This window comes from Achroia grisella, unplaced genomic scaffold (genome assembly GCF_030625045.1).
Source record: "Achroia grisella isolate CSIRO2021 unplaced genomic scaffold, CSIRO_AGI_Agris_v1 utg702, whole genome shotgun sequence".
Lineage (NCBI taxonomy): Eukaryota > Metazoa > Arthropoda > Insecta > Lepidoptera > Pyralidae > Achroia > Achroia grisella.
This window is the reverse complement of record NW_026712999.1, coordinates 3,334,489-3,478,667: the sequence shown is the minus strand read 5'-3', so window position 1 is coordinate 3,478,667 and position 144,179 is coordinate 3,334,489. Positions and strand designations below refer to the sequence as shown.

The following is a 144,179-nucleotide window of genomic DNA, read 5'->3' as shown; positions in this document are numbered from 1 at the left end:
TAATTATATCATTTACATAGCTTAATTGTACAACTACAACCTAAAATTAAAAAGCTTAAAAAACATAGTTATATTATAACATTGTAGCACACCTAATATTAATTAATCACATAAGCACTACTTAGTTGGGGACTACATAGATGGCGCTGCGTCGTATCACCATTAAACAAATCCTGATTTCTTTAAACTAACTTTATAGAAGGTTTTACCGTACCATAAGGGGAAATTTATAGTCTGAATGCAACCAAGCGTCATCTGATTACGCTATAAAGGGGTATTGGATAAACCATGTTGGATCCTTTATGCTTTACACTCCAGTGACATGGGACCTCATAAATGTATGTGATCCGGAATATACATATAGTATCTATATGTGTTTTTAAAATATAATCTTTAGAATACGTTGACGCATATTCACTATCCGCACTTAGACCGAAAAAAAACGTAAGAAACTCACCTATACCATATATTATCTGTGCCTATACATACAATATTTATATTTATATTTTATTTTATATAGCTCTAGTACATTGACTTTATTTGACTCCAACCTCGTTACTTACTTATTCTTATAATTTGACTGATTTCTGTACATCAAAATCTCTAACAAATTTTTACAAGTATGAAAATATCCTCATACCGAAGAAGAAATGACTCATATATGAGAATTCTCGTACAGTTAGCAACGGACAATGATTGGCTTATATATTGGGTCATAAAGTTGTTCACATAATATAGTCACTAGTCTTCATTACTAACAACACTCCCTGCATTCCCGTATCCCTGAAAACGATTTGGTTGATTTCGTATGGTCCTTAATTAAGTTATGCTCAGTATGAACTTAGGTCACTCCTCTCATCATCGCTAATATATATTGTTAGTGCAGGCGACCAATAAATAACACCGTTCCATTATAAACCATAAAAATTACTTTACATCGCATCTTCAACTGTCAAATAGTTTAAAAAAATTGCATGTCCAACTAAATATTTCGATAACCGTCGCAAATAAAACGAATTGATTTGTACTTAGTGAAATAAAAAGTATTCTTTATAATATTGTAGTGAAATTAGTACATCCTTTGGACCTTATTATTAATAACTCATAAGACGTAAAAGAAATTATTTGATAAATAAACACTAATTTTACTTGTAAGGTATACTGGGAAACTGTGCGAAAGAGACATAGTCCCTTATTGCCAGGTTTCACATAGGAATTCATAGGTGTTATTTCGGACAGGTTAAATGAAAAGTGAACGTACTGCTGGACGTTAAGATTAAAATTCTTTCAACCTAAATTATTCCGTCGCGTAACGTTAGACACAGACACAGACTACCGTAGAAGTATCATATAAACGTCAGAAGTTGTGATCTACAATTTGTATTCAGTGCTCTGTACTGGTTGTTTACTTTACATTTGTGTTTATTATTTATTAAATCAAAGTCTATTTTTAGTGAAAATAATGTAAGTAAGTCAAACTTATTACAATGGGTTCCAAACAAGAAAATACATCCATATCTTTGCAAATGGCAATCGAATTAATAAATCACATTGATTTTCAAGTAGAGAGGAAGTATTATTATGAAGCCTTAAATCGGCGTAGTAATTTAAAAACCTCAATGTTAACTCAAATAGACGCCCCGTGGTCACGAACTTCTTACAATGGGCTCATCGAAGCAATAGAAAAGTGTTTAACTTGGGAAAAACAGAAAGAAAAAGCCACACAACCTACAGAATTTGACTTTAAGGTGCACTCTTTCTACGATGTATTGTATGAAAATGGTGTCAAAACGCTCATTCTCAAAGAGAAATCTAAAGACAACTCCCTAATAAAGGTAATTGCGGATCATAAGAGCTTTAATTTAATTGCGTTCAGTCATATTATTAATAATCATTGTCCTCGTAATGAACTTATATCAGTACTGAAGGAAAACTATATGGTTAACACTGCATGTATTGATATGTTCTTCAGTATACATAAATGTCCAAGCACAAGTAGTTCTGAAGAAAGTAATACACAAACACAGACTGTTAGAAATTCTTTCTTCAATGAATGCTATGTTTTAATTATTAATATGGAACCGTTTTTTGATGATCCCTATAATTTTATATTAGTGTTGGTAGATAAAGGGACAGATTTTGTAATTTTAAGACCTCTATTAAGCATGAATGAGACTGAATTAACTACTGAGTTTATTAAAATATTTACCAACTTTGGATCACCAAATTTTTTATATGTTAATGATAATTTCTCCCTGTTTAGATCAATTATTAATGAAATAAACACATTGTGTGCTGACTTCAACACAATAGTTTTTCAAGATCAGGATGTGAATATTTATAGGTATAATAAAAAGGTGATAACTTTGTTAAGGGAATGGATTAGGTCGACTAACAGTAGTTCTTGGGCAGTTGGTGTTCAAATGGTGCAGTGGAAATTAAACAATGTGTGTAATGATGGACTAAAACGCAGTACTGCACCTTGTGACAAAGTTTTTAATAAATATTCCAATAGTCCTATTGGTTCATTACCTATTTGGGCTAGAGTTAACGAAGATGGAGAAACACCTCTTGCAGATTTCGATAATGTTGCAGAGATAATTATGAAAAGAAACACTGGATCGGATAATAGTGTTATGATGGAGGAAGATAATAATTACAATTTATTATTAACTACAGTGAAATGTCCAGTTTGTTATCATGAAATTAATAATATAAAGTACTGTAATAGATGCAGTAAAGCTATACATTATGTTTGTGGTAAATCCTCAATTGTTAATGAGAAACTAGAAACTAAATGCTTTTTATGTCTCTAGGAATAGTTGTAATAATAATGTTAATAAAGTAGTAATATTAATAAAAAGCTTTGTATTTTTATTGTCTGTAGATCATCTAAAGTCACTTAGGTTGCAAAACTTTATCAGTTTTTTAAACCCAAGATAATACATCTTGGGTTTCTGAATAAAAAAATTTACACATAATCATTATTGTTTTTACTCATATTTATAGTCTCCAGTGTATCCATCCATGGGATCATTACATTTTGAAATTTGAAACTTCTAGTATGTATTTAATATTGGAAATTGAGTTTTTAAATATGATTAGTAAACACTATATTCACATATTATTATAATATTTAATAATGTTTTAAAGTATGACAGCCTATGAGGGGGTTTGATTCCTCAAGTTCCTTGTTGGAGAAAATATCATGGGTTGATGCCATAGAAGTCATAGCGCACACAGGCATATGTATTTGGGGATATAGAGAGAAAGGAAATGTTGGAGGAGACCATACAGACAGAATGTCAATGCATAATTATGATGATAAAAAATCTGCCCTGTTTCAATATAGACTTGTATGATTGTTTGTATTCGTCTGGGAGTTTTCTATATATGTATATGTTTAAAAAAAAAACTTGTAAGCGTGTTCTGATAAACGGTTGACGCTGGCGGGACACCAGGTGGATGATAGGATGAGCATGAGGTCAGGTCAGGTTAGCCCATTGTGGTAGTCATCAGGAATTTATCACAATGGTTTCCAGGTGGAACCTCGTTGAGGTCAACCTGACATTGGGGTCATTAGTACCCTGAAATAAATAAATAAATTTAATGAAATAAATAAAAATAAGGGGTTAGGGGGAGTGACAAAATGACCGCCGTAGTGATGTTCATGTCTATAAGATACTACCATCAGGATAGCTGTTACCTTGTTTGATATTTTAGTTAAAACTATGATAAACACAGCACACAGCAAAATGCGGTACAGAAGTAGGTACTACTAGTTAATCTAGGAAATAATAGAACCAGAGAAATCCAAACAACTTTTACAATAAAACTTCAATATGAATCTGCTGGCTTTATTTGAAATAACTACATATTGGAGTATATATATTGTATATAGTGTTACTGCAACTACATTCGAATTCAACCCTTATATCTTTACACATAAGATTCATTATACTTAGTTTCCAGTTTCAATGAGCAATATAAACGACTTGGATATAAGGAGACAATTTAAATTCTATTAGACAAAGTTCTGGTGGCCTTTTTTCAGCGTTTCCTTTCTTATAACAGCGAATTTTAGACATCGTGTCTTGTACTCTTGTGGACGGAGTAAAGAAATATATGGACACGTCAAATGTACGCTTTTCAATAATAATATTTTGCATCGTTACATATTGAATCTCACATTTGTCTATTATTGTTTTTAGAAGTAATTTACGGATTTGTAAAATATTCAAAATATTAATATATAAAATTTTTAATGACATAAATATATTATATTTGCCTTCTACTGATAGTTTGTGTAGATTTTTATTAAGTAAATTACAAAGAAATAACCACAACTAAAAGTTAAGAAAGTGACTAAAAACTAAAATGTCACCTGTTACAATATGATTCAGAGTGCTAAATTTTCTTTCACATGCTTCCAATTTGTATATTTTCATAAAAAAAATAACCTAAACTTATACAACAATAAAAGATTTAGGATTTTATAGGAAGTGGTAAAACTTTACACTTTACGCTAAACGTTTTCTTTTACAATAACCGTATTTTCCGTAATATGAATTTACAAATAATTTGTATTTTTGAAATATATACAAGCTCATTCTTTTCGAATGGAAAAGAATGAGTTTGTTGTCGGTTCTTCTCAAATCGAAAAAACTCCGAAGTGGTGCTAGATTTGACATATCATAAGAGTCTGTAATAGGGTTACATGAATAAAGATATTTTCATTTGATTTGCTTCATTTGTTTTTTTTGAGGTTTAAGTTTAGGTTGATGTTTTACATCCTACAATAAGCCTTATCCACACAAATCCAAATCAAACCCTTATATCGGACGAGGAGTGCGAGACAGTTTGAAATTGAAAAGAAAACTCCAAGTATTTCAGCGGAATGGGAGGAACGGGTCCGGAAAGATTGTTACAATACACTTTATGAATATTTTGATAGAGCTCGGAGCTGATTGTTTGCTTATACTCGTATAGTGAAACAAAATTGTACGTAACTATTCTTAAGGGTATTTTTTATATTGATTCTAACTGTCCCAACGTTGTTTTAATATTACTATTAAGAATAGGGGTTGATAGTAAAAGGACGAAAACTTAGGGTTGTACGTATTTTTTAAAACAGAATAATTACAAAATATGTGAATAATAAAGAAAAATGTTTTGGGTATGCGCAACTACATAATGGCATAAAAATAGATTACGACCGAGAATAGTCTCAGACTTACCTAAACTACCTACTTAAACATTAAATTTCATCAAAATCGGTTCAGTAGTTGGGAATACCGTAGTTTAAAATCGCGGATACACAATGTGACCCAATTTTTTAGATAATATTATTTATAAACTGTGTGCTAGTTCTAAACACATAGATACATAATATACATAGAAAAATCCCAAAATACAATAATAATAATAATTATTAGTCATTACTAGGAAAAAGAAAGAAAGCGTACCCTTAATTAAAGAATAGAATAGAATAGAATAGAAAATCATTTATTCAAATAAACTTAATTTAAGCACTTTTGAATAGTCATAACAATTTGTTATGTCATAACAAGAAAGAAACGAACCACTTAAACTATGTAAATTTACAGAAATATTAATACCTTACAGCACATTTTCTGAGCTAAATGGGCTGACTCAGCTGATACTGTAGAGTGTAACACGTACACGGTTTACACATACGCTGCAAAGCGTTGATTTGTACTGTGCGAGGAATCGAACCTGCGAAAGTAATGCGCTGTGCTAACCCGTTAGATCACTGAGGCCGTCAAATGCATGACAAGTTAATCCTCTGTAATGGGAATGCATGAGTGTTGTTAGAGGCGTCATGTGATAACGTGATATCACGAGCTTGCGGCTCACCTGATGGTGAGTACCGCCGCTCATGAGCACCTGCAACACTAAGGGAATTGCAAGTGCGTTGCCGGCATTTTAAGAAGGAATAAGCTCTTTTGTTAAAGGTTTCAATATCGTATCGGTACGGAAAAACCATTGCTGGAAGGTGATTCCACAATGTGATTGTGCGCGGCAAAAAGTTTCTAGAAAACCGCACTGTGGAGGAGCGCCATTCATATCATCTGGATAATGGTAGTATTTAAAAATTGTTTGCAGTACTATAAAAATATATAGTAACTAACGAAAAAGGAAATAAAACCCTGTACCACACCGATTAACCATTAGGCCAAATCGTTTTCATATTTTTTTTTTATTATTATACACAAGATAAAATTATATTTGAACTGCGACCCTTCTTTTTTGAAGTGGGTTATAATAAAATGCTAATGTTTTGCAATGCCGCTCACTTTATTTGGACGGCGGGCTATAAAACTGAAATAAAGCCCGCTTTAGGACAGTAGGGTCACGGGTAATTAAAGTTGAAAACGCGGAGTTAGCATTCTAGGCGGCATGTAAGTGGTATGTACCATATATAGTTATACGTACCTACGCTCGCGATTTAACTCCTATGATTATGATTTAACTCAGATATTGAGTACATGGCAACGAATATCTACCAAAATATATCACAAATGTCACAAAACATGCGAGATCCTCGGTGGTGTAGCGGTTTAGCACACCGCTTTACTTCCAATGGTCGCGGGTTCGATCCCTCGCACACTACAAACATTATCTAAAGTACTATATTTATATCAGTTGCCTAGTACCCACAAGCTCTGCTTACCGTGGGACTAGACTACTGTGTTAATTATCCAGAGTTACTTATTATGTATGGGAATACCTACCGAGATTGTAGCCATCTTCCTAATAATCATAAAATATATTTTAACTGAAAAGCAGACAAATTATTAATGAGCAAGCATGTATATGGATACAATATTTGGGAAATCTAATCGTTAAAATTACTGAGGTCTGCCAGTCGCATCCAACCAGACTGACCGTCAGGTACACGATGTTGCTTTACGTTTATTGTCAAATAGCTCTGGTGGCGTACACACACGCTTCTACAATTGAGTAGGCCGAAATAGGTCGCCCCAAGAACGTGATGGGGCCTGCCCTACCATCTACAGGACGGCCCAACACCGCCGGAGCGTCGGTAGTGATGCTAACGCGACCTCGCGACACCGGCAATGGCACTCGTAGGTATACCGAGTGGGTAAGAATCCCACACGCCCCCTTGTCAACCCTGATGAGGGGACGGTCTTTTGAAGATTTTTCCACACGATACAATAAAATGTGTGGTTAAAGTTTTTTAGTTCGCTAATGTAAATCGTATCAGTTGTAGTCTCTTTTAATGAAATATATTTTGTGCTAATTCCGCTCGCGCTTGACAATTTTTTCTGTAAATGCTTAAAGTATCATCAGCAACAATATATTTACATACGCTGTAATCCAAACGTTACAAAGAATATAACATGAACTGTATATACAAAGCAATATCAAATGCTCGCTTAACTCTTTTATATTATATTTTGCCCTCCATTCACATCCACAATAGCTGCCAGGAGCAGTCACAACACTGATACGTTTATTGCGTTCCCGCGGGATACATACTCGTGTCTATCAGGGTTGCCAACTGTGTGAAGATTCTACATAGATTACGAGCACGAGATTTTTTATTCTCGGTGCGAGATAACAGAACATCATCGCCGGGTCTTCAATTATGAGAGTTTGTCATACGGATTTTTTTAAGTAAATACACAACAATATAATGGTAGTATGAAATTAATCAGTATTTAAGTCATTTAATAAAAACTATTAGGTTAGTTTGATATCATCATCATCATCTACTTCCTCCTTATCTCATTTATTTGGGGTCGGCGTAATATGTTTTAGTTAGTTTGATATAAACATACTTTTTTATACTCAACTAGCGACACGACAAATTTTTTACTATTCCAAATATTCGTCAAAATAAATCAATTCGTTTTTGATAAAAAAAAAAAGTCGTTCCTTATTAATTTTCTTCATCTTTAATTAATTTATGCGATAATGTAAATAGGTCCTACCATTTCTGAGTTATAGATAGTGTAACTGACCCGTTATTGTTTTATTTATATAGAGAAGATAGAAGATAGACAAGATACACAGAGAGGAGAACTTTGTTTAGTTAAACACGAAACAACCGTAATTGTCACATTATTCCCTTGTTGTCTTCTAACCTCGGCGATGTACGAAGTTGGTGAATCATTGTGAGAAGTACAATAATATTAATAATAATAATAAGAGGGGAGATGAGAATTTTTCGGAAAAAAAAAAAAATAATAATAATCTCAGTTCACACAGCGCCATCTAGACCCAAGTTAAGCTAGCTAAAGTTTGTGTTATGGGTCCTACAACTGATATTACATAGATAATTTTTTTGTAAATACATACATATTATACATAGAAAATACCCAGACCGATACAAACAATCATACTCATGAATACAAATGTTTGTGCCGTGAAATCATTGCGACCATCGGTCGAAAGTACAGACCGCTAGACCACCGAGGTAATGTACAATAAAAATACTTTTAAGCTTGCCAACCCTTATATCTGGCCATGTGACGTCGTTTTATATCTGATCCATTGTTTAATTTGACAATAGAAGTATGTTGCGTTCATCCTACACTTGCCCTTCATTGTTCCATGAGAGAATCGGAAGGTTGGACATAATCGGTCGAAATATGGATCTATTAGAAACCTATTGTTCATTTGGAGAGCATTGCCTTGGGGCTTACTACCCTGAATTCAACCCCAACTAAAATAGTTGTGAGACCAACATCACAAATCTTAGGTGGGGTCCATTAGGGAGGAAGTAAAGGAGAGGGGCTTGTTAATAATGGAGTACAAAGAGCGATGGGCCAACTGTCCTGACCTCATGCACATCTTATCATCATATTCAGTATACCGCTAAATCAGACTTACACCTGAGCTGGTGTATATGTTTGATAAGCTCTATTCCATATTCAACAATAACAATTCCGGTGGTGTAACGGTTTAGCAAATCGCTTTACATCCGATGGTCGCGGGTTCGATTCCTCGCACGATACAAACATTGTATTCATGAGTATGATTGTTTGTATTGGTACGGGTGTTTTCTATGTGTATTAAGTATGTATTTACAAACATATTATATGTATTTATATCAGTTGTCTAGTAACTATAAAACAAACTCTGTTTAGATTAGGACTAGATGGCGCTGTGTGTATTGTCCTGAAATATTATTATTATTATGTAAGATATACAATACATGTGGTTTGTAAAGACATACTAACCCCGATATTCTATAGATAAGTGGTGTTCAAAATGGCTTCCAGATGAAAACAGCAACAACTGTAGACAAATAAAGGGTAATATACATTGGGTTTAAGGCTTTCAATCAATCAACGGAACGTGCCTTGCTTCTCAATAGAGCACTTTGTAAAGCGAGCTACGAGATTAATACAATTTATAACAATACATAACTGTCTTACTTACCTTCAACATGATAGCGACGCCTGCGGATTGGGCTCTCTAAAGGATTACTTTATATTACCTACTCGCAATTCACTCCAGCGTCGCAATAATACTATTATTACAAAGATGCTAGTTTTTTAATCTTTATTCATTTATCTTTATATAAAATTCTCGTGTCACAATATTAGTTACCATACTCCTCTGAAACGGCTTGACCGATTTTTATGAAATTTTATATGCATATTCAGTAGATCTGAGAATCGGCTACTGTCTATTTTTCATACTCCAAAGTGATAAGGATTGTCCACCCCTAACATTATTTTTTTATGTTTTTGGCAAAATTTTCTATTTTTTTTTTTTTATTATGTGTCATTAAAAATACATACAACCCTAAATTTTCACCCTTCTTTCACCAATCTCTATTTTTTTTATAGGGTTATTAAATAATATGGCAAAACAACATTTGCCGGGACAGCTAGTACAAATATAAATTGAAGTGTCAGTTTGTAATTTCAAATTAACTATGATCTATATTTTATGATGAGTATATAATGGTCAGACCAACTTGCATATTGTGGCAAATTCACAAGGAACATATCCCGATGGTTTCCAGGAGGTTAACCAGAGGAGGTCCACCTGACATGGTAGATTGCCAGGGTGGTGATCTATCTTAAGTACGAGAATGAAAGTTGGCTGTTCATCATCATCTACTTCTTCCTTATTTCCCATTTATTTGTGGTCGGCGTAATATGTTTTTCTCTTGGCTATTCCTCTATTACCGTCACTATATTACTCTACTTCTTTAGGTGCCATCTCCTATCGGAGGTTGGCGATCATTATGTCGATCTTTACTTTGTCGGCGGCGGTCCTGAAAAGGGACCTGGTGCTCAACCCAAACGTGCCTAAGGCTTTTAACCCATTAACTGAAGGTTTGCGTTGAAACTGTACTTATTTTAACACGAAGTGGTCTGCCTGGTCTTCGGCAACCTTGGATTTTTCCTGTATTATTAATTGCTACTGTCTGTCACTATATTATAGAGTGACTATAATAGATGGACTTTCCGGTAGACATGAACACTTCTTCACTAGTCGTATTGCCATTCATTTTGCATCAATATGTAATGAATACTTAACGAACGAATTCTCCCAAATACATGAATATTTTATTGTTCAGTTTTTAAATATTTTTTTTTACCATAAGGCAAAATAAGTCATGGCCTGTAGAAAATAGTAACAGGTACTTATAAAATCTAGCAGGTAATATAAGCTAAGTACATGCAATGTAAAAAACTCAATGAAAATCTGTGCTTGACGTTTATTGTACAATGATACACTACGAGCAAAATTAAATATACACAATATATTAATAAATAAAAATTATAACTAATTCATATGTGTATGCTATATACATCAGTATATTGTAGTCTTAAAGTTCAGTGTACACTAAAAAAACTGTCATAATTGTGGTTTTAATAAGGCAAATTATAACTGGTTCATGCCATCTAAAATCTTAGAAATATATGGTAACTAAAGTTTCGTGATCGTCTTATGATATATTCGTAATGTGTTTTCCGCGAATTTGTGTGTGGTTTTAGTACATTTAATCTTTAGTTATCAGTTAGCAGGAGGATCATTATGCGTTAACGTATCTTCTAGTGACAAAATAATATATTTTTTCTTAATATTTTTTTTCTAATATGTTTATGATATTCCATAATTATGGCCAGGTGTGTACTACTTTGCAGGAGAGCCAATGACAATAAAAAAGCATAAACTTGCTCAAAGCTATTGTAACGTTTTAGCTCGGAAATTGAGTTTATTTATAGTTAATAGCGTAACAAGATTTGTTTATGGTAGGTAGCTATCACCAGTGCATGTAGACCTATTCGATAAGTAATATATATTTCGTATTATATATTTATAATAATTAGGTCATCAATTTGATAAAAAATATAATTACATAAAAAAGAATAATAGTAGCATATTAATTTGTACAGGAAACGTTGGTTTACTATATCTATCTATACATGATTACGCTATTAAAAATAGGGGTTGATGGTAGACAGGAGAAAATGTAGGGCTCTATATATATATATATTTTTATGCAGATTCATAAAACTATGTCCAAATATTAAAATAAGTAGTTTTGTTTCATAATACATGATAATGGAATGATGCATCCGCCAGCGCTAACGGGATACGCTGGCCGGGCACCATTGCAGGATGATAGGATGAGCATCAAGTCAGTTCAGTTAGCCCATCCTGGCGAATTCTCTATAAATTGACCATAGTCTCCAGGCGGGATCGCGTGGAGATCGATCGGACTGATATATTGCACCCCAAAAGTTTGAGTGGTATCACGAGTATAGCATGATAACGTGATGTCTGTAGTCTTCTTAATATATAATAGCTGACAGTTTATTTGCCTTAGCGATTACATAAAAAAGTATTTTTTTATTTATTAATTTTCATATATACAGGCAATGTGATGGCTTGGAAATTACATAGATTTCAAGTTATTACACTTATAATAACTTAGCATAACGATTGATCGTTAAAGCGTGTAAAGTGATTTTGTTATTGCTGAAAATATAAAATTTTATTTTTAAATACAGAGACTTCTACGGCTGCTGGCAAGAGTCGCTTCGGCAATATCCGTTCGACCTAATTACCTTCGATTCTTCGAAATTTCGATAAAATATACCATTTCCTTCGCTTCCGTAAACAAGTTCATTGTAGAGTGCGCCCAGGAATATAGCGTTAGAATTTCATTTGAATGTATTATATATCTGTATTTTACTAGTAATAATATATAAATATTTCATTAATAAATAATTATCACATTCATATTGTAAATAATGTAGGGCCTTAATATTGACATAAATATTAGCTGTTTAGAATAGAATAACCAAAATTGACATTTCTTTCCCCAGTTACATGTAAGAAATTACAAAATGTATGAAGCTAAAGTAAATACCTTAAAAACACATTTTATGTAATAAATATTCATTTAATTTCATTTCAATATTATAAACATGAAAGTTTTTGAGTATGGATGGATGGATATTTTGTTACGTTTTACGCAAAAGCTACTCAACGGGGTTTGAAGAAATTTTACAATAATATAGCTTATATATCAGATATATAGGCCATAATTTAAAAAGATATTATGTACATTGGACGAAATTCAATGATAAAAACAATGATACAAGTAAATGTGAGGCAGACAAAGATGCATGGGTCAGCTAGTACGGATAAATATAGCAGTTAGCTACATAAATCTTTGCAATTTAGATATATAGATTTACATTATTTAGTTGACAGCGTCGGTAGCGGTTTAACTCGCCGCTTTACTTTCATCTGGGTTCGATTCCTCAAAAGATGCAGACATTTATATTTATAAGCATAATTGTTTGTATTCTTCTAGTTTTTTTATGATATTTACTGAGTTACTACGTTTTTTGTATCTCTGTGTACATATATAAAGAAAGAAGGAAGGAAGGTCATATATGACATTTTATTTCTTTATTTTTAATGTATATCTATCGATCTATCTATCTATAAATGGGTAGATAGTAATCTATAAAAAAATAGGTACAGATTTTATAGTACAGTAGTATAGATACGTAGTAGTCAAGGTCCAACGCTAGTATTAAAGTCCAACTTCAATCAAATTGACGCCAAGTCTCTTTAACAAGGTTCTAAGCTTTAACTTAAATTGCTGAATAATGCCGTAGGCGGTTCTGAAAGTTATAAATTCAAAGAATATTTAATAAAGTGTCCCGATCTATAGATTATTTTTCAATGGCATAGCATGGGGTGCTTCAAGATATAGAATGAGGGCTTAGTGGAAATAAAAATTTAAAAAAATAAAAGAAGGTCCAACAGATGTAGAAATAGAAATAATCTTCATTATAATAAACTTAATATAAGTATATAGTCAGTAAGTGCATAGTCACATTTTTTTATTCTACCACTCAATCGGAATGCAGCCTTAGAAGCCACAAGAAGAAGAGCAAGAATCTTGCATGATGTGCTCTTTTAAATAAATGTTATTCTAGTATACAAACATTAACAAGGATTAGGCATGCGACAATCAACATAGAAGCTGCTACGCACTCAATCTTTGCGTAATTGAACAATATTGTCAGCACTATGAATTTTTAGTTAGAACTTCTCTACAAAAACATTATTATATATAAACACATTAATTTTATAAGCTTGTTTTTACAAAGAAAGTATTTTACAAGAGAATTCGATCTTTTTTTGGCAGATTGAGGATAAACTCTAAAATAGAGTTTAACAAAGTCGTCTATGTATGTTTCACATATCTGGCACCGTATATATATTTATAAAAGCTAGCTGACCTAACAAACCCTGTTCTGACATATAAATTAAAGTACCAATATCACAATTATAAATAGGGAATGATGGCTAAGAGTTTCGGAGTAGTAGTGCACTGTGCAACTAACTGAGACACGAGAATTTAAATATTAGAAGGTATTCTTATATTGATTAAGTCTACTTAAACGCGAATTATGTACATTTAACACCATTAATTTACTTTACCTGAACTAAAATAAATAAGTTAAAGTAAATAAATTACAAAAAAAACAAAATATCCTTTCTGAAACAACATATACATACCTACTTCATATAGATTCGTTCAAATAATAATTCATTTGTAGGATAACGTTAGTGTTAACGCTCCTGCTTATCAATTAAACCTCAACCTTATCCGTTCAGCGACCGGTAAAACAAGAGGCTCTATTGTCATGTCTCCTATCTAGAGATACGACAGTGACAACTTTATAACGGCTCTTCATATGTGCGAATATCGTTCTTATAAAGCTGATAATAAAGCCAATGTGTATGAATAATTAACGCTGTTCTTGGACAGACTGTTTGAAAACATTCATTGAAACATTTTAAGCCTTGTGTCATCATCTATAAGGTTCATATGAAATGTAAAGATAATGTCGTATATAGTTTCAGACGCGACGGTTAAGTACTCAATGTACCCTTTATCTTAGATTAAAAACTGGAGGATTGGGGGCGGTGAGTTTCCAGTAGGGATGTAGCAGGTGTGCGAGGTAAATGACCTTTGTTTATATTATGCTTAATTATACATATTATGTAAGTTTGTTTAACTGCAAATTAGTACTGTTAGTTGGAATATATTTATTTTGGGACCTTTTCATATTAACTTGAATATATATAACCTAGTAATTCCGTACAACTCTCAAGAGGTTACGAGTTAGCGTGTCAATTTAATAATGACATATTACATAAAAAATCATATAAAAAAATTGTATATGAGATGTCCGACGTCTGGTATGGATATTGTAAAATAAATTATAGGGTATATTTTAATATAAAAAACTAAAATAACAGTTTTTAATTTTTTTGTCTATATATAATTTGTACAGATAAAGATGCAGAGAAAGTAGGTGATTTAATTGTGCCCTATATGTTTCATATATCTATAGAAAATAGTTATGCCTGCACGACGATACTGATTACAATAAAACCTATATACTTATTATTATATGGCAGTAATGTATTAATATATATATTTTTTGTATATTTTAATATTTTCTATTTTTGTATAATTTTTCTTGTTTTTTTTTAGTATCATATTGGGAAGCTGTAAGGCTCGTTTAGTTTTTGATGTCAATAAATAAATAAATAATATATCTACCTTCTTTTTAAAATTAAAGATAACTTTTGAAAGTTACCTTTAATTTTAATCTAAAAAAATACTAATAAATTTAATACGCTAATATAGTTATTTATGTCTGTATGTTTTTTACTATTAATAAATCTTTTTTATTCGAATGTTCTTTTAAAATATTAAAAATATAATATAATAGAATAATTTTGACATTACATTAAATTTTATTTATACATTTAATTATTTGAGCATTCCGTATAAAATTGATTTTATATGCACAAAATCAATTTACATATACCGTCTTCAGCGGTCTGGCGGTTCCTACATCGCCTTATCTTACCTATTATCGCGGGTTTGATTCCTCTCACAGTACAAAAATTTATATTAATGAGTATGATTGTTTGTATTATATATATTTATATAGTATATTTTTCCATATATACAATGCATGTACAAATCAAACATGAAAGTATTTGGGACTAGATGGCGCTGTGTGAATTATTATATGTGGTTATAATTATTGTATTCTTAACAATTAACTCATTTTCAACAACTTTGCAATAATAAAGTAAATAAAACTAAGTACGATTACAATAAAAACTATTATTATATGACAGTAACAAAGAAAGCGATAGTTATATCCTGTTAAATAAATAATAAACTTTGATAACTGTTAAAATATCATAAATCTCCTAAGAAAAAGAATCAAACCTAATATCACCTACCGTAGCAACATGTAGATCAAAAGTGCTAAGAAACAGGTGCTACGAATGTCACAGAATTTTACTATTTTCTTTAATGTTCTCTAACAGCTGCTGAAGGCTGAATCTCGACATCTTAAATTAATAATATTATATTTCGCAAAATATTTCAACAATAACCTTTATAATTAAATTAATTAACAAAAATGAGAATAAACTTTGATACCAGTATATGTTTTATCAATATTTCAAGACAGAATCAAATTTAATATAGAGACCTGTTGATATTAACTAGCTACTCGCCCCGGATTCGCCCGGGTGTACATGTATTATTAATATAAACCTTCCTCTTGACTCACTCTACCTATTAAAAACCGCTTCATAATCCGTTGCTTAGTTTTAAAGATTTAAACATACATAGGACCAGACAGCGAGAGTGACTTTGTTTTATACTATGTAATGGTAATTATAATGACGATACAAGCAGGTGCATAACAAATCATAATAATCCTTGACAACTGAATTCAGACGCCATGAAGTCTACTAAACAGCTGATATAAATTTTTAAATATTATTTTTATGTATCAATAATAATAGAAACACCCCAAATAGTTGTCATAAATACAAATGTTTATACCTGAACCTGTGACACAATAAACATAGAAAAATCTCGAACAGTCGTAGTCATGAATGTAAATCAAATGTTTTATACTGCGAAGGATCGAACCTGCGACCATAGAAAAGAAAGCGGTGTCTCTAATCGCTAGAAAACCGAGAAAGTCACCAAATTTTATCATTTTCTGTGTATTTGTCTGTAATAACAGCTGCTAAATCTCGACATCTAAAATTAATAATACAGTATTTAGTAAATTATTTTAACAATCCCCTTTATAATGAAATTAATTGAAATAAATAAGGAGCTTGCAAAGGCTTTTCGGGATAAAACAATAGATCTTAGTGAGAACAATAAATTTACATTATTGCAATTCTCGAGTGGTCTTTTGTTCTCTCTTTGCTGATAATATTAGACTTTATTAGAGTGACATATTTGTATTGTTATAGCCACAGATAAAATAAAAAAGTATGAACTAAAAAATGATATCATCGGTGGTCTTGCGGTTTACCTTATGTAAGGTACATCTGATGGTCGCTGGTTCGACCCCTCTCAAAAAGTCAATATTTGTATTCATGACTGTGATTTGTATTAGTCTTGGGATTTTATACGTTTGTTATTTACTAGCTGATCCGCGCAACTTCGTCTGCGTTTCATTTCCCCACCTTTTCAAATATTTTTCATTGCAGCTCCGCTCTTATTGGTCGTCGCCTAATGTTATATAGCTTAAATGCTTCCTCGACAAATCGACTATCCAACACAAAAAAAAATTCAATTCGAACCACTAGTTCATGAGATTAGAGCATTCAAACAAACAAACTCTATAGATTTATAATAAGGTCTGATTAACTTGAGCCTAGATAGGGTTATGCGAATTGTTTATGTAAAGACAATTCGCACGATTCACGATTTTATGAATAATAACATAAAATCGTGACAAAAACCGCACTGTTATAAGAGTAATAGTGCTGTATTCCTGTTGTACTTCTACTTGGCTTTACTTAAATCCATGGGCTTGAAAATACATTTTTATTTTAACTCACTCAAAGATAAAGTTATTTATGTTAAATCTGTCCATCTTCTGTCACTTAATAATATATTTTTAGCAAATTTATCCGACCTTATTATTTCAGATAAAAATATTTACTCTCTTCAGGGGAAAAATATTTCATTTTATAAATTTTCTTTCGACGTCAATTTTTTTAGCAAACTCGAGCACAAATCGTAACTGCGACAATAATTGAATAATCACGAACTTTTCCGGAATGCGGAATGTCTTAAGGCATGGCCCGAGTAATAAGAGCCATATTGAATATTCCTTTCTATGTCCATTTATAATTAGATCTTAATATCCTTTTTTAATTAGAGAAAACCAACTTTGGACTCAGGGTCTAATATAATAAATGCTAATATACTTTGACGACTGCCATCCCAGATGGGGTAGTTAGACGCAATATTGACAGTTGACTTTGTAGTGACAAGTGACACTTGACATGCAGTAATTTCACGGCGCATAATTTAATTCAACGAGTTGGTATGCACCGCTATCTCCAGAGTTTGATATACATGTTATCGGTGTTTTCTATCACCGGTATGTTTTCTATATTCCTCATTTCATTAAAAAATGAGGAATTGTGTCATAAGTCCTTAAGTTTAAATTTGTCAAATATTTTATCCGATTGTACACATTACAAAAACGACATTTACCGTAATAATAGTATTATACTCCTAGTAAATATCCTAGAAACATATTTCTTGGATGAGGGAATATTTCAAATAAAAATTATTCTTCTATACGATGAACCGTTTTAATATCTAAAACTGTTTTAGCGGTTTTGTATGTTTTTGTAAAATTTTAGAAGTCTAAGAACAGACAGATTCTTTCTTTCGATAAAATTACTCGTCAATTCGTAACCATCCAGTCTACACGAATATATATATAAAAGAAAAAGAGCTGTGAACATTTGGCTTCCCTTTAGCACTATCCACCTCAAACAGACGTAATATAATAATAATTCATCAACATTTCCATGATTGATATTCCAGATAAGTGGTCACCCCGACAACCCGACTAGAGGTCTTTTATTAAGGTCATGGAACGCAACGTTTGTCAAAGCATAAATATATTATTGCATTAGTATTGAATAAAAATTAAAAAGAATTAAATTAAATTTTTTTTTATATGAAAATAATTATACTCTGTACATGAGTAAGTTTTAATTGCACCGGTATGTTTTTCTAAGTAATCGCTTATCTTGATGTGAGGGAGGATGCCATAGGAGAAGATGAAATTTGTTTTAATGAGTTTCGAACAAGTTGTTTGCGTTTAAGATAAGATAAAGCGCAAAGAATTTATATTTATGTAATATCATACATGTATGTATATAGTATTATTTTATATAATTATAATGACAACGAAGATGGAGTATCTGATATGTGTACATCTGTAAACAAACCACTACATGGCACTTTTATCATTTCAATAATAATAATAAAGCTGAGAAAATGCGACAATAGTGTAAATAATAATAATAATCTTTATTCCTAAAGGTCGAACACCTGGCTTTCGATATAGGTGAAATTTTAGTTGCTAATTTTTCGATTCTAGGTAGCCGTCTTTATTTTTTGTCATATAAAAGCAACCGATTATTATACATTTATTTAGTGAAATAAAATTAATACTTAAACATAATATTTATATTTCTTTATTCATCCGCAAACAATATAAATTGTGTAGAATAACATAGAAGATCAAAACATATTAGTAATTTAAACAGTAAATTTTGTTATATCCGCTGACCTATGCTTGCGAATTTAACAATTTACTGTTAATAGTTAATATGCTATTCTAATGTCAATGTAAAATTATGATGTTTATTAAACTACTAGTAAATTCATGAAAAGTGTTAAACAGTATACCTATTTAAAAGAGCGCCACAGAAATCACGACAACAGATCTACGTTTTTGCTAGGATTATTCCTCCTTACTCTTTAATTTCACTGCCATATCTCATCATCAAATAAATACAAAGCTTATAAAATCAGCTCTGTGGTAGATCAAATAAGACAGAGGTATATTAACTAAGACGACTTTGTTTAAAGCCTACTTCAATAGCCTTCTTCTTAATATAATCTTTACATTATAAGACAATTAAAATCGCTGTTTATTATTATCTGTATATTATTATCCGCTTATATCTTTTAAATTACGAAATGGATTTAAAAAGTTTATGTATAATACATGCATGTTAAAGTATAGAATAAGTCAAGAAATTCAAGGATTTGTAATGTATCCACGGAACGGGTCGCTAGTATGTTATAAATCTTATGTTAAAATATATATACACAACATTCTAACTCTTGTATATTGTACCATTGGCCAAGATGTGTTAAAAACAATCTGGCGGGAGTTAGATTTATGCAGCTCTTAAAACAGACTAGAGTCCAGCAAAACTACAACCGGTTGCTAACTTTCGTTTCTTACCTCAAAGCTTTATTTTAGCCAGCGTCGAACAGTAACGTATTTAGGCAAATCACCATATATACATATATATGGTGTCTTGTATATAGTTTATAAATTCATTAATTATAAATTCATATCATCATCACCTTTCCCATCAAATGATGTAAGCAATGTTTACATAATTATTATATAAGTTTACATTCTTTCATTATTATTCATCGCTTTGAATTAACAATTGAGACACAATTTCCATATGTCAGCGTTCCATAGCTCCATATTTTATAGTATTATTTTACTTGTAAATAATAATTAAATTATATGTATATATATACAGTGTTAGTTGATGGTCTATATTTTTTACATGATATTCCTATCTCACATGTGTATGAACATGTATAAAATTTGTATAGTATTTTAGTACTATAAATAGGTAAAGTTTGTTTGGTTGTAGGTGGTGTTGTAATTCCCACATACACTTCTAAAGAAAAACAGAACCGGACTACAATTTGGAGGGGAACTGAGAGAGAAAGGAGAAGCACCCACACTTAACATTGACTGACATTTATACTTGCTACTGACGTCATTATAGTAGTAGTCATGTTATGATGGTGATCATGATATCATGATAGTAGTGATTTTCATAAAAACATATAATAATAATAAATATACAAATATGCAATATTTCGCGACTAAAGTAGGTAAGACTGAGGGTGCAGTGAGGTGAGTATCCATGCAATTGATTTTGTACAACTCTACCTCGGTACAACAGGTTGATGATAAAATAATAATAATAATAACTAACGTTTCATAATCTGCAATTATATCCCCTAGATCCGACACTGTCCGCAATTCCTCTGAATATACGTTTTGAAAATTTGTTACCGAGCTTTTATGAGTTTTCTACCGCCACTACACTGCAGGATTGTTGGAACTTTATTCATAGAACTTGCCAAGGATTTAATCATTGAGGTTTTCCTGTTGGGATTCACTAGCGTAACGCTATTCAAAGTCGACTCAAGAACTCCTTAACCTCAGGACTTAAAAAAGTAATGGAATATCTAGCGCTCTGGCTGTTGATAAAATAAAAGTTACTTGTGTATTATCAAGATTACAGTATAATAACGGGGTTTGTTAGTAACAGGGACTCCCATTGCTATCAGTATATAATTCAGGAAACAAGCGTGATTCATTCCTGGTGAATTATTCACGATGACCTCACTGACGTGATCTCATATATATATATATATATATTAATTTATAAGATGGTGGTTAATGTAGTTACCATTGCGTAGGGGAAAGGATATTATTAGTAATGTGGATTAATAACCCCATCGCTAGCAATGTTCCATGTTTGGTTAACCACCACGCGGTTTCCCTGGAAACCATCATCAATACCTGGTACCTATCCTCCACTGGTGCCCCGCCAGCATGAACCGTCAGCGGAGATAGGTGCACTATTCCATTATCATCCATAAAATACACAGTATAATATAGGTGAAAGAGAGGAGAATAGCAATAGTGGAACTAGTGACCCCATTGCCATCAATGTCATATCAGGTTGATTTCATGTGAATTCACCACAGTAGGTTGACTGACCAGATTCCAGCCTCATCATATTATCCTCCACTAGTGCCCTTCCAGATTCTAAACACATAAAAAAACTCTTCTCATTTTCATCTCCTTTTTTATGTAATTACAATAACAAACAAACTGATACCACCTGATGGTAAGTGGTAACTGTCATCTATATACATGTTAAGACCCAATTAACTGTATTAAAAGTTTGTCATCTCATTTGTATCGCAGTTTTATCTATAAATATGGATAGCTAGATTACTTTGACAATAATTGTCTATGCGTAATAGGAACAATCATATTAACCTGGAGACTAAAAATTGTCTATATCTTTCCAAATTTTTCCAAATATTATTATAAAAAAATTTGAAAATACGATCCATTTGTTATCTGCCAAATCTTATGTGTTATCAAGTAAAAAAGCAAAGGAACCGTAACATACAGCTTTAATCTTCTCTAATGCATACAGATATCAATCTCGATGCAGAAAAAAAAGAAAAATGGTGAGTGAAAAGTAAAATAGGGGGGAAAAAAGAGTCATTTATGTAAATATTTTAAAACTCGCCAGTGTTATTAGGTCGTAAGAGTTCGTACGTAAGTTAATGCCTTGTAGGTAATCTCTCTGTAGGAAATGACAGTCGCAGGTGTGCCTTCCCGTCGCCAACTGCTAATAGCTTTTAGACAGCACCAGTTCTAGAGATGTTGATGAGTCGATAAAATTTTATATCGATGTTTAAATAGTTTTGTATTGAAGTTTTATTTTGGTCATGAAATTAGTTACCGTTCCGACTTTATCCGATTGATATATACCTACACAGTATTTATAAATGTTATCGTTTAGCTAATTTCTTTTTATTTTATAGAATTGTATTTTAGATTTGTTTTTGCATAATTTTAAAAGTTTCTTGCTCGTTCCTCTTGTGATGAGACAGCTGTCCGATTGAGCGGTATATTAAAAAAAGATAACTGTGACTATTAAATTGTGCCTAAATTAAAATTTGTTTTAATAAATAATTTCTATTTTATTGTTATATGGTGTTACGTATTATTATTGTCATTGCTAATTGTATATTAAATTTCTTATTTCTGTGTGTGTCATATAATATCTCCTTATTCGATCATTATATACAAATCTTCCATAAAAATATAATATACGGTGTATATTTTCGGTTTTAGAATACTGTCTTAGAACATAATAGTGGACGGCCTCGGTGGTCTAGTGGTTTAACAACCCGATTTACCTCCGATGGTCGTGGGTTTGGTTTCTCGCACGGCACAAACATTTGTATTTATGAGTATGATTGTTTGTACCGGTCTATGTATAATATTTACGAAAAAACAAAATATAGCTTTCGCTAACTTAACTTGGATCTACATAGATCGCGCTGTGTGAATTGTTCTGAGATTATTATTATTATCATTTATCTGATTATTTCTAGTAATGTAATTTATTCATAAAGCCATCCAGCGTTATATACAAAGTACTTTATTATTACAAAATGTCAATTACAGTCGACCGCCGCACCGCAGTATTCCAGGGCACGAAGACATCGCATCTCAAAGCATTTATACATATTTTTAAAAACGGCGGTGATATAAGAAAATTACGTGTAATAATGTCTAAATATATATGTAGGAACGTCATTTTTTTAAGGGACCATAATGGTTTGGTGCATCCGCCTGCGATAACGGTTTACACTGACAAGAACCAATGGAGAATGATAAGATGAGCACGACTTCAGGTTGGTTAGTCCATCTTTATATATTTATTAGGAACTTTTCATTATGGTTTCTAGGGAAAACTGCATGTAGATTAACCTGTTAAGATATACAAATAGGAATGGGTATATAAATCCATAACAATCCCATTGTGAATAACAATCCCATCTCACCCGTCATTGTTATTTTTGGTCTCCCTGTTGTTTTACTTACATGGAGACAGTCTAGGTCCATATAGGACTCCGATATCTCTAATTTTGAGGTCACTCTCGAAGACTAAAAGAGAGACGCTATAAATCCTCAGGAACATATAGAATTACGAGCATAACGTTGGCAATACAAGCTTAATGTGACAATATCATTGCTCATGTATATAGTTGACTTACGATGCTGGCAAACAAGCATACAGCCCATCTGGTGATAAACGGTTACCATAGTCTATGGACGCCTGAAACCATTACGAGTGTCTCGTACGCGTAGCAGATCCTTAAAAAACTTTAATAGACCCTCTTGGAAAATCCTATATTGTAATCTCTAGAGAAAATCTGGGCAGGTAGTTCATTTCACAATATAAGTGTACGCGGGAGGGAGCTCCTCTGAAACTGCGCTGTCCGAGACCAATTAGGTTCCAGCGTTTGGGGATGAATCCCTGTCGATGGTGAATGGTGCGATGGTAAAAAGTAGCCGTCATCAAGTCAAACAGTTCTTTCAGACATAATAAAAGATTAAAAAAAAGAAAGTTTATGAATATTATTTTTCACGGAACCTACAGAAGTACAACAGTAATTATGAAAATGAATTACGTCCGAAGTTTATCGTTGGCGCGCTGCAAATTCTGAATTTTGCTGGGACAAATAATACAGACTTGGTAGTCATTATTTATTGTCTTGGATGATCTCTATAGGACTGTATAATGAATAACAATTTTCGTCCACATCCATCATTTATTTGCTTTAAGTATGATAATTATGAAATTACAGGATAAGAGGCATGACATCATAGTCCTCTAAAATGGCAACGCGTAGGTTGTATCACGGGCATTACATGATACAACCTACATATATGCAGTCGATATTTACTACTTACTAATAATAATAATATTTCTGGATAATTTACACAGCGTCATCTAGCACCAAGATAAGCTTGTGTTATAGTTACTAAACAACTGATATAAATACATATGTAATATATATTAATATCAAGTAGGACGTCAGTTTATTTGTCATTGTATAAAAATATTACTTTTTTCACATTCTTTACCTAATTGTTACTAATTCTCATTTGAAGTGTCTTAAAACGTATATTATCTCATGTTACATTGTATAGGTATATACCTATAATATATGTTATATAGTATTGTTAGTACTATAACATTTGTGATATTTATGTCTAAAGACAATTGAAACTTCTCATCAAGTGGAAATATAGCCTGTAAACACGCTATTATAAATTGTAAAAATTGTTAAGTATGTAAACAATATTTATTTTTGTGGTGACAGAATAAGAAAACAATGTCTAACGATTCGTTTTCATCCCCCGGGTATCATAACAAACGACTAGGGAAATCAAATCACAAATACACTGGTTTAAGAGACGGAAAATACGAAATAAAACCTTATTGAAATACAGAGAGCATTACATTGGAGAAAGACGGCAATTTTTTTTTTCTCAGATTAATTTATTAGTGAAGAAAATTGTAGCAATGTTTAACCTCTATGTATTATATCCCTAACTACACTGAAAAATTACTTCTTTCCATTCAAAAGTTGTTAAGAAACCAACATTATATAATGATTTCTTTGTGATTTTTATTTTGCCATAATCTTTTGAAGGGGGTAAATGAAAAAGTAAAAAAGTACTAAAATGCATTATATAGTGATTATATCAATATGTAAGTGTATGAGTTAACTGTCGCGGTATGATAATGCTAATCCAACCTCGCGACTCCAGCATTGCGCTGGTAGGTAGACCATGTGGTTTTTAGTAGGTAAGAATGCCACGCCCGTTACCCCTTGACTTTTTAATTGACGGTTTTTACCATAAAAAAGTTAGATGAGATAGCAATCGCTATTTGTCAAAATGTATTTAGTAGTAATTTGAAACTGTTTGTAATATTTGTTATTATCGTATGTTTATATTAAATTATCTTTGTATTATTTTTTTAAAGAACTGAATAAAGTGAATTCAATGTACGGATGTTTGTTACTCTTTCACGCAAAATAAGAGGGACAGATTCCAACGAACGTTGCAACAAACAGATCATACATCAGATACATTTAGACCATAATGTAGAAAGTTCTTTAAAATATTTTTTCTTTTGTTAATCCTACCGTATTACTTACTTAATTTGTACATGCGTTGTTGGGACAAAATATATAAAATATGCCTAAATAAAAGGATAATACATCCTAACTAAATTCTTGAATGAATTGAATTTATAAATGAAAATAATCCAATAGGCGAGGACCGCCACTAAATGTACTTAGTAAACAATAATCACCATACTAGTATATAAATTTCGACAGATACAATAATCCGCACCACTAGGCGGCTACCGAGATGACATACAGTAATGGCCGACTGCATCGCCATCTGGTACCAACACAGAGAATTAGCCAACAAGCGGCAGTCTTCCTACTAAAATTGGTACATATGCCCTCACCGTAACATGCGTACTTGGTTAATTAACCATGAGATTTTGAGCCTTAATGCAACGGGTTAAAGGTTACGAGAATGCATTATGTTAGACACATCTGCGTTGGATACTGGAATAAGGTTTTATGTGAATCTTAAGAGTAAATGAGAGTCTTAAAAGAAAACATTGTATTGATATAATATGTCCATATATTGTTTTAATTAATGATAGAAATTAGAATAAATTTTAATGTAATGATGCACTCGTATACTCTAACGGTATTTGCTGGCGGGGCACCAGTGCAAGACGATAAGATGAGTACAAGGTCAGGTCTAACTGACCGTTCATAGAATTAAATTGGAAGGAAATTCTTGCCAGTTCTTCTCAATTGAATCTGTATACTGAACGGGACAGTAGAGACAAAAATATTAGTACAAATAATTTGACATTCATAAGCGGGTAAGAAGTCCTAAAAGAATAAATGATTTTTGATTTGATTTGATTTGATTTCATAAAATTAATCAAATTCACTTGGATTTTATTCCCTTTCACTTAATAATATACCTAATTTGTCATATAAATGTGGACTATTCACTACGACAAGGCAATCTTTGAACATAAATCAGCATTCGTAGAGCCATTTTCTTTCACTATATTCCGGAGTATATATTTTGCAAAGTATATCTAGTATAGATATGTATATCTAATATATTATAGAGTAGTTAATACTACTATATAATGCAAGTTATATTCATTTATGGAAATATCCTTGTTCGCAATAGGATCATTAGTCCACATTACTAAAAATCCCCTTCATTCATTCACAAACATTTGTATTCATGAATACAATTGTTTGTATCAGTCTGGGTGTTTTCTATGTATAATATGTATTTACGAAAAAAAATCTATGTATTTGTATCTGTTATACTTAGCTTAACTTGGGTATACATGACGAGAATTGTGAATTATCCTGAGATTATTATTATTATCCATTCGACGGGCAGAATAAGCATATATACTTAGATTTTTTTTGTACATACAGAATATACGTAGAAAACACCCCAATCACCAAAATCACCCAAATATTTGCACCGTGCGAGGAATCGATCCCACAACTATCGGAAGTAAAGCGTTGTGCTAAACCGCTAGACCACCGAGCTCGTTAAAATATATAAAAAGAAATCTAAACAATTTAGAAAAATAGGTATTTTTTTCTACTACGTTCGTTTGCCGAGAAACTTTCTTGCTCAGAGACAATCCCATTGCGTCTAATCGCTAATAGAATTTAAACTCGGAGTATATTTTAAGATAAAATTCACTAGACCTCACAAATTCAAGCTGACATCAGAAGCTTAGAATTTAATCTAAATAATTAACGGCGGAATTCAGTTATATTGGGACGAAATAAAGGTAATTGTTAAGTTCATTAAGAAATAGTAGCGCCCACTCGTTCGTCTAAAGGCATTCTTTTTAAAATTATTCAAATAATATTAATTTTAGAAATTATTTTGACTAATTTAATTACAGGGCATTATTGTTTTTTGTTGCCATTTCTTATATCTAAGACCTTAGTCTTAAAGCATGGCAACACACAAATCCCGCGGACGTCACAAATAAATTTTGTGAAATATTTAAACACTTGTGTGGGGGGAACGTGTCTGACAGATACTTTTGATTGTCTCCAATCTATTCTAGTCTGTATTTAAAGATCTTCTAATTTATGTTCAAAAACTGGAAACTGCATCTTGTGTCTTGTGCCTTGTATTTATAGCGAGAGTCTGTTCAAAGTTGACTGCAAGGTATCGTAATTATAGTATTACTAGCTGAACTTCGTATGCACACTTACATTTATATATATTTCATCCAATTTACTTAATATCTTTTAAAATTATAGGCTATGTGTTATTCTGGTGGTGTAAAGTAAAGTTTCATCAAAATCCATTTAGTAGTTTTTGCGTGAAAGAATAATAAACATCTATCTATACTCACAAACTTTCGCTTTTATAATATTGGTATGTAATATTATGTTATCTGTTACATTGGTAAGATACTTAAGGCATCCATTACATCTTCATAAAATGCCATTTTGCATATTAATTCCAGATAAAATGAACTACATTTTGATTTGATAGTGCGTTTGAAACAATTTTTCATTATCATCATCATCATCCTCGCAATTTTCGTAAAAAGGGATACATACGTACATTTTTGCTTCATGTATTAATATATAGATAATCATTACATAGTATAAAACAAAGTCGCTGTCGGTGTGTCCGTTCCTATGTATGCTTAAATCTTTAAAACTACGCAACATATTTTAAAGCGGTTTTTTTAATAGATAGAGTGACTCAAGAGGAAGGTTTATATATATAATATGTACATGTACACCCGTGCGAAGCCGGGGTGGGTAGCTACCCATCTGAAATACTATTATTACTAGATAGTAATAATAATATTTCAGGACAACTTAGACAGCGCCATCTAGTCCCAAGCTGAGTAGAGCATTGTGTTATGGGTACTAGATGTGAATACATACTTAATATACATAGAAAACACCACCCATATAAATATATATACTCATGAATACCAATTTTTGTACCGAGGAATCGAATCCGCGACCATCGGAAATAAAGTGTGCCGCTAGACCACCGAGCCTGAAAAATACATTCAGTCATATATACTATAAAATCTGGTTTAATTTCAGAGTTTTTTTGAAATTTTTATATGTACCTATGTGAATGATAACAATATGAAATATTTTTAATTAGTGCAACATTTAAAATGCTAATGATGTTTACTTTACGCGTCCATACATGGCAGTATTAAACGCACTTTATAAATTATGATCATAACATAATCATTACGGGTCCATAGTAAGGGATGTTCTCCAAGCCTCCGCTTTCAGCCAGTTGATTTTCTACCGAGCTGAGGGATACACGCGTCTCCCAGCTCGCCAATGAAATAGCGGGAAACCGCGATCTACCGTTCGAAACTTATTTGCTCACTGTAATTTCTTTTTAAATAATTCGAATTTTAAATTTAAAATGTGTTGTGACATTCTTATGACTGTATAATTCCTTTTTTGAAAGTTTCTTGCGTGTAATTTGTAACAATGGATTTTACAGTTTGGAAATTGTTTCTTCTTCTTTCTGCGTACTTTATTGGTAAGGTTATTAATTTTAAGATGTAAATAGTGTTTAAGTTTTTAATAGTAATAAATTATAAATATAAATAAGTATAATTATAAATTTAAGAGAAAAATCTGTAATTGAAAATCTTTAAAATTTTATTTGTACTAAAAACCGGGAAAATCTAAGGAAAATATATTTCATTTGTTTTATACAAATTTTCCTCCTAATAATAGGTACTAACTCCTTTACATAACTATATTTCATTATACTGGTTTACTATTTACATGTTATGCCTAATTTAGATGAAATTAGAATAATGAAAAGTTAAATAAAAAAATATTAGAAAGCTAATAAAATATATAAGATATTAATAAGAAATAATAATTTAATCAGCCGTTAATATCTGTATTCCACTGCTATATATGTATTTTAAAAAAAAGTTAAACTAGTTAGTAGTTAATAATTATTGTTTGTATATATATGTAATGTATTATTTATTAGTACTTAATTTCTCTAAATTCTTTCCTGTATATGTTCACTGATACCTATTTCATTTACATTAGTGTATGTATGAAAAATTTATTCAAATTAATTTTATTTCCTAACTTTTTTGTAAATACTCTCTTACCAAAGGTCGTCTGGAAGAAATTGCATTAGCGATAAGACCGACTTTTGTACTTGTATAGTTAATAAAACCTATTATTTAATATTAAATTTTATTAATGTTAGTGTAATAAAGTATATAAATATATAAATAAATTTTAAGAGGTTAAAGTAATATATTCTTTACTAAACTATTGCTGTTATTTCTTTACTACTAGTCAAATATTTAATTCGAATTTAAAATTTTAATATTAATAATTATCAAATATGTTGAATATATTGGTTTCTTTTTTACCTACGTACAAAACATGTTTATGAAGTTACAAAGGTACTGCGTTATCATCTTTATACCATACGCTCATAAAGTCGTTATTCAAATTTTTTTATCTGATGTTATTATTTTAATATCGTACTTTATGGTCGGAACGACTCAACGGGGATGCATTATTTTTAACAACAACCCAGGTTTCATCAGTGGTATATATATTATTCTTCAATTTGTGTAAGTTATAGTTGTATAGTTCAAGTTTTTAATGGAAGCAGAAAAATTAAGTTTTTTGCTTTTGCCTTTATCATCAATTTTTGTGAATTGTTTCATAAGTTTAATAATAAGCTGTATTATTTAGGTTAACTATAGTAGGTACTTATTATGTGGTATATATATGTAGTACCTTTAGAGTAGCAAGTCGATTTTCCAATTTCTTCTCTTGTGCCGTCATAATCACGAATAGTTTCTTAAAAAGATCAGGAACAGTTTTACAGAATTTGTATATTTATCATGAATATACATATATACTGTTTTTTTAATACGATGTTGGTCCTTTTACTATATATATATATATATATATATATATATACCTACATTGCCTTTCAACCATTATAGCAGCTGTATAAATAAATAAATGTATACTTAAAAAAATAACCAATCTCAATCAAAGTGCACCCAATCACAGTATAAAAGTGTATACAGTCTATTGAACCTGACTCCTTTATAGAAATTATTGGAAAAAATACATCAACTATAGAACTACATTAGTATACTTACTTATGTAAATTACTCAGACACTCAGTGGAAAGGTCCGGTAAACAAACAAAAAAATGTTATTCCGAGGAAAATATAGTGCAAACGAAAACGGAATTCGGTTATATCTGAGAGTATCAAAAACGGAAAAGGGTTCCACTATAAAGTGTAACGGTTATGGTGGACATTTTTTCAAGCGTTAGACGAAACCAGCGCAAGTGATTCGCATAGTTGAGATGTGGTTGGGACCATAAGCTAATAGCGGGCGAAATAATAATCATTATTCATGCGTGAAGCAAAAGTTTGTACCCCTTTTTATGAAAATTGCGCGGATAGAGCAGTATGAAATTTTGTACAATGATAGTTTATATAGAGAAGGAGATTACTAAGATAGCAAATAATTTAAAAATTTAAAAAATACGGTAAATAATAAAAAGTCGTACCTACCAGGTATTTGACATGTGCGTTTTTGACAATAAAACCTAAAATAATGCTTATACATATAACTACAATTTATGGTCAAATTTCCAACTGGCAACCACTAATTAAGATAAAACCGCTTGTTAATACATTTCCTAACATACTAAAAAATTACATTACGTATCGCATGTTATTTTTTTTACGGTAGAACATGGAATGACGTGTCGGCTACGCTTATGCAGGGTATCAGTGTAGGAGGATAGGATGAGTATGCAGTCAGATCATTAATTGTGGTGAAATGACCGGGACTTGACCACAATATTCTCCACGAATGGAGGTCAGCCTTGTTACTTAAACATTACTAGCAACTTCGCTATTATTCTGCATTACGAACAACAGTCTATGCTAAATTTACTAACAAAAATAAATGTGTTATAAAATTAAGTTTAAATTTAGGTAAAAATAGCACAGAATTTGATAAACCCGGAAGCTATTGAAGAACAGTTGAAAATTACTTTATTGTTCTTTTATTAACATTATGTTTTCTGATTAATAAATTCCTTTTTCCTATAGATTTATTTTATACAAAAATTTTAAGGAAAAATCTATTCTTTTGTTGCTCCATTTAACATGATCCCTTTGAATACGTATACTAATTAATGTCTTGAAAAAAAAGGGAAATATTCCGGCATGTACCCATAATGTTAATTTGAAAGATTTCCTCAATTAAATTCCGCGATAAAATAGCAATTATTATTTAACAACATTTTCCATTTTAGCATTTTTGTTCTAAAATAATATATTTTACTTTACTACAAATTTAATCGACATAAATAATTAGAAAGTACGATTTTTTAAGAAACTGAAATTGGAAACAATCTGACGGTTGACCTAAAGGATAGTACATGAACTGCTGTTCATGTACTATCCACGTATAACACGTCATCGTGTAGAGCTTGTGCTATTATAGTATTTATGAGTAGGCATTTCCAAACACTAAAGAATGGATTATAATGAAACTTTACAGTAATACGGCTTATGCATAAGAATAACACGTAGGCTATAAATTTCATGCGGGTGAAACCGCGAGCAGAGCTAGTATCGCATTATATGCGCACATTCACTTATTTTCACGTGTAGTAACAATGTAAACCGTAATACACCCCTAATTTAATTCCGTCACTCGTCGCTAATCGCTGTAACTCCAACAGCAACCATACTCCCCGTGGTACAATTTCCCGAAAAATGACGGAGCAATTGTCGTTGACACACGCATATAAGGCGGTCATGTTTGTAACTAGGTCGTAGTGGGAGCTATATATACTATAATGCTGTGGCTTTATATACACAAAGTACAAAATTTAGTACGACAATTTTTATATCTTACTAATATTAAAAACGCGAATGTTTGTGAGTATGGATGGATACATTTTTGTTACTCTTGAACGGATTTTGATGTTACTTTACTGTAATATATATCTTATACATCAGAATAATACATAGACTATGATTTATATAAATATTATGTAAATTGGACAAAATGTAATGACCATTTACCATCAGATGGGCCGTATGCTTGTTTGCCACCATAGTAGCATAAAAAAATGAGTGATGCAGACGAAGTTGCGCGGGTCAACTAGTATGAAAAATTTAAGAAACTAATGTATTCATGGATAAACAATATGAAACAGATTGAATAAATATATTATTTGAATAAAGTGAATTAACATATTCATTACATTAAAGTAATAATTATTAATCTCATAAATGGAATTATTGTATTCATGTAGTTCAGAGTATTAAAGTCATATTGAATGAAACACGTAATGAATAATGAATAATAATTTATATATAAATTATATATAATAATTTATATATATTATAGAATTCTCTATATCGAAAATAATATTATAATATTAAAATTAGAGATATAGTGTAAGAAGAAAGATTATAGTTGAAAACTCTACAAATAGTTGACGGCTTGGTGGTCTAAACCACTAGGTTTAGCACACCGCTTTAGACCACTTCGCACGACATAAACTATTGTATTCATGAGTATGATTGCAAGCAAAAACACACCCAGCCGATACTTGTATCGATCTGGGTGTTTTCTATCTATAATATGTATATATTTATAAAAAAAAATCTGTGTACTTGTATCAGTAATTCATACCCATAACACAAGCTACTTACTACTAGCTGGCTTAACTTGATTCAAATTGTTGAATTATCAAAAAAAAATATTTCAGAATCCTTTATTCTTTTACTTTGCATTACGATTTCTCGAGAAGATCTCGAAAACAGTGTTCTTATTTCAAAAGAATAAACTTACCCCAAAAATATATAAAGTGTTTGTAAAGACTGACGTCTCACAACTACGTACATAGATGTTAAGCAAACTCTTCAATGGACCGGCTGAGATGTAACCTAGATAGGCTTTTCATAAACCTTTTGAGATGTTGCATGCAATCTTAGCATTGTGTTCTAAAACATGCACTTTCTACTTACGAGTACTGATTTATATTTCGTTTTATTACCATTGTGTTTGTATAGTACATTGCATAATAGCTGATCCTGTGACTTTATATCGGTATATTTCTACTTGTAAATCGATAGGAATAAATAAGACAAATACTTTACTCTTAAAATAGATGTTAAGAATTATTACATACTATAAAACAAAGTCGCTGTCGCTGTCTGTCTGTCCCTATGTATGCTTAAACCTTTCAAAGTACGTAACGAATTTTGAAGTGTTTTTTTTTAAATAGATAGAGTTATTAAAAAGGAAGGTTTATATATATAATACATGAACATCCGTGCAAAGTCGAGGCGAGTAGCTAGTTGAGAATAAAAGAAAAAAAAATTATTAATGTTAAAATATAATTTAAGCTTACCATATTAGTGAAATAAACATCCGAATTACTCAAATCATTCTGAGATTAGGCACAGGGGCACATACCCTTTCCGATTATTTCTTTATTAATAAATATACATAAAACTACGGTATAGCTATCACCCATCTACTCAATAATAGATATTAGTACAGTCTAATGACGAAGATTTTAGCAAACAGTTCAAATTTATTAAATATGAATCCATAATTTTGGACAGACAAAGCTAATTTAGGCCTTCGTTTACGCATGAACAAGCCTAAATCAACTGTGGATGTTTCGATCAAAGCACAATATAACAATATACATAGGAAATTTGATTTCCCTGAGGCAATTTTGTGAATCAGAGCAGTAAATAGACTAATTTGTCGACAAATCTATTCAGCCTAGGAATTAATCAGTAGATTTAATTATAATAAATAATTACACGTTAGTTCAGACTACATAATTGTATTGTTAGGTTGACCTACATGGCTAACCAAATGCTACTTAACTTATTGATCTGTAAGACAACGCCTCATTGTTATAGGGATTTTCTCAGTGTTCTTTTTCTTTATTTCTATACATAGAATAAAATTGTAACAAACGAAAAAATTTTCACAAAAAAATTTTGTGTTTTAAGATTTCACGTAAAAAAAGACTACAGATTAAGATGATATTTTTACAGATTATATTGTTAAATGTAATAATTAATTTATTTATATATTTTATACCTAGCTCAAAACGTTTGTATTCCTGGGTATGATTGTTCGTATCAGTCTGGGTATATTCTATGTACATTATGTATATGTTAAAAAAAAATCTAAGTAGGTATTTATATCAGTTGTATAGTACATAACACTTGATTTACTTAGCTTGGGACTAGATGCCACTCCAGGGTGGTCAAAATTATTATTATTAATTTATATTATATAGGCTAAGGACAGTGAAATAATTATTTTGACAGTATTTTTCTACAAGTTAGTTCTGATTTTTTTAATGAATTTATTAATAGAATAACAGGTTATGCCTATAAATGTACAAGCACTCTGGACATAGCTAGTCTATACATATAAATAAAATTGGTGTCTGTTTGTAGTATTGAAATAAGCATTTTATACTCCATGCACATGAATATAAATACATACAACAAAATAACATTTTTTACAATTTCTGTCTGTCTGTTTATTTTGGCCAATTTCTGAAATGGCTGGACCGATTTTGATGGGACTTTTGTTGCCAAGTAGCTGATGTAATAAGGAGTAATTTGGGCTACTTTTTTTTACTTACTTTTAAAAAATATAAAGATAAATTCCACGCGGACAAAGTCGCGGGTACCGCTAGTTATAAATAAATTTGCATAATAAGGAACCAAGTATTTTAGTCGTATATACCGTATATATTTTTACTTGAGTTATATTCTTTTATGTGGCATGACATTTTACTACTCCGTACTCTGATACGACTCGTACTACAGTCAAAGACTGACGTAATATCCAAGGTGCTGTTCATGTATATAGACGACTTACCACTTACCGTCTCGGTGACATATCGATATATTGCCTGTCCATTTATATAAAAAAGCAATAAAACAATAATCAGTCTAAGCATATCTTCTAATAAGGATTACGAGCAAAAGGTGTAAAAGTATATTTATTAGCTGTAGACTCTCCACCTTATATTTTTTTTAACCATTAAATAATATAATACGTCTGAGAAAAGTTGGTATCGCCTCCTCAACGAGAGTACGTCGTCGTTAAAACTTGAGCAATTACAGTAAGTTACAGCGCATGTCATACATAGACGCTCAAGTTTTATATTTGCTTTACAACTTGGCAGGGATGATAATTAAACTCGTCTGCATACTGCGAACTTTGTAATGAGATTTGGTTATTGTTCGCTCTTGTGCTAAGTATGTTTGTTTTCTAATCACGTAATTTTTTTTATTTTTAAATTTCGACCATATGAAGGGATATCTCGTAATAAAACACTCTTTCCAAAGGTTGTCTGTAAGAGATTGCATTAGCGATAACACCGCCTTTTGTACTTAGTTTTATTTTTTTTATGTTTTTAATTTTGTTCATGTCCTTTATATGTTGGTGCAATAAAGTGTTATAATAATAATAATATGGTCATACTACCTGACCCACGCAACTTTGTCTACATCATACTTACTTGATATTTATTTCGCACAATTTACACAATATCTTTTCAAATTATAGCTTATGTGTTATTCTGATGTATTCAGTATTTTTGCAAAAAGAGTAACAAACATCCATCAATACTCACAAACTTTCGCGTTTATAATATTAGTAAAATTATAAAAAGTATATCCTGAAGTGTAAGAATCTATAATATATTGATTGCGTTTATAATATTCAGTAAAATTCAAATGGCAAAGATATACGATCCACCTGATTATATGTCGTATATATATCTATAATATATTGTGATGCACGGGATATCATTCATGCATTTCATACACTTCGATGTCAGACCCATCATCCTGTAATTTCACTGCCTTATATCACCCTTCAACCAAAACACATCTTACAAAGCTAGCTGCTTAGATGCTGAAATAGGTGCCATTGAGTGCCCACGTAAATGATTTGTTGCAAAGTTTGCAGATGATTGTAATACATATTACACTTTTTATCATATGTTTAAAAAATGTATGTATTTAGAGTATACATTGATATGTATTACACCGCTCAGCTGTCATCATTAATGGTTACTAGATCAAAATTTGTAATGGTAGACATTATTTTCTTCTGATTTCCATTTAACTAAGATTCGCCTTCTAGATTGGAAAATTAAGTTTATAATTTTCTGTAATCAATAAAATATTATTTAAAAATCTCATACCTAGTCTGTTCTTTTGGTATAATTACGAGTAAATTAATTACATCTATCCTATTTCTCCTAAACTTTTCATTGCATTACTAGAATATATATTTAAACAACTATATATAGTTAAAATTGACGGAGTACAATCATTTGCGTTTTGCCGATGATATTGTATTAATTTCTGTGATGCTCACGACGCTAGAGAAAGAAAGCCAGAAATGTGGTTTGAAAATGAACTTTTCAAAGACGTTTGCAATGACAAATAGCGAAAAAATTCCTATAAGTATTGAGACACAAAGTATTGAGTATGTCGATGAATATACATACCTTTAACATGTCTTTTGCAACACCGCTCAACACAAACACAATGCAGAATAAAAAAGCTTGGTGTAAATACTGGTCCTTGAAAGAAATTTTTAAATCAACTTTACCTATTAGGCTAAAAAAGAAAGCAATGGACACAGTAATTCTCCCGACATTGTTGTATGATGTCAAAGTTGCAAACAAAAGATATCATAAATAAGATTCAAGTGTTTCAACGAGCTGCAGAGAGAAGCATGATAGGACTGAAACTTATAGATAGAAAAAGAAATAAAGATATACGAAAAATTAAAAATCATTGATGTATTTAGATTGAAATGGAGGTGGGCACACTTGGCAAGGACAACGGATGGGAGATGGAGCATTAAATGTTATATTGGTACCCACGAAACACAACAAGACCACGCGGAAAATTTGTAGCGATGACATTATTTTCTTCTGATTTAAAGACCAAGTGGAAAAGGTTGGAACCTTAAATGGATACCTAAATAAAAAAAATATAATATAAAAGAAATGAAATGTTTATTGTTATTGCATTAATAATAATATATTGAATGTAATCAAATAATATAATAAAAAATTAATATAATAAATAAATAACAAATAGAATATGTAAAAAGATCAATAACATGATATGTTTATAAATAGTTATAATTGTAATATTCTTGTCATTTTAGTAAATTTTTATTATTATTATTATAAGTTATTTATTATCAATTACGTAAATTGAATGGCACCAAAATTTTAGGAACAAACTTCATAAGAAACTAATTTACTCGCAAGTAAGCCATCGAAATCTATTAAATTTATTTCCTTACGTAATTCCATTTACAAGTATTTCTTAATTGTTTCAGTGGCCGTATTTTCCTCCGGATACTTAAGAGAATACGGAGCTGTCGAACTCGATAAGAGGTAAGATACTTTTAATTAATTCTCCCCTTAACCTCTCAGTTCGTGACTTACATACTTGAATAATCTTTCCGTGCCCTTTATTTTTGACCTTACTTAACTTTATCCATACCCTTTCTGACTTTCGTCCTAATGGGAATATCTTTGATTGGTTAAGTTGAGTGGTTTGACTTGATACTTACGTCGATTTATGGCGAAAATTGGATTTTGTGAAGATATCCACTGCTAAATCTCGCATTTCCGTTTGAATTTCAACCTGTCATCATAAAACCTGATTATTATATAACCGTTTTAAGAATATACATACTAGAAAGTATGTATGTTATATGAACTAAAATGTATCTGTATATTTAATTTCATTTAAATTAGTATACGTGAACCAATTTAAATGAATTCAAATTTATATTCATTCATATATTAGAGACTTGTAAGATATCTTGCTATGTACAATTGTATATTATATTTATTGTAGATCTTTATACTATGGTTTATGTGTTTATCTTCTACTTCTAATGAATCTTATCAACCATAATTGCTACATTTGCAGTATATTATATTTCCCACAGTCCATGAGCGGTAGTATCAAAAAACTTGACTACTATTCAAAAGTGCTTATATTAGGTTTATTTGAATAAAGATTATTTCTATTTCTATTCCATGCATTTAATTACATACACACATACAAGTTTCATTCAGTACATTCTTTTAAACCGTTCTCTCTACTTTACATAGTTTTTCTTAATATAACTAGAATGGTAAATAATGATAAACGTCAACTAGACATATGAAAAGCCAAAAGCCACCAAAACAGAGTAACAGGTCATCATATGACATTCATACATTGGACAAATGTCTCTAAAAATGTATCCTAACAGAACAACCTTCATAAGGTCTCCCATAGGAATCAATGTAATTAATTCCTAGTGAAGCCATGATTAGCTAAGCGACCTGACTTCATACTTACTCTACCATCCTCCACTGTTGCTCCACCAACATATACCGTTAGCGCAGACGTGTACACCACATTATTATCAGGGTATTAAAAAAAACATTCATACGTTACTATTCCAGAGAATTAAGATGACATATATCCCTCATTCATTCATTCATAAACTAAAGAGCAACGCTATTGTCTGTGGAGCTTTTGCCACTTTCTACGATCTTCCATTATATTCTTTAAGTCTTGATACGACACGACTCCAATTCTGTCTTTAATTTGTTTGATGTAACTGTACCTTAGTCTTCCTCTCCCCCTCTTTCCTTCTAACTTTTCCTCAATAATTAGTTTCAAAAATTCATCGTGCCGTATCAAGTACCCCAACATTTTTCCTCTTCTACTTACAGCATTAAATATCTGCCTTCTTTCTTTCATCCTGCGCAATACTTCTTCATTTCTTACCAGCGAATTCTTTCCATCGTTCTCCAGCACCACATTTCAAAAGCTTCCAGTTTATCCCTACATTATACATCCCTACGCTGTAATTTATATTATGGTAATTGAATTTTTGAAATTCTTATCTATTAACTAATTATGCCCTTATGAAATACGGCACATCCAGTCTACGAAGGCTTGTGTAATAACAAATTCTCTAATTCAGACAAATAATTCTATCAACTTGACTAAACTATTCCTTTGTGAGAATAGTTACAGCGAAGTATGTTCGTATAACTTGGCTCAACTTGGCCACAAACAATACCTGACTTTTCAAATTAGAATATAACATGGCTGCACTTATATATATAGATATAGACATAAATAGACTTTCATCACGGTTCTGAAATCCTACCTACGTTAGCTGAAGTTCTATAAAGTAGGTTTAACTATATCAGTATATTTTGATACTTTCCTTAAATTTAATAAAATAGCTGTAAGTATACTTATTTGGTTGAAGAGTGTGTAAATAAAATAATAATAATTGTGAATAATTAGAGCCTGTGTTTTGAGTTCTAAGCAACTAATACAAACACTTAAATATATCTTTTTGTAAATGTATGTGTGTATGCATAGAAAATACACAAACGAATACAAACAATGATAATCATGAAAACAATGCATTGTGCGAAGAATTGAACCTTCGACCACTGGAAGTAAAGCAAAGTGCTAAACCATTAAACCACCGAGGGTGAGAAACAGCAGAGAAATTACTGGGTACGAAAGCATGTTACCTTAATTCTCAGGAATGGCAATGTGTTAGTCAAGAGCGACATATTAAGGTTTAATATCCGTGGTAGACGACTGTTACCAACTTACCACCAGATAGTGTATAATACCAGTTAAAAATAAAATACAAATAGATTTAACTAACAAAATAAATCAGTTACAGTAACAAAAACAAAGTAATCCCTACAAGTTATGCATAAGTCCATTATTGTTCTATGAAAGTTGTGAAAAAATAGGTATAAAGAATTTATAAATGAATTTCCAGAGACACAACGTTTGTAAGAAGATAGAAAAGTTTATATGAATAGCTCTCGGGGGAATGTTTCCAAGTCTTACCATTACCATATGTTCGTGAAATACATGTGGTTTGTATTCGAAATAAAAGGGTCGAATAAAATGTAGTTGTAACCAGTTTGTAGTTATTGTGGCTTTTTAGCGATCCACTGTAACGATTTTAACAATACTTATTTGATTAATAACTATTATTGTACAATTCTATATAAACTCTAAATTGTAAATGGCAGCCTATAAATATGTGCTGTCTGTACTGCTATGTCAGTAAAGCGTAATAAAAAAAGTAAAAGTTCAAATTAAAATAGAATACAAAAACATTGCATTTTTTTTTAATAAAAATCTACCAACCTTTCTTCCAATCCTAGTACAGTTTTAAACAATAATAAAGAGGTAAAATTTGTATATTTGTTCGGCGTAGTCTCAGGTTTTGCTAATCCGATTAAAAAAAAAAGGTATAGTGTTAAAAATTGGAAAGGTATAGTGTTACTGTCACAAAGCTATATCATCCACGAGTGCTGTAGGCTATGTAATATCACGCTACTTTAGTCTCACCTATTTCAGCAGCCAAGCAGCCATCAAATCAAATCAAATCAAAATATTTTTATTCATGTACGTCTATTACAGACTCTTATACTTTCGAGATGATAATAAGTGGCAAGAAACTAAGGTCGTATTATTTTCAAATATGGTTTACAATAATACAGATACATTTTAAAATTAAAATTTAGTAGTGACCAGCTTATGCTATTGCAATTTTGTAAAAAGAAAATAATCTAATCAATGTTCGTATTCCGAAGAGACCAGTCTCCACAAGCAGCACCCGTTCACGAGTATGACGGACGGACGAAGTAGGACTTTGTAATCGGAGTTTCGTTTTCATTGTAGGATGCGATTAGGCATTGAAATTACAGGATAAGACGTCACGTTCACTGAAATGGCAATGCTTGAGTGATATCACGGATGTTATTGATGTATATAATATTATTGATGTATATAGATCACAGTTACCGCTTACCGTCAGCTTGTTTACCATTCCCAGCATATAAAAGATACTTTTTCAAACTCATAGAGTTGAATATCGTGTGATATTATCACATATCGACTGTCATATTAATGTCCGGAACTGTGCCGTGCTATATTAATGCAATGAATGATGAATCTCAAACCCGTCATTCCAATGATACTGGCCTAGATATCTGAAAAAATCGTTACCAAAATAGTATGAATAAAAATAGAAACTATAAATATACAGCTGATACTTATATAATTTCTGTCTTATTGGTACTAGATAACTGATATAAATACAGATTTTTTGAAATACATATAATATACAAAGAAAACATCCAAACCTAAACAAACAATCATACTACAGAATACAAATGTTTGCACCGTACGAGGCATCGAACCTGCGATCGTCGAAATCTCAGACGGTATGCTAATCCGCTAGACCACCGAGCCCGTCAATCTACATACAACCTATGAACATGTGTAGGTACATATATGCTTATTTCTAGTGTAGTGAGTGAGCTAGACCATAAATCACTCTAGTACGTTACACTTTGTGTATATAGCTCTGACATAGGTAGAGGTAGACAACTCAAATACCTCAATTTATATGAAAATGAAGCTTGTCACTATTGAACCACTCGCTTTGATGTTACAAAAGCTATTCATTGATATCAAACTCTCTCCTGCACTAAAATATTATATGTGATATTATTTTTAATATTTATCTAAATTTTTATATAGGCATTCAGAACCAAAATTTGTAAGACCGTATTAGACGATAAATTTTATATTATTTTAGTTTAAAGAAAATATCACTTTACAGTGGTCATAATTATTTTTATTAAATTCCCCACGTAGACTAAAACAGTATGTGACGATTCCCGCACTCCAATAATTATTAAGATTAAAAAAATTTAATAAGTTCTAAATTTGAAATTTTGAGGATCTTGTTTAAAGAAATTTGACAAAAAGCAACCATTCTTCATTGAAGTACAAGCGTCGTACCATAAATTTTATCTCACATTATTCTTATAGTAGTAGCCATCAAACGCTCGCGAGTTATATCGTGTTATTATTATTTTCCCGTGAGATTTATTGCGGTTGCAAAACAAGGTACACGTACGTACAGTGAGTTACAAAACTCAATGAACATTGAACTTTATTGCTTCATAATAACGACTAAAATCGAAATACAAGTATATTCAGGCAATTTTGTTGTTTCATGAAATACTTAGAAGGCCTAATTCATACCGAAACTTTTTTTCGCTTAAAAAAGGCGACTGAGGAAATAAAATTTAATTTACACGAATGAAAGTAAGAATCGTATATTTCAGCCTCCAAGCAGCTTACTTTCTAAGCTGTCTCCTGATGATAGGGTGAGTTTAGGCAGTGAATGATGGAATAATGAGTGGAATCACGGTTGTCACAAGATGACATGTCAATTGTTGTCAATTTATGTCTATTCACGTATATAGGCGACAGATATGGCCGACTGTAAAAAAAATACCTAAAAATAGACTGACTTCACCCACATTCATTATATCAGCTTTCATTTGTATCTCAGTAGCATATCCATATAACTAATAAAGAAAATGTACTAGAGATAAGGGCTACTGATAATTCTATCTATATCTATAAAATATACATGCCAAATTTAAAAACGAAGAAATAAAAATATCAACTAGAGAGAAATATCAACAATTTTATTTATATCTATAAAATATATGTACATTCCAAATTTGAACTGAAACACGCATTTGGTTTACAGAGAGTAAAATAATTTACTCAACGTTCCGTTTACAAATTTTCAAACGGAATAATTTACAGTCTAGTTTTTGTACAAAGTTTTGCAACTGTTATAGGAACGGTATATTTTACCGTAGTCTTAATTGAATACTAGCCTTTTCTTGTAACTTCCTCTACTTTTTTTGAATAAATAAATGTATATATATTTAGACACTTTCGCATTTATTAATTAGTATGGATGACGAATACTAGACTAAAGTAATACAATTTGTCTCTTGTTTGGAGATTTGCTATTATGACTACTAAGGTATAAAATTGAAAAGAAATTGTAACTTATGTAAGTCCAAATTACTCACTTCACGTAATTTAATGAATACTTTTATATACACAAAATAGAATTATGACTCTTTTTTTTAATAGAAGCGAGAAACTTTTGTACAGGCGAAGAGCACAGCCCATACTGCTTAATCAACCACTGCCATTTCTGTGGAAACAATATTTACTCTATTCATCAATATCATAACTTCTTCACAGACCACTTGTTCTATATTTAAACAGGATGCAAAACCAATTCTCTATCCATCACTATATAAGACAACCTTTCAAATAACTTAACGGATATTCAGTGAGCCGTGAACGCTTATTTCTTCTGATTACACATCGAAGGGTCTTTGAAGTGACGGCTGAGACCCAGCAATCACTGTAAGTGTATTTTTTATTATGGAAATGGCGCTTTATTTAGTGGCGTCGACATGCTCCGATGGTTTTGTAAGAGAAAAATGGGGTACGAGTATAAGTGGATATGTAAATAAGATTTCGTTGCGTAAAAAATATCCAGAAAATTGTATTGGACCAATATGGGAGAAAATTGATGATGGAATTAATTAGTAGGTAGGTGTAAAAATATGGACAACGTACACTAAGAATAGTCTTTTTTGTTTGTATATTATATTCCAATAGTATGGTACAAACTATACTATTGAAATAACAGTATAATATAAAACCTTTTATTAAAGTCGACTACAAACAAGGAAATATATACATACAAATACATATATAACTAAGCTAGTGATTTCGTGGTATTGGAAATAACAATTGGCTAACTTCACTTTTATATTTGTGAGTCGATTGGAATGAAACAAACATTACAGTAAGCTTAAGCTTTTAAGCTTGTTACAATACACATACATCAGCGGAAACCGCATTCTGAGATTCGAGTACACAAACACACAACAAGCTTTGTGATTTTTATATATAAAAACAATCGCCTATCTCGTTCGGGAATGATGTACTTGTAATAACTAAAACAATTCAGTAAAGCTGTTTTTACATCTGATATAGTTGCTAGTTAGTAGTTTATAATGTAAATGAAAGTGTCATAATTTTCTAGGATATATTTCAATAGATAATATACTAGATGACCCCGCAAACGTTGTTTTGCCATTTAAATTAAAATCACTCAATAAAAAGAAAAAAAAATAAAAGGTAGAAGTGTGAAAGTTTAGGGTTGTATGTATTTTTTAATGCCACTTTATAAAAAACTAATAACAATGTTTTCCAAAAAAAATTAAGGGTTGACAAACATTATAACGTTGTGAGACCATCATTTTTTACATAAAATTAATAAGAAACTTCCTTGTGCAATAATTGTATACCGATATACCTAAGAAGACCTTGGTATTATCAGCTATAACACATCGTTTATGTAATTAATAGAGATCAACAGTCTCTCTTTTTGTCTTGTCAGTTCCGTGGATTAATAATCGACTAGTAACTCTTTTCCTTTTACTTCAATTAAGATTATCATGTCGGATCGATCGGTATTACGATGATTATTAAATTTTATTTCATATTTCTTGAACTAAGTTTTAAATAATATGTCAGATCGTTTTTCACGCGGTCCTCCCTGAAAATGTAATGGTTAAATCCTAATTAATTCCACACGATGGCGTCATTTGACTGACCTAAGCACGAAGCTCATTCTATCCTCCTCCATTAGTACCTCGTATACCATTAGGACTGTATGGTGCATCATTCCATTTGAAAGACAATATATACGATCATATAACCTATAGTATACTTCCTAAGGCCTATATATATTATATAAGGCCTAACTTCTGGCCAATTAACCAAATACGGTCATGGAATAAATTTATTTAGCAATTGAAAACTAGTAAATAATAAATGAATTACAAGCGTTGCTACTGTTTGCGTATAAATTTTTAAATACACTTCAAGGTAATCAAGTAATCGATATATTTAAATTTAACTTGCAACTGACCGTGTGCGAAAGGGTTAAAAATAACACCAGGGGGCGTTGTTATCGTTAATTAAATATCCAATAATATTAGCTTTTCTAAAAGAAACTTCATTACTGTAACAGATTCAGTTTACAAGTCATTAAAAATAATTGGTTTTTGTATATTCTGGCATCAGTGGCTAATATAAAATTAGTATGTTGACTTTAGACTGTCGCTGATCGGAATAAATATATATAATGTTTATTGATTAATATTGTTTATTGTGTGGAGTTGATTGAGTTATTATTATATTTTTTTATACTACGATGGTGGCAAATAAGCATACTGCCCATCTGATGGTAAATGATTACCGTAGCCCATGGACACCTGAGACATCAGGAGAGTCACATGCTCGTTGCCGACCCTTAAGGTGTGTGGTAGAAGAATAGAATAGAATATAAATTAATTTATTTAAAGAAACTTACATTCAAGCAATTTTGAATAAACATCACTTATTTTTTTTATCTAACGATCATGCAGAAAGCTGTCTCATCAAAATAAAACCGAGAACAACTTGCGTGTTGCCCTTTTAAATAATTTAGTACTACCTTATATTTTTAAGTTGATATATGCTATCTATCAATGCTCTATTTGATATGGCGGACCTAACTTCTTGCGGCGTTATTTACCAGTCAACCATGAATAGCGCAGAGAAAGATTGTTGGCGGTGCACTAATATTAATGAGACATATTATAAAAATATATAAGGCAAAATGTATATATAAATGTCTAAAAAATAATACATACAAATATATAATTTGTTTCTTTTTCTCTGATTCATATGAATCAGAGACAGATATAATCACGCAACTACGACTACTCTACAATGTCTATCTGCCTTACATTACATTACATAGCTCTTCGTAATAAGAAGGTACGAATACCTATTTTAAAACTGCATTTTTTTATTCTACTGCATCAAAAGTTTCCGTCGAGAAAAACTGCGAAGAAACTCGACTGTTGCTCTTTTCTAATAAAAATAAAACTTCGCCAAGTTAAAGAATGTTTTGCAAATACCAAATAGCAAGATACAGATATATACAAATACTATTATAGTCAACTAACAAAATAACGCTTAAATAACTGGCAATTTATATACAAAACAAAAAACAGCAAGCACTTTTAAATTTTAGTTTCAATATTTGACTACCTCTTCAATGGTATAAAATAACATAATAAACCTATTTTATTTTAAGCTCAAATAAGAGAGAGGAAGAGAATTGTTATTATGGTAATTTTAAATATGAGTCTTTGGAAACCATGTGGTGTTTCTGGATACCATAGTTGATAATTCCTGGTGAATTCCAGTATTGGCCAACCAACCTGACTTTATGCGCATCCTATGATCGTCCGCTGATGCCCTGCCAGCGTATACCATTAGCGCAGCAGGGTGCAACCTTTTAATGATCCATCCTATAAAAAAGTCTACAAACAGTAGTCTACATAACAGATAATAATAAAATAATAACCGGCTGTGTTCCACGTGAGCCTCGCCACGGAATGCAACTAGTAAAATATATATTTCCCCAATTTTTAGATACAGGAAGCTTTCAAAATATGAATGTCCTTGTACTAAAGTTTTTTTTAATTAATTATTCCAAGTTTATTGCCTACCTAAAGTAATAAAAGAAAACAGATTAAATCTCGCTTGAAATTAATGTTATTGTTATCTTTTGTTTGCAGGTCCATTTCCGTTTTAAGAGGGGTTCCGTATAATATGTTTAACTTTTGGTCGACTGAGAGATCAAATGGTAAGTTTTTATTACCTTTCTTATCTAAAATATATAAATTTTCTTCTCTTATTTGCCGGTTTACTCTATAAACCAAATCCGATACAATGACATTGAATTGTGCTTTTTATACTCTTGAAATATATATTAGAAACATATTTGGAGATCAAAGTTAGTTACTACTAACAATTATTACAGATTTATTTAGTATTGAAAAAAAATTGTTGTTATAAATGTTTTCCTCAGTAAAAAGAAAAACTACAGTAGTTTTAATTGAACTGTTCGATCACATTAAAACTTTATTTCAGAGTCACAAATACAGAGGTATCGTTACAGAAGAAACTTGCAAATGGTTATATCCCAGCATTTCACTGAGTCCAATATTATGCCTGGTGTTGATGTAAGTCCTATGTTATTTTATGTTAGACTGACCGTATCACACGACTTTACCTGCAGGGGAAACTCAGCATCAGTTATGTACATATATTTTAACCTATGTTCTAAATTATGACTTTCAAGACTTCAAGCTGTGCATTGTTAGTCAATCGAGACAAATGATAATGAAGCTATGATATGATACCTATATCTGACATCAAGGATGAGATACAAGTTTACGACTCGACTGATGGTAAATAAAAACTGTGGCTTTTTAAGGCATGTAATGCCAGAGACACATGCTTTGATGTCTTTTGTAATTTAAAAATCTTCATCCAAGGTACCTGATTAATCTTGACCCAATCGTGATAAAATAATACAAAAACATCACGCTTATGCAAAAATAATCATCCTATTTTAACGTTTACTTTTTACAAAAGTTAAATTTAGAATTACATTTATAAAATGGAACAATGATGTCGAACAAAATAAAAGATAATATCTCAAATATATCTTTGAATGAACAATAATAAAATCCATAATAATTATATAACCGTAATCAAATCTAACAAAAGCCATATGCTCATAACTCAAGCCGCAATGCTCATAGTATTCGTCAACCAATTCTGACCAAAACCATTTAAATCCAACATTGAGTTTTACTGCCATCATTATACGGTCTCGTTTCATGAATCTCAAATGTAATTATATAAGGAAGGAATCGTTAGAGACCACGATATATTATTTCCTTTATGGCTTTAGAAATAAAGTGTATTTTGGTGTAGGTGAGCCTACATTGTACAGTGAATGGACCACATCCAGCGCGATTCATTTGGGAGAGGGACGGACTTGTTATCTCTTCTAACACCGATTCGAGGTAAAATTACCAATGATTTTATGCATAGTGTTTTACCCTTGTAATATGAATCAATTTAAAGTAATACTGTTGTATTGTATGTACATTTCATTACAGCTAAACACAATTTGGGTTTGACAATAACGAGAGTCATTGAATTAGTCGCGGCTAAATGTGATGTGATTTCCGTAGCCTCGACAGCTTCAGTTAGGAGAAATATCATCATGATGATAATGGGTCGATATAATTATAATTGTACTGGGTTCTTACATAATATCATATTGTCAGAGGAATAAATAACATTTGTAAACCCCACTCCATTTCATACTGAATATGAAATAAAAATAGAAGAAATATACAATCATAGCAAGAGATGAAAAATTCTAAATAAAATCTTTTACATAGAAATATAATCTGAGTAAATAAGATTTAGTGTTATTTTCAATTATACTTACAGACCCAAATAGACGTTGCAAAATTTGTAATAGTTCGAAATGTTCGAAATTAAAAATGTTCATCTCGTTGATTCCCTGTAATTAATTTATTTCGTGGTACCTCACAAGTATATGTACAGTATGGGTTCTCAGTAAAAACTAATATTAAAAAAAAGCTTATGAACCTTTTCGTTGATTACATTTAATCACAATTACTTTACAGCAAGCAGTAGTTTAGTGAGTTAACTAATGTTTAAATTTCAAGTATATATAGCAAAGAGCTAATTGATACCTAGTGAGTTTTCAAAAACTTGAAATTAAATGACGATTACATTTGCCCATCGGTGCACTCTGTGAGCTTAAAAAAATGTACTAACCTATTAAGGACCAATGAAGAAATCCATTCATCTATTTATAACTATGTCATGGATGAGATTATATTTAATATTTGATATATTTGATATTTATTTATTCAGTAACAATTTATATTGTGTTTGAAATTATACAATTTTTGCTGCTAAGAAATTCATCAACACTGCAACAGAAAACAACGCAACGTAAAAAGTTTATGTGAAAGTTAACTAATGTTTAAATTTCCATTCTGCGAGTATATATATATAATTCCTTGTCTCGATTCTCCCTGGTCTCACTACCAACAATACTTTTTACAAAATCTGTTAATAGCACCAATATGTATAAGCATGGTACAGTCAATTGATAACTAGTGAATTTTAATAGCAATATAAACGCCTTATTTATATTGTATTTATAACATTCATCTATATCTAAGTTTTGATTCATAACTATTCACTAATGTCATGGATGAGATAGCTGTATATGAGTATACTTCTATAACAGAAAGATACAGTATATATAATTATAATTGATAATTTGTGTGACTTAATCAGTATTTAATTTCAATTGGAGTGTTTCCTGTATTATGTTCGACTTCGTAGAGATTCCAACGATGCAGATGAAGGCATATTGAAGTCTTAAATAAACTGTTAAATTATTTTATTGCTCCATAGGTACGCTATAGGTCAAACCATGTCCCCAGACGGTGGCGTAGTGAGCCAACTAAATATTACACACTTGAGGGTCGACGATGGAGGTCTATACTCATGTGTGGCTCACTATGGCGAGAGTGTAATAGCTCACCACGATAGACTTAACGTCTATGGTAAATATACTGAAGGATCTATTTCAATAAACGTTATTCTTAGCCCGATCCCAGATGTGGCCGATGTGTACATAAACCTACATCTTGAAACCGATACAGTAATGAAAATACGAAAGTTTATTTGCAAATGACCTCCTACACATAGTTTGTGCGCGTCTTTTTAAAGATATCAAGACACGTCTGGGACCGCCATTAATAGAATTCTATTTCATGTACGAAATAATCTCATACAGGGTTGCCAACCTTAAAAACTTAAAAAGCTAAAAAATTCATATATAAACTCAATTTAGCTTTCTGACCTTGTACACACTTATTGTACTGTTTGTAGCTAAAGTCTCGTATTTGTACGAGAATTTTCTAATAGTTGACAGCCATCCTTTTATATATGTTTTAAAATAAAAAAAATTTGAACCTAAGTAATAATAATAATAAATTTTATATAGCGTTGCCAACTTTAAAACTAAAAATCTAAAAATTAACTCATATATGTATAAGCTCAATTTTGCTTTCTGACCTGTACATACATAGTATTTTGTCAAATTTTTGTAGGTTAAAAATTTCTTGTCAGTTAGGATTTTCTTATAGTTGGCATCCCTGATTTTATATATGTTTTGTCTACATACACTTACTTATAAATATAAAATGGAGTCGCTTTTCCGTATTTAGTCTCGCATTTTGTCCACTGTGTGTGTAGACAAGACTACTAAAATAGCCTGATCCGCTTCCAGTCTACTAACTTTAAACATAACATGTTTCATTTTGTAATAAATTGATCAGACTTTTTAAAAAGTACGTTAATATTGAGTTAATGTTAATATGTTATATTAAAATAAATAAACATTCGATTCGTATAACTTCTTACTATATGTATGTAAATATAAAGTTATAAGAAAATCAAACTACTACTTAAAGTTAGAAAGAACTTCTGAACTTTTAAGTTAACATGCGCTGTCAAGATATATTATTGATGTTTTGAGAGCATCAACATACCAATATCAATTCTGAAAACTAAATAATATTATGAACTAAAATCATTCATATTTTTCGAAGTTATATAAAATAACTAATAAAGGATTCTAACGATGATTTTTATTTATTTGTTCTCCAAAGTTATTTCTAAAGATAGTATAAATAAATCTAGATTACAATATTTCTCATATGACATAATTTTTCAAAAAATTAAGTTGTGAACTAAATTATAATTGTGTATTCATAAACAATAAGTTATTTATTAATTCCACTGTTTTGAATTTAATTACAATGTACAATTAGAATTATATCAACAGTATTGTATAACATTATCATGTATAATATATCACCATAGGTCCACCGTACATTCGAACACTGCCACCATTCAAAGTGCAAAGTGGCCGGAGCGTCACCCTCAAGTGTCCTTACTATGGATACCCAGTAAGGTAATTATATTTTTATACATCTATCACACAGTCACAGTATGAAACAAACTGACAGTCCAAGTGAATGTGAGCTTTCAATACATTGATGTTGTCCCAATTATCAATTAATTAAGAAATATTGGCATTCCTTACGGCTGAGATGTTATATTTACTCGGCAGTACGTAGTTCATACCACAACAGAGTATGTAATCAAGCACGTTTAACACATGGTTACGATAGTATCTGTTATTTGAATATTTTAGCTTGTTTTATATTAGCATTAACAGTATTAGCATTTGTACTCTCCTTTCTGTGTTAATTTTATGTCAATATTTTGTAAAATTGTATTTTTGTAATGGTTTTCGGATTTATTAAAATAAATGTAAAAAAATCTTCAAAAAGGAACCATATAGATGACTAATAGCTACCAAGTAGATGACTATCCATTTGTATATATGTATGTATATAATTTTATTCATGTGATGAGTAAGCTGTAATTCTAGTTTCTAACATGTTTTGTACTAACCGCTAGGTTTCATATAACTTACAAGATTCATTTTAGTTATATTTAGGTATACTCGTTATGATTAAATAATATTTACCTATTTATAACAAAAAAATATATACACGCGAAAAATGTTTCCAGAGACATAACATGGGAGTATAAAGGTAAAGAAATAAATACTGACATATCAACACAGACGAACCGCTTTAAGCGATTCGTAAAAAATACAGCGCTGAGTATAGAAATATTTGGACGCAAACCTAAATTAAGAGAGAAAAGAGATGTGACTACTGTTAATGATGGAGTTTTATATATAGCTAAAGTTACAAAAAGCGATAATGGAGCATCATATGCTTGTGTAGTTAGGAGCCCATCTGGTGAAATGGCTAAGAGGTCATTCGAATTACATGTAGTTGAACCACCACAATTGGAAGAAATACTGTTGGCATCAGATTTACAAGAAGGACAGATAGTACAAATCCATTGTAACCTTAAAAGCGGCGACTCTCCTGTTTATTATTCCTGGCTGAAAGACGGGAAGAAAATACCTACACATTTAAAAGTAAGTCACTCAATTTACTATTCAATTGCAGATGAAAATTTTATTGATGTTAATGATTGTACTAGGTGGAATTTGGTATTCATAAAGTGTAACGCTGTTTTCTTGCTTTGTTACAAATTCAACGGCATATTTTATGACCTGACCGTTCTATTAATATTAGAGGAAATGTATAATAAATAAATTTTATCTAGACACTTCTGTTGCATATTTCTGGTATGAACTAAACTCAAATTTACCGAGATGACCTTTGTACTATTGCGTCTAAATTTGGTGAGAACTAAACTGTTTCTATGAAACTAACATTACAGTTGCTTCAATATCACAGAGACAATTTTAACTTTGTACACATTATAGAAACGGGATCTTTACAATATTAGTATATATGAGCTCCCGATATTTTAAATGACCCATGCTGGTAAGAACATCGAATATTGGCTCATAAATAATATTATTATGGGAAATAATTCATTTATATAATATGAATAATTATAAACAACCTTGAAAATAGATTGAAACAATTTTAAAATTTACCAATCCTACAGAACACGTGATGGTAGGTGATAACCCTCGCTTCATACATTCCCATAAACTGGACTACAGACTTATAAGTCTGTCCCCTGTAATTTCTAATAGTATAAAATAAAGATGAAACTCGACAGGCTGTTTTTCTTCTACCTTTTAAACCAGTCTACAGATTTTTATAAGATATTTAGTATAGTTTCAAGAATTTTTCTGAAGGGTTTACATGTATATTTCATGTATATATTTATAAAGTCCATATCGTTAAATGATTTTTATAAGATATTATCACAGTATAACGTTTTAATAATGTATCTATGGCATTACGTTTGCGCGGGAAAATAAAAAACTAAAAAAAGACTTTTGCTGACATATTGTTTTGTTTTGTTCCTACTTGATAATTATTTTTCACTATTTTTATACCTTTTTAGGATTGTAATTAATTTCTAATACATTATACTCCTTGTATATATACAATAACCCGATTATGAATACTGTATCTACTAACAAATACACATATGTGTATACCCATGTGGGTAGCTAATTTCAATAAATGAAGAAATATACCTAGACTTTGATTTTCAGATCGTAGAACGAAGCCTAGAAGTGTTCAGCGTTCTTATAATAAAGAACGTTTCACTGGAGCATTGCGGAACGTACACTTGTGTGGCAGCTAATCATGTGGCAAAAGTTAACCGAACTGTGAACTTGTATATAAAAGGTAACGATCGGAAGCCTTAGATAGAGTAGGTAGAGGTAACGTTATTACTATATTCTTAATATGATATTACTTCAAATACAAACATGTATATATTGTCTTTACACGTAGCAGATCTTGACGATGTGTTTTTCTATTTGTAGATTAAGACGTTTCGCTACGTTCCGCTACTTCCTTTCTTTATATATATTAAACTAGATTACTTTATAATATTTTTTGCATATCAAAACTATTAACTATCTAACAGATATTTAGATAGGGAAAGAAAGAATATTATCGCAAACATATTGTTAACATTAACATGCATTACAAATAGCATAGATTAAATTAAATTGGCAGCATGTATACATACAAGTACATATATATAAACAAGTACATATATATAAAAATATTAAAAGATATTTGCTAAAAAGGACTCCGCTCAGCATATTGCTGCAGCCGAAGTTACAGTGCGGCCTTAGCTTAAATAATAGTTCATAAAGCAAAATTGTATTTATGACGTATGAGATTTCTAACTGTTTAACAGCAGATTTTCTTCCACAGTTGCCCCTAAATGGAGCGAAGAACCACAAAACACATCCTTATTGTTGGGAAGAAGTGGGCATGTATCATGCAGCGCCAACGGGTATCCCCAACCCCAGACGCATTGGTTAAAAAGAGACGGTATGACACGAATTTACACTTACATTAAAATCTAAATTTTCAATCGCTGCGGATAGTTGAGAAGTCTCAACACGAAAATCCACTTAGAAATCTTAACTTCTTGCATCGATTTTGTCTACAGTCACTTGATGTATGTGCTGAATATGAATAAAAAAACCTTGTAACTTGTAATAAACTTGGTGTTGGAAATTGTATTTTTATGTAACTGAAATGGCAAACAAGCTTGTCAGCTTGTTTGTCTATCTACTACAATACCAAGGATGGAAAAATAATTTCTGATGCTCATAGTACCCTTCATGCTTAGTGTGATATATAAGTAAGACAGAAGCAACCACTTATACGACTTTATACAAAGTCTACCTGAGAATGCGGTAATATTTTTAGTAATAAGTAACTACTTATTACTTAAAATATTACCGCATGACTACGCGATGTCAGATTAGCTTCCTCCCGAGTACACTTAAATTGTGAAATGAACTACCTGCTGAGGTTTTCATGAAGAGTATATTAAGAAGAGTTGATACATCTGATATTTCCGAAGAACCATCATGATTACAAAAAAAATAATTATACTGTATACTTACTATCGAATTAAATTGAGAATTAGAAGAACCCATGAACATGAGAAGTAAAGCAGTGTCCTAAACCTTTAGACCACCAAGACCGTCAAAAATTGATAAAGAAACGTTCATATCGATATTTTTTTTAGTTGTATCTGAAACTTGGAGGCCAGTATTAGAAGTGGCTGGTGGAGGAGTTCTGAGCTTGTCCAACGGCTCCCTAATATTTGATTCTGTAGCTCTATCAGACGGGGGCGTGTACACTTGCCACGTTGAAAACGGGGTCGGTGAAGCACTTAGTAAGACTATATGGATATCAGTTAACAGTGAGTAATTTGTATCTTTTATAAATTTTATTACACTGTAACATTATAACATATTATTATATTTTTGGAATTATGTCTTGGAGAGGAGTGTAGTAGTATTGTATGTGTTTCTGTTTCAAAAATATATTGTAGAGAAGAAGAAGAGAAGAAGAGATCGACGGGATATTTGTTACTAAAAAAATATATAATTTATATTTAAATAAGCAATGTGTTTTTTTTATAATGAATGATAATGTAATGGTACACCCGCCTACGCTAATGAAATTTGCTGGCGGGGAACCAGTAGAGGATAATGAGTATAAGGTCAAGTGTCAATGACGATGAATTTGTCGTAGCAAATTCACTAGAAAGTGAGTTTCCAGGGGAACCACGTGGTCAACCAGACATCGTATATAGCTAGGAATCGGGTTATTAATCCATATTACTAATAATCACCTTTCTCCTGTGCAATGTGGTTACATCTTATTATTTAATATATATATGAAATTACAGTACCTTATTTGACTTTCACTATAGTCACATGTCACTGTATGTTTAATAAAATACGACCAGTATACATGTACATAAATTTACCATAACACTAGTTTCAGCCTATAAAAATACTATTGCATTTTATATCTATATGATTTCGAGTCAACCACTATAAAAAACATCTACTCTACCATCTTGAAGACGTTACCTTATGTATTTGAAGACCTTAAAGTATTTTGGCTATCAGTTATAAATCAAATCACTTTACAGAACCTGTAACATTCGATATAGTATCGAGGAACATCACATCGAAACTTGGACACCATGTAACCATTGAGTGTTTAGCCAAAGGTGATGACCCTATCAGGATAATGTGGACCAGAAATGGAAAGCCTATAAATCCCTTGACTCAAAGGTAAGACTATCATTAATAAATAAAAGTATAGATATCAAAGCAATCAAACGTTATTAGAACGTTTGATGTAAATTTTATAATCATGTAAGATATGTCAGTATGATGTCAGTAATCATTTGAAAATAATAAGGATTTCTAGTCAGTTCTTTTATAGCTCAAAAGCTCTCCGGACTGACGGTAGATATGACCTACATAAGCTCTTTGACATTAGCTCTTTTTTACAACCCAAAAGAACGAAGCCAGAAATTGGTTTTGTTATAGATGTTAAAAAACTGTTTTAATGCAAAAAATAGCAAACACAAAGTTCGATTTTTCAAATCAGTTTATAATTGATAGTTGCAGTTGCGCACCATGCAATTGTTTTCATATTTGCAATTGTTAAAAGATTCATATAACATATTTGGCGTACTGTTATAACCAAATTAGAATTAATTATTGAATTAAAAAAAGTTCTTTTATAATCCAGGGTAAAGATATCTGAAACAAAATCAGAAGATGGAATGACAAGTACATTGGAGTTATTACAAACCGAAACAAGCGATGGTGCCTTATATCAGTGCAGAGCTGGTAACCCATTCGGAGCCGATGTATATAGCGTTCATCTTACAATATTAGGTAAGAATTTAGAATAAACTATCAGATTATACCAGAAGTTAATTTTATTTGCGACTTTCAATACTATTTTTAGGATGAAAGATAATGTATTCTTCGTCACGATACATTATTTTTAACGTAATTTTTCATTAGCAGTTTATTCGTTGAAAGGTAACAAACATACCGTCAGACACACACACGTTCACATTTATAATATTAACTAGCAATTACCTGTGACTTTGTCTGTATAGATTAAACGATTTATTGTTATAATAAATAAAATTTCTAAAATAAATTAGTTAGTTGAGGTTGCTGCTTATAATATAAGTATATAATATCTGCGTGTGAAGTACCATCAACATCGGTCAAAAGAGTAGCAAGAACAAATAGACTAATATGTTTAAAATTAATTTTTGAGTGCCGTATATATTTTGATACGCATTTAGTGAAAACCTATTAAATTGAAATTACAAACAGACACTTTAATTATATTTATTTATATAGATATAGAAGTATTACTATAATATATACATATGTGATATAATAGGCGTCACATAATAACATGTTCTCTGTAATGCTGTTTATATACATATGTAGGTACATATGTACCACCTACAAACAGGTAAGCTTGATTGCTATTTCAATACATAATAAAACATTGTGATGATCCAATATATATATTTTTATTATATGTGTATTGAGTTATTTTTGGGGAGATACGAGGAAAATCATCAATCCAACGATGCGGGTATTGCTATCTCGTGACAGTATTTATTATTTCCTCTTATGTAGTGGTAAGAAACTATGATACATAAATTCGCTTTACCTGATGAATAAAAGAATGATGAAAACCGTTATCCTTACAATAGAAATAGAAATAATGTTTACTCGAATAAATTTAATATAACCACTATTGAATAGTCATATTTTTTTTATTCTACCACTTATTCGGAACTCAATACAAGAAGAAACAAGAAACTTGCACGTTGCTATTTTAAATAAATGTTGTTAAGAATTGTTTAAGAACTTTGTGTGAATACAAACTGCAAAATAGCAAAGTTCACTACAATTATTTTGTATTGAACGTGTATTGTATGTAAATAGAAAATTTATTTAATAGTATTAAATTATGTAAAAACCTTTGTATTCAGTGTGTGTTCGTTTTGGTCTGAATATTTTCTAAGCATGTTAAGTATGTAATTTCAATGTAGGCTTTGTGTAGTCGGCTACGTGTCTACCTTTATCTTAAATGGTCAACCCCTTTTAGACCTGAGTTTTTTTCTTTTAGATTAGTTACATTGTCATTCATAATGTTGAATCTCGTACATACACGTGACTATTGTACTACGTAATCGCTAAAATAACTTGTTATTGACTGTTTTTAGAATTCACTATCTGTCTATGATATAACTTTTTAATTGTCTATTTTCTATATAATTGTCGTTATTATTTATATTGTGTTATACATATATAATAGTGTACACACAAAGTTGTGTTACAAACACTAGTGGGCGGAAAGCTAGTTATTAGTAATTTACCCTGCTATTGACATTAATAACGTCGGTGACTCTTTAGGGTCTTTAAGTCCAAGTATTATATATAAATACTTGGACCTCAACTCAAAGACCCTAATCGGCCGATCACTGACATGGCATGTAGAGCCTTGTATTACGACGTACTTCTAAATGCATTGCAAGAACCCACCACATAAGCCTATTGTAGAATGCTAGTGGAGCTAAATAGAGCGGCTCTGCCCTAAACACCGCTTTCCCGAGTAGAAATTCGTTTCTAATGTAAATAAAAGGAAATATGGTGTACGTGCTGACTGTAAGAGTCAGCACGACTTCGTCTTCGTCACACTCACATAATAATCAATATATTTCGCCCATCATATCTTTTAATTATAGTTTTAAGTTAATGTTTTTGTAATTAAGGATTTCTGATTACTGCGACACAAGCCTTGAGCTTAGTGCAGGGATTGCTGTTAATTGTCTTGTCTACAACCATTGATGTAATGTGTACAAATAAATAAATAAATATTACTGTAAAGTTTCATCAAAATCCGTTAAGTAATTTTTGCACGAAAGCGTAACAAACATCCATCTATACTCACAAACTTTCCCGTATAATATTAATAAGGTGTCACACGCTCTTTCGTTGGTCAATCTTGTCAGACTATCAGTTTGTTTACTAGTTAAGTTACCGCTCGGATAATAAATCAGTATTAACAATAAGTATTTTTTTTACAGATTTTATTTGTATATTTTCACTATGAGACTGCAATGTTGTTTAAAGTTAATAAATACGTAGATATCCCACTGGATTTTGGCTTGAAGCCAGTGTAGTTTAGCCCGCAACTAAATTATAGTTACATTCAACCATTTATATTTATTGTTAGTGCCAATACATATACTGTTTAAAAAATAGAAACTAACTCTTACCCGCATTTTCATCTACACAAACTTTCCACAGTTTACATTAGTTTTTGTAATAAAACATAATCTGATCAACAGATACTCATGATGCAGTCTATGTTTACACGTTTTCTTAACATCCATACAATCATTTAGTAGTGCAAAGGTACGAAAGGGACGTACAAATTATGTATTTATGATATTATGATGACTTTTTGCATAAACAAATTTACTAAAACGCAATACGCAACGCAAAATTATTGTTATAGACCATAAAGTTAAATGAAATTTTTTTTTTAATCTTGGATTATGTTACTTCTAGTAATTATGTTTCATTCATGCATTTGTTGTTGGTACTTTCTGGTACTTAGAATACATTTTATAGATGGCCAAAACATTTTCCACATATTTTAAAAACTGCACGAGATTATACATATTGTTTATATTTATTTTATTATAAAATTGATTCAACCAAAAAGAATCAGCCGCAGAATATATGCTCAATAACATACTATTATTAGACAGTCCTTCTTTCTACTTCCGATTTAGCAGGTAGATTTCTTAAGACATAGACGTAGACTAAGAGAAGCCTCAAGATAATTCCCTTAGGAATAGATAGGTAACTGGTCACGGAAAATAGTTTTTATTGAAGAAATAGTTATGAAATATTGTACCGTTACGGTTTTTATGTCAAAGGCTAGTCAGAGACATCATTTACTGCCACCGTAGAAATGGGCTATTTTATATTATTATTAAAAAAAAGAACAGTATTAAGGAGGTAAGGTAACTTTGATATTTATAATATTCAAGTTGACTCCATGAAAAAAACACTCAAGGTAAAGAATAAAATAACATTATAGAAATAAAAAATTCAATGTTTGGAGCACTTCATTCAAATTGTAATACGAGATCCTTTTCATATAATACGCCGGAGTCTTGACGGAAAAGGAAATATTGTACGTCTCGTTAAAATGAAAGTAATGAGTTTTGTATCTTTTAAGAAGTATTTCTTATTGCTAGTCTTGAGGAGAACCACGTTGGCCGCTCCAAAGAAAAAAAAAACATGAATCGTGCCGTTGGCATTATAGTACGTAAGTAGTATAGTATGGAACGCTGTATTTCAGAAACTACTCATGCTTTACTCACAGTGACATATAAAGTATTTCTTTTATATTTCTGCATCCTAATTATAATAAATAAATAATTACGATACTCTGGATTACTAACACAGAGCCATCTAATTATGGACGTACTTAATTTTAATTTTTTTTGTAGCTACTTATATATTTTTTATTTTACGATGATCGCAACAGGCATACGGCCCATCTGATGGTAAATAGTTACCGTAGCCTATGGATACCTAAAACACCAGGGGCCTCACGTACGCGTTGCCGACTCTTAAGAAACCTTAATATAGGGTATATCTTGAAAAACCCCATGCTGTAATCTTGTGAGCAATCCTCCCTGGGCGGGTAGTTCATTCCACAATCTAAGTGAACGTGGGAGGAAGCTCCTCTGAAACCGTTCTGTTAAAACCACCACTCGCCATCGACAGGGAATTCATCCCCACCTGGAATCTAAGTGGTCTCGCACTTAGATTAGATTGTGGAGCGGTTATATATTAAATTATTGTACACGACATGCATAGAAAGTATCTAGGCCAATGCAAACCGTATGCAAATTGTACGGAAATCAATTTCGCAATTAACGGAAGGTAAATAAGTGATTTAACCTACATAGTACATGATTTAGTGATGAATAGATGATAAATATCTGCTTCAATTATAAATAAGAAATGCAAAATAATAAGTTTAAATGAACTCCAAATAACATTACTTCTAAAAAGGTAAAATATATAAACGGCAGTAATTTAATGTACCTACTAGTTTTTTTAATTATTATTTTACTAGCTGTGCCCGCTGTCACCCACGTTAAATTTCAATAAAAAAATATGGCCTATGTGTTATTGTGATGCATAAGCTATATTACTGTAAAGTTTCATCAAAATCCGTTCAGTAGTTTTTGCGTGAAAGAGTAACAAACATCAATACTTACCACCTTTCGCGTTTATAATATTGTTAAGATTATACCTTGATATAAAAAATATAATTGAATTATATTAAAGTTATGATTTCTATTACATTTAGAACCACCGTCCCCACCTTCAGACTTGTCAGTTGATTCGGTCAAGAGCAGATCTGTAAAGCTATCCTGGAGAGACATGGCGCGCTCTCTCGCCCAATATTATTGTTTACAGATCACAAACACTCAGAGAGTGTCGTGGAATAATGCTAGAAGTATTAATATAACTAGGTAAGAATATTCACTATACTTGCTATAGTCTAATTAATTTATATATGTATTTTATTTATACGTGTATACTAAAACTTAACAACATGTACTATTTATACAAAATTAGGTAATTCCCGTGACTACCTTTTGTCTTTTGAGATAAAATACAGAAGTTTTAGATATAAGTAGACTGCGTTCTCAAGATACGATTTGTCTTCATGTTTTTCATTGAGATCATATAATATAACCTATCTTAAATATAAATATATATTTAAAATAGGTTATATTAAAGATAATGGAATGTGCACTCGCCGGTGCTAACGAGAGCAGGGAGTTAGTGGAGGATGATAAGATGAATATGAGTTCAGGTCAGTTAGCCCATAATGAAAAATTCACCAAGAATTTGTCATGGTAAGGTTTCCAGAGGGAATTGCGTGGAGGTCAACCTGACATGGTACATTGCTATATAGCTAGCTTGATAATAGATTCATTGTTAATAATATGAACTGACAACTCCATTCGCTAATGGAGTTGTCAGTCTACATTAGAAGTCCCATTTCCCACATTTTAATTCTTGTTTAATCTCATACACTATAAGTTTAGTTTTTTTACTCAATATTAAACTATGCCTCTCTATTTTTAGGTTAGAAGAAATTCGTCATTCAATAGATGTTGAGGATTTGCTACCTTCAACCGCATATACAGCGAGAGTAGCTGGCGGTAATCAGGCCGACCTTAGTCATTATTCTTCACCTGTTAGATTTACTACTACAGAAGAAGGTAAGATGTTTAACTATATAAAAGTGCTATTAAAGCGATTGGTCTTAGTGTGTTCCTCTTTGGACTTTACGACCGACTATGTCACGGTCAAACGGGGATAGACACGACGGCCTGAGTTGAGGTTCAAATTTTAGCGATGCCCTCGGTCGTATCTGTTAAGCTGGATGTTTAACTATATAAAAGTGCTACTTGAAGATATTGATTTTAGTGAGTCATTCCCTTCCAACCATCTGATCGACTTTGTCCCATTTAAATGGGGATCGACAAGACGGTCTGAGTTGAGGTTCGAATTTCTATCAACTTTTAGCCGCTTCATAAGTTCTTCCGCGGGTTTGGAGACATCTCTCCTACGCTACCATTTTCGCACATTGAAGCTGTAAAAAGCAACTACGGCCAACAGCAATATAATAATTTGTAAAGTAAGTCATTGATTAAGATTAGTTTTGTTAGTGTATGTTAAAATATTTAAAAAAAATCTACACTAAATAAGATACATACATCTTAAGTCTTAGTCAGTTTATTTTAGAGTGCTTTTTACAAATAATGGAAAAAATTGTGTTGACAGAATTCAACAAACGATTAAGGTATATTTTGATACTATATGGCTTTATTATATTGAGTAAAACATTTAAATAGAAGATTATACATGCTTAATCCTTTCATTGTATAATGAATGGGAACGGGTTATAATTCGACCTTTTCATATGTTATTTTTCATAAATGCGGTAATGTTAAACTAGTTGCACCCTCATACATTCGAAATATTAGGGTTACTAAACCCTTGTAGACTTGTAAAGTCGGGGAGGGTTTAGTAGCCCTGCAGAATAACTTTAATAAAACAATAGCAGGCTAGGCATACTGTTGATTGATTGTCATTGTATAAAGAAATCTCGTTTGTAGCTCCATCATCACCACCTTTAAGTGTGCAGTTGGAACAAACAGACTCACCTGGAGAGTTGAGTGTGAAGTGGCTCCCTCCTCCACCAGATACCCACAACGGTGTTATTATAGGGTACCGATTGAGGGCGGTCCCTCAGTTAACTGGCATGAAAGGTTCGTAATATAATATTACTAGCTACTCGCCCCGGCTTCGCACAGGTGTACATGTATTATATATATAAGCCTTCCTCTTGAATCACTCTATCTATTTAAAAAAATCCGTTACGTATTTTTAAAGATTTACGTATACATAGTGACGGACAGACAGAGAAAGCGAGTTTATTTTATACTATGCAATGATATTTAATTTAGGAATATTAACGGCGTAATTTTTCATATTACCAATCATATTGAATTACTTCTATGTATAATATTTAATATTCACCAACAGTAATATAATAAATATAATTAATAAATTTCGTATTATTATTATTTTAACTTATATACTAAATATTAAACACAAATCAACTGGTGGAATAACTAAATAAGACTATACCGATATAATAATATTTCCCGTCTGATCAGTCAGGAAGGATTGCTAATAATGAATAAATAAATCATTACATTTCATCTAACCTGAGTGAACGTTATATTTAAACAATAGATAATTTTCTGATATCATTACGTTAATCTCCCAATAGATATCGTCATTTTCAGATCCAATGTTACTGTTTGGAATAATGACTTGTTTGTTTGTATTGTTGCCATCATGTTTGTAAGGAGAAATAAATAAATCATATTATTATTATTATTAAAAAAAAATGACGTACACATCGTTTGCTAAAACCAAATTGCAGTAAAATATATATTTTTTCTTTTATATTTACTTAAAATATTTCCGTTTTTTTTTTCAGATTATTTGTTTTGTACTAATCTAGAATGTTTTCTTACAGAAACTGAAGAATCAAGTGACAAGACTATGAAGACGAGTTCTTTATATTCAAAACAAGAAACCACTATTACAGGCCTTCTAAAAGGTGTCAGGTAAATAAATTCAATTATTAAGGAACGTAGGCTAAAATATGAATAATTGTTTCTGCAAATTTACTAATATCTTAACTTAGATTCTTCTTCTTAGATTCTAAGAAATATTAAAATTGTCTTTTGGCCAACATTTATAAGGATCTCGATTTTTCGAAGCTTCAATTAGAATGGCAAACAAGTGACAGTCTACCTGATGGTAAGTGGTAACCGCCGCCCATAAACAGCTACCGGTGGGAAGAAGTAAGATTTGATGCCTCCGTACCCTGATTTCATGACTTACAAAATTGTTTAGGGTTATTACAGTATCACTATAGTAGTTATTTTTTCACTAAAGGTATGCAGTCTCGGTCGCAGCATTCAACGGCGCTGGACTTGGGCCATTTTCCATTCCTTTGTTCCAAGATACGAGAGAAGGGGGTGAGTCTTACCTATTTTTAAAGTTTAAAATGTTGGATTTTTTTGTCCCCATGTATGCGCCATGTTAGATTGAAACTCGTCCAATTAGAAACTGTTCACACGTTTGTATTATATGAACAATTAAATATATAAATCTATTGAGAAAATTTTAGGTACCTACTAAATTGGTAATCAAATTGGCACATACATATTCTTCCACAATTCTATTATAACTCTATTTTGTTGAATGTGTAATTATGTACAAATGTGTATTTTTATGTTAAACGATAAAGAATTTGTTCCAGTGTATATATAATATTTCAGTTGTCATAATCATAATGTCTTAAAATTTCAATTTTTCATTTGTTTATGATTCAAACTTTGATGTAATATGTTTTTATATTGTATTTTAAACAGTTATAGTTATAAAAACGAATAAAAACTGTTGTAAATTAGAACGAAACCGTTTATCCATTTTTACAGCAAAAGAAAACTTTGTCATATTCCCCTCCGTCTCCTTTTACAGCAAATATGCAAAATTAACACAATTTTCTCGAGCAAAAAAATTCCCCATTCACAAAGTGGGGCGAAAATTTCGAAATTACGTCAACAAGTGTAACACGTAAATTAGCCGAATTCGCACTTTACGCCGAAAAGTTTTTAGCATAAAGCGTTATCGTCTTCATTAACGTTTTTCGTTGAAACTCCCCTATTGCTGTTATAATTACTTCTCACCTTTTGTTATGTGCTCATTATATTTTATATTTTTCACTTTTGCGCTTTATAAAACTTTTTAAATCCTCGGTTTTGATATTTTCAATTAAAAATCATATGACTTTAAAATGTTAATTTAATTTTAATATACTTATTCTTTGCACTAGGGAAAATATAAGTAAGTACTATACTGTTTTAAAGCCACTTAAAGTATGATTATATATTTAGAGCGGATTTTACAATGAAAGAATGAACGGAACCACTGTACAAATTTAAGAAATTATTTCATTATTTGAACGGCACGTACAAGTTATTAGAACTCTGCCAAAATGGAAGTATGCCACTTGTCTAAATTAATTCTGAATTACAATACTAATAAGAAATGCAATAAACAAAAATTCCAGATATCCATTTTCCTCTCATTCTCATCTATTTTGTTTTACAAATCGAATACAAATTGTATTCTTTGACGTCTTGGGTGGTCTAGAGGTATAGCCTACGGCCTTTCTCCCAATCGTCGCGATTTCGATTCTTCGCACGATGCAAACATTTGTATTAATTGTATATTAATGTTATGTGTGTATTTACAAACTAAAATATACTTAAGTATTTCTAACAGTCTTGTACTATAACATAAGCTCTGCTTAATTTGGGACTAAGTGAGTTATTATTTACATAGATGTTTGAGTGCACACATATAAAATCTTCATAGTCAAAACGACATTTTACTTATAATATTGTAATCTCTACACAGCTCCTGAAGAAGGTCCATCCTCAGTGGAGTGCGGTGGTGTGACGTCGACAGCTTTGAGAGTGAGCTGGCAGCCCATTCCACCACATAAGCAAGCCGGTGCTCTAATTGGATATTCTGTGCTGTATGCTGCCCAAGGTAAGGCACTTATTGAAGGGTTTTTTAAAGGATGATAATGGAGTGGTGCCGCCTGCACTAACTCATTATGCTGGCAGGGCCCCAGTGGAGGATAATAGGATGAACACGAAGTCAGATCAGTTAGCCCAACGTGACAAATTCACCGGGAATGTATCACGATGGTTTCCAGGGGGAACCGCGTGGAGGTCGATCTGACATGGTACATTGCTAGCAATGGGATCATTACTCCACATTACTAACAATCCCCTTCACCACTTATTGAAGGGTTTTTTTTTAAAGGATGATAATGGAATGGTGCACCCGCCTGCGCTAACGGTTTACGCTGGCGGGACACCAGTGGAGGATGATAGTATGAACATGAAGTCAGATCAGTTAGCCCAACGTTATAGAAGGGTTTGAGCTATTGCTAGATGCATTAGACTTGTAGCACTGGACCTACATTGATTTACGTATTGTGCTCGCCCTAGACCCGTCAGGGACAAGAATTGAGGATATTGTTAGGATTGATGGATTTAATCTTCTCAGGATAGAGTGTATACTTTCCAATGGAGTTATTTCTTTTATGCATGAGTAGTATGGTATTTACTACGGTGTCTCTATGTATTATTAAATTGCGAAGGGCGTATTAAACTCAGCGCCTTAAACTTAAAAAAAATATATACCTACTTAGTTTTAAGTAATTTGAATGGCAAACAAGACTCACCATGTAGTAAATGGCAACTAAAGCACCATCATGTGACTGAAGTTGTTGCCATTCCGGAGGATTAAGATGTACCCTGTAATTTATCTGCCATATCTCAACTTTTTACTACCATACAACTTACAACTGCTTTGCCTGAAATGTATGAGATAGAGGTATCCATGCAAACTTTATAAAAAGTCTATATCTGAACCTCTAAATATATAGAACTCAAAGGTGACTGACGTAGTGATCTATCAACGCACAGCCCAAACCACTGGATGGATCGGGCTGTAATTTGGCATGCAGGTAGATGTTATGACGTAGACATCCGCTAAGAAAGAATTTTTATTAATTCTACCCCCTAGGGGATAAAATAGGGGATGAAAGTTTGTATGAAACTTTGTCAATTTTAAACCGATCGGGCTGAGATTTTGCATACACAAAGCTACTATGTAGGCATCTCCTAAGAAAGGATTTTGATAAATTCCACCCCTAAGGGGATAATTTAACGCGAGCGAATCCGCGGGCAAAAGCTAGTATAATATATAGGAAAAGAAAAAAATATGTGAGATGAATAATAAACATATGATTTACAAGACGCCATTGTTTCTCCAGTCATGTTTGTATATTCTAAGACTTACTTACATAAAGTAAATACATTACAAGTTTACACATGTAACATGTAAACACTGAGGGGACAATAAACCAAATTGTTAACAAATGGACTATACAGTACTACAATCAGTCGTAACTATTGTTACAAAAGCTTTGTGATAGCTGAAATTGATGCGAACGTGCAAATACCAGTATGAGATATATTTAGATGAATTCTGAATGGTATTTGTAGTCGGAAGGACATATTGAGCGCTGTGATAATGCCTGCCAATAACGAAGCATGTAAACATAATAACTGTGATTGCATATTTTCTAATGCTAGGCTTTCTAATTTACACTATTAACTTTTTTGTTTGACAAATGATGACGACCACGGTGGTCTGACTATTTAACACACCGCTTTACTTCCAAAGGTAGCGGGTTCAATTCCTCGCTCGGTCCAAACATTTTTATTCATGAGTACGATTGTTTGTGTCAGTCTGAGTGTTTTCTATGTATAATATGTATGTATTTCCGAAAAAAATAATATCTATGTATTTGTATTACTTATCTAGTACCCATAACACAAGCTTTAGTAGTAACAGTAGTAGTAACTTGTATCTAGATGGCGCTGTGTGAATTGTCCTGTGATTATTATTACAAACAGAAAAAATCTATAAACAATGTTTGGGTTCAGTTTACATTTTTAATGCAATATATTATGCAGACTATATTATAGCCTGGTATTGTGCTTAGTCAGACATAAGATTAATACGTAATAGACGAATTTTTATATAGACATATCATAAAACATGTAACTGATAGCTGATAGTAAATGGAAAAAATGGTATTATTAGGGTTGGTAACATGTCGATGTCTGTTCACATGTAGGTATATAGGTCAAAATTACCTCTTTCCATCAAATGAGCCATCAACATATTTGCCATTGTCCTTACATAAAATAAAATATATACACGTATAGGTGACATACACAACCACTTTCTGGAATCGTCTTCCATTAATGGTATTTCCGAATCGATATATTGAAAATTTAAAAAAAAAGCGTATTCCTTCTTATAAAGGCCGCCAATGAACTTGTAATTCCCCAGGTGTTGCGGGTGCTCATAGACAGCGGTAATCACTCACCATCAGGTGAACCGCAAACTTGTTTATCTCCTGTACTATAAAATATATATATTGTATCGTTTATGTTATTTTTTTTAATGGTATCATTATCACCTACTATTATTATTCTACTTCTGAAAAATATTAATCACAAATTTAGTTAGACACTAATGTACCCATTTTAATTAAATTAATTATAATCACAGCCACGGAACAGTCTAGATTTATTCGATTAATTACCGCAAACTGTACCAGCAGTTTCCTTAATTTGTAACATGTCTGCACATTATGTGAGTTAGCTGAAAAGCCTCTGCCATGTTTGCTAACTACTAACCAAATGAAATTGGAGGGAAAAGGGGATTGTTAGTAATGTGGGCTGATGATCTTATTTCTAGTAATGTCCCATGTCAGGTTGACCTTCACGCGGTTTCCCCTGGAAATCATCGTGATAAATTCTTGATGAATTTGTCACGATGGGCTAACGGACCTGAACTCATGATCATCTTATCATCCTCTACTGGTGCCCCGCCTGCGTAAACCGTTAGCGTAGGCAAGATCACCTTTCCATTATCACCGACATAAAAAAACGTCATGAAGTTGAATTTTGAATAGTTTCAATTTCATCCTATTTTCAATTCACGACATTTACGATTCAACGATTTAATTCACGATTATACGGTTTTGTGTGTTTTGAATCTGTTTAATAAACCCTCATAGAAGTTAGAAGTTCTCTAGGGATATTTCAATGTATAATAGAGGTTCTTAAGGGTCAGCAACGTGCACGTGACACCGCTGGTATTTCAGGTTGGTATCAGTTTAACATCAAATGGGCCGTATGTTAAATTACTACTACCATTGCGGTGTATGAGTCTGACTGACTAATCTCATAGATTGTTTTCAGCAATAAGGTCACCTTATTGTAATTATACGTGAGTCCTTTAATATATTTGTTACTGGATCGGTAACACAATAAATAATATTAAAAAACTGAATAATTGTGATAAATATGTATAATTCCCAAGAGCGCTCGCAGAGAGGTAATCAAAAATGATATATAAAAAACAAATATAAAAAAAAAATATTTACAAAGAATGGACAAGCTTCCAGCAACAATATTTGTTATATTTCTTCAGTAGGTTTCCTTATTGTATGTCCCAAATAAAATGGATTTTATCCATAGTGGATAATATTATATATTACGGATATATTATACATTTATTTATCGGTTCTATATGTTCAGAAAGCTATTGCAACTACTCAAAAACTATAAAAAGTAAATCAATACAAAAAGTGTAAAATAAACTAATCAAATTACGTATCAATATATAGATTGAAATTATTATTTAGAATCCAATCCGGTCACTATCCATCAAGAAAGTACGGATATTTAATGAAAAAGGAGAATTCACCCGACTATGTTGTGTGTCAAAAAGTCGAAGATGTCCAGCACCTCTTGATGGAATGTGATAGGAATAGAGTAGATAGGGAACTGTTTATTAAAGATTTTAAAATCAACAAATTTGATGTGGGTAGTATTTAGAGCATACTACATGCCTCTACTACGGCTATTGCTCTGCGTTTGTGTGCGCTGATAAAAGCAACTTAATAAATAGATCCCTCGCAGTTGGCAATACGTTACGTTAATTACGTATCATTTTTAAAGTGAGTTTTAAGTGGCCAGCGATAGACTATGAAGTCCACAATATTATCTATCTATCTATCTCATTGTTATCATCAAGATTATTTGTAAATAATACTACTTATTACCATGTACTGCCTGATTGCTTTAAATCACCTATTAATTATTTAGGTCGACACTGGCAAAATGCCACATCACTAGTGACCGAGCTTCGTCTACAAGGTCTGCTGAAGTTCACAAACTACACCATCAAAGTGGCTGGCTTCTCCAACTACGGACTGGGCCCGTTCTCCTTCCCCATTGTGTGCGCTACGTTGCAAGACGGTGAGTAACTTTGATTGTTACAACTTTAGATGGACTTGTATAACATTGTCTGTTGTTATATTACTTGCTGGCAATATAACTTTACGGCTGGAAGGATTTTTAAAATCGGTTAAGCACTCTTTGAGTGTATATATTTTTAATCCTTGTTTCAAAAATAAGGGGTATTGTATCTGTGTCTGCCTGTGGCATCGTAGCTCCTAAACGTGTTAGGTATATTTTCTGCTGGCAATATAACTTTATGACTGGAATGATTTTTTAAAACTGCTAAGAACTCTGAGTTGTTCTATTTTTCGTGTCTGTCTATGACGTCGTAACTTCTTAACAAATAATTTCCTAAGAGAAATTATGCGTTTTTGTTTTATTTGAAAGCTAACACGATCGTAATGGTCTTAGTTATATAAATCATGAAGATCTAGTTAGGTATTAGAAGACTAACTGCTTTCTGCTTGACCAATGAATTTCATTATAATTAAATTAAATTATAACACTTTATTGCACCAACATATAAAGGACATGAACAAATTAAAAACAAAAAAAAAACTAAGTACAAAAGGCGGTCTTATCGCTAATGCAATCTCTTACAGACAACCTTTGGAAAGAGAGTATTTATAAAAAAAAATAGAGTAGGTGGCGCATTAGTGGAAACATAAAAATTGTATACACTTATGTAAACAAAATAAAATATAGTACATACACAAATTTACATATATATACATACATATGAATACACAATAATATAATATAATAATATAGTATACATCAAATAATTATACGTAATCAAATATTACACATATAAACCAGAAAAAAAAATTATATCATACTAGTTAAAAAGTCACAGATAACAGTGTAGAAGAAGGAAACATATTTACAAAGAGAGAAAATAGGATTTGATATATTATAATCCTTTTTATAACTCTGGGTTCTTTAATTTAATTGTACTTCTTATGAAGGTTATAAGGGTATGAATTAAATTAATTATATGAATAAAGAAATACTAAAATAACGTTTTAAAAACAAATTTTGTCATTACTTAATATGAATAAGAGAAGTTAAATTTATTATTCAAGAAGAATAAACAAGACACGCTTGAAGCTTTCAATTCTAAAGGCATAAAACTGTTCCAGTACCGGATGCGCCGGCGGAAATAAAACTACTATCTCAATCGACGAACTCACTCTTAGTTAGTTGGAAGAAGCCCAGCCAACCGAATGGCAGACTATTGCACTACACTATATACTGCAAACCGACTGCTAGGTAAGTGATTTAATTTGTTTCTAAAGTATAGTCTAAAATTTAATGTAAAGTATAGTCCTTTTATTTACATAATTGGAATAGCAAACAAGCTGATAGCAAACAGCAATCGTTTCAAGTCGTCATTTGACACCCTACTTATGTGTTGCCATTCCAAACAATTATGATGTTATCTCTCTTATTAATTAATTATTTATATTTTAATTAAAGTAAGTAGATACAAATTATGCTTATTAATTGCAAATACTAAGAATATAATTTTTTTTTACGATTTCTATTAATAGTCTATACACTTTTGTAACTGTTATATTAATAAATCATGTATTTATAAGTGTAAAAATATATTGTTGGATGTATTTGTTTAAATCGAAGTCTGTAAATTATTATTTCAAACCAAGAAATAATAACACATATCACGCCGTTATAGATTAGAGTAGAATAGAAAAAATATTCATTGAAATAAATTTAAATTTAGGTATTTTCGTATAATATAATAATTTTTAATATATTAATCATTGGGAAACGAAATCATTTTAGCCAACCTTTATATACAAAAAAAATTGGTCTCAAATCTAACTTTAAATTTTTAAATCAAAATACATATTCAGATTTACAAAATAAATTAATTTTTAAATATAAATTACCAAACAGCACGAATTTATCAGAATTAAAAATACGTTACGTAATTAATAAATCAGTCATAACGATCAAAGTTAACTATGTACATATTCTGTCGAAGTGGTATACTCTAAAATTCAAGTTATCTGTCTTATGCATTAGTTTATTGTGCAATGCTATGTACTCTTAGTAGTCTTATAAGGCAGCATAGAAATAGATTGTGACAATGTATTACTACTTTGTCGTTTAATTGACATTAATTTGTTTCATAAAGTAGTTGACTATTACTAATAATAGCGAATCTTGTAGAGAAACTTTATAGTTAATGCGCAATACAAAGAAAATCGTAACCGGGGGGAAGCCCGATACTTGTGTTACTATGTAAGGCACATTGTTTAACAATAAAATGTTTCTGTAGAGAACTTGTTGTTTACTACTCTACACAAAGATTGCACGTAATTGGAAATAGATCAACATTTTATACATATCTACTCAAATAAAATAAAAATCTACTATAAGAATTACTAGATTTTTACTGACGAAGACTTTGTCGAAAGTCTCCTGCATGTATGCAAAATCTCAACAATTTCATCCACAAAGCAGCTTGCTTTATAAGATGTATTTCGGTTGAAGAATTAGATAAAGCAGTGTAATTAAAGGATAAAAGGCATGACATCATAGTCCTCCGATAGATAAGGAATACATGAGTGGTATCGGGACGTTATATGATAACTTATATGATCCCGTCCATATACATATATGGTTATCAAGTACCATCAGGTAGTCAGCTTGTTTACAATTACAATTACATAAGAAAATGCTATATGTTACTGTTATAAAGTTGAAAGAAAGTGAAGGATCGATAGAGCTTGTTGAAGTTGAATTGAAAGTTACATAAAGGCTGAAGGAGGTTTTGTCAGAGAACTAAGAAGTCCTTTGAGTCACTGCGTACTTGCATGAACAGGTATCTGTAGTAGCATGCAAACTTAAGTTCTATTACAATGTACGAAAATCCATGTCAGGGAATCTCAACCAATTATCGTACTTGTTTTTCGGGCAAGTGTTATTATAAATTCGCAAAATGTAATAACTAAATTTATAATCTTATAACATACTAGTTGACTTTTAACATTGTTTTGCCGTATACATTACTAACGCTATTAAAGAATGGAGTTAATGGTAGAAGAGTGAAAAATTAATATCGATAACAACCTATTCTCAGAGCTACCATGTACACATATAAAATATCATTTAAATCGGTTAAACCATTTTAGAGAAGTATGACTACTAACATTGAGACACGAAAATTTTATATAGATTCAACCGAATTCAACCTTTGAGTAGAAAATAATTAGGTTATGATGCCGACATCTTCAAATTAAATCTGTTTAAAAAATATTTTGTTAACAGCAATGATGGCCCTCAAACAATACGCATGGACGCACAAATAACTCATGATGCTTACGAAAAAACTCAAACTGTAGAACTGAAAGATCTAAATGAAGGAAGACAGTACGATGTTTGGGTGACTGCCAGTACTGCTGTGGGTGAAGGTCCTGAAACCAAACGCGTTACCAACACGCCTTTGCAAAGAGGTAAGTTTATGTAGTAACATCTTTATGTTATTCTTACACTGTTAAATTAAAATGCAAGGAATCCTGATATACATGCATAACATATAGTTATGACTTTTATCTCAGATGGCATAGAGGTATTGCCAACTGTCGATATTATAATATCCAGTTAATATCCATTGAGTCGTAAAAGTGCAATAAGAGAACAAACAGTCGGACACTTTTCGCTTTTATAATATTGGTATGTAAGAACACATCCTTTAAACTGGGTCTTGTATGTTTTGTTCATTTATGTATTTGCATGTGCAATACATATAAATAAATTTATTTTTACACTAGTGGTAGCAGGAGTTGCATCGCTAGGAGGAGAAGTTACAGTAGCAGTTAGAAATTCCCTCTTATTGGAATGCAAGAGCGTGGGATCTCCTCCACCGAGAACAGTCTGGTATCACAACCAGAATATCATCACTCATCATCCTCGGTTTACAAGGAATAGAGATGATAGCCTTCTAATTAAAAGTAAGTGTTTTGAGGTTATTAATGAATTTGAAATAATTTTAAGAGTTTCAGAAGTATATACTTCATTATACGTTCTTATTACGGCACATTGGAGTATATTTTAACACCAGCTTAAGTTACGAAATGAAATAAGGAATATATAATATTATATAAGTAAAATGTATTATTAATTCTTTTTGTTAGAATTTTCAAATTGTCAGATGGCAGTTTCGAAGAAATTAAATACGAATTTTCCTTGTTTGCTAAAAATAAAATGTAAATCGCGGATATTATGAGTTATGAAACCTTTTTTCAAAGAAGAAGCACCGTAACAAATAATAAAATATAGGGGCCCTGTTAAAATGAATTCAGTAAATGAAACACGATATTACACAGCAAACTTGAAATATTAATATTAAACAATATTGTTTTAAATATTATAGTAAATATCATTTTTATATTGAAGTTTATAAATGAAATGGACAAATGTACGACTTTTAGGTACGAATATACTACTTAATTAAACTGTAAAATAGTGTATTTTACAGTTAATGTTATACACATAATACAACATACTTAAGGATAGATAACTCAATTATTAAATATTTTGAATCACACTACACAGATTTTGTACCGTATCTCACTTTCAATTCAACACAGAATTGCTTAGTTATTATAGAGACATTCTCATGCAGACAATTTTGTACAATTTGTCCTCTACCAATATGTGTACTCTTTTTGTATTTATATAAAAGAACTAGGTGTACCCGCGACTGCGCCCGCGTATTGTAGTGACCTTGATCAAATAAAGAAAAAATATTCAACAATCTTAACCAAGTTACCCAACCCCTTTAATTTTACCCCCTTAAGGGTAATATTTTTACAAACTTCTAATGCCATTTATTTATATTCAGTCAACAGCCTAAAAATGAGTTACAAACTTCTATGTTTAAAAATGACGACACTTCCATACAACCCTTTATCTCTCTTTTCAACCCCTCACTTAATAAGTTTCAAGCTTCTAACTTTAAAAATAACAATAATAAATAGTAAGGATTACTATAAAAGTTTTATTGGAACACGCTTTAATTTTTTTACTTTTTCGTGTTATCAAAACTTAATAGTACAAAGTGTTTATTTCCTTTTAGGTATCGACCAATCTCTCAGTGGAAATTATACGTGCTTAGCCAAAAACTTATACGGATCTGATTCTGTGGTATACGCCGTTAAAGTTCTTCCATTACCAGATCCCCCAGCACTTAGAGCTACTCCATATAAAGATTATATTGTGGTAGAATGGGATGAGTCTAGAAGCCTCAATAACGATACTCTAGGTTACGGAATTAGTGAGTATCATTCATTGGATATTTCTATATTGAATAATGAATACAATAGCATGACTAATGCAAAAGATGCATGACGTTTTAATTTGCTTAATATATACCTACAGATGAAAGGAGTTGAATAAAATTTGATTAGGGATAACTTCTATCGTAGAGACGGAAATATGCTTTTTTTACTTGTAACTAATAATGTATTTTTTATCATGGAATGGTTCATCTACCTTCGATGAAGATGGTGGGGCACCAGTAGAGTATGATAAGATGAACATGTCAGGTCAGTTAGCCCATTGTGTCAAATTTACAAACAATTTATTACAAAGGGTTGTAATCCAAGCACATGGAAGTACGTGGAGCTCAATCTAATAGTATGGTCATAATTGCCTCTTTTGGAAGAAACATAACAGGATAGTTTATTCTATGTCTCTTTGTAGCAGCAATCAAAGAACATGATTATGCGCGGTAATAGTTTTATGCACTGTTAAAATAAACTTAACTTTTAAAGGTTACAACTTAACTTGGAAAGAAGGGGATGGCCAATGGCAAGAAGCATGGCCCGTGGCCAGAGACTCTCGTCTTCCCGGACTACAGCAACATACTCTAGCTGGACTGAAATGTGGAACTAAGTATTCCGTGAGAGTCACAGCCACTGACCACATTGGTACATCAGCACCGGCACATGCCGATGTTACAACACTAGGTGGCGGTAAGTTTCTTTAAATTTAAACGTTGCATGTTGTTCTTATTAAAAATCGACCGACTAATGTCAACCGTATAGAGGTCACGGCGACAAAAATTCAAAGATTGAAACAAAAACCACCTAACAAGGTCCTGGATCCTTCTATGCCGCGATGTCTAAAGATTGGACATTTCAACCTACTAACTAAGCAAGAAACTTTAAATCTAGTGCTATGAAATTATTCATTCAATCATGTAGTAATGTCTTCTTTAGCGCCTGTATCACCACCATCGACTGACTGGTTGTGGAGCAACGCCACTCATATTTATATCCAATTGAGTGGTTGGGACGACGGAGGCTGCGATGTTAATAATTGGGAAGTAGATTACAGGACTCTGGGATCTAACTCTTGGCATAGGGCGGAGAATAAAGCGGTAAGATTTTCACTACTTTCATTATTAATACTTTTTCAAAATGAATAACCTGGTTTTGCTACTATAGATCCTTATTTATAAGTTATGGGTTGTTGCTAAATACCATAAAGTATTTTTCATTAAGATTTTATTGCCGTAGTAGTCAAACATTAAAATTTAGAACGACTTAAAATTGCGTTTCTATTTTTAAAACGTATTAAAAGTGATAAACTATAAAATATGAACTTCGGTAGTAAGTATATTTTAGAGCATGCTATGAATGTTTGTTTTTTATACATTTCAATTGTCAATATACACTTATCAAATAAGTGTTCTATTATTGTAAACAAAATATAAGACAGTATATAGTTTGCAAACGAAAACTTCATTACATTCCCATGTTATTGAAATGGAGTACAATTCTATACCGTACTAGCTAAAAGTCAGCCCCTCTATAGATATATAAGATGTAGAACGAAGGTTAGCCCTTTTGTGGGATTCAATAGAAATCTTCGATTACATTTTGCAGATTGACTCCCTTTACATTATTATATTACATTACCTGTTAGATATTATTTCATTTCCTTTTGGTTTCGATAATGGAATTTGCAAAGTATCTAGAATTACAGAATTTGTGATTGAGAATTATTTGAGAGGGACTGTATCTTGCAGCTTTGCTCGAATATATTGAGATCAAAAAGATTCCAAGATATGTTACTCAACTATCTGATTCATACATTAATCAGATAGTTGCTTAATAATATTAAAAAAATCTCGCTCATATATAAATTTAATTAAAGATCATAATAAAAAAATATTTAGATCTAACTCTAATTAAATTTGATATTGTGTTTTGTGAATATTACTAATAAAACTAAAACGCGAAAGTTTGTGAGTGTGGATATATAAATGATTGTTACCCTTTCATGCAAAAATTACTGGATGGATTTTAGTGAAACTTTACAATTATATAGCTTATACATCAGAATAACAGATAGGCTAAAAATTTAACACGGGTGAAACCGCGGGTACAGCTAGTAAAGAATATATGTATATAAAATCTATCCGTTTATGCAATTGGATAACAAACATCAAAACATCTGTTATAATTAAATAAAATATAAAAGCAATGTGTTAAACCAGAATAATTCATTTAATACAGCCCATGGATCTGAATCTTGGCTGGAGTTACATTGAAGGCCACTACCAAGCGCCTCCACTTCGGTCTATACCAACTTCGTACGCTGTCGGATCTCTCTCTCCCGCAAATTGGTATCAGCTGAGAGTGACAGCGACAAATGATGCTGGAACTGCTTCTACTATATATACATATGCAACGAAGACTTTGGATGGAGGTAATATTTTTTTTTCAATGTTAGTGGAATGGAGAATGATATCCAGATGATAATAAGTGATCCGTATATCATACCAGATATATAATTCCATTATGTAATGTTGAATTCCTAATATGGCGTCATCCTCGGTAACGGTAATAATAAGATTACTATATCTCACCTTTCAACCGAAACACAGCCTACAAAGTAAGTAGCTTGACATTAATCACTTAACTCACAGATTATTAAATGTCAATTTCTCGAACCGTCCATGATCCAGTGAGATCTTATCTTGAGATTGCGTTGGGGATCGGCCATCGTGTGGATTCTCTATACACACAATGGTCCACAATGATAAGAGGCTAAATGCGGAGAATAGAGTCCAATTTATATTACATTACATTACTTCCTGTGAATTCAATGATAATTATTAAATTGCTGTTTGGGGGATCAATGTAGCAACAGGCAGTTGCTAGATTATTTCATGGTTACCATTAACTATAATATCACATGGAAGATATAGTTGGCCTCCTTTAAGTATTTGATTTGGTAACACCAATCCTCTAATTTCGAGATTATAAATTAACTAAAATCAAAATTTCATGCATTCAGAACTGGGAACTTGTTATTTAAAGCAACTCAAACCCAATTGTACACGACGGAATCAATTAGATATAATTAGTATAAGCAAAATTTGTAAGATCATTTTTGTTAATAAAAATAAATCACGCAACGTACAGTTGCAGTAGGGAAGGCCACCCGTCGGGCGTCTATATAAAGAGCGCGGCCGCGCAGCGGTCCGTCCATCCGATCGATCCCCCGTCCAATTCAAACGGGGATCGAAATTACGACGGCCTGAGCCGAGGTTCGAACCCCTAGATAAAGTCGTATCCGTCGGGCAGGAGTTGGCCTTCACCGCTCCATAAGTACCAAGATAACAACCGCTACGGCAACAGCATTTTTCCGCATTCACCGGCGAGACAGCGACCCGATAGGTGCCTTCCTACCAAGTACAAGATAACAACCGAGCATTTTTATTTCGCCGCCCGACCATACGACCAGGGGATCCTAGTATATAGTCCTGTCATCATCATTGTGGTCCTTCGAGAAGCCGGATCCCTGCACCAGGAAGAAAATCAAGATGGTCGTGACGCGAAGCATGAATGAAGAAGGCACTAAAACGAAAAACTCGCATGAATCCACCGAAAACGAAACAAGCGCCGAATCCTCTATGCAGTCAAGTCAAGTGGAGGACTCACCGAATAGAGAAGACACCTCCCAGAAAACAGTGAAGGCGAGGTCACACCGTTCCACGGTCTCAAGGAAAAAACTGGAAGAATTGGAGATTAAAGAACGACTGGCCAAGTTAAAAATCAAACAGCTGCAAGCAGAGGCAGATATGGAGATAGCGCGATTACAACGTTTACGGGCAGAAAAAGACTCCGAGGAAGAATATTCTGAAGAAGAAAATGAAGACTCCACGTGGGTGGATGCGTGGTTTGATCAACAGCCACGCGAAAAAGAAGTTCCTATGCCACGGGAGGAGAAACAAGATGAGGCAGCCGCGGAGAGGAAATTCAAGCAACCGCAGCAAACCATCGACGTTTCGACATTAACGACAGCACTACTGCAAGCATCAAGAAGACGACCAAGGGAGCCGCCTGCATATATACAAGAGTTGCCTATGTTCAGGGGCCTCTCTTATGAATGGTTATCATTCAAGGCAAGCTACGAAGATACACAGCAATACTTCTCGAAGATAGAAAACGTAGCACGCCTGCGAAAATGTATAAAGGGACCAGCACTAGACGCCGTGAGCAGCCTACTCCTGAGTCAACATGAACCAAATGTCATCATAGAAGCACTGGAAAGAAGATTCGGAAGACCAGAAGCACTCATACTCATCGAGATGGATAGAATCAAGTCACTGAGCAAGATCACCGATAACCCACGGGATCTCTGCGTGTTCGCCGGCAAAATAGCGAACACAGTCGCTACGATTGAAGCACTGAAGAAAACACAATATCTACACAGCCCAGAAATGACACGTCTCATCATAGAGAAGCTCACACCTATAATAAAAAATAAATGGTACGACTACGCGCTGAAAAAGGAAGACATCCCGGAATTGAAGAAAATGTCTGTCTTCCTAAACGAAGAGGCAGACAAATGTGCAGCGTACGCCGCGCCGGAACGTCTCGTTGAGAGCGAGACGGCAACAAGGGAGAGAGCGAGACGGAAGATCGAACATTCATTTGCTACTAATATGAAGCAAAACAATGAAAATGTATGTCCGCTGTGCAAACGCAACCATCAGCTGCCTGACTGCGAGCATTTCAATAACATCGACGTTAATTCAAGATGGGAAACTGCAAAGAAGAATAACATATGCTACAAGTGCCTGAGAAGTAAACATCGACGCGCCGTCTGCAGAGCTCCATGGTGTGGCAAATCTGGATGCCACATGAAACACCATCACTTGTTGCATCATGACAGAAAAGAAGAGGACCAGCTTCAACAACCACCAGAAGAGCATGGGGTGGTAACTTCTACGATGGAAGGCAATGAAGAATGTCTCCGACGTCGCGCCTATCTGAAAGTAGTACCTGTCATATTGCAAGGGCCGAAGAGCAAGATAGAAACATACGCTCTTCTCGACGAAGGCAGCACAGTGACACTCATCGATACATCGGTAGCTGACATCCTGGGTATTGATGGTCCGGCAAACACGATGTGGATACAGGGCGTCGGCGCCATGGTCAAGCATGAACACAGCAAGACAACCAGCGTGAAAATCAAGGGCAAACACTCTTCAACCATCTTCAAGCTAGATCAAGTCCGCACAGTGGATCGACTGGATATCACTACCCAGTCGGTCGTCGACAGCGACATAAAGGAGTGTGGTCACCTGAAAGAAATACAAGAAGAACTCGTCTACCACCGTGCCTCCCCCAAGTTATTAATAGGACAAGATAACTGGGATCTCATCGTGTCAAGAGAGGTACGGGCGGGACGTCGTGACCAACCGGTAGCATCCTACACGCTACTAGGTTGGGTTCTGCATGGTTGCAAGACGTCTCTCAGCAACCCGGTGACTTTCTGCGGGCACCTGGTGGAGAAGAAAGATGACGTCAACATAGAAGAAATGATGAAAAATTACTTCAAGCTGGAGTCACTATGCATCGAACCCAGAAAACCAAAAAATGATCCAGAGCAGCGAGCTTTGAAAATACTAGAACGAGAAAGTCGCCGTCTTCCGAATGGAAGATATGAAACTGGGCTACTCTGGCGAGAAGACAGCATGAAAATACCGAACAATTACACCGAAGCAAGAAAACGTCTGCATAACCTCGAAAAGAGATTAGACAGAGATGAAGACCTGAAAATTAAATACAACGAACGAATCAATAACCTACTCACGTCGGGGTATGCAGAGCACGCCAAGACACCGCCAGCTGAAGACAGAACATGGTACCTGCCACACTTCCCGGTTGCGAACCCAGCGAAGCCACACAAGCCGCCGCGACTGGTGCATGACGCCTCCGCTAAGACTGCAGGTCTCAGCCTAAACGACCTGCTGCTTTCTGGACCTGACCTGTTGCAATCACTGCCTGGGGTGGTGATGAGGTTCAGACAGTACGCCTACGGAGTCTCTGCAGATATCAAAGAGATGTTTATGCAAGTAAAAATTAAGAAAGAAGACCGCGACGCGCTCCGTTTCCTGTGGAGAGGTGACCGGCGGGAGGGCGACCCAGACGAGTACCGCATGACGTCATTAATATTCGGAGCGACGTCATCACCCTGCACCGCTCTGTATATAAAAAACCGCAACGCAGAAGACTACGCGCATATATATCCCGACGCCGCAATCGCTATACGAAGAAATCATTATATGGACGACTATCTACAAAGCTTCTCATCAATCTCAGAAGCCAGAAAAATAACAAGAGAAGTCGATTATATACATAAACAAACCGGCTTCGTACTCAGCGGATGGGCATCAAACAATCGCAATACTATCGACGAGTTTATAGCAAGCGAGCGAGACAACACTTCAGAGAGCGGGACAAATAGTACAGCGGTTCTGATTGGCGGGAGCGATACTGAGCGAGCTCTCGGCTTGTTATGGGATATAAATGAAGACATAATTGGATTTCAAGTTAACAAAATAAAAACGCCGCAAGATATATTAGAAAACAAACGGATACCAACGAAAAGAGAAGCGCTCAGCATCATCATGGCACTCTTCGACCCCCTTGGCCTCATATCACCCATCACAACGCCAGCGAAAAGATTACTGCAAGATACATGGCGCTATAAAACAGGCTGGGACGAATCGCTACCAGAAGAACTGCAGCCAGCATGGAGTACTTGGTTGACATCATTGCGAACTGTACACAAGATACGCATACCACGATGCTATGATGTCACACCAGTGGTCACCCATCATCTGCATACCTTCGTGGATGCCAGTGAAGAGGCGTACGCCGCGGCAGTGTACTGGCTGTCACAAAGAGCCGACGGTACCACACATGTCACCTTGGCCGCCGCTAAAAGTCGCGTCGCACCGCTCAAGCCCGTCTCAATCCCGAGACTTGAACTTCAAGCTGCGTTAATGGGTGCGCGCCTCACACATACCGTGGCGGAGGAGCACGACTACGAAATAGCGAGTAAAACATACTGGAGCGACTCTCGGACAGTCCTAGCATGGATAAGGTCAGAACCAAGGGCCTTTAAGACCTTTGTGGCTCACCGCCTGGCTGAAATAGAAGACACAACAAAAAAAAATGAATGGCGATGGGTCCCTACACATGAAAATGTAGCTGATGATGCCACCCGAGGTATACCAAGCGAATTCGGACCACAACACAGATGGTTCAACGGGCCATCATTTTTACATCAGCCAGAAAACGAGTGGCCGCGAGAAACAAGGACAGCGATATCAGTCACGGGCGAAGAGCGAGAGAGATGCCATGTGACCGTTACAAGTACGGCTCACGCACACTTACCTGACATCGACCGATTCTCGCGGTGGCTGCCGCTCATCAAATCGACTGCGCGCGTGCTACAATTTGTCGATCTCTGTCGACCTCAAAGAAATATTGTAGCCGCCACGAAGAAACGAACCAAGAAGAATGAAAAGGGCGATGTTGACTGGAGAAAAAAGAATAATGAAAAAATCATAACAAGAAATGGAAGAACGAAAATAACGACGCCCAGCATCCCGGTGCCAGCGCAGTACCTACTTGAAGCCGAGAGAATGTGGATGCGAGCCTGCCAGGAAGATAGTTTCGGGAATGAAATATTGCGAATAAAAAAGGGAAGTCCATTGAATAAACAAGACAGACTGACAGCGCTAAGTACCTACATCGACACAACCGGAATGCTGCGATTAAGAGGACGAATTACAGCAACATCGAACGTAGAAAAAGATGTACTCAACCCACCCGTGTTAGACGGGAAACACAGATATACACGTCTGTATATACAACATATACATGAAACAATGCACCACGGCGGTATAGAAGCGGTAGTGAATGAGCTACGGCAGCGGCTGTGGGTTGTAAAAATAAGACCCACAGTACGGAACGTCATCAAGGGGTGTCTGGTCTGCCAGATAAGAAGAAAGAAGCCAACAAGCCCACCGACCGGTGACCTGCCTGCCGCCCGCCTAGCGCATCACGCTCGCCCCTTTACCTACACAGGGCTGGACTACTTCGGCCCCATTGAAACCACAGTCGGACGGCACCGAGAAAAACGGTACGGCGCCCTCTTCACGTGTATGACATCACGAGCCATACACATTGAAGTGGTGCATACCCTCGGCACTCATTCAGCCATCGCCGCCCTAAGGAGGTTCATGGCTCGGCGAGGTTGTCCAACGGAAATATGGAGCGACAACGCTACGTGTTTCAAGGCAGCTGAAAAGGAACTCAAGGCGGCTATGGCAGCACTAGAAGAGGAGGCCACCAACCGCAGCATCGCGTGGAGGTACATCCCACCCGCTGCTCCCTTCATGGGCGGGGTATGGGAACGCATGGTGCGGTCAGTAAAGGAAGCCCTACGAGTTACGCTGCACGAGCGTTATCCCACAGACGAGACATTGGTGACCCTGCTAGCCGAGGTGGAGAATACAGTCAACTCCCGACCTCTCACTCACGTGTCCGTCACACCGAGCGATCCGGAGGCATTAACACCGAACCATATCCTGATCGGCCCCAACTCACACGTGCCTAATCCCGGAGTGTTCAACAAAGGAGACATGAACGCACGACATCATTGGCGACGAGCACAAGCGTTAGCAGATGAGTTCTGGAGGCGCTGGGTGGTGGAATACCTACCCTTACTTCAACACCGGCGGGAGCCCCGAGGTACAGGTGTTCCCCCCAAGGTTGGCGACATAGTCATCATATGCGATCCCAACCTACCCCGAAATACATGGCCACGGGGACGCGTTGTGAAGACCTCCCCCGGGAAAGATAACCCCAACACGGTGCGAGTGGTAGACATCACAACGAGCAACGGGCGCACCCTGAGAAGACCAACAAAACGAATCGTCGTGCTACCAGTAGAATCGCAGGATAGCGACGGCGGGAGAAATGTACACGACGGAATCAATTAGATATAATTAGTATAAGCAAAATTTGTAAGATCATTTTTGTTAATAAAAATAAATCACGCAACGTACAGTTGCAGTAGGGAAGGCCACCCGTCGGGCGTCTATATAAAGAGCGCGGCCGCGCAGCGGTCCGCACACATTCCGCTGACCGACGCGCTAGCGAACGCACGTATGTGCTCGCTAGTCCCGCCGCCGTCTCGCTGTTCTCTGCTCCCTCGAGCAAACCACCGCGCGCGCGCACGTAGCGCAGTTACGTTCGCGCGTTCTTATTATTATACTTCGCCGCGTGTTAGGTGCACTCGGTGCACCTAGCGTGGCCCGGGGCCTCCGTGTCCGCGCCGACCGCGCCGACCGCGGCCGACCGCGCTCTCGGCATCCGTTCCGACACAGTGCTACCGGACTTTCCGCGTGTGTAGTGTTGTGTTGTGAGGACTGAAGGAGAAACTCTCTTCGTTCAAGTGAAGTGAAGTGTTGTGTGTGGACGTTCAGTGGCACGGACTGTCGTGAGTTAGGGAGGTGCGTCACGCCTATTGCGCGACGCGCCGATCCGAGCCGCCGCCGCTGCCACCAACACCCGCCGACGCCTGCTGCCGCCGCCCGCCGCCGACGCCACCAAGTAGGTTCGCTTAGGTACACATTTTTCACTCAATAAGATTAGTGATCTTACATATTAGGGTCACATATCAATAGGCACTCACCCCCCTGCCTCACCCGGCAGGGAGGCCCCCGCTGACACCGTCGGCTGCACCCGCCGACGACCGTCCTTATCTTAAGTACTCTTATCTCATTTTTATATTGTTATTTCTACTCTTTGTGTAATATTTTTATTGTTATTCTATTTCTTTGTGTACCGTTCTATGAAAAATGTCCTTATCAGAGGCCGATATGCCTCTGTTCTTCCAGTTCCTGGAAAAAAAGTGTCCCGGCATTTTAAATGCTTTTATAGCATTCAAAGCCGCCAAGCCTGTGCACTTAGTGTACAGCTCACCCCCCGCGTCCCCAATGATGACTCAGACTGACACTGACGAATTCGAGGACGATTCCCAACGGCTCCCGCCGCTTCCCCCGACCCAAGCCGACCAGGCCGATCCCGCCTCTCCGTCCATGGAGCAGGACGACTCCGTCGCGGAGCTTGACGCTCCTAGTATGGAGCTCGACGCCATCCGCGACGGCGACGTCCCCTCTCCCATCCCCCCGGTCTCCTCAGACGAGGACGATTTTATTCTTGTTGGCAACAAGCGTGCCAAGAAGGCCCAGGGCTCCCAGCCAGCCAAAACAAAGCGTGCCCATGACGGCACCGCTAAAACCGCCCCCGGTCCGAGTGCACGCAAGTCGCACCCCGAGACCAAAGCCCCGCCCCCGTCATCATCCAGGACAAAAGTGCCTGGAACACCGTATCCAATATGCTTAAAAACAAGCATATCAATTTCAGCCATGCTAAGGCTACCTCTCTAGGGATCAAAGTATCAGTCCCATCATCTGACGACCATCGTCGTCTCACCACCTTCCTGCGGGAGAAAAACATAGGTTATCACACCTATGCTCTCGAGGAAGAGAAAAAGCTCCGCGTTGTAATACGCGGTTTACCCAAGGAGCTCTCAACAGACTCCATCCTTGAGGACCTTCAGTCCCAGAATTACCCAGCGCACGAGGTACATCGTATGTACCAGTCGCGCTCACGCAACAAGGCCGCTATCGACCTTGTTCTAGTTGTATTAGAACTATCCCCAGAAGGCAAATCGATCTTTGATATAAAGAGCGTTTGCCAACTATCCTCACTCTCCGTAGAGGCGCCTCGCAAGCGTACCTACCCCGGACAATGCCACCGTTGTCAGAACTACGGGCACTCTGCCCGTAATTGTTTCGCTCGCCCACGGTGCGTCAAGTGCCTAGGCGATCACGCCACCGCAGATTGCGGCCGTAGGCCCAACACCCCCACGCCCCCCAGTTGCACCCTCTGCCTCACAGAGGGTCACACCGCGAATTACCGCGGTTGTTCACGCGCCCCACGTCCCGCCAAAAAGAAGGCCACCCACACCCAGGGCAACCGTGCTCCGGCACGTGCCCCCGCCAAGGCTCAAACACAACCCGAGCCACTCGTACCCGCCCCTCTGCCTGCTAACAATGCCTGGATTAAACCCCCGGCAATTGTAAGCAAGGTAGCACCCAACCCGCCCGCCCAGAAAGCCCCGCCCGCCCAGTCGGCCCCGCCCGCCCAATCGGCCCCGCCCATGCCCATACACAAACCCGTCCCCAAAACACTGCCCGCGGCCCCCAAGGCCAACGGCAGCTCCCTCGCGCAGGACTTCGCATTGGTCGCTCGCTTAGCCAGCACCATCGACCCTAACGAGATTGCCCTTCTGGCCTCCAAGCTCCGCCTGTATAAGGAGTCGCCCCAAAATAGGCTCGCAGCCGTCTGCGAGCACATCGGCGTACTTACCGCCATCCTCAATTTTAACCTGTAATTATGGGTACTCGAGCTCAGAGAGAAAAGCCTCGGTCCGTTCGAATAGCGTTTTTTAACGCGTTCGGATTAAAAAAACAAAAGGAGGAAATCGCCTCCTTTCTCACTGACCACCAAGTCGATATTCTCCTCGTGCAGGAGACCCTACTGAAACGTTCAGTCCGCGATCCTAGAATCGCCAATTACAACTTAGTTAGGAACGACCGCACCGCCTGTAGAGGCGGCGGTACGCTCATATACTATAAACGGTCCCTACATTGTATACCGCTACAAACACCGCCTCTCACTCATATGGAGGCCTCCGTCTGTCTTCTCGGCATGACCGGCCACCGACCGCTCGCCGTGGCATCCGTATATCAGCCTCCCGGCAAACTACTGCTTGAAAGCGACCTACGCGCCCTCCTAGATATCAACAGCGCCACCATTCTGGCTGGCGATTTGAATTGTAAACACACCCGCTGGAACTGCCACGTGTCCACGACTGTTATGTATGTTCGTATAAAGGAGACGTCAATCAAACAACTGTGCTGAGCTATGACTGCTTTATTTCTAATATCATTCTAATTAAGTACCTCCCATATTATAATAATCAAAGTACCCACAATCCCCTTATCAAAATTAAATTTTCGCAGTAAATTTTACAAATAATTTAAATTTTACAAGTAAATTTTATATCATATAAGAAAATGTTTATCATATAACAATAATTGGATCCATAAAAAAAATAAGATACAACTTATTATTTCTAGAATCATCTATATCATATATCAATAATTTATCTATTCATGTTTTGAAATATAAATACATGTAAATAGATATTCAATTAATTATAAAAACTTAATATAAATTGATAAATTTAAATTAGAATAATAATACTATTGAATTGAATACAATAAAGAACATAAAAAAAATCTAAACAAATATTATTATTACACCGTAAGTAACTTGATTTAATACAATTCAATAGCATACATAGGTATTTATTATTTCATCATGCAGTTCATAATTAAGATTTTACATATTTATTTTCTATGAAAAATGAATTAAACAATATAAAATTTAGACTATTATTTAAATATCAATAAATTACATTTAACAGTAGGTAACAGGTGTACGTGTTACTCTTAATTGTTGTCATGTCCTATCAATATCATGACCTTGAAGCGTTTTCCGCGGAGAATCCCCACCGATCAGGAGGCCGAACTATCCTGCCGAAACGAGTACGATAACAATTATTATAATCTAATGGTGGATGGTCAGGTGACGGTACGTTGGAAGTGGCCGTAGGCATTATATCATCGTAAGAGGGATAACTTATGGTAACATCCCTACTATTCGAATCTATTATAATGTGTTTTCTATTGCGCCTAATTATACCCCCTGAAAGTAACGTTATGCAATAAGATCTTGGATCTACTATGCCTGAAATTGTACCTGGTATCCAGCAATTGTTCAGACGAATTTTCACTTTCTGTCCAATACAAAGTGGCTTTAATAATCTCGCAGTTCTGTCGTACACGAGTTTTTGCGAATTTTGCCGAGTTTTAAGTTTCTTAATGACATCGTGGTTTATCTTTGGCCTATACATATTTGGATTACAAGGAATAATACTGCGTAGCTTTCTATTATAAAATAACTCTGCGGGTGACGGTATATCCTTAGTAATCGGTGTATTTAGAAACTCTAGTACTGCCAAATTAAAGTCAGTACGATTATGCAACGTTTTTTTCATGATGTTTTTAACCGTTTGGATCGCGCGCTCGACTTGTCCGTTTGACTGTGCATACCTAGGCGAAGACGTCACGTGGTCAAAATTCCATTGACGAGCGAAATCTCTAAATGACATCGACGAGAACTCTGGTCCGTTATCAGACATTATGATCTCTGGAATACCAACCCTGCTAAAAATTAATTTTAATTTATTGATTACATGATTTGAAGTTTGATTTTGTAATTCAATTATTTCAAAATATTTGCTATAATAATCTATTATTATTAAAAATGTTTTATTACTAAAGTGAAATAAATCTACTCCAACTTTATACCAAGCTCTCTCAGGTATCTCATGAGGAATTAACGGCTCTTTAGTATTTTGATTTTTATATGTTAAACACGACTGACAATTTGATAAAAAATCTTGTAACTGTGATGTCATATTCGGCCAGTACATGGTTTCTCGTGCTCTAAGTTTACACTTCTCGATTCCTAAATGTCCTATGTGTATCTTTTCAAGCATCTCCCGGCGCATACAGTTAGGTATAACCACCCGAGATCCCTTCCAAATTATGCCAAAATTTACAGACAATTCATCCCTGCTATCCCAATAACATTTTAATCTGTCTTCTAGCTTACTTTTATCTGACGGCCATCCCTTTCGTATTATACTAATTAACGCCTGTGAGACATCGTCATTTTTAGTATATTTCTGAATTTTTAAAAAATGAGAGTCACACAACGGATTACTTGCAGTTACCATACACACTTGCGCTTGGGTTTCATAGTAATCGCGCGCGGGGGTGGGGGGGTCAGAGTTTGTAGCGACGGCACGGGACAGCGCATCTGCAATGTACAGGTACTTGCCTGGTTTGTACACGAGTGTAAACGAGTACGGTTGCAATCGTAATAACATTCGTTGCAGACGGGCGGGGGCATTTGCTAATGGTTTCTTTATAATGCTCACTAGTGGCTTGTGGTCGGTTTCAATCGTTATATCTGAGCGACCGTATATATACGTATAGAACTTCTCACAAGCGAAAACACATGCATAAAGTTCTTTCTCGATTTGAGCGTACGATTGCTCGGTTTTCGTTAGGGATTTCGAGGCGTAACACACCGGGTTATTATTTTGCATTAAACAGGCACCTAAACCGTTTTTACTCGCGTCTACAGTTATCACTACTGGTATGTTTATGTCATAAAATTTTAAAACAGGTGGGTTAACTAAAAAATGCTTTAAGTTTTCATAACATTTTTGGTGACGATCGTCCCAATGCCACTCAATTTCTTTTTTTAATAGTTCACGTAAAATATAAGTTTTTTCAGACAAATTTGGAATAAAGGTACCAACGTAAGTAACTAAACCAAGAAATCGTTCAACATCTTTTACATTTGTAGGTGTAGGCATATTTTTTATTGCAGAAATTCGCGTGTCATCAGGTTTTATTCCATTGTTACTAATTTTATGGCCAAGATACGTTATTTCCGACATCCCTATTTTGCATTTGTCTCTGTTGAGTTTTATATTTATTTCAGCACATCGTTTTAATACAGCTCGTAATCTTTTATCATGAATTTCTAAAGTGGGACCATGAACTAATAAATCATCAATGAATAATACAACCCCTTCCAAGTCATCAAAATGCTCATACAGTCGTTTATGAAATATTTCGGATGCTGATGAGATACCAAACGGCATTCTCAAAAACTTATAACGACCTAGCGCCGAATTAAAAGTGCACAAGTCCGAACTATCTTTTTGTAGCTTTAATTGCCAAAAACTATGTTTTGCATCAAGAGTACTAAAATAATTTGACCCTGAAAGGTTCGCAGTTACCTCTTCGAAAGTAGGGAGTTTAAAGTGTTCTCTTTTTATCGCTTTGTTTAGGTCCCGTGGGTCTAAACATATACGCAAATCACCATTTGTTTTTCTAACTACAGTCATACTATTTACCCAATCTGTGGGTCCCTCTACTTTGGCAATAATTCCATTTTTCTCCATATCTAAAAGTTTATTTTTTATTTTGTCCTTTAGCGCTAATGGCAACTTCCTAGGTGCATGAATGACTGGAGACACGTCGTCTCTTAATTTTATTTGATACTCGCCCGGTAGACACCCTATACCTTCAAATACGGCGGGAAACTCATTTAAAATATTTTGACTGCTGATGGACGGATGTTGATTAATTGACAATATTCGTTTTAATAAATAAAGCTCCTCACAAGATTTTCTACCTAACACAGGGGGCGACTCAACATCAACAATAATAAATTGTAAATAATAAAAAATATCTTTATGTAAAACCTTTAAAAAACATTTACCTAAAACTTTAATTTCATTTCCTGAATAACCATGCAATTTCATTGATGTATTTGTTAATTGAATTTCGTATATTTTTAGCATATAAAGTAATTTTTTAGGTAATACATTTACGTCCGCGCCGGTATCCAGTTTAAAATTAATAATTTGGCCACTAATTTCTAAGTCTACCGACCAGACATCACTTTTATTATTTATAGAAAAAATTACCTGATCGGATGAGTCATCCCTCACGGCGTAAATATAATTTGTACACATTCTTGCATAGTGATGTAATTTTCCACATTTATTACAATATTTTCCATATGCAGAACACTCATTACGTCTGTGCATTAATCCACAACTTTTACACTTAATGAACTCAAGATGTGACCTTTGAACTGGCGACACTACTTTTGTAGGACGTGATCTGTTATTGTTTTGTGAGTTCACTGAAGTATTAGTACGATAACGTGTATTTGAAAACGCGACACCAGCAGCGTAACGCCGATCCAAGGCGGGAAAGGGGGGTTGCTCGCTCGACGAACGCCAGCTTCCATCGCTGCTTCGAACCCGTTGTTTATTACTACGTTTCACCATGTCTGCCCTCACTGATTGATTATTCTCCATATTTTGTGCAATTGTATGTATCTGATGGCTGCTGCATTTATTTTGAATGTTCGCTGCTTGCATACGAGACATTTCAGCTAGTCTACAAATTTCCAATGCTTTCGATAGATTTATTTCCGGTTCCCTCAATAATCGTTCCGAAAGGGCCACGTCACTAAGCCCACATATCAATCTGCTGCATATTAAATCGTCCCTTAAATCTCTTAACTCACACGTAGATGCAATCTTGTTTAGCTCAAATACATACTGTTCGACGGACTCAAATTCTTTTTGATCCCGTTTGAAAAATTTTTGTCGTTCCACCGCCAAGTTCTTTTTCGGTATAAAAAATGTATCAAATAACCTTAATAATTCCGTTACATTCTTGTATTCTGTAGTAAATTGTTCACTAACTTCTCTGCATTTATCTCCAATGACATGCAATAGAATATTAATTTGTACTTTGTCACTCTTCTTTGATATTTCACACGCCTCATAGTAGATATTAAAAGATTTCTTCCAACGCTCCCATTCTCGACTCAAATTTCCGGAAGTGACATTAGTCAGACTATTTTCAAAATCAAATGGCTGTGGAGGTGTAAAGGCAAGCTCCATTTTAATTCACGAACACACGCACTAAGTCTGTTCACTATTCAAAGTTTAAGAGCTATATGTATAATATTTACTTTTTGACCGACTGCGCCATGTTATGTATGTTCGTATAAAGGAGACGTCAATCAAACAACTGTGCTGAGCTATGACTGCTTTATTTCTAATATCATTCTAATTAAGTACCTCCCATATTATAATAATCAAAGTACCCACAACGACAAACGGCCACAAACTAGACAGACTAGCCGACTCGCTCGAATTCGAGATAATCGCCCCGCTCCGCCCTACTCATTATCCCCATAACGTGAACCACCGACCCGACATACTGGACATGGCACTGCTGAGGAACGTAACCCTACGGGTGAGCTCCCCAGAAGTCCATGCCGAGCTTAACTCGGACCATCGACCGGTAACCCTCCTTCTGGGCCCTCCGCCCGACACGCCACTACCAACCAAAACAATAACAGACTGGCAACGACTCGAGAAATCTCTCGAATCGACCGACACACCGATACTAAACCGTATTCCCGACGTCATAGAGTCCACCGAGGACACTCTCATTGCGATCGACTCGCTTACTAACCACCTGCAGTCGGCAGTCAAGGACTGCTCCAGGGAGGTACCGGCGACGGACGACCGTCGCTGGCAGCTCCCCGATGACGTAAGGAGGTTAATAAGCGATAAGAACGCAGCCACTAGAGCGTACGATCGCTACCCCTCCGAACCGAACCGGGTGCGCCTGCGTGCCTTACAGCGTAGCGTTAAGGAGCGCATCGCGCAGATCCGGGACGGCCGGTGGGGCAAGCTCCTAGAAGAGATAACGCCATGCCACACCGCGTACTGGCGCATAGCGAAATCTCTCAAAACCGACCAACAGACAAACGACATGCCCCCGCTAGTCCGACCCGACAACACTATAGCCTTCTTCGACGAAGACAAGGCTGAGTGTCTAGCGTCCAACTTAGAAGCCCAATGCTCCCCCAGCACGCTCCCAGTCGAGGCAGGTCATCTCGAGAAGATAGACACCGAAGTCGAACGCATCGCGTCCACCCCGCCCACCGAATCCCTCTCACCAGTCACGCTTGATGAGGTCAAAACGCTAGTTAAACAACTACCTATCAAAAAATCACCCGGCTCAGACGGCATATCGAATAGATTAGTCAAAAGTCTGCCATCCCAACTTTTGTTATTACTCGTCGCTATTTTTAACGCGGCGCTGTCCAACGCTATATTTCCAGACAGCTGGAAAGAAGCCGTGGTCATTGGCATCCCCAAGCCCGGTAAAAATAAATCCGACCCGTCCAGTTATCGTCCTATCAGCCTCCTCAAGGCTATAGGCAAGCTGTACGAGCGAATCCTCCTCGCTCGCCTAAAGGAGTTTATATACTCCAAAGGCCTTCTCATCAATGAGCAGTTTGGTTTCCGAGCCAAACACTCATGCGTCCATCAAGTGCACCGCATCACGGAGCACATTCACAAAAACACTCTGTACTTCGCCACCAAGTCCCCCAAAGGCGGTACAGGCGTCCTATTTTTCGATGTGGCTAAGGCTTTCGATAAAGTCTGGCACAACGGCTTGATTTACAAGCTTCATCAGTTAGGTGTCCCCGACAGGCTAGTACTCATTGTACGAGACTTCCTGTCGAATCGCTCTTATCGCTACCGTATAAACGGAGCGTTATCCGACCCGCACCCCATACGAGCCGGCGTCCCTCAGGGCGCCGTCCTCTCTCCGATGCTCTACTCGTTGTACACCAACGACATCCCCAAATCCTCCGACTTAAAAGTCGAAATATCGCTGTTTGCCGATGACACGGCTCTCTTTACATCCGCCAAGTCCCGTGCGACAATAGCCAGACGGCTTCAGAAAGCCGTAACGATACTGGGCGAATGGTTCCGTCGGTGGCGCATAGAAGTCAATCCCGAAAAAAGTGCAGCAGTGTACTTTAGCAGGGAATTCGACTCTATGAATCATCCGATCGAACTATTCGGCCAAAACATCCCGTGGGTTTCGAAAACGAAATATCTCGGCGTCACCCTAGATAGGAAACTAACGTTTCGTCCTCACATCAAGCGTGTCCGCGACCGAGCCGCCTTTATACTAGGGCGACTCTATCCTTTTATTAACAAGCACAGTAAAATGTCGCTTCGCAACAAGCTGACATTATACAAGGCTTGCATCCGTCCCATCATGACCTACGCTAGTCCCGTATTCGCCCACATACCCTACTGCTTAATCAACAAACTGCAGGTCATTCAGAATAGGTTTCTGCGTCGAGCCACCGGTGCGCCGTGGTTCGTTCGCAGCGTAGATCTCCACCGCGATCTTAATCTGCCCTCCATCAAGCAGTTTATGAAAGAAGCGTCTCGACGCTACTTCGACTCTGCCCAATCCCACCCTAATCCGCTTATAGTCAGTGCGGTCGACTACGCACCGAGGAGTAATATCCGACATACGCGACAACGTCGCCCGAGGCACGTTCTCATTGACCCCGACGACCCCATAACGGCAGGTAACCTCCCCACGGGCCCACCCGTTCCACCCCGACCACACTTTTACACACACACACGACACCGTCCTCGCCGGCGAAGACGACGACCTCAAACACACAATATCGCGCATTCAACCGGGCACCTGCGCGCGCCCGGGCGCTCCACACCGGCGCCCCCGGGCGCCCCTCCGATCGATCCCCCGTCCAATTCAAACGGGGATCGAAATTACGACGGCCTGAGCCGAGGTTCGAACCTCTAGTGGTGCCCTCAGACTAAAGTCGTATCCGTCGGGCAGGAGTTGGCCTTCAGCCGCTCCATAAGTCCTTCCGCGGGTTTGGAGTGCCATCTGCACTCGCCCCATAACGTCCGGTGAAGCTGTAAAGGCCAGCTACGGCCAACAGCATTAGAGTAGTCCGAAAAAAAAAAAAAAAAAAAAAAGCAGCGGTCCGCATTCACCGGCGAGACAGCGACCCGATAGGTGCCTTCCTACCAAGTACAAGATAACAACCGAGCATTTTTATTTCGCCGCCCGACCATACGACCAGGGGATCCTAGTATATAGTCCTGTCATCATCACCAATGTCAAAGCATTGTCACTATGACCCGTAACTCAATCAGCAAAACTTGTAAATGTCAAACTGTGACGTCGATATTCTAATTCATGTCATGAATTAAGGCTCAATTTACCCCAGATCTTTGCCGTCTCCATTTATTATCCGATAGTACATCTTAATAATTTAGCCATCAAAACTTTTGCTATTACAAACCTGACAGACTCAAGGGCTGACAAAGTGACGTCATTAATTTAACTTTGAGTCGTGTTGTGGCTTGGATTATTGTTTAGCCTATATTGAGGCAAGCGTGAAGGCTATTTCTCTTAGAGTATTCATCGCAAAAGGCTAATATGTTTTCTACTGTACTAAAGTAAAGATCAAGTAATATCATAAATACACAATCAACTTGCAGTTAATCAGACGTAAACCAATTACAGCAAATTATTGTTACTTCATCTCTTTGAAAACTATTAACTAAATTATGTTGTAATATAGACTTTATAAACAACATTGTAATATAACTTTTGTATAATAAAAAAAATAAAAACTTTACCAAAATCAGTCACTCTATTCCTTTGTTCGTTTTACTAATACGAGAGTGAATTAGAAAACTTTGTCGTATTTATTTTAACATTCACACTAATATTATAATTTAGTTAGTTCTATTTGTTTTATAAATTTTCACGACTAAACGTTTTTAACAAAATTTGCCGTTAAATTAAATTGTCTCACGAGGATGGGCTAAAGATATCTGTTATTTTCAAAGATGCAGCGATGTCGGAGATTGTCAGTTTATAATATAGCTTTAAAGAAAAAGAGAAAACTACTATAATACGTTTATTTGTTGTTAGGTTTTTAACAGTTTAATAAACATATTTTGAATAATAAACTACCATTGTTTAAATTATGTAACATGAATTTATAAAATAATGTATTCTCTTACTTCATAAAGGAACAGTAGTCCTGGATTATAAAACAAATTAATAACACTAACAGAATCATAAATTACGTCTCAGAGCAAAACATTTGGTTCCTGTACAGTTTTGACAGATATAATTTAGTGTACTCAAGGCAGACTAGGCGAAATATAAACATATTTCCAGCAAATTGCACTCTATTGGAACGGAATAAGAATATTCTATAAACATATTTCTGAAGTTATCTGTGGAGAAGTATAAAATCGCACCAAATCCCTCGCGAGATCCGGGCTTTAAATATTAAAACTAGACGGTCAGGGGTCAAAGAAAGATACTAAAACTACTACCATTAGATAAGTTATTCCATAGAAATGAGATTTCAGAAATGTGGTAGTGACATTACGAGATCTTGCCTTAAATGATATTTATTTAATGCATATATTTAAATGCAATTATAATATAATAACATTTGTTTAAAACAGAAGTATGGTTTTTGCTAATGTAATTTGAATGACAAAATAGCACCTACCTAACACCTAATGGTAAGTGGTAACAGTTACCTACATACATGAACAGTACTACGAATGTCTCGTTACCTTGTAACTCTTGTGATAGCGCTCATACGTGGACATTTCAGAAGACTAAGATATTCAAATCCACTTTTAATTGGATATGAATATAACGTTATATTATAGTGCCTATATATATACATATATATATGTATATATTATAGTGCCGTTGATCCTCTCATATATGTTAGGTTGGCTGGAAGAAATCTCTTGCAGAGATAAGCCCACCTTTGCTCTCATTTTTGTATAATTGTCTTTATTTATTAATGTAACAAGTGCAATAAAGTATATTTATTTATTTATTTAAAACTTTATTGACAATTCTATTTTCCCTTTGTGTTGTGGATTTTGTGTGTGTAAATTAATAAATTTATTGTTATATATTTGTATGTCATTTGTATTATATCATATCATTTGTACACCATGGCAAAAGATCAGGTATTTACCTCCGATATAAGGCCAAATAGAGTTTCTGACTATATTGAGATTGTATTTCTTTTTGTTGTAGAGGAAATCGGTCCACCATCAGAAATATTCGACCTGAACATGTTGGTCATTATATGCAGCTCTATTCTACTGGTTGTGTGTCTTCTAGCTTTCTTCTGTATATTAATTAAGAGACATAGGTATGTGTACTATTTATTATTTTAAGAATATTAAAAAATCCACTCTACTATTGTAATTTGTATGAATAAATTGCATTGTAATCCTAAATAACATACTGGTGATCACTCTATTCTCCCAAGTTTGAATTTAAAAAGGTATCTGTATTATTGAGCTGAGTTTCTTGTCAGTTCTAACAGAATTACATCTAACGAAATGACAGATTGCGTTGTATATAGATGCTTTATTTATCTTTAGATTATCATTCATTGTTAACGATTTATAAATATAGAAGCGTTATACATAATATTATATTATACATTTATTTACGATATCCAATGCTTAAGTCTAAAAATATAACAACGATTTAACAGGCAAACCTATTCATCTCAATATCGTCATTCTATCGCTGAAGAAGTAAAATCGAGGAATGAAAGTGTTGCATCGCATTCAGATCATAAGGAGAGATATGCGCATGCGCCTAGAATTTATACGTCACCTGTACACGCTAGGAAAAGTAGTAAAAATGGTAAGTAACTGATTATTTATATTTATATTTACCCAAATTCCAAATAGGTTTGAAGGGTCGGCAACACGCACGTGATACACCTGTGGGCTAATTATCTAACTTCGATCGCAACAATTTTCGTATGCCACATAGTCAGAATTACGTCATCTATCAATAATGCGATTATATTGACGGCATTTGACGCTATCAGCTACCGTTGCAACGTAAACGCAACTTTGTTTTAAACGTCTATATGCGACGGTAACCGATTATCATCAGATGTGCTTATTTACTACTATTGTGGTATAAAAAATACCTTCAAATATTTGAAGAAATATTTGTAGACCTTTCAACAGTTTCAATCATAAACTGTACTATTTTAAATACCATACATTTCATTACATTTCACATAAATAAAGTATATAATTATGTTTGTTGATGTAAACATATACACTTACAAGAAGGTCAGTTATATAGTGTCGACACGACATGCGTAAATGTTTGCAGAGAATTAGCAGACATGATTAGAGATTATACACAATACTAATTAAATTCTCGGCTCGTAATAATTTACTCATACATTTAAACTTTGATCACTTTGGTATAAATCGACACTCAACACGGTACAAATGTTTGTTCAAAACTTTGGATACATATTCCTAACTCAAATAACACGCATCTCAACTATTGACATTTACATATTTAAAGTTATATCTTACGCCTGCTGTACTAGAAGACGAAGTCATCTGAATGGGAACCTCTCGCTCTTTACTCAGATGATATGTCTTTCAAGCTCGTAGGAATCTAGTAAACTAGAATCTTAAAATTTTCAATTCTATTCTAGACGAGTTATAACAATAAATATGCAAGAAGATAGTCAACTTGTAGTTGATTGTCTCTGTCAACCCCGATAAGATATCATAAAGATATTTTTTTATTTCATTTGAATAGCAAAGAAGCTAATAGCTCACCTACAAAATTGTTAAAGACTAAATAAAAGATAATACAGTGGTTTTAACACATTTTTGCAGTGCAAATTTTCGCACAAATCTTTATCCCATTAAGAAAATGAATGAGCTATAAAACCTACAGGAAAAATTCCGACAATGTAATGTACTGGTACAAGAAGCCTGTAACTTTTAAAGATAAGACGGTGTGTCTTTTAGCTAGATATGTGTGTATACTTTTATTCTTCAATATATCAATAATTATTAATTTGTTTTTTATTATTTATTTATTTTAGGAAGGTGTAATTTTACATGTTACTTGTCATATCAAATTGTCCTATGCCAATTAATAATCTTCGCCAATAGTATATTGGTTTACTTATATTACTAGTACTTTTTATTAAAATATAATTTACCACTGCTATATCATTTAGAACTTTCACCCCTTTTACTACCCTGTATATTTTTCAAATATTCTCTTTCATATGAACCGTGTCCTGACAATTAAAAACACAATAAAAATAGAATATCCCAAATGCGAATCGTAAAATTCCATTTTATATTATTCAAACAAATTCCGTGTTAGATTATTCATGGAAGTTGAATTCTCAATATGTATTTTTTACAATAGAAATGTTCGAGATAAGTCCATACGCGGAGTTCGCTTTGGGCTTTCGTACCTTTGATCACGTGGACAACCAAGACCTGCCGAGCCGCCTGCCCAGTAGACCAAGATTTGATACTGGTATGTTTAAATTTTCATTATTCATTTGTAATTTAAGATACTAAGATTCCACGTTGATTTTTTTTTCTTTGTTATTTAATATATATTTTTTGATATTATTATTTTTTTGTCCTGTGGAAATTTTCAAAAGATCTTTTCGAGACGAGAGGAACTACGAACGCTATTGGCAACGTCTCAAGATCGCGTTACAGAGTCTCCAACTCCTTAAAATTGTATTGTTTTTACCATGTAATTGGATTAGTAAACAATTCTTTATATACATGAACAGCACTGCGGACTTTCAGTTTATCATCAACCGGAAAATAGCTTACAAAAATTTTTTGGTGGCTGAAGTATAATGAACTTAGGTGGTTAATTGTTAAAAAAAGGTTTCACTTAAAATTTTACCTTATTATTTTTTATGTATTATATTCGGATATCCATCCATATTATGTCAGTAAACAACTTGAAAACTATGTTAGTAAATCGTAATATATATATATATCTCAATCTCTCCCTGGCCACGATGCTCTGGGTCCGCAGCAATACAATAATAGAAATATGATTAAATAATAAGAAAGTATAATTTTGTCAGTGTTGTTTAGAGATTTAATACATCAAATTGCTACCATAAATTAATCTGCCACAAATATATCCCTGTCCACGTAATTAGTTTTGTATTTGGATCATGTTTTTAATTAACGTTTCCTCGCCTAAACGTACCTATTTGTAATTTAATATTTCGATTAGAATTTCACTGCGTCGCGTCAGCAATTTGTTTTCATTGTAGGGCCTTGCAAATTAAATTTATATATATAAATCTTCAAGGAAGCGATATTAACTTATTTTACGAGTATATCGTCTTTAATATTTAAAGCATTAAAGATAAATTATATATATTACTTATTTTTTCAACGCCAACATTTATGAGAATGAATAGATGTTTTCTACAGTTTCACGAGAAGAACCACCTGTATTAAGCCAATTCTGACAATAGCGTGCACAAATGCGCAGATGAACAAACCAGAAGTATAGAAAAAATAGAAATAATCATTACTTAATATAAGCACTTTTGAATAGTCATATTTTTTATTGGTCTTAAAAATCCAAAAACCAAATTTTAATATTTAAGATATTATAATTTCAACAAATTGGAATATTAAAAATATATTTAATATGTAGGTACGGCTCATTATATGTCTGATATGATTAAATAATTCAAATTATCTAATTATCTAATTAAAAATATGTTGCTACGGTTCAAAGTGATCCAAAATAGAAAAATAATTTTATACGACAGGGATATATTTCTACAAGAGTAATTTATGGTAGCCATTGATGCATTAATTTATTAAAGAACTCGAACGTATTGTTACTTTTTCACTATCTATCATTTGTCTTGGTAACTCACTCTCGCCTATTTCAACCATTTAGCTTTGTAAGCCGTGGTTCTGTTGAAGGAGGACATAAGGTAGAGATATGACAGGATAAGAGGCACGACATCTTAGTCATCAGGGCTAGGTATGCATTAGTATCAAATGATGACGTGACGTATATAGTATGGATATACTGGATGCGGTTGTGTTAGAGATAAGAAGGTACAGAAGGCGATCTTATACGCCTTCTGTACCTTCTTCTTTCTTTAATGTATTGTTATATTTTTCTATGTATCTTTAATTTTAATGACAGTGCAATAAAAGATTATAAATAAATAAATAGTGCTTTTCTTAACTTTATGTAGGCCAGTTACAACCAGATGCGTGATCGGCTTATTTACCATTTCAATCATATAAAATAATTATATATATATAAAATCATCATCATCTTAATTACGGACGCGATATAGTAATCATAGGCATTGCCAATCTCGATGTTATGGTGACACAACAATAACACTTGACATTTCGCGGATCATATATAAATAAAACGTGTCAATTATTTTTTGTGTCATTATCGGTGTTTCCTTCACGGGACACTCAATCAGAAATATAAATTAAAGATTTTATTTATGTCAGCTAAGTTTGATTTGATTCGCGACTATTTAATTAGAAGTTAGGGTAAACAACATGTAGGCCGCGACGCACTCAGTTCCTATTAATTACGTTTAAGTATTGAGTATTTAGTTTAGTTTATTATTTTTAGTTTATTTTTAATGGGTTTGGATTTAATCTTACCTTATTGTTGATATAAATCTACTTATTTCTAGCCAACTTGCAATATGTTACTACCCTAAATCCTACTCCTATTTTTATCCACCAAATCTGGGGGTAGCATCAACAAAATGAGTCGTTCGTTGTACGTCGCGTCGAGCACACGCAAATCAACATATTATCCGCGAATCAACGTTAACGGAACCATCAGCCGCGATCTTCGCGCAATCATCTGATTAGTACATCATCCAGTGAAATTCATCGTAGTGTTGTGCGTGTTTAAAGTGAAACGGCTACGCGTATAATAAGTCCCGCACGCGGGGACTACACGAACCAGGTTGGTCCTTAGTTTCCCTTTTTTACCCAACATTCTTCATGGTCCTTCGTCCAGATTCCCATCATTCATCTCAAACCCCATAAATAAATCATATTTCATATTATCACATAGATCGTCATATATTATCATATTCATCTCATAATTTCATCAAGTATTCCAAGTCATTTTTCATTGTCATATCAACCGCCGTACATATCAACCACCTTATATGGTGGAAAATGATAGCAAGACGTAGGATATAGCGTGTTTATACAAAAGAAATCTATTTACCATAGGCTTGAAGAGTCCGAAGTTGTATTTCCAGCTTTCGTGTTCCTGAAAGCTGGAAGTGTGTCCAACTCTTTGACGACGCAACCCCCTAATTGCGAGTATGTGAAATTTCTATGACGTAAGGATGAAGTTCTAGTATTTGTTGTGTAGTTCGGTTATAAAAAGGGAAAGACAAGACAAAATTATGTAGGTCCTGGGCGCACTCAACAAAGAGTATCCTAAAATATATAATAATCAACCTACAGATTGGCCACTTGGTATTGATGTCCTAGCGATCTAAAAATTACTATTAAGTACCTACCGCAAAATCTACTTAAGGATTCACTCAAAAATGTCAAGTAAAATGTCATTCACACAGCATTTCACAATACGGGTAGCTTCCGAAGGATATTAGATTATCTTTATTGAACAGACGCTATTCAAATCGTAGGCGACATAATTGAAAAGATTGAAAAGCTATCCGGGAATACATTGTCGACATTTCATAGACATTCAAATTTATATTACACTGGTAATGGTACATATATAAAAAACTGTAATAACGCTAAAGTAAAAGCAGATATTTAAAGTATTTATGCTAAAGTTAAAGTGTGTAATATAATAATCTTTTACTTTATAAACGGCTGTTTATAATCTTATAATTGAATAATATATCTTCTACACAATTAAATATAATTAATGTGTCTATTTGTAATTTTAAATTGACAGCTTTTCACTAAATGCATATGAAAGTACTTACGGTACATATCTACATCAAAAATGAGAAGTACCTTGAGCTACTTTTATTTTGTAAAATTTATTTATTTTAACGCTGTGTGAATTGTACAGTGTTATTATTATCATATCAATATTATAAATGCAAAAGTTTGTGAGTATAGATGGATGTTTGTTACTCTTTCACGCAAAAACTACTGAACGGACTTTCATAAAACTTTACAGTAATATAGCTTATACATCAGAATAACATATGGGCTATTTTCACGCGGGTGAAACCGCGGGCACAGCTAGTGTTATATATATCTTTCGGTCTGACTGTTTGCTTTAGCAAAGCACGTATCTACATGTTATAAAATGATCCCACATGTATTTAGACGCATACTTTGACATGGGATCTTGTAAAAAAAGGGTAAATTCCTTTTGATGGACAGACGCACCCACTACGTATATCCATATTATATATATGTATACACAGTTGATCCGTTTTTTCGTAACTTCAAATTTTATATTCATGGGGTACGCGAATAATATTTCAATGTTTAATGTTTATCGTATATACCCATATTTGTCTTATAGAAATGTAATGTTGCGTCTCACTTTGACATTCCATGCCGGCCAGAGTTTTAGCACACGGTGGTCTAGCGGTTTAGCACACAGCTTTACTTCTAACGGTCACTTGTTCGCTTCTCAGGCGATACAAATAGTTATTCATGAGTATACCTCTTTATGTTGGTGTTTTGTTTAATATTCTGTATGTAATTAAAAAAAAATGTTTCTATAGTGTATTCTGTATATATATATAGCACAGATAACATAATATTACATAATATATTGTATATTCTATAGTGTATTTCGCAGACTTTTTTATATACTCTACCCGAGCACCAGAGGATAATGACTTGACTTGTATGATCGAGTCAAAGAACCTGTCAAATCAGTTAGCTAAGTTAAATATAAAATACTGCAACTTGAAATATATTTAATTTTTTACGTTAGCATAACTTTGATTAATACTTGATGAAAGTAATTTGACTTACTCAAATCTCCAATTAAAAAAGATAAGCCATAAAATTCGAGGAGTTGGTTATTAGTTATTTCCAAGTATATCTATTTTAGTCACCCGCCTCGTTCATTCTTTTAACAAATGGGCGATCTCTCAATAAGAACTCCTACGTATTTTGTGGGAAGGTCTAAAATCCAATATAAATTATTACAATCCAATATGTAATCCAATTCATTTTAAATACATTATTTATAAGAAGAATAACAATTATAATAATAGCCCCGGACAATACAAACGGCGCCATCTTGTACCAAAACTAAGCTAAAGCTTGTACTATGGGTACTAACAACTGATATAAACATAATTTAGTAGCTGAGCTCGTGGTTTCACTCACTTGAAATTTATAGCCTATGTGTTATTCTGATGTATAAGTCATATTACTATAAAATTTAATCAAAATCTGTTCAGTAGTTCTTAGTTTAATGTAATATAGCTTATACATCAGAATAACACAAAGGATATAATTTTGGGCACAGCTAGTATATATATAAACTAGGAGATGTCTACGTCATAGTAGCTTTATGCATCATCATTTATGTCTCAGCCTGATCGGTTTTTAAATTGACAAAGTTTCATACAAACTTTTATTAGGTATATATACCCCTATTTTATCCCTTTGGAGGTAGAATTAATCAAAATCCTTTCTTATCGGATGCCTACGTCATAACATCTACCTGCATGCCAAATTTCAATCCGATCCATCCAGTGGTTTGGGCTGTGCGTTGATAGATCGTCAGTCACCTTTGTGTTATATATATTTAGATATTGTAAAATCGTCTTTTGTGTGTGAATTAAAATACTTTCTAAATAATATATGTCTACCCACCTGCTCGGTAAATATGAGAGATCTACGTGGCTGGCAGACAAACCTCAACAGGAGTTTTGCAGGGCTATGATTGTAAATATTGTAAATTCAGAAAAATAAAACTTTTATTTGTCTATATATCTACGTTGATTTGTTAAACCATTAGGCATGAGAGCGTACCAAACAAACAAACTTACTTTGATAATTACAATATTAGTTAGAATATCATTAATAATGTATTACAACATTAGGATAAAGTACGAACTTTCACAAGAGGTATTGTAGCGTACCGTTTCATCCTCGCTTCCCTGCACCATCAATCTTGGTCTAATTTAATAAAATTAATGAATCTTCTTCTTCCATTTTAGTTGGCTCTGGAATCTAGGGATTTTGCCGTTAATCTGGTCTCTCTAGCAAATAGATTAAGAACGATTAATTGATTGATCATTACTAACAAATAAAATAACGTAATGGTGTCTTTTAATCCCCAAGCTTTCTTGACTCAATTTGAATTGAATTTATGTACTTTTAGGTATAATAGAAGATCCCACTGATCCGAATTATACGTAGTTAATTTAGGAGGTCTAAACTACCCAGTACCTAGTAAAAGATTTGTACCAGTTAAAACTGAGAAAGAAACTCTATTTCAGTCTTGACTGTTGTATACCTTCTTGTTGCAAATGCTAAAAATATATATAATATCATATAATACAATATTTAAAAAACATATAACACACATCCATATAGATTATATATTTGTATACATAATTAAACGTAATTAAATTTAAACTTAAAATTATATTTCTTATGGTAGAATATCGATCACTACTTATTTTATTACCAAATTTTGTTATTTGTAATTTGAATTTAGAATAATATCATAACTAATTGTGCTTCGTCTATTATGAGTTATATATGGATATATATGGAATTAATCCTAATGCCATTGTCAACAGAAACCAGTTTCCAGAATCGTTCAGAATCTGACGACAGTGACAGCACTTCCAAAGCTACAGTGTCAGCTATGCCACGAAGTAAGTTTTAAATAATTATTCATCGCTGCAAATTTTATTCTTATTTCTATTTTTGCCCTATTGTTTTTTGCCGAATCTACTATAACAACCTCGGTAGTCTAGCGGTTTAACACACCGCTTTACTTCCGATGGTCGCAGGTTTGATTCCTCGCACGGTGCTAATTTGTATTCACGAGAATAATTGTTTGTATCGGTTTGCATGTTTTCTGTGATATGATGATATTATGTATGTATTTACAAAAAAGTCTTTATATCAGTTGTCTAGTACCCATAACACAATCTCTGCTTACCGTGAGACTAGATGGCGCTGTGCTAATTGTTCAGGGTTCTTTATTATTATTAATATACAAGCCTTAGTGTAAAAAAAATACAATCCTGAAATATTTTACAATATTGAAATTGTAATGGTAATTTTCAACATGCTCGTTGAATTTTTAAAACCGTATGAATAAAATTTTCATTACGAATACTGCGCATACTTAATAGAAATCGGTATTCCAATTTAAAATCAGAAATTTTATTGTTTCATTTTTAAAAATATGGATTTTATTTAAATTGGAATTTATTATTATATCACGGTAAAAATAGATTTACATTGATATTAAATTTCTAAATTGCCATTTATTTTATTATTTACTAGCCACCCACCCCGGCTTTGCACGGGTGTACATGTATTACATATATAAACCTTCCACTTGAATGACTCCTATTATTAAACCCGCTTCAAAATCCGTTGCGTAGTTTTAAAGATTTAATCATACATAGAGACGGACAGACAGCGACAACGACTTTGTTTTATACTATGTAATGATAAATAGAATGGCTAATAAATTGTTGGCCATATGTCATATATATCACTACGGTCATCACGTAGTCATATGATGACTATCATGCACTTCATGCACTAATCCTGAGGATTAAGTTATTATTCCTCTATACTCTGAAATTTCGCTGTCTTGTTCACCCTTTAATACAACTTACAAAGCAAACTGCATGTTGTCTGAAATAGGTGAGACTGAGGTAACTTATTTTGAGGATTTTGTAAAATTGTTAAAAATGTCAACTAATTCAGTGAAGCCATTTCTGAGATTATCGCTCACAAACTCATGACAAACACACAAAATTTTAAGTTAATAATAGTTTTTCCCAGGTTTATATCTTCCATGTGCGGATGGCGATTTTGCGACATTTGTATTATATATATGTATATATGTAGATTTAGATTAGATGGTTGGCTCATCCGTCATACTCGTGAACGAGTGCTGCTTGTGTTGTGGCCTGATCTGTTCGGGTTACGACCACTGAATATTTCCTTTTGATAAAATTACAAATGCTTGTGGTCACTGTCATTTCTCCTTGTGGTCACTTCTCCCTAATGGAATTTAAAAATGAATCTTCGTATTTTTGTAATTATGTACAAGTTCATTCGAAAAGAATAAAAGCTGAGTTTTTTGTATATTCTTCTTACCTCAAAAGTACCACGAACTGACTGCAAATTTGACATATCATAATAATTTGTAATAGATGTTGATCTATATGAATAAAGACATTTTAGATTAATTTTTGCACATCATCATTCTCCTGACTATTTCTCTATTGGTGTTAGCCCTCCTAATTTTACGTAACTCTTAGCGGTTTTGCATCATCTCCAGTGTTTAGACTGGCTGACTTCGTTAAAAGATGCTAGGTGGTTCAAGTTCAGGTGGTCGGTGCACATCCTCTGTCGTGCTTGCGTTCGAGAATAGCCATCACTTGTCAGGTCACCTGGTCTTCATTCCAGTACATGTCCATACCAATGCTAACGATTTACTCGCATCTTTTACTGTAATTCGTATACTTTTGTTTTTCCACATTAATTTGTAATTTATAACATTTCTCCTAATTCTGTCCCTAGTGGACAAATTTAGTTGATTCATACTGAATTATTTTGTAGCTTTCCGCTATCGCTACGAAAATTAAATTGGACTCCGGAGTTTAATGGAACCAGTTGGCAACGCAAGATAATAATCAACACTAGAGAAGGTTCTATATATATGTATATCTTATTCAATCAAATTGATATAGCAAACTATCAACTACACATTACTAATATTATAAATGCGATGTTTGTGAGTATAGATGTTTGTTACACTTTCACATAAAAACTACTAAAAACTACAAATGGATTTTTATGAAACTTTACAATAATATAGTTAATAAATCAGTACACTAAGACTATACATTTTATGCTGGTGAAACCGCGGGCACAGTTAGTCATTAATAAAAGAGGCATTTACTGTAAAATAATATATTGATTTTTATTATGGATAATTATAACATGGGAGCGTCAGTCGCCTAGTGGTTCTATCGAAAGGACGTAAGTTCGATAAAATAAATATATCTGGGTCATAGCAAAACAAAAAACTTTTATAGAGTTGTATTAATTTAAATTTATGACTGACTCTCCGGTAATGAAAGCACCGATAGTATTGAACCAAACATCCATCCGAGAGATGGCATTAGGCTTGCCTATTACTAGATTGGATAACCTATTTCTGATATAATTATTCACTGCGTGCGAAGTTTAGATTTTTCATTGTTTAGAATTTTTATATATAGCAACATATATTTAATTTCTGAACAAAGAAAAATATGAAATATTCCACTTTATAAAAAATATTTTCGTTTCATCTAAAAATTGAATACTGTCGCCTATTGTTCATATTTCTATTAAATATAAAATTTTGTGTTGAATTTTCGAGGTGCCTATAGCCTTCTGGGAAATGTAATATTTTCATGACTAAACACAATTTAATGTAACTTCAAAAAGAATTGTAGTAAAAGGATAGTCATAGACTCCTGTCTATGACTATCATTATCTACTCTGTACGTTATCATTTTATTTATCTTTTATCTCAAAAGGCAGACGAGGTCGATGTTAATTAGTACTTTATAATAATGATAAGTAATTATCTCAGTAGTTTGTTATCACATAATATAATATAGTAGTAGGTATTTACATTAGACGCAGTGTAATTTGTTACTTACGTACTATATCATGTCTGGAGGAACGGCTACTGTCGCGTCGGAGACCTAGCGTCGGGTGGCCTAGTTCAGACACTTATAATTAATGATAAATATCGTAACATAATTGCAACCTAAATGAATAATTAGCATATACTTTACGATATAAAAAATGTAAGTAATATCTATGTTTATTAACATAGTAGTCATAATTGCAAAACTGAAGTGGCAATGGGCTGGGCACATAGCTTGTAGATGGCCGTTGGGGCAGTAAAGTCTTCGAGTGGCGACCGCGGATCGGAAGACGCAGCGTAGGAAGATGGACCGATCTGGTCAAGATCGCTGGAAAGCATTGGATGCGAGCACCGTAGGACCTATCGTCGTGGAGATCTTTGGGAGAGGCCTTTGTCCGGCAGTGGACATCTTCCAAGCCGAGATGATGATGATGATGATTATAGTTATATTCTATCTATGATTATTAACTATTAGTATTGATTCCAAAGTGTGTTTTTTATTTTTGTCTGTTTATTAGTTAGCTTTTTACGACTAAAAGGATCTTAATGAAATTTTACTCGAACTTAGACTGTACCACGCGGAAGAAAGTACTAGGCATGATACTAGTAGCGTAATTTGTAGGGTTGGTACTAGTAAATTTATGAACTTAGGGTAATTTATTACTTACTTACTGGTATCATGTCACGAGGCGAAGATTATATTTCACATCATCAAAAGACTAAATAGTATGTAATACCAACCAGGCCTATGTCCAGCAGTGAACGTTTGCGATGATGATGAATTCCAACCGTACTGACTGCCAACTGATTTTTTAGCCTATGGCCGTCCTCATAAGGGCATTTGTTTGGTACTATTTCATGTGAGTGAAATTTAGGGTGTAGTGAAGATAAATAGATTTTATTATAACACATGATATAGTATAGGTTCACGCCAAATTTCATTAGGTCTCCTTTCAGATTTCATTAGAATACATATATTGTATCATGATATACACTTAACACTTCGTAAATTACATCTTGCAAGTTTACATCGGCTATATGGATGATTGCCACTATTGCAGTATAAAATATGTAGTATAAAAATACCATAAGATCGGCCGTATGCCTGATTACCACTACTGTGATATAAAATACATGATCAAACGAACTTCACAAGTGAAATCCGATCAGATTATATGAATACGCTTTATTCGAAGATAAATGTGTTATTATTTTGTTCATAATTCAGTCTATATAGACTGTAAAAAGTCGTCTGCATGTGTACCTCAGTCTAGCCTATTTCTGCCGCCAAGAAACTTGCTTTGTAAACTGCGTTTCGCCTGTAGGGTGCAGATTAGGCAGTGAAACTACAGGATGAGAGGCATAGTATCTTAGTTTTCTAGAATGAGTAGTTATACTACGGATATCATATGATAATGTGATGTCCGCAGTGCTGTTCATCTAAGAAAAGGATACCTAAGAAAAGGAACCGTCAGCTTGCTGGCCAATTATATAAAAAATGATACAGCAGTTTCTTTTATTATAAATAGTACTTTAATTAAAAATCCATAAAAGATCTATTAATTTAAAATTTTGTTACAGGACATTGCCGAACACCACACCACAGATAACAACAGTCTTACAGTAATTAATAAAAAATAATGTAATAAAGTTTTATAATATTTACATTTAATTGTTAATTCTACAGTTAAAGCATATCAATAAGTCTATATATTTCAAAATATACGGATGATTTTTTTTATTAGCTGAAAGGAATTAAATTATTATTCCTAGTTTGAGAAACGTAACAAGTCTTGTAAATTTATTTAATTTATCTTAATTAAAAGACTGACAATTCAATATAGAAGTAAGATAATTTTGCCAAATTTTTATTGTAATTATGAATACTGCCAAAATTAATCTATTGTCATCACTTTATACAAACGGTAAAGGTATATTTACACTATGCTTGAGTTTCTCCCTAATGAGGTAAGAACGTGTTGCAGCACCCCTTTTTAATATCAGGATGTAGAAAAACCAACCAGGCGAACAAATTACATATACCGGTATTAGAATAGGAAAACTCTAGGAAGTTAGTAACACTATTCCAAACCATCTGGCCACTGAGGTGATAGTATGCTAAAATTTCATAGTATAATTGGTGATATATGTAATTAGTCTATAATATTTTTATATGTATATAATTTAAAGTGATAATTTGTCGTCATTATGTTTTTCATTTACAATAGTTTAAAAAAACATCTGCATATTAATATATATCGTTGTTAGAATTCAATAATCAATTGTATTAATTTTATAAATCAAACAAATTAATACTATCACCATAAAACAACAGTCTGTATAATACAACCAGAAGAAAAAAGTGAGGAGATATATATATTTAAAATTATCAGTCATTACTTTATTCGATCCTATTGATTCCATTTATGCAACCAAAATGAATAATAATAATGATAATAATGAAACATATAGTAAAAAAAAGCATTAATGTACCAAATTACTTATTTATTAATGTTTCTCCCTAAGTAATACGTATACCTATGTAAATATATTCGTCTATCTTCATGACAGATCTCTTACGGGGTAGGCAGGGAGAATTAAGTAAATACACCTTTACTAATAAAATAATATTACCAATAGTAAAAATTAAAACACTTACTTCATGTTATACATGAATTTATCAACTAAACATACTTTCTAATGAATGAACTTTCAAGTACATAGTTTTAGGTTTTGTTATAGACCTTATAGCAATTAATGTCGAAATGGTAATAAATGTCTGAAGTATAATAATTTATTTCATTTTTAATCCTATGTACATATCTTTACAGTCTATTCTTTTTTAACCCTCTATATATAGGGGAGAACATAGATTTTTTTATTATTTAATTGTTATATAATTACAATATCTTACACTAGAATGACAAATAATGCTGTATGTTTACCTTTTGGAGTATGTTAACTATACACAGAACTATACATATATATGTATAATATAGTTGTGTGTATAGACAACACATATGATACCTTCTCTGAATACTTTGAGTACCCTTAAAAATATATTTCCTACATATATAAGTACATATAGCTGTACCGGCAATCGGTATTTTGCCATATAAATTAATATCGCTATAAAAATAGGGGTTGATGGTAGGAGGGTAAACATTTAGGGTCATAAGTATTTTTAATGTCCAATCATTAAAAAAATACCTGAAGAAAAGTAAGGAACATTTTAGGGTAGGCCACCCTTGTGACTGGAAGGTATAAAAAATAGATAGCTGCTTATTCTCAGTCCTACCAAGTATACATATTATAAGATTTCATCAAAATCCGTTCAGTACTTTAGGATTCTATCGCGGTCAAACATAATGACATCAATTTTTTAGACATTTTTTTTTAATTTACGCCTTTATTTTCCGTAGACTGAAGGTCCATGCCATTTTTGCGTTTTATTTTTTTTTCTCGCAATTCCTGCTCCTCGTGGCTTCCCGTAGTTTATCAATTAATTGATTACATTATATATAGGTGTTATAACTTATTCTTATACATACTCGCATCATTTAATTACATTATGTTATATCGACTAGCGTATATTAAGATATCACTTATGGATACATAATGTACCTTTACAAACACACATATATATGACGGAATATATCCAAATTCCGCGCGGAGTGGTGAATTCAGAGAGAGAGAAAGTTTACTTTCCCCATAACAAGTGCTCTCTCTATATTATACACATAATTTACTCGCTAATTGTCATAACCTGTCCCAGATCCCTACTTTGGAGACAAAACTTACACATAATAAATCAACCCTGTATAATTAAACAGACTGTACTCCATAGTTTTTACGTCCAAAACTTTATCAAGTGGGACCAATCGTAACTCAAGTTGGACGTGGGGCCGCGTAAATCAACCTGAAACTTCACTAAATAAATAAGTTGGTGGGATCGTAATTTTAAGTTAAAACTACACTTTTATCCCCCTAGTGGGATCTTGGTTATATTCAATTTTGACTATTACAGTATTGGATGATGTTGGAAATGTAGTTCAAATGTATTATGTACTTACTTCTCGCTAATGTCACTATACAGTTGGAAGAATGTACAAATTTCTTCTTATTTTCTAATTATCTACTTCGAGTTTATAAATTACAAATAAACGACAAAGCAGCTTAGCACGTCGCCTTACCTCCAATGATCGCGGGTTCAATTCTCCGCACGGCACAAACATTTGTAATCTTGAGTAGGGTTTGAATCGATTGAGTGGTTTCTATGCATATTTTGTACGTTTAAGAACCCTATATACTTTATGTTGTACAAATTTATAAAAACCACATCGCTTGGTATATTATATTCCTCGGCTTCTAAAGGACGTAGCATGATATTTTGTAATACATAACCTAAGAATTATGTTATGAAATAGAAAAATTTTAATAGAATATATTTTCTGACTTAATTCTAAAGATTAGCACTTTCAAAGGAACATACTCTTCATATTTGTATATTAGTAAAGATATGAATAACATGCCGACGTTATAGGTAAATAAAACTTCTACAAACATCATTAATAATGTGCGTACATCGATAAATCGAAACTCTGACCAGCATTTCAATCAAAACTACATTTTCCGTTCAATCCCGTTAATCATATCGATGCATTTTGAACCATAAATCAAACACGGAGTGGTGCAAAATAACATTTTGCACATATGGCCACCTATTCGCATGTTCAAAGTTTGCCTTTAATCACATTAAATTTTCACTCGGCAGCATGAAACACTTGGAATCCCGATGGAATTCATTATGCTAACTCTCTGATAGATGTATTTACTCACAGATTTTATAAACTTGAGAGAATTTGCTATCTAAGATATATCCTGAATTTACTGAAAGCTCTCTAGTTATATATGCCTATAAGTGTATAGTATATAGTAATATATATAGTTTGTAGTTGGTATCTATTAATAAAGACTAGAGTAATTATAATATTTCATTAGAATCGAAGTGCAACGTATATCTATCTCTTTAAAAGATATACTAGAAGACATGCTTATGTTTTATCTCTAAAATATACCTATTAATTGCCGCGTAGTGTTTATATAACAGGCACAAGTGTATAAACACAGAAATGTGTAACTTGCACAGACCGCATCCCTCACATAAACTTGTCCATATATAAAGAAACTAAATATTCATGAACACTATTAAACCTTACATATACATTCATAATTGAAGCTCCTAATTTGTATTCCATTATATAATACAATTAACAGCCACGTAGTGCATACCATATATAACAGGCACAGTGTATAAACACAGAGAAATGTGTAACTTGCACAGACCGCATCTTTCACATAAATTTCGTGGCTGTTTGTATTGGCTCCACATATGCAGTAACGAAGTGCGCCACCGCCATCTGCTTCGTCATAAATAATGGTTTCTAGATATTTACCGAACACAAAATCTTTCCATATTATTTTCTATTCGGTGTACGTTTTAATTTATAAAGAACTGGATGCAATAAATGCGAGACCACTTTCCAAGTATCGAACCATTAATTTTATGTAGCTCATTCGTATTTTTTTTATGTAGCTGGAATAGCAAACAAGGTAACAGTCCACCAAATGATAAGTGGTATCCATCGTCTATATACATGAACAGCTCTACAGATTATGTACAAAATAAGTTGCTTTGCTCTAAAACAGATGAGATAGAAGTACCCAACGAAGGTTATTTTTTAAAAAATATATACATACATGTATATATCTTGGTATAAATATAAATAATTGTCATATTCATACACCTCGTTCATATTAATGGATGCAACATGTAGAAATTGGCCTGCAAATACGACTGAAAATGTGAAACACTTATTATTATTTTATGATACCTGACACATATTCTATACTCTAACTCTAACAACTTAGTACTTGTTCATACAAATACTAAGTTGCTATGAATGATTTGTTTTATTTAATTTACATTTGTATACACATAAAATTATAAACTTGGTTAGTATTATTTAAACAAACTTTTAACCAACAAAGAAAGGCCAAACTATTTTTCTACACATATTCCTAGGTTATACTTGATCCTGAAATATGTCAGTAGAATAAAAAAGATAATGTATCATTAATAGCAGTAATATCAAATGCTGATTATGATATTACTGCTATTAATGATATATTTAGAATTCTATTCCATTCTATAACATTCTTTCTATTACTTTTTTTATTAATATTCTGTTGTTTTATATTCTAACAATTGCAATAACTATTCCGGTTGATTTTGCGGGAGGGAATTGATCTCATTGCTAGAAATGTACCTCCCTATGTCCATTTCTGGAAATTATCGTATCTTAACCATCGCATTCTGAATTAATCATCACCATAGGCTAACTAACCTGATTTTATATTCATGCTACAACTACAAACTTTCAAAACGTGTAGATAATTAGGTAGTAATTTATTATTTAACAAAACCGTGAGCAAAGCAAGTTGGCTCATATATCACTATCGTAACTTATGTACAAGTTAGTTGATAAGTAATTTATACACGTTCTCAAGGCTCCGCGTTTCACAGAGATACATCTAAATAGACGATGCAATACATTAATTATCAGAGAGAAACTGTACAGAGGCGTGTGCATGGAAATCTTTAGCTTACTTGTGTTAGAAACAATAATACTAAAAATAGATAATAAAGAATATATATGTATACAAATTATGCGGAACGACAAACATGTCTTAAAGAAAGTATTTAACATACACTTGAATTGATAGAAATGGAGAGGATAAGAAAGAAGGAAAAGATAAGAAAGAATGTGTGAAGGATGATATGTATAAAAGGAGAGTAAGCTCAGATATAACGGCCAATAGAGATCGGTGGAAGAAGTTGATATACTGCGCCGACCCGAAGTAACAGGATAAAGTTAAGGAAAATAGAAATTGTTGTAGTAATCGGAAATAAAACTGCTATACACCTCAATGTCAGATTACTCTAGGTCTAGTTGACAATGTCCTACTCCTTGGCAGTGTAGTGCAGGCAAATAAGTACTAAGTATTTTGCGTGGTTCCTGTAACAGCACGCAGCATGAAGTTTAGTCCAGTGGATGCAGTGCCAAAATGATTCCGCTTGGTTCTCTTCTTTTCTATTATGTCAAAGTCATCATCGTTATGGTGACCAGTTAGCACACGTAGGAGCTATGTTTAATGCCACTCTCTTCCATATAATAAAACGTAAACATAACACTATTCCATCCACATTTAGAACTTGAACATGTTGTCACAGACGGCCGGCTGACGGCCTCGGTGATCTAGCTGTTTAGCACACCCCTTTACATCCGATGGTCGTGGGTTCGATTCCTCGCACGGTGCAAACCTAAACTTTAAACTTGAAACCCAATGAAAACTTGTATTCATACTTATGAATACAAGTTTTCATTGGGTTTCAAGTGGTCATTGGGCTCCCTAAAATATGGTCGAGCGCAGTGATGGCTGGCTCATCCGTCATACTCGAAAACGGGTGCTGCTTGTAGGGACTGGTCTGCTCTAATCACTATGACCGATTTCCTCTTATTAATTGTGTAACCAGTTGTTTGTATACTTAATATTTTTTTCTATTTGAGTATTTAATTGAATTAGTGCTAATCGGTAGTTAGTTAATGTTTATATATCAGTATGGGTGGTATCTATAAAAAATATATGTCATTGCTGCATCTACATCTAGATTTTCATGCCATGTTGCCATATATATTAACATAATGCTACAGTGTTGCCGCAGTAATGGATACTAGGAATCCGGTTATCGCTGAAAACGTAAACTGGAGTAATGAAACAAGTTAATTACATCTGAAATGGAGATAAACATTTTACAGCTCCGAGGCATCTGCGCATTTTGTTCTACACTGGTGTCGTCAAATCAGTAAAACATGGCCGCGTTGGGCTTAGTAATTTACTATCCCAATTTGGACCCCAAGGGTCGTAACTTCGAGTCTGTTTCACCCTGTGAATTTTATTAATACTATGATCTCCTGTAATACAAAACATTAAAGTTGGACCCAAGTCTGATATTTTTTTATTTTCTTTATTTATTTAACTTCAATACAAAAGGTAGTTAGTAGAAATATAGCGAATTTAACACCATGCGCAAGTCAGCCATAGGTGGTACAATGAATAATTGTTGACAGAGAATTGTCTATACTATCAAGTCGACTTCCTATGTAGTTTTATATATAGATTTTATACGAAGTCGTCAGTTTAAATATCTTTGTCTCATCCATTTTAATAGCTTCTTTGTAAGCTTTGTCTTGATTGAAGAGTGAAATGTGGCAGTAAAATTACAGGATACGAAGTAATGACATAAGAAGAGAATCATTTGCCCCCTGTGCTGAAAAAAGGTAGACCATTTGTTCGTTTCCTATACCAGTCACATAAAAAACCTGTTTACAAAAACAGGAGCTTACTTAAAACAAAAATTATCTCATATCAAAATAAATCTTAATAAAAGACTCCTCTCACAAATAGGCCAAAATTTATTCCATCATCTTTAACGACGGCATAATCGCAGCCAAAAATTTCAGCAAAAATATTGCTGATACAATCCGGGCCGGTGTTATCTGTAGACGCCCTTTCGATCTCGAATAATATTAATTTATCGTAACAGACTAACCTTCTTATCGGCCAATGAAATGACTTAGCCCTGATTACTTTTACTTCGCGTCGCTTCGCACGTTTCTCTTCCTTCGTTTCAAGTAAGTATATTTTGATTGTCGAAAATCTTTAGAGGCAGATGTAAAGAACGGTACATTGCTGTCTTTAGGTATCCAAACTATAGATATAAAACGACATTCAATTTTGTTAGTCTGTTTAGCAAACTTTTGTATGCTATAGATCTACAAATAATTTGTAATTAAAACATTTGAAAAAAATTACTGTCTTTACATGAAGGTCTAGAGTGCGGCTTTAATTTTCAAAATAGTCCTACTGGTCTCATATCTACGTAATGTATTTTTAAACTATTCAGACACTATAGTATAGGCTTATCACTTACTTTTGTTACTTCTAATGCAAGACTTTTAAATAGAATGCATGGAAAAATCTATTTATTTAGATATAATTATTCTAAATTATTACAACTACAGTGATAAACAACTGCACGTCTAACCTGATGGTAAACGGTTACCGTAGCCTATGGATACCGGAAACACAAGGAGTATCAAGTGCGCGTTGCCCACCCTTATAAACCGTTTATATTCCTGAGTTGTAATAGTTTATTCTACAATTTGAGTATAGGACATTGAGGAAATTTTTTTGAAACTGCAGAAACATTAAGTATATGATCACATAACATTCTACTGCGAGAAAGCATTAGACGTAGTCAAGGATTACCTAATTTACAAACCTCTTCTGAAAGAAAAATATTATATTTACAATCCATACAAACTTATAATTTCAATTATTGTATGTAAAACTGAAACATCAACTTTTTAAGTTTACAACATCGATGTCGCAAGCACAATGTAGTGAATTGGATGGCAGATACTTTTTACATAAAACTATAAATATTATAAGAGGAAGTGGTGCATTAAATTCGAGCCACTCGCTTAATAGAGCTGTTAAGATTAAGGCCGGGAATTTACTGGAATTTAATTAGATTACAAAGCTAATAGAAATTTGCTCTGTATTTAAATATAAAACCTTTATTTTATACGATGATCAGGTACAAGTAGAGTTAAGTAGTATCTATATATACAAAGTAGATCTATGTAATATTAGAGTGTATCTATTTTTTATGTATTATAATTGAAATAGTTTAAAGATTCAAGATTCTTTATTTGTAAAACACGCGTAAAGAGATGTTAGGCTTACATAATGAATTTGTTGGATATGTTTAACCTAGATGACTTACAAAGTACTTAAATTATATAAAAATTGCTTTGAATCTTGTAAAAACGTTAAATATAATGGTTGAAGAATAATAAAAAAGGTACCATATCGTAATAATTTAAAAGTAACAATATAGATAGACAACTAATAACAAATATTATTTAAGAAGTCCGATATAATATAAAAATATTTATCGATTAATAATATCTTTAATTTGTTTTTAAATAAATATTTGGATGGTCTTTTAGGCATTTAGGTAAGTTCATAAACAAACGGACAGTCTGATAGTAAGCTACAACCGTTGCCTATACCTATATACGAACAGCAATATGGACATCACATTATTATATGATGCTCTTGTTACCACTCATTCTGGTGTCTGTGCGCTGTAATTTTACTGTCATTTATGCTAACACTTATTGAAGTATACAAATACGGGTTACAAAGCAAGCTTGGCTGAATTAGAAGAGACATAATACTCGTATATCTATGCCCACGCTAACGACTTTTTTAAAAACTTCTACCTGTCCATTATTCATCTAAATATTTCTAGTCAGAGCTCATCTTCTTATTCTCGCGGCAACCTGGTCCATTTGTTCGTCCATCTTAAACCAAATAAATTCAACAAAGTTGAGAGTTCTCAGATAATATGCAAATCTCTACAGCTTATAACCAAAAGTCGTATTTAAAGTTATAAGTTAATCTTAAGAGGTAAACTTCAAGAGAAATGATTATATATTTTTAACTTTAAGTACTTCAAAAGAGACAACTTAGTACAATATATTATACAGACAAAGTATAAACTATAACTGACTTAGTAATTTTCCTGTTAGTGAAAGTTCCGATAAATATAAAGTCTTTATTCTAAATCTTACTGTGGTTTCATCTTAACCTTACTAAGTAGATAAATGATACAAGCTACCCGCCCCGGCTTCACGCGGGTGTACATGTATTATACATATAAACGTTCCTCTTGTCTTTATCTTCATCGTTTTATCTTCATATATGTCTAAAAACTGTATTAAAATCCGTTGTGTAGTTTAAAAGACAAGCGAACAGATAGCGGAAGCGATTTCATTTTATATTTTTTTTGCATTCTCTTCAAAATTCTCAGATTTCGGTATTTTTTTTGCATTCTCTTCAAAATTTATAATACAATATAATTAAAAAAGAGCTTAACTACTCTTAAGACTGTAATTACAAAAAGTCGTAACAACTTTTTATGTCCTGACAAATTTCGAATACAAAATCTACCGTATCATGTCTTAAAATAATTAAACATCGCAATGAGAAAATTAATTATATTCATAACTTTTGCGGTTTCATAAGAAGAATTAATCTCTATAAAGAAAGCTTAGAATTATTTGTTTTTGCGACTACTGGAACACAAATAAAAACTACTTATGTACCTGTATTTCTCGTTAATAACAATAATTTATGATACTTAACAAAATCCTATGTTATAAATATCTACAAAAAACCGCACTATGGAAGACGATCGCTCTGAGTGGATCATTAAACATGCTATATTACATCTCGATGTTGTTTCTTTCGCCGTGGACCGAAACGTCGGCCAGCAATGTATGGTGCACATTAATTTTCCTTCTCTCTTCCTCCCACCCACATAGTGAGGAGGTAAGCGGATTAACTTAATGGCTCTTACAGGCTATTTCTATTGAATGATGAAACAAATCTTTTTCTGGAAGACGGGGAAATATTCTCTGAATGTACGTCAACCTTTTATTGGGTTTTCGTATCAATTAATGATGGATTAATTAATATACATAGTTTTTTTTAATACTGAAAGAGAGAGTGCTGTCATCTAATGATTCACTACCCTGAATTACATCTACGAGGTTAACAATAACCTGACTGGATTACAGTATTAATATAGATTAGTTATTTCAATATAAATAACTGTCATCCGCAACTTCGTCTGTTCTTTAGAGATAATAATATCATCATTATCATCATCAGATGATAAGCATATGCTTCTTCCTTATCCCATTTATATGGGGTCGGCTTAAAGTTTTTCTCTTCCATTCATCTCGGTTCGCAGTCATATCTTTATTATTACCATATTATTTAGAGATAAGAATTTAATTATTTATTCTTCTTACATATCATATCATAATAAAATACAATAAGCAAAATATGAAATAACTAAAAAACTAATATTATATAAACTGAAAAGGTTTTCATTCAGATAAAAATGTTTGTTTCTGTCCTCATAATAGATACTATCTATCTTCTTATTAAAGTTTCATTTATATCCGTTCAGCTATTTCGTTGTTAAAAGGCAACATATAGATTGATACTTTCGCGGATTAATATAAAAATATGAATTTCATGCTACGTATTCAGGAATAAAGGTAACTCTTCGTATTGAATTAATGTTTAATTTACAAAATACGAATCAAATGCTCCCCCATAAAGATGGCGCATCCCTAAACAACAGATTTTATTACCACGCTACAAGCATAAAACACTGAAACAACGGAGAGTGAAAATATAGAGGAATGAATAAAAGCACCTCTTCGATTTATTGTTGAAGTGGCTCGGGAGTAATGAAACTGAATAATGCATGCTACTGAATATTGCCCTACGAGATGTGGAGGTAACAACACGAGCGGAGATTTTATGGACAGTTCCCTTATAATGTTTATAGGGGTACACGAATAGGTAAGGACTTGGTTACAGATAGCCATATATGAGACCCATCATTTTATATTGTGTGACCGTAGTTGTATTGTTTGCGTATTTTATTTTACTAGATTGCTAATCAAAAATACAGACCACCTGGTGATAGTTTTTTGTCACGATTTGTCAGATCTAAAATAAGATCCTGATCAGAATCTTTTTCAGAAACTTTTTGCGACACACAACCTGTGGAATCACCTTACATCAATTAAAGAAAAGAGCCTATCCTGCAATTAAAGAAAAGGTAGAAAAGAGTCCCTTCCTTTTTAATAGGCCGGCATCGTACCTGCAATTCCCCAGGTATTGCGGGTGCTCATGGGCGACGAAAATCACTTATCAGGTGAGACGTAAGCTAGTTTGTCCTATTTAATAGTCCCTATTTAATAAAAAAACCTGGTAGTAAGTGGTAATAATATATATGTGCATGAATACCACACATATCACGTGACACCCGTTATACTAGACAGACGTTGTCATTCTAGAGTGTAGAACAAAGATGATATGCCACCATACCTTTTAATTTCACTCCCTTATCTCATTATATTTTATAGTGTAATTTATAACAATAATAATGAAATTATTTGCAATTCCAATTACATAAAAACGAAACATTGCTATGCTATTGATTTGCATAAAAATCTGAATATTAAAATGGACAATCTTAAATTTCATTTTAAATATGTTAAATTTCATTTCACTGAAGAATCGTGTGACCGACATAGCCCGAGTGACTGACATAGCGAAACTGAATTGGCAATGGGCATACAAATTTAATCCAAAATTTATTGTAACTAGTATTCCCCTAGTGTTCGAAATGCGATCATTATAAAAATTCTTTGTGCCAGTAATAACAATTAAACAAAAAGTATATATATGCGTGTATATGTCAAATACATAGTAGTATGTGTAATGTTTGTATTATTGATTTAATCTATTTTTTATGCATAATTAAAAAAAATATAAGCATTTCCTTCTTTATGTAAATTATAAGTTTATATACTCCTCATATACTCATACCCCCCCCCCCCTCATACCCCCAACACAATTTGCGTATAAATTTTTTTTTTTTTTTTTTTTCGGACTACTCTAATGCTATTGGCCGTAGCTGGCCTTTACAGCTTCACCGGACGTTATGGGGCGAGTGCAGATGGCACTCCAAACCCGCGGAAGGACTTATGGAGCGGCTGAAGGCCAACTCCTGCCCGACGGATACGACTTTAGTCTGAGGGCACCACTAGGGGTTCGAACCTCGGCTCAGGCCGTCGTAATTTCGATCCCCGTTTGAATTGGACGGGGGATCGATCGGAGGGGCGCCCGGGGGCGCCGGTGTGGAGCGCCCGGGCGCGCGCAGGCGCCCGGTTGAATGCGCGATATTGTGTGTTTGAGGTCGTCGTCTTCGCCGGCGAGGACGGTGTCGTGTGTGTGTGTAAAAGTGTGGTCGGGGTGGAACGGGTGGGCCCGTGGGGAGGTTACCTGCCGTTATGGGGTCGTCGGGGTCAATGAGAACGTGCCTCGGGCGACGTTGTCGCGTATGTCGGATATTACTCCTCGGTGCGTAGTCGACCGCACTGACTATAAGCGGATTAGGGTGGGATTGGGCAGAGTCGAAGTAGCGTCGAGACGCTTCCTTCATAAACTGCTTGATGGAGGGCAGATTAAGATCGCGGTGGAGATCTACGCTGCGAACGAACCACGGCGCACCGGTGGCTCGACGCAGAAACCTATTCTGAATGACCTGCAGTTTGTTGATTAAGCAGTAGGGTATGTGGGCGAATACGGGACTAGCGTAGGTCATGATGGGACGCATGCAAGCCTTGTATAATGTCAGCTTGTTGCGAAGCGACATTTTACTGTGCTTGTTAATAAAAGGATAGAGTCGCCCTAGTATAAAGGCGGCTCGGTCGCGGACACGCTTGATGTGAGGACGAAACGTTAGTTTCCTATCTAGGGTGACGCCGAGATATTTCGTTTTCGAAACCCACGGGATGTTTTGGCCGAATAGTTCGATCGGATGATTCATAGAGTCGAATTCCCTGCTAAAGTACACTGCTGCACTTTTTTCGGGATTGACTTCTATGCGCCACCGACGGAACCATTCGCTCAGTATCGTTACGGCTTTCTGAAGCCGTCTGGCTATTGTCGCACGGGACTTGGCGGATGTAAAGAGAGCCGTGTCATCGGCAAACAGCGATATTTCGACTTTTAAGTCGGAGAATTTAGGGATGTCGTTGGTGTACAACGAGTAGAGCATCGGAGAGAGGACGGCGCCCTGAGGGACGCCGGCTCGTATGGGGTGCGGGTCGGATAACGCTCCGTTTATACGGTAGCGATAAGAGCGATTCGACAGGAAGTCTCGTACAATGAGTACTAGCCTGTCGGGGACACCTAACTGATGAAGCTTGTAAATCAAGCCGTTGTGCCAGACTTTATCGAAAGCCTTAGCCACATCGAAAAATAGGACGCCTGTACCGCCTTTGGGGGACTTGGTGGCGAAGTACAGAGTGTTTTTGTGAATGTGCTCCGTGATGCGGTGCACTTGATGGACGCATGAGTGTTTGGCTCGGAAACCAAACTGCTCATTGATGAGAAGGCCTTTGGAGTATATAAACTCCTTTAGGCGAGCGAGGAGGATTCGCTCGTACAGCTTGCCTATAGCCTTGAGGAGGCTGATAGGACGATAACTGGACGGGTCGGATTTATTTTTACCGGGCTTGGGGATGCCAATGACCACGGCTTCTTTCCAGCTGTCTGGAAATATAGCGTTGGACAGCGCCGCGTTAAAAATAGCGACGAGTAATAACAAAAGTTGGGATGGCAGACTTTTGACTAATCTATTCGATATGCCGTCTGAGCCGGGTGATTTTTTGATAGGTAGTTGTTTAACTAGCGTTTTGACCTCATCAAGCGTGACTGGTGAGAGGGATTCGGTGGGCGGGGTGGACGCGATGCGTTCGACTTCGGTGTCTATCTTCTCGAGATGACCTGCCTCGACTGGGAGCGTGCTGGGGGAGCATTGGGCTTCTAAGTTGGACGCTAGACACTCAGCCTTTTTGCGTATAAAAGTTGTTCACATATTTCTATAATGATATAAAGATTTTTCCATGCAAAATAAAAAAATATTGTACATAAATAATCCGACATATTCGTAACGCGTGCAGTCTCTACAAAAAGAGTGAACCATAAGAGAGCCCCGTGTGATCGAAGCGATTAGATTTTCATGAAGCTTTGACAGCGTTGATGTGCTTTTTGGAGTGATCAATGAATAATAATTGAGATTCAATAGCATTTCAGGTAAACCGTAAACACATACTAGAAATACAACCAAATATCTTTATATAAAATACCAGAACATTCCAATAGGAAAAAAGACAAAGACAATTACAAAATGCATGGACGATCTTAAATGGATGGACATGGACAACTAAAAAAAAAAACTTTGGAATTGTGCTGTGTTAATTGTAACACAACGTCATCTAGTCCCACGGTAAGCAGAGCTTGTGTTATGGGTACTAGACCACTGATACTTAGATATGTATTTTTATAAATACATACATAATATACATATAAAACATACACACCGATACAAACAATCATACTCATGAATACAAATAAACCGTTAAACCACCGAAGCCGAGGAATAGGGATCGGCAGTGGTACTGTAAGCACCTACGGTACAGTAATATATAATAAATAACTCTATAATAGACTCTTTATTACTACCTTAATATAAAATAAACTACACAAATGTATTAATTTAATCAAGATGGAATTTTTAAAAAGCCGTTTGAATGCGTTGCCTTTCCGTCTCGCCTATTTCAGCTGCTAAGAAGTTTGCCTTATAAGTTTGTTTTTAAAAATTTTAAATAAACTTTATTTAATATAGGCGATAGCTTCAATTTACCATCGGATGGGCTTGTTTACCACTCTAATAGTTAGTAATAGAGTTTTATTATAAGTATTACTATAATTTATACTTATATTACAGTAATAAGTATTAATAGTATAAGTACAGGAGCCAACAGAATATTCGCGCTGATTTATCTGTAGCATTATGCTGACTTGGTTGCCTATTCACCTTTGGGGCACATAAAGTCACCTCCATTACTTCTATTTGTTCATGTATTTTTCTGTAACTCGTGTTTGCTATGTCTGTAATTGGTGAATAAAGAATTTATCTATCTATCAATAAGATACATAACAAAACCAACATATGCTTTTACATTCTTATCAAATATAATAGGGGTTTCTCTAATGTTCTCAAACAAACACTGAAGCTTTCAAGCTATATCAGAACTCTTTTTAATGTTTGATGATGCCTCATTCAGAGACGCAACACGTGTCGCAATATGGGTTTAGACTCAATAAGGGTAGAATAAATAAATAAATATTAATAATAATAATAGTTTAATCGCCATTAGAAAAGGTCACAACGATAGTCAAGTTTCCACACTGAATAATTGTGGTCTCACACATTCTAATAGTAGTGAAATTGATTAAAATAATATAATTCCATTAAGTAGTGAGAATTCATGCGATGGCTTATTAGCCATAAAACGATAAAACGATAATTATTCGTTTTGTTAAATGAATTTGAATATTATATATATTTATATACCCTAATAATCTCTATGCCACATATAACTGTTGCAATAAACTTGTAAAATTAAGTATTGACCTATATTCAGCAAAATTACTAATTAACCTTTCAGATATATCGGAAATGTATATTAAATATTTTCCAATAAAATATTACGAATACTTTAGACCTAGTACATTACCATTTGTTATTAGTACAGTACTATTTGTTGCAACTTTGACCACTGCTACTGTATATTGAATCGTATACTTGATATACATAAAACTTATATTCTATTAACTTATTGCGTTCAATATCAATTTACTAACGCTTTTTAAAAGGTACCGAGATCTATTCATTTGTGAATATTATTTCTACTTAATTATTCCGATAGAATTACGATGTGGATCCAATAGAAATATCAGTAGGCCATTGAGTTTGTTGCTTATTACAATTTTCTTTGGGAAATTTGCGCTCAAGTAACAAAAGAAACGGAAACATATTTTTTAAAAGAAAAATTTTTGTAATTCGACTATATTTTTCATGAATCGATATGAACGGAGCTGTGATTAGTTTTTTATAGATTTCAATAATTCATTTTGTAATTTTTGAGGAGTGGAGACACATCTATGACTTCTTTCAAACAGATCTAGAATCTTTGTAATTTCAGATACGTGAACTAATTATACTCGATATTTTATAAAATAACTCCTAAACAACATTTACAAAGTGAATTAATGGGTTAATACACGTAATCCTTAATACATAGGATGCTTAACAAGATCAGTCCACTCTTGATGTGTTAGCCCCGGTCAGACTCATTAGAAAGTGGCAAATTTAAACCAGTTTTGTGGACTAGCTTTAAGAGAGAGGCGAGAATCTTTCATTCTGTGAAGCTGTAACGGCCAACAGCATTAGTATACTTAAAAAAGGTAAGGTGCTTTTACCACGTAGCTTTTTAGCATGCTTTTTTCAATAACTACACAAATAATAAATAATATCGTTAAAAAAAAATTAAATTTTGAAAATAGAACGTCACATATGGATTATTACTATCTTTCTTTTATTTTTATGTTTTTTTTACTTCTTCTCGAATCTTCCGCAGCGGAAATATATCCAGTACATAATTAATCCATATTTTTTTATTCCATTAATATTATTTATTATTAATTACACTTTGCAATATTCCTCCATCAAACACTGTTAGTATTAAGTATATTATTTACATTTTACAATTCCATTAACAAATACATTATTGTTAAAGCAATTGTAAAATAACAGCGAGTGTTGTAACATACTACTTAACTCTATATTTGCGAAGGATTAAGTTACAGTTCTCTAAGCACATTAATTCAGGTAATAAACGAAGACAGTAAGAACGAGAACGGTTCTCATCTAATGTATACCGGCGCTACACAAAGGCCATTTTTAGAGAGCAATTAGGCGAGCTTCTTTCACAAAAAAAAAACAAAAATACAGGTAAATTCATTTCTGGCGCTCGAAAAGCACTCAAGCATTATTCTTATTATTGACAAAACATTGAGTTCCATTTTCAACTGTTTTTTTTTATGAAAAGAATTTGCAAAGGTGTTGTATACAAAATTTATAATTTTATCAAAATTGATGTCGAAAAGTCTTTTAGAAACTTATAAACAAAAAAATAGTTAATTTATATTTTAAAAAGTTTATTGTAATCTGATATTATTCTACCAATTTTAAAAGATGAGTTGTTGAATGGACTCAAAAACAAGATACATTATAAGCTGTAATAGTATTTTTTTTATTTACGACAACATGGTTATGCTTTTCCTATTATATTTGTTATTGCGGCAAGTGCATTAGCTATCTAGTTCAGATTATTCTTAGTTCTTATCTTTTTATATAGGTTGCATTTTTAATTTATATGTCCTTTTTATTGTTTATTATTAGGATCTAGACTATTTGTGTACCAAATTTCATTTCGTTTAGGAGTTTTGCGCGAAAGTACAACACACATACAGACATTCGCATTTAGTTATTTATTCGCATATGACTAAGGATAAGAATATAATAATTTCGCTCGAAAATTAAACAAAATATTGTGTTCTTTCTTGGTCATTTTATCCCAGTCTATAAACCTTACACTTTAGTGTACACTCTACCCTCACAAATCCTGTCGACTGGGCAGTCCAATTCTGGTTGCTGGATATATTGTTACTTTACTTGATTCCGTTTAAAATTGTACAACGGGTTTACTTGTATATACATTTGAAACAAATATATACCACTATTTTAATAATATTAATAGATCTTTCGTTCGATCTTGTGATATGAGATGTGATTTTCTTCTGGATGAAAACTATTTCCAGAACTATAAAACGTAAAACAAGAATGACATCTCATGAGAGTATTCTGTGAAACTACATACATGAATCTTATTAATATTATATACGCAAAAGTTTGTGATTATGGATGGATGTTTGTGCATTGCCGATCCTTAAGAAACCATAATAGCCCTTCTTGAAAAACCCCATGTTGTAGTCTCGAGAGAAAACCTCGGCAGGTAGGTCATTCCACATACTACTCATTGCATTAATATTCTTCAAGTGTATAGCAATTTATACATTATTTACCATTAGAAGACCAAGCGCAAACTCATTCATAGTAAGAAAAGGATATATTTACCTGTTTTAAAAACTGAATATTGTTTTAAAAATTAAACGTAACTTAGTGTTGAATACGAAGACCTCACTTTACTAATAGAGCGTTATTAGGGTTGTCACAATTTACTACTATATTTTTTGTAATAGAAGTAAATATTTCTGTAGCGTTAGATGGACAGATCAGTATGTGTAAGATGAAGAGAACAAAAAATAAAAAATCCATTCAACAATAGGTTGCTATTGTTGCATGGATTTTTACTATTTTTAGGGTTGTAATTATTATTATGTTAAACGAGCATATGTGAAAGTGGACGAATGTGTCTGCCCAGATGTTAAGATGTTACTTCCCATCTATCCGTTGCTAGTTTACGTAGTGATTATGGCAGTTGAAACACTGACAATATATCGGGAACTCAATAAAATAGATAAAACGTAGTAATATTCCGTAATTGTTAAGTATTATATCGGATAAGTATTATAAATATTGTAAAAAAGATATTCAAAATTAATACAAAAGTAAATATTATAAAAATGTACAAAGAGTTTGTACCGACTTTTTATTATTATCAAACTGTATAATCATGTAACTAAACTAATAAGCATAACAAAACATGTTTTCAGACCTGTCGGCAGCCTAAATTTAGTAAATATTGTATACTATAGTTTGCCCGAAAATTTTGTTATACATTTTCATTTTTTCCTGTTAGTGTGTATGCTATATGGCGAAATTTTTCATCATAATTAAATTTTACATTTATTTTTCTCTTATCCATAGACTTACGAAAAAACCTTCTTATTAAACTAACACACTAACACCTCCTTATTAAATTAAGAATCTATTCCCACAATCTATAATACTATAAACATTTCGAAAACAGAAAATATATCAAGTCGGTAAAAGGGTAATTTCCTACATCATAATCAATACTCACAATAATTTTATGTGTAAGTTAGTGCTTTATTTCATCTAGTCGTATATTGATATGTTAAAGAATATGAAAGTTTATTGTCTCTTTCAAAAACTTTTAATCATTGACCATAAAGAAGTAACACCTTTTTAAATTAAGAATCTATTTTCACAATTACATGAAACATTTCGAAAACAGAAAAGATGTTTTCCGACATCGCAATCAATACTCACAACAGTTTGTGTAGGTAAGCGCTTTATTTCATCCACTCATATATTGATACGTTAATGGTTATGAAAGTCTGTTGGCAACCCTACGCTTTACTGGGTCTAATGACCGAATCCACTGAGTGCCGCTTCCATATTCATGTGCTCTCCGTGGCTGCGCATTAGGTAATTGATAGTGAGAGCTGATGTTGCGCTGACTCAACTGATGGGACATAGTAATATGGAGCTAGTGTAGGTTTTTATACTTACTACGACAAACAAAAAAATACAACACTTTTATAATACAACGTATACGTATAGTAAATACGACGGCGGTCTCGATGGTCTAGCGGTTTAGCACACCGCCTTACTTTCAATGGTCGCTAGTTTGATTCCTCGCACGGCAAAAATTGTATTCATGAGTATGATTGTTTGTATCTGTTACGGACATAGTAATATGGAGCTACTGTAGGCTTTTATACTTACTGTGCAAAAAAAATACAAAATTTTCATGTCTGTTACATGAAAATGTTGTTTTTATTTTACTACGCTTTCTTTCTTTCTGAAATATGTTTATATTTTTTTATAGATATTAAAAATTTAATACTTACTGATATTATAACTATGTAATAATTTGTTAATTGGAAGTTTCGTTACGTATTATATTTATGTATAGATTATATATTTATTTAGTTAGGTATATTTTATTAAATTACATTATATAAATACATGCATATACTAATACTAAAGCTATATATAGCTTTAGTATTTGTATATGTATGCATTTTGTATTGATACATTATTTATTTCTATTTTATAGTGCACCACTACACACTACACTACACTACTGGAATGTTTGTTACAGTTTTAATTTTCGTAAGAAAACCTAAGGCAAATCCTTTCATTATTTTCGATAGAAACAAAAACAAACAAAATCGCGCTTCTATTTTAGCCTCCATTGTTCTTAGACGAACGAGGAGGAAGCCAATGAAAAGGGCCCGTTCCAAAATGGCCTGTGGCTATGAGCAATTATTACTGTAGACGGAACAATGAAAGTATTGTGCCTCCATTTATGTCCTGGGATTAGCAAAACTGAGTATTTGATGGACCTAAATGTACATTGTTATATTGGGAACAATTTTGAATATAGAACTTAATGTAGCATTGTTATATTAGGAACAGATTTAAATATAGAACAGGGTGAATACATTTTATATCAGGTACAAAATTCAAAAAAGAATTTAATATACTTATTTTTGAAAATAGAACTAAATGTACATTGTTATATTGGGAACAATTTTGAATATATAACTTAATATAGCATTGCTATATTACGAACAGATTTAAATATAGAACAGTGTGAATACATTTTATATCAGGTACAAAATTCAAGAAAGAACTTAATAAACTTAGTTTCGCAAATAGAACTTAATGAACATTGTTATATTGGGAATAAATTTGAATATATAACTTAATGTAGCACTATTATGTTAGGAATAGATTTAAATATAGAACAGTGTTAATACATTGTATTGTATATTAGGAAAGGCTTTTATGAAACAATTATAGTCCTTTGTTATATTAGGAACAAACTTAAATAACGTACCTACCTAATACATACTGTCGGAAAAGAAGGGATTATTAGTCCTGGAGACTTGGTAATAAATGGATAATAATAACAAATAAATAACCCTGGACCATCTAGACCTACAGTAAGCAGAGCTTGTATTATGAATCTAAACAACTGATATAAATACTTAGTTTTTTGGCATATATATTATACAGTTTTCTATATATATTGTAAATACATACTTAATATACATAGAAAACAGCCAAACCGACACAAACAATCATACTCATGAATACAAATTTTTTAAAAAATACAATAGGGGAGCAAAGATTGTTGGAATTTTGTCATTTTTTAAGCTAGAACGCGGAATTTTTTTTTTTTTAATATTTATAATTGGCCTAAATAATTCAAGATGTTATCAAAGATTACTATTCTACGCAGACGAAGCCGCAGGCACAGCTAGTTAACATATAAAGCAAACAGAGCTGAGGATATTCAGTGCCTAATGAATGCTGTTAATGCACAAATATGGCCGGAGTCTGTAAACTGTATTTACCTACAGAGTATTAGAGATGCGAGAGATTCTGCATTACATATACAAAATGGAATCATAATTATGTTATGTGTGTATATAAATACACTGTAAAAGTCCTTTTGTCTCCAAATTTGAACAAAAGATTTTCGTTATTATTTTAGGGTTAAATAATAATTTCTTATTGTAATATAATTATTATTTAAATGTAATGGATTAATAGACCGTATTATGCACATTGATTTTATAATAAAAATGAATGAATGAAGCTCTTTATCGTTCTTCTCATAGAAAATACAATTACCTACACAATTATATATAAAATTATAAAAAAAACACAATAATAAACAAGACAAAGAGGTAACAATGGGCGGCCTTATCGCTAAAAAGCGATCTCTTCCAGGCAACCTTAAAAAGTCTAATCCATCGCATTTAAAATTAGTGTTCTTGTTGCTAAGTAACACTTATGTGTTAACGTGCGACTGTAATGAAAACCAAATTAAATTATATTTACTGCTATATATCCACTGAATATCTCCATCAAATAACGCATCTGTTAAATAATAATAATAATAATAATCTCAGGACAATTCACATATCGCCATCTAGACCCAAGTTAAACTAGCTAAAGCTTGTATTATGGGTACTAGACAACTGATACAAATACATAGATTTTTATTATAAATACATACATAATATACATAGAAAACACCCAGACCGATACAAATAATCATACCCGCGGACATAAAGCGGTGTGCTAGACTGCTAGACCATCGAGGTCGTCGAGTAATAATAAAATAATAATAAAAAAATAATACCGAATATTAAATCGACGTCTTCCAAGTCGGTGTAATCTTCTTAAACTCAAATATTCTCAAATTGAGAATGAACTCATTAGAATTAGTGAATTTGGTTTGAAGTATAAATCTTGATAGACAACGGTGGGTATTTCTAATAAATGGCTTTTTGAATTAATCATGACTGAATGGCGAATATTTATAGAAATAATACGGATACGTATTGCCAAGAATTCCATTAATTAATGTACTAATTAAAGTGTTTATGTGTTTTGAATTTATTCTATTTTCATGCTTCATGAAATTAGTCATTAAAACAAAGTCGCTGTTACTGTCAGTCCCTATGTATGCTTAAATCTTTTAAACTACGCAACGGATTTTGAAGCGGTTTTTTTTAATAGATAGAGTAATTCATGAGGAAGGTTTATATATGTAAAACATGTTGTTAATTATAGTAAAACAATTATTTTCAAATTCATATAAATAAAAAAAAAAAATTAATGTAGGTAAGTGTTTACCTATAACTGCATGCAATAAAAACCTTAACGCAAAATATCGTGTTTCCTACGTAATAATTACATTTCCCTATACTAAAGGAACAAATTGAATTTGCCGCCTATTTACTCTCTTAATTAACATCATTTTGCCGTCATTCAGAAATTCCAATCCATTTACTTAATCTAATCACACGACACGAAAAATCACTTAGGGTAGCGGAATAGGGTCAAAGTTAATAGGCTCTTGTATGGGATATACCAAATAATTAACGCGACACCTTTTCTGAAATGTTATAACGGGAACACTTTTGAATAATATTTTTTTATGACTGGCAAATATGTTGGCAGCATGACTAATGGTGAAACAACCTTCGCCTATATATATACATGAACAGGACTTTGTAGAAGTGCCTAACATACTTCAAAATCTTGCCACTTACTGCACTCAGGTAAGTGGTACACTCTGTCTACATACAGGATTCAGTCCTTAAGTAGCTTCCTACTTGCTACCATCAGATAAGTGATAATTTGAACTTCTACCTAGGGAAGAGGATTGTTTGTAATGTGGACTGATGACTCCGTTCCTAGCAACGTACCATGTCAGGTAAACCTCCACGCGTATCGCCTAGGAAACCATCGTGATAAACTCCTGAATTTATCACAATGGGCTAACTGATCTGACATCATGCTCATCTTATCTCTCCACTTGTACCCGCCAGCGTATACCGTTAGCGCAGGTGGATGCATCATTCCATTATGATCCATTAAAAACCTCTATCGATATATGAATAGCAACCACTGAACCCTGACGTCACGTTGTCCTCTGCCGCCCGTGGTACCACTCTTTTGTTACATCTATCCCTCTGTTGTGATATGACATCGTTGTACTGTTGTAATATCATTCAATAGAGCTACGATGTGTACACCGTAGCAGCACTGACTGACATCACGTCATCCTATGACGCCCGTGACGTACCTCTTTTGTTACATATATCACTTTCTCGATCTCTTTTGTGACATAACGTCGTAATTCCGTTGAATATCATTCAAGTATTGCACTGTACCCTATAATTTCACTGTTTTATCTTACAGTTCAACCGAAACAAATGAATTTGTACAAAATCCAACAGTCAAATTATTTATGAATCTCAATACAATATCCTGACTTTTGACGAAAATAAACCAGTGAAAATGACATTAAATAAATACCATATTTGATACGAATCGATATTAATACATCAAAGAATTTACTATATTTTTAACATTTCTGAAATGATTAAATATTACGTAACACGTTGAATATTTTGCCGTATTCAGAAATATCGGTTGATATGTATTCAATTTTATTTTGATTCAACTGCGTTCAAACGTTAAACTTATGATGGTATTATTTATTACAGTTTTATTTTCATTTATTATAACTATTATTTACCGTTTTCCCGATGTATATTTTGAACAAAGTAGTCCGCCTCATCTGATGCCTGAGATAGAGGTACCCCTCTATCTCCCTTATATCAGACGATAAGCTGCTTTTTTATTAAGATGTTATAACACATAATTATTATTATACAACAGATGGGGCACCTGGTTGTAGAGGCAGTGAGCATCAGAGACTGGTCTTTGATGATTTATATTTAGATTTTTTTTATGAAATTAGTTATTCCCTAGTCATGGAGCAAAAATATTGTTGTAAAAAGCAAAATGTTGTTATTGGTGCATCTTTAAAGAAAAGTGTTTAATTTCTCACTCAAAAATCTCTATATCTAACCCAAAAAAGCTAAAAAACGTTTCATCATTATAGCTTGAAAATTAACAAACAAATTCCATACAAACTTTCATTTTGTTTTAATCTCTTAATGATTTTGTGCCTCTTTTCTACAAATTTTGCAACGTTTGAATATCATATTTTTAAACAACAGCCTAAATATTAGTTTCAGGCTTTTAGCTTTCAAAATAACTATACTTCCATACAACCTTTTGTCTACCCTTTCAACCCCTTACAACCCTTTTTTCGCATTACAAAGTAGACTATGTCGATTCTCAGGGTCTATCTGTGGACCAAATTTTATTTAAGTTAATACACCCTTTACTTTCTAAGTTATAAAAGAAAGACTTTGAGCCGCTTGCTACGTTATAAAAAAATATTACCAAATACGTAACTCGATATCGATATTCTGACCTATGTTCGAAATTTCCATCGGAATGTCGGTATATTGCTTTAGATATACTGTGTTACCTCTTATACCCGGAGGACGATCGTCATAAATATCTGACTATTGCTACACCATTAGCCCGAACCTTTGTTATTGGAGCTACCTGAACAATCATATTTTGTGATCGCAATAGCCCTTATCGCTTGGGAGTTATCTATAACGGGTCACATGCGCATCTCGCGTTATGAATACAGTTACCTACCTAGTGTATATCCTTACTAATATTATAAATGCAAAAGTAACTCCGTCTGTCTGTCTGTCTGTCACGCTTTCACGCTAAAACTACTAAACCGATTTAAATAAAATTTGATACACAGACAGTCCAGGCTGAGAAAGGATATATGCTAATTTTTAATGTGAAAGCATAGTTGGAAGGAGTTGAAGGGAACGGATGGTTGTATGGAAGTAACGTCATTTTTAAAGCCAGTCATTTGATTAAATATAAATAATGACTTTCAAAGTTTTTATAATTTATACCATTAAAAGGGTAAAATAAAATAGGGGATGACAGTTTGTATGAAAAATCGTCATTTTTAAAGCTGACGAATGACGAAACTTTTTTTTTACTTTTCTGGGTTAGATTATTATTTTTTTTGTTTATTTAGTCAAGGTCTCTATACTATTCGGACGAAGTCGCGGACACAGCTTATATTGTATAATGTTAGCCATAGAGTCTTATCCCCATCACATACAACCCTCTGATACCAGCACGATCATCACATGATGACGTGACATCAGGTGTACCGTTACGATGTATGCCATTGTAATATTTTATACTATGGTAAAACAATATAAAAAAAAACTTGTTCACAATAAAAATCAGAGTGCATACGATCAGAGAGCGGAGCTCGTTTCGAACCAAATCCAATAACAGCTCCAGTACATCAATCCGCGTTGCTCGTAGCCAGCACCAAATATTCAGAACGTTTCCACTGCAATATTTTACAACTCGGGTAACAATCAACTGTGATTGCATGCAGTTTTTAACGGTTAAATATAAACTTGGTGGTCTGTATGTCTGTAGATAGATAGATATTTTTTTTTTATTTACGTTACAATATAATGCATTCATATTCCAGCAAATATACAATGTCAATTGTTATATTTAAGTTTCTAATATGATAACAAAACGTATTTTTTTAATGTATGATATGGATTGGTGCACCCGCCTGTGCAACGGTTTATATTGACGGGGCACCAGTGCAACATGATAAGATAAGCATGACCTCATGCTCATCTTATCTTCCGCGAAGTACTAAACGGCTAGACCATCGAGGCAGTCTTAAAAAGTCAACATGTTTAAATATTAATGTCCATTAATTCCCATCTCTACATACGTAGTATAATGAAAGTGTAACTAATCGCTAACATGCACAGAATATGGCTTTACTTCTGATGGTCGCGGATTCGGTTCCTCGCACGATACAAACATTTGTAGTTATTAGTATGGTTGTCTGGGTATTTTCCATATAAATATAATTGGTATGTATTCACAAAAATTATATATCTAAGTATATCTATGGATTGTCTAATACTCAAATCACAAGCTCTGCTTGGAGCGCCTTTTTTTCGGACTATTTTAATGCTGTTGGCGCAGCTGGACTGTACAGCTTCAACGGACAATAGTCGGCGAGTGCAGATGGCACTCCAAATCCGCGGAAGGACTTATGGAACGGCTGAAGGCCAACTCCCGCTTGACGGATACGACTTTAAACTAAGGGCACCACTAGGGGTTCGAACTTCAGCTCAGGCCATCGTAATTTAGATCCCCGTTGTAATTAGACAGGGGTTCAATCGGATGGGGGGCCGAAGGAGCTTGGCCGAGCACCGTATGAATTGTCCAGGTATATTATTATTATGAAAGGTATATGAAAAAGCCTATAATATTATTGAGGAACTTTATCAACGTAATGGAACCCAAAACTTGTTTTGGGAAAACGGAAAATTGTGTAGAACAGATTATTTCTTACTCAAAGAACCTTAATGCTATTTAAGCTTATTATGAAAGATATTTTTTTTATAAATTCATCGCAAAAATATGCGAAAGTCTCTACTGGTGCTATTTTCAGCTTCGCTGGATTTTTTTACTTTTAGTTAATCTGGTTTACTGAAATACATAAATTATTTAATTTAATTATAATTTATAAATTATTTTTAAATATTTAATACAATTGTTTAACTAACTGCCTGATCCGAATTCGAACGGATGTACTTATTAATAAATAATTATGATAACACACACCTGAGTAATCTGTTAATACTGTCAATACTTCAAATATTTGACATAATAAATAATACATCTGGACAATTAACACTGCGCCATCTAGTCTCATGGTAAGCAGACCTTGTGTTATAGGGACTAGACAACTAATATAAATACTTAGATTTTTTTTTGTATATACATACATATTATACATAGAAAATACCCAGGCCGATACAAACAATCATACTCATTATAATAACATATACAAATGTTTGCACCGTGCGAGGAATCGAACCCGTTACCATCGGAAGTAAAGCGGTGGGCTAAATCCTTCTATCACCAAACCCTATTTGTTAATACCTATTTTAATTTATTTGTTTATTTAAATTTTTATACAATAGACGGGCTTAATACTAATAGCATTCTCTACCAGCCAACCTTAGGGGGTGCAGAGATTTATATGGCAAAACAACATTTGCGGAGTCAGCTAATATCTATATAAGCAATAGCCTGACAATTACAAATATAACCGACTAGAATTAGTCAAATGGATAGAGTTATTCTATAGTCTAGTGTAGCGCTTACATGCTTTCGGCAATTCATTTTTATTTATATTTATATTATATATACATAAGGAAAAACAAATTCCCACATGAAAAGATATAAACACTCCCCAGTCGTGAAGGGTTTATCTCGATTTATCACCGCCTGGAAAAATGGCGAAATCTTACAAAGTATCAACTTGATCCTACTCAACATCCCGTTTGTTGTCTACTCGGGGATATCGTAATTATAGTAGCTACTAGCTTTCACCTGTGACTTCGTTCGCGTATTTTTTCATATTCATAATAAATACTATTTCTAAAATATCCTAACTAAAAAAGTAGCCTAATTATTCCTTATTATATTCCTCATATACTTATGACATGGTGACGTGACTTTCAAAATCGTTGTTGAGAATTAAACTTGTGTTCAGTCTTTTGTAGCATTTATTTGTTAGTAAAATATGTCAAATTATAAAAAGTATAGTATCTGTAACAATCGTCATTGTAGAGATTAGCAAAAACAAATAGACAGAAAAAAAATATAGAAACGTATATAGAAAATAATAAAATATTGTGGTCATCACTCCCTCCTTCATGTGGTCCTTACATGAATAAAGATATTTTGAATTTGAATTTTTTTTAAGGTGAACAGCATGTTGGTACCCGGCCCACAGACGCTTTGCAGGTCGCGTTGTGACTCGAACCCACAGGTTTAAGTTAAGTCTAAAAGCGGAGTTGGTAAGGTCTACTACCATATGTTTACAATGTTATGGATTGTTAGATAATTTCACGTGTCATATTTTTCTTTTAATTACAGCACATCAGCCTGTGATTCTTTAATAACTCAATATATGAAATTATTCATCGTTATAACCGGGCGGGTCAGGTGTGGCTCATGTTTTATTCGCCTTTATCTTGTTCCATCCCACGACAATTGGGTTCGTCGATAAATCCGATATACATAACGCCACTTTACCTTCCACAGACACCCAATCACACCGTAACCCTAAAATATGTCACATGAATGTAATGATTTATAATGTCCATGTCACAGTCGGTCATAATTCAACAGTAGTAAACCCATGGTAAACTCATCAACAAAAAAGTTAAAAACGAAATATTTTTAAGTATTGTTTATAGTTCTGATTTCAAATATTATGAAATTTGTATAAAATATGACGTCACAAAATTTAAGATCCACTCTCCGGTGATTAAGATAAATGGTGTGAAATTAAGGTCAGGAAGACGCGCGGCAGCATTGCAAGTGTATTGCCAAGTTAGAAATAGAAATAGAAATAATCTTTATTCAAATAAACTCATTACAAGCACTTTTGAATAGTCATATTTTGATTCTACCACTCATTCGGAATGGCGATTCATCACAAGAAGAATGAGCAAAAAACTTGTGTGTTGCTCTTTTGAATAGATGTTTTTTTTTTATATAAATAAAAGTTGAATTTAAATATACATATACATATATTCCAGCCGAGTGTGGACATATCAAGTTTCTAATTCACCAGCACCTCAGCATACAATTTTGTTCTGTGTTTATAACATACAGTAACAACATAACATACGGTAAATAACGAATATATATAATCATAACCATGATCATCAATAACCGTGTTGTATATTGAAAGCCAGATGATTTTGATTCGTATTATTAAAACGTTTATATCTTACTTAATATAATAAACGTAAAAGTTTCATAATGGGAGTTTGATGCTCTTTCAAGCAAAAATGAATGAACAGATTTTGATAAAACTTTACGGTAATATTGCTTAATGCTAGTGATTGCTAATGATAATGATAAGGGTGATGCAGACGAAATTACGTGGGTCAGCATTCGTATTATAAAAACATTAACTCAATATTGTTTTTATTAAATTGAAACGGTGTAATTGTTACCCTATTCGAGGAAAAATTCACACGGCGTACCCCATTTGGTGAGGATGTTGTACCTCTGAGCGGAGATTGACTCTGTGCTGCCCAAACTAATTACATACATACAAAAATCCCGTACTTTGACAGACAGACGAAACTGCGCAATGTAAATGAAGTACATACAATTACGGCTCTATATTGTGATGAAACTTTTTGATTATCTGGGTGATAATGGAATGGTGCTTCGGTATATGAAGGTAGCACCTGTGAAGGATGATAGAATAAGCATGAGGTAAGATCTGTTATCCCGTGATAAATTCTTCAGGAATCAGCGTCCCTTCCTGCAAATACAAATATATATATGGGCCTTTCTCCACTAACAGGAAAATCATGGTCCAAGCATTTTTTTTTACTTTGCCTATATTAATGCATAGTTATATTTATTAAAATACATAATATATAACCTGTTATTTAAGGAGCCAAGCATAATCAATATTTAGAATCATAATTATTTCATAAAATTGGTCTGAAAGTCACTAAAAACAGTGCTCTGTTATGTCCTAATTCCGGATCGAGTATGATTGGGTTCGGTTTTTATTAGTTGTTATTAAAAATGTAAAATCTTATAAGTCTATGAACATAAAGAATATTGAATGCATGTGAACAAAAAACAATTATAATTTTAGAGATTTTTTTTTACTAAAAGGTAGTGTTCGAATTTTGTCCGATACATTTGTGAACAGTCCACTGTCACAATTTGAATATCGCGCCACAAAAATATTAAACACTATTATGGGTATATTTCGTGTGAAATGGAACGTTAACAGTGTGAAGTTTACTCGGTCGTCATGCTGAACAAGTCTCCAAGATTTTACGCAGTGACAACTTCGCGTCTGTGTGGGAGCCACGTCTCTGTAATGTTGAGTGAACATTCCTCTGGTAAGTCTATTTTGCAGTGTTTTATGTGTTATAATTATATTTATTTAATAAAAAAATTGCTCAGAGTGATAATTTAGACCTGTTTCTGTGTTGTGAAGTAATATTTAAACTGATACGTGGTATGACATTTTTACGTAAAAATAACAGTCCTCTGTACAACAGTCCTCTGGAAATTAATAATACAGAGGACTGTTTAATGGGACAGAGGACTGTTTTATTTGACGTCCGTGTACTTTATTAATAGTCTTTATAGTCTGCACTAAACTACTGCTTGCCAATAGCGTCTTTCTTTCTTACATTAGCCTGTTCCGCTAATTCAGGTCTTTTTTTTTCTATTATTATGGATTTTAGAATATAAAATGAAATATGTACCTAGTAACTAAACCATTACGGTTTTTTTATATATTGAAAGTATGTTTTATTGTTTAAGAATTGCCGCAATGTCACCAAAGAAGAAACCTAAAACCAAAGAAGAAATAGAAGAGCAGAAACGAATTGCAGGAAGATTAAGACATCAACGGCTAAAAAATGACCCAGTAAAAAGAGAGCCATTGAAGGAAAAAGTACGTCGAAACTACCAATGAAAGAGGGAAAAAGGTACAAGAAAGTCAGTTCATGATATGAGTCGACGCAAACACATAGCTGTGACTAAAGAATAGTGAAAGCACTGTGCTATCTATCGCGCAGGCAAAAAAAGGCTTTGAAAGAAATTACAAACAATTTTGTACGAAAAAATACCATATGACCACTCCGCGAAGTGATGCAAGTAATGCGAGAAAGCGTAATGCTAGAAAGAAACGTGACAAAATTGTAAAGGATAAAGACAAAAAGTTGGAGTATGACAGAAAAAAATCCGAGAAATATAGGAAGAGATTAGAACGTTTGGAAAAAGCTAAGACAAAGGAAAATGTAGACACACGTAACACTAAACTTACCCATATGCGTGATTCGCCAGAAGCTCGCATAGAAGCAGTCAAAAACTTGGCATTGGGGAGACCTGCAAGAGAACCGCTGATGTCGTCGTCACTACAGGAGGTGATATTGAGACATTAGTATAGAGGCTATTCAACGAAGATGTTCCGCAATTAACTTGTTCACGATCGACGATAAAGCCATCCAAGAATTGACAGACGACATTCAAAATGAAACCGTTAATTTGAAAAACTTTAATGGCTCTATAAAAATACATCAAGTTAAGGCTGAAATATTAAGAAGTCCTCTGGAATTAGCTCCAAGTACCGCGAAACTCATAATGAAAAGTTTAAGTTGCACTTGTGAAGACGAGTGCCAGCATTTCAATTTAGGAGTGTTAGAGTACAAAAACAAGACAAAACTTAACGTAGATGATATTTACACAGACTCTGAAAGTGAAAACATGGCAACTCACAGGATTCCACAATGGAGACCCACAACGACGTTGTACTGGCTGGACCTAGTTCAATCAACCAACAGAATTACACTATCACATCTTGATTGCATGATTGGTGATTACATCGTGGTTAAATTTCTAGTAAGAAACACTGAATATGCTGATACATAGACACGGAAGAAGGTGAACTAACAGTAACCTTCTTAAAAATTGTTACTGTAACTGTGATGCTAAAGGACACACATTCAGAGGCGATGAAAACGAAAATTTCTATATGTGATACAGTATTAAATAAAGAAGAAAATTTATTTGATTGCAATTAATAATTAATATTGTGTTTTTCTTCAAATAAACATTGATATAAACTGTCCCCGGGGTGGAAAAAACAGTACTCTGGGTGGCAAAACAGTCCTCTGCCGCATTTTTTTACAAAGTTGCCTATAATTCGAAAAATAAGGGAAAATTACAATGGTTCAATGTTCATATGCATTTATATTATGACTATCTATCGATTTAACATATTATATTTTTAATTTTGTTGAAAAATAGGTTGGGACAAATTTCAATAGACAAGTTTCCAGTTAGTAGAGAAAGGCCCATATAATAATATATATAATAATATATATATAATCAATATAAGTTTTACCATAGCCATCTTTCTTATGACAGACTTTTGAAGAAATTTGATTTATTAAATCTAACATCGCGACGCACACAACTTGAAATTATGTTTTTATATGATATAGTCCAAAATAAATATGATTGCACCTCTCTGACAAACCAGATAAGTTACCGGGTTCCATCGCGAGCACAAATGAGAATGGAGAAATGGGGGTAGCGGGTAAGGTAAGTGGACTGTATGGAATTGAAATAAAGGGGGCGCACAGTACGTACCTGCGACTGTAGAGCGGGTTTATTCTTGCACAGCTGCTGCACTCGATGAATACTAAGTTTAACACAGGCACGCACACAAAGTTACTTATTGTTAATGTCAATATTATATTAATTAATTTAAAGCGGAGCGGTTGGGACGAGATGTCACCATTCACGTTAGTAGACGAGGTCGTCGGGCGACCTCAGTTGACATACTGTGCGCGGGAAAGGGATTAGGATATGGGGAATAATACCATACCACTTGATATGTTTATAAATGGCGCGAACAGAGAACGTCAAGAAAACAGGAATTGTTCGCTGTTAACAGATGTCGTACAAACTCTGGCACTCGGTCACCAATTAATAGAATGGTTAAAGCATATAATGATAAGTTCTCTAATATAGATATATTTGCTACTAGACCATCATTATTCAAAAAGATGGTTGGTCATAATTTATCACATACCCACTTAACTTAATAGATGTTAATTTTTATTCTTAGTAATTCCTTTTTTTTTTATTTATTATTATTATTTTATTTTATTTCGCTCACCTTTCGATAGGTTCTGCCCCGCACTATATTAACATTTGTATTCAGAAGCA

General features: G+C 33.6%; 2 protein-coding genes across 2 annotated transcripts; both read left to right on the top strand.

The window, feature by feature from the left end:
- Nucleotides 1-1,400: 1,400 nt before the first annotated feature.
- LOC131850161 (uncharacterized) lies at nt 1,401-2,353 on the top strand. The gene is made up of 2 exons (XM_059200335.1): nt 1,401-1,835; nt 2,264-2,353. Exons 1-2 carry the CDS (start codon nt 1,488-1,490, stop codon nt 2,273-2,275), a joined length of 360 nt encoding a protein of 119 aa, XP_059056318.1. The 5' UTR covers nt 1,401-1,487; the 3' UTR covers nt 2,276-2,353.
- Nucleotides 2,354-28,722: 26,369 nt separating this feature from the next.
- Nucleotides 28,723-111,667, top strand: LOC131850078 (cell adhesion molecule Dscam2-like). The gene is made up of 32 exons (XM_059200230.1): nt 28,723-28,955; nt 37,859-37,916; nt 47,106-47,173; nt 47,461-47,552; nt 48,313-48,404; nt 49,846-49,997; nt 51,322-51,412; nt 52,039-52,459; nt 53,564-53,699; nt 54,240-54,359; nt 55,069-55,245; nt 55,987-56,131; nt 56,598-56,746; nt 61,287-61,452; nt 62,075-62,211; nt 63,112-63,264; nt 64,044-64,134; nt 64,469-64,551; nt 65,999-66,133; nt 70,345-70,497; nt 71,622-71,751; nt 73,777-73,961; nt 74,280-74,459; nt 75,587-75,784; nt 76,284-76,484; nt 76,731-76,891; nt 78,033-78,225; nt 97,565-97,682; nt 98,034-98,188; nt 99,746-99,859; nt 106,137-106,214; nt 110,813-111,667. The coding sequence occupies exons 1-32, from the start codon at nt 28,904-28,906 to the stop codon at nt 110,839-110,841; spliced, it is 4,413 nt and encodes a 1,470-aa protein (XP_059056213.1). The 5' UTR covers nt 28,723-28,903; the 3' UTR covers nt 110,842-111,667.
- The last annotated feature ends 32,512 nt before the right edge of the window (nt 111,668-144,179 follow it).

Coding starts and splice junctions, on each gene's coding strand:
- LOC131850161 (XM_059200335.1), top strand. CDS start 1,488: ATGGGTTCCAAACAAGAAAATACATCCATATCTTTGCAAATGGCAATC.
- LOC131850078 (XM_059200230.1), top strand. CDS start 28,904: ATGGATTTTACAGTTTGGAAATTGTTTCTTCTTCTTTCTGCGTACTTT. Junction 54,360..55,068: donor GCATTGGTTAAAAAGAGACG/GTATGACACGAA, acceptor TATTTTTTTTAG/TTGTATCTGAAACTTGGAGG. Junction 78,226..97,564: donor AACGAAGACTTTGGATGGAG/GTAATATTTTTT, acceptor TTTTTGTTGTAG/AGGAAATCGGTCCACCATCA.